The sequence below is a fragment of the Drosophila bipectinata genome, chromosome 3R (assembly GCF_030179905.1).
Source record: "Drosophila bipectinata strain 14024-0381.07 chromosome 3R, DbipHiC1v2, whole genome shotgun sequence".
In the NCBI taxonomy this organism is placed as follows: domain Eukaryota; kingdom Metazoa; phylum Arthropoda; class Insecta; order Diptera; family Drosophilidae; genus Drosophila; species Drosophila bipectinata.
Window position 1 is genome coordinate 22,038,332 of NC_091739.1, and position 132,803 is coordinate 22,171,134.

At 44.7% G+C, this 132,803-nt stretch overlaps 11 protein-coding genes across 15 annotated transcripts; 8 read left to right on the forward strand and 3 right to left on the reverse strand.

Moving 5' to 3' along the window:
- Window positions 1–15,396: 15,396 nt before the first annotated feature.
- LOC108122593 (uncharacterized) lies at window positions 15,397–16,010 on the forward strand. Its single transcript, XM_017237225.3, has 2 exons — window positions 15,397–15,553; window positions 15,618–16,010. The coding sequence occupies exons 1-2, from the start codon at window positions 15,499–15,501 to the stop codon at window positions 15,947–15,949; spliced, it is 387 nt and encodes a 128-aa protein (XP_017092714.2). The 5' UTR covers window positions 15,397–15,498; the 3' UTR covers window positions 15,950–16,010.
- A 7,286-nt stretch (window positions 16,011–23,296) lies between these two features.
- Window positions 23,297–24,484, forward strand: LOC108122552 (uncharacterized). Its single transcript, XM_070280698.1, has 3 exons — window positions 23,297–23,353; window positions 23,411–23,812; window positions 23,874–24,484. Exons 1-3 carry the CDS (start codon window positions 23,311–23,313, stop codon window positions 24,482–24,484), a joined length of 1,056 nt encoding a protein of 351 aa, XP_070136799.1. The 5' UTR covers window positions 23,297–23,310.
- A 1,745-nt stretch (window positions 24,485–26,229) lies between these two features.
- On the forward strand, window positions 26,230–27,418 carry LOC108122551 (uncharacterized). Its single transcript, XM_017237181.2, has 3 exons — window positions 26,230–26,290; window positions 26,350–26,742; window positions 26,808–27,418. Exons 1-3 carry the CDS (start codon window positions 26,230–26,232, stop codon window positions 27,416–27,418), a joined length of 1,065 nt encoding a protein of 354 aa, XP_017092670.2.
- A 966-nt stretch (window positions 27,419–28,384) lies between these two features.
- LOC108122550 (uncharacterized) lies at window positions 28,385–29,573 on the forward strand. The gene is made up of 3 exons (XM_017237180.2): window positions 28,385–28,445; window positions 28,509–28,901; window positions 28,957–29,573. Exons 1-3 carry the CDS (start codon window positions 28,385–28,387, stop codon window positions 29,571–29,573), a joined length of 1,071 nt encoding a protein of 356 aa, XP_017092669.2.
- An 863-nt stretch (window positions 29,574–30,436) lies between these two features.
- LOC108122585 (uncharacterized) lies at window positions 30,437–32,511 on the reverse strand. Its single transcript, XM_017237216.3, has 3 exons — window positions 32,245–32,511; window positions 31,894–32,188; window positions 30,437–31,813 (listed from the first exon to the last, which is right to left on the reverse strand). The coding sequence occupies exons 1-3, from the start codon at window positions 32,445–32,447 to the stop codon at window positions 30,563–30,565; spliced, it is 1,749 nt and encodes a 582-aa protein (XP_017092705.2). The 5' UTR covers window positions 32,448–32,511; the 3' UTR covers window positions 30,437–30,562.
- Window positions 32,512–34,082: 1,571 nt separating this feature from the next.
- On the forward strand, window positions 34,083–62,101 carry LOC108122625 (ankyrin repeat domain-containing protein 50). The gene is made up of 6 exons (XM_017237314.3): window positions 34,083–35,029; window positions 55,112–60,680; window positions 60,763–61,073; window positions 61,139–61,316; window positions 61,380–61,638; window positions 61,705–62,101. Exons 2-6 carry the CDS (start codon window positions 55,256–55,258, stop codon window positions 61,886–61,888), a joined length of 6,357 nt encoding a protein of 2,118 aa, XP_017092803.2. The 5' UTR covers window positions 34,083–35,029; window positions 55,112–55,255; the 3' UTR covers window positions 61,889–62,101.
- Window positions 62,102–63,352: 1,251 nt separating this feature from the next.
- On the reverse strand, window positions 63,353–65,224 carry LOC108122626 (FERRY endosomal RAB5 effector complex subunit 3). Its single transcript, XM_017237315.3, has 3 exons — window positions 64,929–65,224; window positions 63,552–64,872; window positions 63,353–63,492 (listed from the first exon to the last, which is right to left on the reverse strand). The coding sequence occupies exons 1-3, from the start codon at window positions 65,107–65,109 to the stop codon at window positions 63,372–63,374; spliced, it is 1,623 nt and encodes a 540-aa protein (XP_017092804.2). The 5' UTR covers window positions 65,110–65,224; the 3' UTR covers window positions 63,353–63,371.
- Window positions 65,225–65,713: 489 nt separating this feature from the next.
- Window positions 65,714–70,589, reverse strand: Hrb98DE (Heterogeneous nuclear ribonucleoprotein at 98DE). Of its 4 annotated transcripts, none has more exons than XM_070280766.1 (6): window positions 70,428–70,589; window positions 69,820–70,294; window positions 68,329–68,516; window positions 67,982–68,267; window positions 67,713–67,803; window positions 65,714–66,002 (listed from the first exon to the last, which is right to left on the reverse strand). In XM_070280766.1, the coding sequence occupies exons 1-5, from the start codon at window positions 70,476–70,478 to the stop codon at window positions 67,730–67,732; spliced, it is 1,074 nt and encodes a 357-aa protein (XP_070136867.1). In that variant the 5' UTR covers window positions 70,479–70,589; the 3' UTR covers window positions 65,714–66,002; window positions 67,713–67,729. The 4 variants fall into 4 exon arrangements, with proteins under 4 accessions (XP_070136867.1, XP_070136868.1, XP_017092852.1 ...); XM_017237363.3 differs by lacking the exon at window positions 65,714–66,002 and adding an exon at window positions 66,289–67,340; XM_070280767.1 differs by lacking the exon at window positions 67,713–67,803.
- A 431-nt stretch (window positions 70,590–71,020) lies between these two features.
- Window positions 71,021–72,205, forward strand: Noa36 (zinc finger protein 330 homolog Noa36). Its single transcript, XM_017237318.3, has 2 exons — window positions 71,021–71,586; window positions 71,643–72,205. The coding sequence occupies exons 1-2, from the start codon at window positions 71,095–71,097 to the stop codon at window positions 72,096–72,098; spliced, it is 948 nt and encodes a 315-aa protein (XP_017092807.1). The 5' UTR covers window positions 71,021–71,094; the 3' UTR covers window positions 72,099–72,205.
- A 13,079-nt stretch (window positions 72,206–85,284) lies between these two features.
- fkh (fork head) lies at window positions 85,285–89,329 on the forward strand. Its single transcript, XM_017237360.3, is given in 1 exon segment — window positions 85,285–89,329. A coding segment is annotated over 1 exon segment (1,959 nt). The 5' UTR covers window positions 85,285–85,834; the 3' UTR covers window positions 87,794–89,329.
- A 39,789-nt stretch (window positions 89,330–129,118) lies between these two features.
- mIF2 (mitochondrial translation initiation factor 2) lies at window positions 129,119–131,767 on the forward strand. Of its 2 annotated transcripts, none has more exons than XM_017237199.3 (6): window positions 129,119–129,214; window positions 129,270–129,493; window positions 129,581–129,701; window positions 129,757–130,325; window positions 130,386–130,805; window positions 130,864–131,767. In XM_017237199.3, exons 1-6 carry the CDS (start codon window positions 129,181–129,183, stop codon window positions 131,695–131,697), a joined length of 2,202 nt encoding a protein of 733 aa, XP_017092688.3. In that variant the 5' UTR covers window positions 129,119–129,180; the 3' UTR covers window positions 131,698–131,767. The 2 variants fall into 2 exon arrangements, with proteins under 2 accessions (XP_017092688.3, XP_070137795.1); XM_070281694.1 differs by having other exon boundaries at window positions 129,592–129,701.
- Window positions 131,768–132,803: the final 1,036 nt, after the last annotated feature.

The following is a 132,803-nucleotide window of genomic DNA, read 5'->3' on the forward strand; positions in this document are numbered from 1 at the left end:
CCGAGATGGGAACCGAGATGGAAGGCGTTTCTGGATTCTCCCACCACCAAATAGGATGGCATGGACGAAGGAGAAACAGGAAAAACTTGGGGGCAAACTGGGTAAACGGAAACAGTGCAAGTTAAAGTTTACAACCCAGTTTACAGGGTCGGGGCACCGGCTCCATCTTTGAATTAGTGAATTTCCGGTAACAACAACTCGGGCTGGTAAAAATGTTTTAATTCTATTTTTTCAAAAGTCTCAGCAAGAATGCAACAATTGCGGAGGGAAAAAGCAAAACGCTCCATCTATTTCTATAGAGCGTTTCATTTTTACTTTTTGTTTGACTTTCTGTCGGGCAGAAGCAGCTTTGCTATTTTTTTTCGCCCGGTACTTGTTTGTTTTGCCTTTCGGAGAGCCCGGCTCAAAGAGTTGCGCAGGGCAAGTTTGCTTTTGACCGAGATAAGCCAAGCAAAGTGAAATCTACCTGGATTTGAGCGGGGCAGAGGTGGAAGGTGGAATGGGGCGGAATCGGGGTGTCCCTGCCCAACAATAAAGATGGCCAAGGCTATCAACATGTTGGCCCGGCGATGGCCGCAAATCGATTAACTTTGGCTTCTTAATTAACATCTTTTGTGGTCCGTGGGTCCATCGGTAAACTCCTGACATGTTGCTTGAATAAGTTACAAGCGACATCCCGCAACATGTTAATCCCCAACGTCAACACAGACCCCGTTCATTCCATATGCACAGCCATCGCTCATTTAACTGCCTATCGAATGAGTGGGAGGCTGTCGTGCGGTTGCTACCTCTGCTGCTGCCATGTCACAGCCCATAATAACAATAATAATAATAATGCGTAATTCTGAAAGCCCATAACCTGACGAGTGAACAGCGGATGCGCCTTAATGCATAGTATGATTGATATTATTCCTCCGGCAATCGCTGCTCTCCCCCCGGACCTCAACCGAGGGTCATGGCATGTCACGAATTAGGCCATGTCGTTGGGCATTAGTTGCCAGACGCCGGGTTCAGATCAGGGTTCAGAGTTCAGCCGGTGGCGTGCCTCACTGCACCGCACCGCAATGCTGTTCCAAATTGTTTGCGTTAAATAATTCATTAAATTAAATGGCCGACTCCAAAGTAAACAGCTGTCAGGTAACAGCCAGGTAAGTTCTGTGGCAACGACTATGGCAACGGGAGTGGAAAAATGCTGCACACAAACAAGCCGTAAATGCAGCTGCAACCAAAACCAAACCAAGGCAACCCAAAGCCGAAACGCACAGGCAAACCCGCAAATTGCATACAAATGAAGCAATTTGCACTTGAGGCATCCTGGCTGCCTGGCTCTTTGGCTGTTTGGCTGCCTTGCAGGCGAAATCAATTTTCAATTAAGAATTGCATATTTTTGTACATGCATATAGACGCGAGTCAGGAGTGCTCGCCAGGTTTACACATTTAAACATTTCGCATTTTACTGCCGACGCAGATTTTAATTGGAAAATCAAATTAAAGTTTGAGTCTTAAGCACATTACGTATACGCCACGTTGCTGGCACATAAAACTCTCTCGCCCTTCTCTCCTGCTTCTCTCCCTTTTCATTTTGTTGTCTGTGGAAGTTAAAGCATTTTTAACAGCTCCAGCTCCAGCTCCTGCTCCTGCTCCTGCTTCTTCTCCAGCTCGAGTTCCAGTTCCTCTTCCATTTTCATTTCCATTTCTAAGGCTGCTACTTTTCGCCATCGGCTGTTGCTGCTCTAAAAGCTTTGCCCCATTTGCAACAACAACTAAAAAGCAAGAAGAACAACAGTTACAATAATGGCAAACCCGAGAGATAAAAAGATAATATCCATTTGTCTGTTTGTTTGTTGTTTGCAACGCAGCAGCAAAAACAGCAGCAGTACCAGTGGCACAACCGGTAGCGGCAGCAGCCAAAGTAGCAGCAACAACAACGGCGAGCAGTAACAACATTTAAGCGGATTTCGTTTTGCTGCTGTCAACTTTTGGTCAGGATCGACCGCTTCGTCCATTTTAATTGATTTGCATGGAACATTTCGGGGCAGATGGTTTCTGAGTGGGGGAAGTGGGAGATGCCGGGATGGATGTGGATTCGGGTTAGCTGCGGGTGATGGCACTGCGGTATTGGTTTTTAGTTTGAGACCCCGAATTTGCGATGGTTGCACAATTTCGCTGATTTGCTGAATGTGTGCTCCGTCGAAATGGGACCCGAAAGTTATCCCAATGACATTGTGTTTAACTCGAACAAGCAACTGATGCATAACGAGTGCAAACTCTAATTGAAATGGATCGGCCGGAAGAAATGCTAATGTGCCGCATAACTCCCGGCCGATGTGCCCAAGGCCTTGGCTCTATCGATTCCCCCAAATCGTTGAGAAGCACATTTGTCATGCCGTCAGTGCTTTATTATAATGTCATCATGGTGGGAAAGTGTCAACCATTAAAACCGACCATCATCGTCCATTTGGTGATGTTTTTATACACGGCCCCTAACTCGGTGTGACAACAAAGCGAAATAAAAAATCCACATCGTTAAAAATTTGCGCAACGCAACGACATATTGGCTAAAGTATTTCATCAAATTGAATTCAATCACGTGCCAATGATCAATCGATACTGTCAACGGAGAATACAATGCCGATGCCGCTGGTTTTTGGCTTTGGCGATGGCGATGGCGATGCCAAGTGAAACCATGAATGAAGCATCGTCTAACTGGAATGGAATGGAACTCAGCTGAGGTTTTAGGTCGACCCTGGTTTACTCGTGGAACGTACTCACCCTCGTTCTCTCCTGAAGGCTGGATGCCACCGGCTGATTGAATGACTTTTGACATTAGTGCACAATGTCGTTAATCAAAATGCTTTCGAGTCTGGCCCAATTTGAGTCCAAGCATCCAGTAGCTGGAATCCAGAATCCGAAATCCAGTATCCAGCCAACTGGCAGCCTAATGCCTGGCATGTGTCGAATGTCAATGCCTGGATGGTGGTGTGTGTTTGTGTTTTGTATGCGGCAATCGGGACAGGACTATGCGACCTATGTGGCACCCGGCACCCACTTACAGCCAGCCGCAGTCACTCTCACACACACACACTCTCTAATTCAATGAGATGGCTTTTCACAGACAGATGTAGGCATTATGACATGGCAGGGAATTCCATTTAGCGACCTTGAAGTGATTTTCGGTCAGACGAGTTTGGAGGGACCACATCATTGAGATCCTGCTGCGTGCTGTAGAGTTAATTTGGGCATAATAAAAGCCAATGAAAAATCTGTTTTACGACTCCAAGTATGTGTTTCGGGGTGCCTGCTCATTAGGCGTCTTTTCCCGGCTAACAGCTGTCCTTTAAGGATGTGTGGTGGCCAAGAGGTGTGAGGCTAGCCCATGAGGCGAACTCTTATGTAAATGAAACCAGGCTCCATCCGAGGGGTGCTGTTTATTTCCTGCTGGCTCACTGTTTGTGTGTTTGTCTGGCCTGCTGTCTGCCGTCTGCTGTCTGCACGTTCCTGCGTGGTGCATGCATTTCGTAGTAATTGTGTAAACAAGCCAACTTACTCGCACACACACATGCCAGCCAGGACTCAACAGACACTCCCAGGCGGGCATATGCCAAGGCAACACCATCTCACCCTATTATACAACGTTGTTCACTGGCTGTTGTTGTTTTTGCTGGTGCTTTAGTGAAACGCATAATTATGTCACGTAAGTTTAGAGCAGTTAACTCTGATGTTGCAATTTAGTAGCAATTCACGCTCAAGTTTGCAAAGAGACTACCCAGCTACTGCTGGAGAGTATGAGCTGAAGGAGCAACAGCAACAGCAACGACCCGCAAGTGGCCTTTAGTGTTTTACGGTTGACAGGCTGTCAGCTTGTCAAGTTCGGTCTCTATGTCCCGGCTGGAGTGTAGAGTTAATATGACAGAGCCTTGTTTGCCGGTCAGCGGTGGCATTGCACATACGCCCCATTGGCCACTCGACTTTTTCCGCCCGTTTTAATTGAGCTGAAAATCACTTAACCCACTTAAGTGCTAAAACCAAAATGAACACCAACGAAAATAGCAGAAAAATGCACAAGTGCACACACCTCAAAAAGCTAAATGGCAGAGCAGACTCAACTCTCATTATTGTGGTCATTATACGGCTGTGACTCGAAGCATTTGTGCTCATGAATTTGGGCGAACTCATGAATGCACCCATTTGGTCAGATAAGTCAGGAGAGTTAGCTTCTGGGAGGCTGTGGCACTTGCTACTCCCAGTGGCAGAATCAAAGCGAATAGATTTGCAGTTGCTGGCGAAATTACCCACTCACCGAATTTAAGATGCACTTAAGAAATAATAAAGCAAGAAAAAAAAAAGCCTTAACAAGAACAAATAAAGGAAATGAAAATGGTGGAAACAACAGGAAGCCGAGTCTTTGCTGCACGTCTCACGTTCCTTTGTACGCCATTTTCTTAGCAGCTCGCAATAAAACATTCCGGACTATTTTGCATTTATTCCGACTATAGCTGAAAGTCCTTTTGTCGTGAATAATTTATGAACAAGAAAAGAAATCTAGGTTCAGCCGAAGCTTAAACGCATACACCCTTACCTACAAGAGTAAATGACTAAGCCATCTCAGAAATACTTATTAGGTTTTAGTACTACTGTTCAATAATAACGATATTTTAATGAGAGCCTCTTATCTCCTTCAAAATCGTATATACCCCTTTTAGAAATGTTAAATTTTAAGGAAAATAGATGCACATTGTTTAGCATTTCGGCATTGTATTGTCGGACTCACTAATAGCACAAATATCCTGCTGGGGGACCATCTCGGCTCTCAAAGCTCCCGGCTAGTATGAAAAATTGAAAGTTTTGCATGGCAAACTGCAGCTAATTTCGCCTGCAAGTGGAACTGAAGTATGTCGAACAAATGCAAATGCTTATCGCGAAAAACTTGAAGCTAGTAGCTCCATTGTGTCTTTGTGATCTATTCAGAGAAAGAGAGTCAAAAACTGCCAAAGCATTTAGCAGGACCCAGATTAAGAGGGGGCAGGGAATAGACCCAAGCCACAGAAGGGGAAATTTTCGCAAACTGCCTTAGGGCTGCGACTTCTGTGCAAAAGTTTGGCAACTGTTTTCCAGATTATCCAGCTGTATTGCTCGACATTCGTTTTTTCCTCCAGCTTGCATGTTAGATAAAGGCCACTTATGAGGTACACACATCCATAGGCAGCCCCCGGGCCATGAGTGCTTGTAAGCAGAGAGTTAACAAGTTAAGGAATAACAGCGGGGAGGAGTGTTTGACCAAATGTTTTACCACTCTTGCGGAGAGTACCAATTAAATTCAAAACGCCCGCCGCCAGTCTCACAATAATTTCGTCAATGAATTATGACAGCAAATTGGTAGTTAGGATAGCCCCACAGCCCAGGGAAAACGACTCGACGTGCCACATGGCACATAAATTCAGAGCCAAATTATATGGCAAGTGTAAATAGGGGGGCGCGCCGGGCTGGGCTGAACAAATTTATGAGAGCCACTCAACCGGGTTTCAAAGGGTTTTCGGCACAAAAGTTAAACAACTCAACAAGCCAGGCCAGAGCACCGAATGCGAATCCGATTTCGAAGCCAAATCCAAATCCAAACGAGCACTTTCAGGACTAGAGTCTGGCAGAGGATGTGTGCCACGCCCCCGGGTCGGAAATCCGCAAATGTGCAAGTTAAATATTGAAAAGTATTTGTTGATTGTACGCAGCAAACGAACATTTTATTGTATTCAGGGATGACTGGGCGAAGCCAAAGTAAATGCTGAATTCCGCTTTTCCACTTCGTAGATTGAACATACCAAGTCGATTGGTATCCGGAAACAAGGAGCTCAAAACTAGATTACCAAGTCGTAGCAATGCCCAAGAGGTGCCAATGCTAAAAGGATATGCAGACACGTGTAGCTGCCACAGGAAGAAGTTGCCAAAAACACTGGACGAGCAGAAGGATTGTGGGTTTCACGTTGCCCTTCGGCCTCCTAATCGAATTTAAATATTCAAATGCCTGTGCCCGACTGATCCGGGCTGAGCCGAGCTCCTTGGGAATCCTTAATGGAACGGCAACAATTTTTGTAATTTAGCTTGCTTAGTGCCGATGCCAAGCCCGAGATATGCATTTTAAAAATACACAAACTGATTGCATTTCATTTGCTTCCTGCATGATGCAGCACCCGGGGCATATTCATTTGCACTCGCATTGTTTGCCAAAAGAAAGCTGCTCGCAAATAAATGACAGCCCAGCACTCTTGTACAAATTCTGTGAAATGCGAAATGTAAAATATAAATTTGTGCGTGCCATACAGCTGCGCTTCGAGCAATTTGTCGGATTTGTTTGACATTTTGCGGAATGGGTTTGGCGGGCATGATTATGTTGAATGCGCCAACTTTGCCGACAACCCATGTTAGTCTAATGAGGGCACAAAACTAAAACAAATTCACATGAACTCGCCTCGCAACTTACATAAAATTCGCACACGAGTGCATTTGTTCGCAAAAAAGATTGCGCCCCGATGAAATCAACCAGCAAATTGGTCGAATGGTTTTTTAAAACGATCACATACTTTATTCAGGTCGTTGAGCGACAAAAAGCGCAGCTTCCCGGTAAGCAAAAGATTTTTATAATTCCATCAAATTGCAATTCTGGCATTTTAATTGCTCACGAAGAATATATTTCAATTTTATATTATTAAATCATTTCCAACAGAATCAATGATTTGATGCCAGGCATGTTAATGGGAAAAAGCCCGGGATGCTTCTCGTTTTTTGACACAACCTCAGCTGAGCTCTGTAACTGCTGCAAATCAGTGTCAATGGTTCGCCGCAGTAGACACGTCTGTGAAACTCGCTCCGGAGATGACAGCAGCCGGTCCAGGTCGTGGCACGTTGTCTGTCACTCTGACATATTGCACTGGCAGAAGGCATTTTTAATATGCCAACCCGTCGATATCGCCCGGAATATGACAGATCGCCAGCCAGAAACCTCTTATTAAGGCAATACCTAAGGCGAGGACACGAAGGAAAAGCCTTTACGGGCTAATATTCCGCTGATGACAGACCAAGTACCATACTTTTCCAACTATCGTCCAGATACCAGTCAACTTTCGGGCACAATTATCGCTATCTTTGCATTTTAAGGCCGCTTAAAAATCTCTAGCGAAGAAATCACTTTGCCAATCAAACGGAATGGAATCCAGCTGAAAATTGCCTTAAGCTGCCAGCACATTAAGCCGTAAAATGAATGGCAAAATGAAGAGCGATGGTTACGACGGGCCGGATTATCTGGCTGGCTGTCTTTTTGTTTGCGTCGATAGCAATTATCCTTGGCCATTGGCAGCCAGGACACGTGTTTCGATTAAACGGTATTGCCGCGGAGCATAAAGTATGCTAAAGTTGTTACCCACCATCGATTGGCCAGAAACATTGTATAGTTTGCCACGGTAGCTTCGGCTTTGGCTTTGGCTTCTGCCTCTGATGGTGATGCGTGCGAAAAAGCGAGCGACGGCTTTGGCTGAGTACTTTATGGCCACGTGGCGTATGCGCAATATTGCTCACTATATCAACTGAAAAAATATTTAGTGCATTCAACAACAGGCAAGGGCGACGGCAACAAATGGCAGGCAATATATATTCTGTTTTTCACCAAAGGCACATCAGAACAACAAAAAATAAAATGAACTCTGGTCTCTGTGCTCTGTACTCTGGGCTGTGCGTGGGTACTAACTGGAAACATGCAACCGACAATTCGGGCAACTGAATCCCGGCTTTAATGCAGTTTATTGTTACATGGGCAGAAGTTTCATTAACTTTGTGCCAACCAATTCTTGAAAAATTGTGGCAGACAAACCAGAAACAGCCATCGAAGTTCGCAAGAACAAAAAGCCTTGTCTAACCAATCAACTGTGGCTAACTTTTGGCCACAGAACTTGAATTACAACCCCGGACACGACGAGGGCGAAAAGAAGGTGGGTGGACTGCCAACTGCCAAGACCCGAAATGAGAAAGAGAAATGCCAAGAAGTCGGGAAGTAAAATGGGTAGAAGCTAGCTACCAAAATACAAAAAAAAAAAAAAACAGAAAAAGAAAAATAGTCAACTGGCAGACACAAATGAGAAATCAAATAAATACTCAATCGAGCGTAAAGCATTCAAAGCGACGGCGTGCCAAAGAGCAGCAGCAACAAATGGGCCATGCCATGTCGGGTTAAGCCCCACCATTGCCGCTTGTCAATGGGTTAAGCGTGGTAGCGTGGGGTTAAGTATACACCTCAGCGGCGTGTGCATTGCTTGCCGGCTCCCGCCTCAGCCATCATCTGGAACTGCTTATGCAATTGTTTCCCATTTCCGTTTACGACAAAATACAAAGCATCTCAAGTGTTTATAGGAAGTCGAAACTTTCTTCGCTGCAGGACGTGATCTGGGTTTGTAATTTTTAAACAGTCTGCAACATTTTGCAGAGATTTACGAGCCCGCTAGAAATTAAGCCACTGAACAGCTCGGAAGCAGCTTAACTAGCCAAGGGCAATGGGACACGCAGAGCTCGCAGCACTCGCAGGACTCGCTGCCTGGAGGATGCTTTAACTAATTTCCAATAAACAGCTCGAAAGTTTTTGCGACGCGCGTGCAAAAGCGCTCGGAAAAATCTTTAGCGAAACAAGTGTGTGTTTTTTTTAAGAGTGGCTGTGTGTGTAAGGGGGACTGTTTTTTTTTTTGTCGCAACAGTAAGAGCCACCACTTATACACATACCAATCGGGGTGTATGTAAGTGGGTAGAGTGGGTGTTCAGTGGCGCGTGTGTTTGCGTGCTTGAAATTCATTTAGAGGATTTATATGAAAGCATTGTCTTGCATATTTAATATAATTTACAATACCAAATGGCAACTGCTTTTGCTCATCCGCTCGGACGTCCCGACATCCCAACAGCCCGTTCCTGATGCAGAACAATGTGGGCCACGAGATACAATTTATTATACTAAACGTCAATTTGGTATATCGACAATCGACTTTGCGTCGGCAAACAGAAAGGAAAAAGCAGCAAAGCGGCTAAAAGCCTCGTCCTGCTTACCAGCCTTTTGCGCCATATCGTGTATGCAAATGATCTCGAACGCCCCACAATACCCTTTTTCAATAGAGGTATGCCAGATGGACTTTCCACACGAGTTAGCCCGAGCATGTGGTGTACCAGTTCGATTCTTGAGTATCCTTTCGTCGGTGACTTTTCGATTTGCATTCTAAATTATATGTACGGGCGTTGTATGCTCGCTGGGCTTATACCAGAGGCTTATCTGCTTGTTTACAGCACAACATCGCACAATTTTTTCGCATGTTTATTTTACAAACAAGGCGACACAAGCCAGAGTCAGCGGCAAATTTCATTTCGCACTTGTTGAACCTCCTCCTTGGCTTATGAAATCGCACGCATATGGCTCGAGTTGGTCGGGCCAATTAACGATTCGCCTTTATAAATTATTCAGGCGAAATTGAAACGCCACTTACACCAATTCAGCTCTTCGACAAATTAATTTCAGGCCATGTCACCCAGTCGTATTTATAGTCAGGCTAATGATACGTCACGTATACGCCTTGGTGGCCGAAACAAGTTCCTCATTGCTGGAAATGACGCGATTGTTAATTAAACGCCGGCTAACGAGAACATAATTAAACCTCATTTAGCATTTCGGACAGCAGTCGATGAACTCTGGTATTCTGGCGGGATTTCCATATTGATGCATTGACTATTTGTCAAAACGACGACCGAAGGCTACAATCAAGTCATAGTCATTCCCACTGTCACTAGTTGGGCGGCAAAAAGTTTTCCGGGACTAAATCATTAATTTATAAGTGCGGCCAGAACTCCAAAAAAAGAAGAACTCCTCCAATGGAAAACCAATGGAAAGTAGAAAGTTTTGCAATTTACCGAATGCATTTTTGCAACCTTCCTACCGCTCCCTCGAACCAGTCGACGCTGCGGCATTTTCGAACAATTGATCTCGATTCACATCTTAATTCATTACTTAATAGAGTCAACGTCAGGCTGCCTGGCACTTTGGCTGTGGCTGGCTGGATGGCTGGCTGGTCGGTTGGTTGGCGGTGAGGGAGCAAAGTTGGCTTTGGTTTCGGCTTTCGTTGATTACATTTGAGATGCATGGCCAATGCAAATGGGGCACCGGCGACTGGGACGTGGATAACTTTGCATTGTGTCATTTGCATGCGGTTCTGTTGTATGCAAATTGCGAGTAATTGGTGTGAAACGTCTGCAATGAACGTGACCCCTTCGCCAGTCATAGAGCTGGCTTGGCTAGCATCGTGCGAAATTGGGAGGAGGGGAGCTGAGCAATATGCATTCATTATTTATAAGCAAAATATCATAAAACTTAACAAGAGTACCAGCGCCGGGTGCCAAGACAATTGGGGGAGCATGGCGCTAACATTTTGTCACGTGTCCCGAATAAAATCAGAGGAAGTACATCTCGGATGGAGGAAGATATACAGTATAAGTTTATATGCAGCTGGCAAGATGGATCTATGTTTAGCAGCAGCTGAAGCTACATGAGGGACGGAGCAAGGATGCTTGGCCCAGAGGCAATGCCAAACTAATAAACTACATAGTTTACGCATTAAGTCGTGGCATAATTTCCTAGTAAACGCTCGAGAATAAACCGCTGAGTGCCAACTGGCAAGAGGCAACTGAACTGTCGTTGTCCTAGGATTCGGGATTTGGAAGGCCACGAGGGCGAGAGAACGAAAGAGAGCTCGTGCATGGAGCTTTCGTGTTCTAAAAGCATGAAGAGAGTAGAGCCCTCCTTAAGAGCAATACTTACGATATTCGGGAATTGAGAATTTTAGAACCCCCCCGGAACTTTCTACCCCATGCATGCATGTAAAATGTTAAACCGAAATTGTTATTTGTGCAGCTTGCTTGTTTGGGGTACTACTACCACAACATCAGCAGCAACAACTTCGGCTGGAATGGCAGCCATGCTGAACACGACTGCGAATTGTTTAACAAGCCTCGCAATTTCCATTTAACCGGCCAAGTTTTGCATTAACCGAACGTTTGAGCCAATTAGACTAGACAGCCCAACTGCAGTTGCAACTATTTTGTGCCTATTTTTCCAATGCCCCCCTCCTCCGTCTGCTCTGCTCCGCTTTTTCCACCGTTCACGTCTAATTAGCTCGGAAAACATCAAGGGGGCGTGCCCAGCGGGCATATAAATTACGCCATCAACCCATTAAGTTTACACCTATCGAGAGTTCGTAATGGATTGCAATGCAAATTTGAGGTGTTCTGCTGCCAATTTTAAAATGATTTATGCACACAAGTCCACACACCCACACTGAACGACAGCTCACCACATGTTTTGTATGCGTAAACGTATAATATTTTGGCCACCCAGTGACCATCACCCCATCCCCATCACCCAGCATCCGGGATGAAAATCTTCTGACCCCCAAGTTAATTAATGAGCGGTCAACAAAGGTTTTTGCGGCTTCCAGCTGCTAGGAGGCAGCTTCATTGCTTCCGAAATTTATGTTGCCATGTGTTTTGCATTATTGTGGCCAAACATTGTTGCTGCGGCCAAGGAGGCTGGGGCAGTCTCGTCCGGGTGCAGACTCGTATCATTTAATAAGAATTTTAATGCACAACCGTTGCAGAGTGTGCACACTGCAGCAGGAAATTGAATTCCTGCCTCGTTTCATGATGAATTTATGTTGTGTGGTTAAATTAAATAAGACATTAAGTGCTGCATTATGGGCGAGCTGAGTGCATTCTCCAGTGTGTTGGTTCCAGCCGGTTGAACCGACAATCAGTTGCCGAAACCCCACAGGCTCTCAGTTTGGTTTGGCTAAGCCAAATAACTTGCCAAGACAAATATTCGCAAGCAATGCGGTAACCACTTTCTGTAAGTCTGTGGGTCTGGCCGGACTTTCAATTAAAATTAGCATTCTGGCCAGAGTTGAGTGAAGTCAAGGCCTTCTTATCCTAGACCCACGCCCGCTCACGTCCGCCGCCAGGTAATTAACAATAACAACTCCGACACTCTTGCGACAAAGCCGCCAACCAAAAACATGACATAACAACAAGCCGCCAGCTTATTTGCTTGGCAATGGTCAGTTGAATTAGCAGCAGGTCCTTGGGTCCCTTTGGTGGCTAATTAAAATGTATTGCTTTGTTGTTTCGACTTTAGTCCTGTGGGATAAATTAAGGCGTCTGGCAGCTAGCTGGTTTTTAAAGGGACGGGTTTGGTGGTCGGAGTGATGGTTGGAGGGCATCAACAGCATCATTATTCAAGGAGTAGACTTTGGAAAAAGTTCACTGGCAGCGCTAACGATCTGCCAAAGCGGCACAAGCTGAAACTGATGCGAAATCGAGCCAAACCGAAGAACGCTGGCCTGAGACCGAGGCTGAGGCTGAGGCTGAGACTGAGACCATGCACCATTAACGATAACATCATCAAAGAAAATCCTTTACGACCATGTGTCACGTCACAACGCACACCCACAGCCACCGACCTCCATCGTTTCCTTCAGCGAAGGACACATCACAGCCCCAGCCACACACACGGAGAGGCGCAATAGAAGCCTACGCTTCCTGTCACAGGACAAAACGCACAGCAGCAAATTGGCAGCAGCGACAGCAATTGCTACAAAAGGGATGCCAAGCAGCAGTCGGGGCCGCATATCATCGAGGCGGTCCCTCCCCCAGAACCCGAGAATCCTCCCGTGCCAGACCAGGATCCCGGCATCCTTCAGCGCGGGAGTCGCACGTCGCCAAAGCTCAACTGCACACACATCAAAAATAAACCATCAGGCCAAGGCTGGGAAGAACCAACAACAACCAGGGCAGGGCTGCAAAAAACGACGACATATCAACATTAGTCAATGTCGTGTAACGGAGTACCCGTGTCTAGGCCACCCTATCTCTCTGTTCGTTATTCTTTTTCTAACCTCCACCGATAGAGGTCTAAGGTATGCCAAGTTCAAGGAACTACTTAATTAATTACTTTCCAAAATAGAGTGTTTCTAAATAATAAACTTAATGCCTTCAAATACTGAAGTAATCTGTGAGAGTTCCTATTTATAATTTATTTGAATGTCTTGGGAATGGGTATGCCTTAGTCGTTTCTTAGATACAACACTTTTCTTGTTTTATTTTCGGTCCCGGCCTTGCAGCTGCTTTGAATAATTGTGCTACGCCCTGCTTGTGGATTTTGTAAAGTATGAAAAATATGCGTGTCTTACTTAGAAGCGCACCAGAGGCCTAATGAAGTGCTAGGACCCGATTGGTCCTCCCCCGAGGACTAAACAATTAAAACGTGTCGAGCGATTCCTCTCAATTTACACAGCTTGGCTGGAATTTGTCCACTTTTTTTCTCCACCGAATGGTACTAATGGTACACAGAAAGTGTCAGGCCGTGTTATGCCACTTTTGCTGTCTCGAATTTGAATGGCTCCCGAGCTGCATTTGCACAAGCTTGTCATTTATCAGTGGGTCTGCTCTTGAATTTCAATGCAGTTTATACAATTTGCCATACTTTGCATAAAAGCAAATGCAGCTCTTTGCCATCGAAACATTTTCAGAGCCGCACTTATGTGTGTGAGTTTGCGAATGTTTGCTTAGTCGCGGAAATTCCCACCAGCAGCAGCACGCACGAAACGCATTCTCGATTGGCGGCCAATGGATTGAAAGAAGCCGCTGTTGCTGCCACGTTGCAATTGGAGCAGTTGCCAGCTGAAACAGAAAAAAGGATAGGTGGAAGGAACAGTAGTAGGAGAAGGAGCCGGAGCAGGCAGCTGGGCCGGCAGCGTTTACCGAAGCTGGTGTGTCAGCCTCTCGACTCGTTCCTCTGATATTGACTTGCACTTTGTGGCGCTTTGCGGTATACCGTACTGCATACGAAACGCCTGCCAGACAACTGCAAAAGGGAAGACTTTAAAAAATGGCGAAGAAACAATTTTCTCCTAAGGTTCGCCTTTGAGGGAATTTCACTTTTCGGCTTTCTTCGGTTTGTAAGCTTCTCCATTGGATTTGGAAACTTGGAAACTTTACTTTCTTAAGACCATAACAGGAGATTAGAAAAAGAAATAATTCAGAACTGATCAACTAATATTTTCTCTAATAACTAGTATTCTTTCCCTGCCATGCTTAACATTACGAATACGACATGTGTACCCAAACATTAGTTTATTATTATTAGTTATCTAATAATAACATTAGATATTTTCATTATTAGATTATGGTTCATTTTCAAATATTAGGTTAGTTATCGTTAGATAAAAACATTATTAGTTAATCTAATAACTAGTATTCTTTCCCTGTCATGCTTAACATTACGTATACGACATGTGTACCCAAACAATTCATGTTCTTTTGAATGGGGTTTTCAGACATACTCTGCCAAGAGATAGACTAAGAAATAAATTATATTAATTTTTAAAAGAAACAATGGTAGTTTTGTTGGTGAAACAAAGTTTTCTTAAGAATCAGAGCGTGCAAAGGAGAAGCAAAGAAAGTGACAATGTAACAGGTGATTTGACCTAGGCGGGAGAAAAAAAAATAACTCAGACAATAACAAAAACCGATAACGATAACTTTATCCCAAGATCTTTTGACATGAGCAAACAAATAAAGAAAGCAAGCAACAGCCAAAGGAGCAGAGGGCGAAAGAATGAAATGCGATGGAGATGGAGAAAGAAATACGTGGAAAAATACACACAAAGTGCTGTCATTCATTGTGCTCTGCTATTTGCCAAGGCAGTTTCAGTGACATTCCCTGCGATTCTACCACCGTCCTCCTCCTCCTCCGCCCACCGACTTTGTTTTCCTTTTATGCCACGCACAGGACACACAAACAGGCTGGCATATGGATCCACCGATGCCAGGATGGGCGGGTGTGTCCAAGTCCAAGTCCTTGCTCGAATATCCCTCTGCCTGTGTGTTGGCTTGTGCGTGTGACGTTTTATCTCTGTCGCTAAATTGACACTTTAGTTAATGGATTTTGTATGTGTGAGTGTGCTATTTGCGGCGCTTACTTTTTATCTGAGCCTTGCTTTGCCACTGTTGCTCCTTAACATATCAGACAAACAACAAAGCAGGACACGCACTTGCCCGAAACATTCCGGCGCAAGTTTAAGTACTTTGAATAATAAGAATGCTCACTTTGATGGATGCGCAACAAATCTCTTTAGATTTATCAGCGCAACGATGACAACAAAGCCGGGAAGCAGGACTCTGGTAACTGGTAACTGGAAACTGGAAACACAGAAACGTGGCAACTGGAGGAAGGAGAAGACAGCCAAGAGATTGAGCTTGCATCTCCCACAATTCCTTCGACATAATCCACGACAACCATTGAGGGATTATACGTGTTTTTGTTATACTGAGTGCACACGATTTGTTTGGCGTTACTTGTCACTCACCAGTTTAGTAGAAAACTGTATAAATATTCGTATACAACACATTAACATTTATTTCGTTTGAGCAAAAATGCCTCGTCAGGTACTCAAATACACCGAAGACTATTCAAGGCGTATATCTCCGCGTATGTATTTCAAGGACTCACTCTCTTCTTAAATACATTTAAAGAATATTATTCACGATTTTAGGAAGGACAAAATTTGAAGTCAAAGGAAAAGTGGGCCCTCAACAGCCACATACACAGACACAATCACCAAAGGCGCAACCTGTTGGAATGAAGAGCAACCCATTGCACTTCCTCCACAAGAAGAGCAACGAGGAAATCATAGTCCATTGGACTCGCGCCGAACGCACTCAACAGCCACATACACAGACACGATCACCAAAGGCGCAACCTGTTGGAATGAAGAAAAACCCATTGCACTTCCTCCACAAGAAGAGCAACGAGGAAATCACAGTACATTGGACTCGCGCCGAACGCAGCCAGTTTCAACCCATTAAACTGTTGCCGCCTTGGTAAAACTTATAGAAATGTGACAAAATTGGCAACTTTTTAGCGCCTCATCGATTAAATATTTGTGAAAAAATTGAAAATTTCTACACTTTCTGGGCTCAAAGGGTCCGTTCAAAGGTCTGATTTTGAAAAAGATCATTTTAATGCTTCGGCTTAAGGGTAGGATTTCCAATCGCCCAGGCCTCAAAACCAGCCCCAGCCGAATCCCGCGTCCGTTAAATACACATGTGTATATCTGTCACAGGATGTCAAGTTTTAAATCGGCTTTGGGTCGGGCAGCAGCTTCAATTTGACGCAACAATTTATATGTGATTTGGTCGCATTGCGGCGGCTCGTCAGTGGGTGTCCTGTCGGTGGCCGGGGGCTGGGATTTGTAAGTTCTGTTGACAAAATAAGCAAAATAATAAATTACAAAAGTTGCGGCACGCGCTCCTGCTGGGATTTGCTTAATCGAATATGCACACAGTGGGATATATACAGAGACCTTTACATATAGGTATGGGTATCTATACCTGAATAAGGCACGACCTTTCCAATCAGATTTTCCCCACCAACTCATCATTGTCGGACGGCCCTTGACACATTAATTGGCCAAGTGCACAGCAAAGTGTTCTTTTAGCATCATACATTCCCCGCATTATATAAATATATGGGAGTGTGCTTTATGCAGGACCCAGGTGTGTTCCGGACTGGCCAAAGCCGAAGTGGGAAACTTTTCTCGAAATGTGCCAGCACATGCAAGTTGCAACTTTCTGCCACCCACCACTTGGGCACTGGGCGCGAACTTGGCCAAGGAAAACTTTTCCCGTTTGGTTTGTGGATCGCTTTAAAGCGTATGTGTTTATGCTTCCCACATTCCACAACCCATATAATTTTATTAAATAAAAAAATGAATATACTATTAACCAAATTAATATTAGGGTTAAAGCGGGAGTTTTATATTCCCCTTTTAATAAATTCTAAAATTTCAAAATTGCAAAGGACTTATTTTATTCGCTTATTGACCTAATCTTTGTTTATATATATTAATGTATGTATTGGAATGCCAGACTGATACTGATAGACTTCATAGACTGATACACTTGAAATATGTACTCTTTCTAATAACATGCATCATATTTTCTTTGAAGTGGTCCAGCTGATGTGAGTGTCAGTTCAGATATCCAAGCACTCATTATGCCCACTGCCGAGGGTATCGCACTAAGTGGCTCCGCATTGGGAATGAAAACTAAATGAATGGCCGCTTGAAGAGCCTCGAAGCCCAAAGGATTAAATGCTCGCTGCACACACAAAGGCGGATGACTACCACCGCATTGTGAAAACAACTCATTTATCATAAGCAGTGGACTGCAATGGGTGGCAAGTAGAAGGGGCAGGCATAAGGACAGGGGCAGAGTGCTGAGGCTTACGACAAAAGTAACTGACAACTGCAGATGAAATGTTGAAAGCGCGAACTGAACACACAGCGCAACAATTAATTGTCTCCGCATTCGTTACCCCATCGCCGTCGCCTCCATCACTGCCCTGCCGCTTCTACCAAGATGCCAGATGCTTTTAAGAGGCCAAGGATGAGGTAAGGATGTGAACCCTGCCGGGCAGGGGCTTTCGGCCATGGGTGCGGCAGGTTGCTCACCCGGCACGCAATAATCGCCCGGCATTTGCCCTTAATTAATGGTTGAGCGCAAAGTAATAAACGATATTTAAACAGAAATTGCTTTGTTTTTTCTGCTCTGCTTTTGTAATTGAAAGCAGACGAAATTCATATTTTATGCGACTGTCATAAAACTTTAACAACTATTTTTCCCAAATAAATAAAAACACCACATTAATTAACTCAAAAGCTTGAGCATGCAATAAAAGCATTGGCCAATAATTACTTTCTCTTAATTAATACATTTTTTATTAAATTAGATACGGGCTGGATAAAATTAATGAAAAGGTGTGAGGGGCAGCGCACGGGATTCGGTGATGAAGTATTATTTTAATGAAGATAGATAGACGAGGCACCTAGCCGCTTTTGTGCGTGTCAGGACAAAAGCCAAGAAAAGCCGGGCCAAGGCTGGGTCGCAGCTAGCAACTGACAGGAGCAACATGTGAGGAGACGTGTGACTCACAAGGGTTGTAAAATAATGAAGATACCAGCTACTCGTACAGTAACTAGCTGTAGCTCTAGTCAGAAATAAAGAAGTAATTATAGAAATTTATTATGTATCATCATTTTGAATTTTAAATCTTAAAGACACACTTTTCAATCAATCAACAGATATCCCAAAGGCCGAAAAAATTCTGTGGCATTTCCGAATTGCTACAGACAACGACTTGGCGCAACATGACCAATCACTTTCACCAGCCGCAACGATCTAATTAATTTGTTGCAAAATAATTTATTAATTAGCATGTCAGTGTCAGAGATTTTCGGCCACGGCTTATCATTAAACAAAGGAAATGCCATGGAATGACTGGCTCGGGACGAGAGGGGCCAGCAAGAGGTAAATAGGCAATTAATCTGGCTCAGCTGTGGACAGGTGTGCGCGAAAATCCAGCATAGGAAACCAACCATCGGCGATGTATTGTTCCGGGAAAGTTTCGTCAGACAGCAAGGAGAACCGGGCAAGGATAAAATAAAGCTGCAAAAAAAATGAGGACACAACTGAGGGAAATTGAACGAGCAATTATTTATTAATTTAACAGACACGCAATGCACATGGAGTTATCTCGATGCGATTCCTGACATCCGCCCAGATTGCCAGCCGTTGAATTTTTCGCATCGGTCTCTGTCTCTGTCGCAGTTGCAGTTGCAGTTGCAATGACTGTTGCAGATGGAGAGCTGCTCATGTATGGCCATTAAGCATTTATGATGTGTATGTCGGCATTGGTATGGCCAACGCAACAGTGTCCTTGTCCCGGCTCGAGGCAGCACGGACGTCACTGTGATTTCCCTTGTGAGCTGCCAGGACCTGCATTTCGCAGCTGCTTGAAATGTGGCGCCCTCGCCAGAGGGGTGCTTTAATTCGACAGCCTGGCTTACGAATCGTAAGACAATTAATCAATTGTCTCGTAAGTCCGATTTAATTGCGAGCTTTCGGCAGATCAAGTGACGTTTAACAGATGAGTCGCATTTACCAAATATCTAACGTCATCTTGAAGCTGATGAAGGTTTATCACAAGAACTCATTCAGTTGTCTAAACTCCTGGAGGAAGTACAACAGAGAAGACATTTCTGATTTATATCATTTTAAGCAAGTTCTACTAAGAGCATTCCATGCAAGGCACGGGCTTACATAAAATTCTGTTTAGCTTTTGTGTCTCTGTGTTTTTGAGGCTCGGTTTTTTGCTGTGGCCTTCTTTGCATCGCCTAAAGGACTTGGCATTTTGGCTAGGTTTTAGCAAATTGCAGGAAGGCATTTTACCCCCAAACAAGCCCGAAGCCAAAACCAGAGCCAGAGCCAAAGTCGGAGCCAGAGCCGTACCAAACTGAAACCGAAATGAAACTAAATCGTCGCAGTCAAACTCGCATCTGCAGAGCTGCACTTCGAGTCTAGGTCAGCAATTTTTGGGGGGTTTGAGGCGGGCTAGCAAAGTTTCTGGCAAGTGAAAACGAAAGCCCTTAGAGCTGGAGTATCTGGGTGTGTGTGTGCATCGGAAGTGGGTAAATAGTGCAAAGAGGAAATGTACAAATAAATATTTGCAAATGAAAATGAACAAGGAAATGGAAGCGCCATGTGGCAGCGACAAGCGCTGAAACGTTTTATGTGGAGAATATGTCCAAACTATAATGAATGTGGCTTTATGGCCGCAAAACAATTTGCACCAGCCCTGAACCCAAAATACCGTAACCGAAATTCCTTAGAAAATGCATTCCCCCAAATCGTAATAGCTGGCCCAGGACAGTACTCACAGTATTCAAGATTAGACTTAGACTTAAATCATGATTCGAAATTTAATACTCGACTTTAAGGCCGAAGATTATCGCCAGTGAATCATATTAATTCGAGTGCAGAAATTCCAGATAAAATAGGACCAAAATATATAAAGGCAAAAATGCTAACCAACTGAATTATTTTCGAATCATTCTAGGCAAAAGCAATTTGCATCTCAATTGGTGCTCAAAAATCGTGAGGGGAAGTGTGGGGTGGCAAAGAGACCGGCATCCGGGAACCCGGCAGAAGGAATGAGGGTTCTACGAGGGATGAGAAAAAATGCTGCCACAAAGCGGCAATCAGTAACAGTTATAGCGGAAAATAGCTATAATATGTATAGAGCTGATATGAATATCTAACCCAAAACAGGCAGAAAATTGCAAAAGTGCCTAAAAAGAATCCGCAGACAAGGGCACACCAGGCAGAAGGCGGTAGGCGGTAGGCAGTAGGCAGCAGGCAGCTGCACACATGACTGAAATTAAAATAGCAACAGCAACAGTGCGAGGAGATGTGGCAGCAGCAGGGGGCAGTAGGGGCCAGAGGGGCAACCGGCAACCACACAAAAGCAATTTCGATCAGGCACAAAGATAAGAAGCGGATTCAAGCAGAGAGCCAACGCAGCACATCAGTTACAAAAATGTAGGCTACTACCCAATACCCAAACCTAACCATCCGCCCACCAACCTCACACCACCCACAGGCAACCCCCCACACCTCAACAAAGGCCCAGAGAGGTAAAGGCAAAGGAGATAAAGAAGAGCCGAAAAAACGAACAAGAAGTCCTCAAAAAAATCACTCAAATATGAGGACTATAAGATACCTGGTACTCCTGGAGGACATATTAAATTAAACACAACTTCTATACTTATCTTAAAAATGTACATAATTTTATATAAATAAAAAACTAAAAAAAAGATACTTTTAATAAACATTAGGCGTATATACCCCTTTCAGCAAATACTGAGTATAAATAAAAGGCCATCCTTGGTATAGGCATACAAGGATGCGCTAGAGAATTCAGTTGGCAAGTGGCCTGGCATGGGCCTGTGGTTAAGGCCTTATTTTGCGGCTGCTGTAGGTGCGCTAAAATTATGCAAATCATCGTAATACTTTCCCAGCGAAAGCAAAGCGGAAGGAAATTGTGTAAAAGCGGCAAGCGGCAGGCGGCAGGCGGCTGAGAAGAAGCGTGCCAGGACAACCAGGATAGCACCCAACAGCAGCAGCCTTGTCTGTCGTTCGACCAGGGCACACTGCCTGCTGGTGGCAGCCTTTTGGCAAGCTACAAAGCAAATAATTGCCCCAGAAATTGAGGGCATGCAAACTGTAATGTAATGGAGCCGTTTCGCTTTGAACGTCGTCGCATGTGTAGCCCTAATGATGATATTTCCAAAAAGAAGTGAATCAAATAAAGAGCAAGCTGACAGAGTGGAAAACAGTAGAATGAAGTAAAATACTTGGAAAGTGTTTACTCAAGCGACCGCAGTCAATGGAGAAAGCTTAAAGACTCTTCCCATAAAAGAGTTTAAGCTGCCACGCAGTCGAGCATAAAGTGCACTCCCCCATCCCGTTTCCGGGCATCCAGAGCACCGTATACTGCCCTCCTATGCCGTGGCTTCCGTTTCCGGGGATACTATCCTCCAGCTCTGGCTCGAGGAAAAATTTAATAAACGTCAAGCTGAGCGGCAGGGGAACGAAAGCCCAAACATTGCACCTGCAGTTGACCGCACTCGGGAATGCCGGTGGAGAGGTTTGTGGGTGGATTTCTGGTATTGCCCACATAAGCAGACTTTGACCAAACAAATTCAGAATATATAGGTACGCAATATAACGTATACGACCCGTGACACATTTAGGACAAGAAACGAGCAAAGCTGGCCGAGAAACGAGAGCGAAGAGCATGAGCATTTTAAATGGCGCCACGGGCAGACATCCTTGATCCCTGATATCAGGAAACTTCATAAGTCTCTGCCCAGATTCCAGATTGTCCCTTCCTAAGACCCATCTCTGATTTATGGTCTTTAACTTGCTTAACTTGCCATCGCTCATATGTCAGTGTGGTGGCCTTATAATTGCACTTATAAACATGGACCATTTATAAATCCTGGGCCAAGTTCTTGGCAAGCAAAACTTTTCCCATTTCGCCAATAATTTCGCGCAACATTAACAAGCTTATTAATCGTTGCTGGTACACCCAACCCGAAACGGCGCAAAACCCGAGGAAATCAAGCACGTCCCATGATCCTAATGCCACCATGTGATGGGTAGGGCGCGTGAAATTGTCAAAGTGTTTTGGCCACATTTCATGCCCGACCACAGCGATGCGGGGCTCTGGCATTTTATTGCTCCCCAAGCCGGGCAGAGGGCGTACCTTTTTTGAATAGCGCGACACATTAACTTAATAATTTAGTGGGTGTCGAGTGGGCTGTTATAAATATTTATAAGTGGGGCTTGATATCCTGAGAGGCCGTCGATGGCAGTCCTAGGTCTGCTGCTAAGAGCTCCTCCGGCTGCCTCAACCGGGCTCAACTATCCTCGGCTCAATTGCGCGTAAAAGTCAAATGTCTCCTGCTTTACTTCTTCCTTCCTTCCTTCGGAAAGCTTCCTGGGCACACACATTCCACATACACATACACATGCAAAGTTTTGCACGTTTTCGGGGTCCTGGTGTCCTGATGTAAGTCGTCTTTATATATGCGCATGTATTAGTTTCGTTTCCACACAGCCACAAACGAAAAAGCTCTCAGTCGTTAAGGGATTTAGCAGGAAAATATAAATTTATGAAATATTCGGCAAGAGCATAGCTCAACGGCCAGGATGAACGAGCAGCGAGACTGTATCGGATATTTAAAGCCCCACATAACATGCACGGCACCTTGCCGCAAAAACAAAGCCAAAGGTCAACTCCAAACAACACGATTCGGTAACAGAAACAATCTGTTGGCCATCGGACTCGGTCAAAATCAATGCTAAACCAAACCGAACTAATGTTATTTGGGAAACAAACAACGATAATGAAATCATGGGGTGATTCGGTTGGCTCCGGTCATGTTGTGGCTTCGGACCAATAACTAATTTCATTTGCTCTGCCAGACACATTTGCAATTGGGAGTCAGCATATGCACACAAAAGTTCAACCTCAAAGTAATCAAACAAAAATCCATTTTCTAATATAGAGGATCTGCTGGATACCTAGATTCAGAGGTAATTAATTTATGGAACACCTCATTCAAGAAATATTGAATGGTTTAAATCCCTATAAAACTTTTAGCTCATTAAAGAATAAAAAAAACGTGCCTCTGCGAATAAAGAATTTTTTGCAACAAAAATTGCTTTTATTTTAAAACAGATGTGTAAACAATTTATTATAAACGTGCTGTGAAAAGCCAATTCATATAAATAGGCGGATCATTGCCGATCGGCAGACTAACCGACTAAAATTATTGAGACATGATAAGATTTCTGCTGCCATTACTAGCACTCTGTGCCATGGGTAAAGCCCTGTAAGTTTGCTATCACTGTGATGTTTATAATTCCTTTGGTGTTGCAGCCGAGGCCCAGGCCCAGTGTCAGATTACCCAGGCACAGGTGGAGGCGACCAGTCGTGTCTTCATGCACCGTCAAGGTAACGTGGTCACGTTGAAACGAACGGCCAGTTCGCCGGTGGGCGAAACCCTCGATATGTGGTGCAGCCGGGCAACTACGCGTGCCATGACCTGCCGGGCGGGTAACCCGCCCAGGTTCAACCCACCCCTTCCCATGAACTGCACCATCAACCCAGGAGCAATTGTGACGCCGGTGCGAGATGGCAGCTGTCCTCAACCAGCATCCATGTACCGCGTGGGCTACAATCTGGGCAATCAACAGTTCGCGGAACTCTATCGGGTGTGCTATAATAGGGCCACTGTACGACCCATTTTTGTGGAGCATAGGATTTATCCCAAGCCCTTTAGTGAGTATTATTAACGTTGTTTTCCAATTAAATATAAGGTCCTTGAATGGTTCTCTTTTAGACGCACGCCGACCCTGCACTGAATTCACTGCCGATGGCGTGATTGGACGAGCTGACGAAGGAAGCTTCTTCACGGGCAGCATTTACTCCACCTTCCGGCGACTTTTTGGCGCAAACCAGCAGTACATTGCAAACAATCGGACAGTCCTTCTCAGTCGTGGCCATCTGGCCGCATCGAATGACTTCCTGTTCCGGGATCAGATGTGCGCCACCTTCAAGTTGGTGAATGTGGCACCTCAGTTTAACACCATTAACGCCCGCAACTGGAACCGCGTTGAGGACTATGTTCGATCTTTGCCGAGAGGGAATACGTTTGTTTCCGTACGCACTGGTACGCGTGGAGTCCTGAGCCTACCCTCGCCAACTGGCCCGAAGGATGTGACCCTCAGCGGTAACAAGAACCCGGTGCCACTATGGTTCTACAAGATTGTACATAACGCAAGACGACAGCCAATTGTGGCTTTCCTCACATTGAACAATAGGTTTGCCACACGACCGCCGGCAGTGCCAAACTTCTGTACCCGAGTTGCTTGTCCCAACAACATGCAGTTTCCGCAAACGGGCATTGATGGTTACACTACCTGCTGCAATCCTGCCACATTCAGACCATAGTTGTCTACTCTCTGAAGCGGCAATGAGATATTCCAGAATTTGAATAAAATATCTGAATGGAGCATCGAATGTGATTTTTAAAGGGTTCACAGGATTACTGCTTTTTAAGCATTGCGAAAATTAAGGTCAAATTAAATATATTTTTATGCTTTCGTGGCGTGAATCAATTTTCATAAATCGTAAAAGTTCGCGTGGCAGCTTAAAAGGCATCTAAACTCTTGAAATTCATGCCTCATTCAAAATTGACTCCTGCTTCCAGTTTTAATGGTCATTCGGTGGCTTCTCATAAATTCCGCCGGCGAGTCCAAAGCCGCTCGACACTCGCTTTCGGCCCATTTAAATTCAAGCTGCGATTGTGGCACTGGGGGCAAGCGCTTTTCAATGCGTGCGAGTGCAATAAAGGCCATAGCAATTGCTTGGCTTGGGTTGGTGTTTTGTTCCCGCTAGTGGGTGGGCTGGTGGGTTGCGCCTAAAAGTAGACATTAAATAAATTATTCAGCAGGGCCTGGCCGTGTTGCTTTTAAATACGCACGCCTGCGAAATTGTTTTGTGCGGGTGTGGGACACCAGGCTGATGGAATATCAACAGAGAACTGGGATGGGTATCGGAAGTAGAGGGGGAATTTTAGGTGGTTAGGGGGTTGTGGCGCCGGATACCGGATACCGGGAGCTCATAAAAGTGCAGAATAAATTTAGCAAGAGGGCCAACCCGGACATGCGTTGAACTGGGCTCTCATAAAACCTAACAGTTGTAATTGTGCTGTAAACACGCAACTCAATGGCATTGTAAATGGGCCCCGCACTTGCACCGCCCCCCACAACGGGCAACCACCCACCGCCCACCACTCACTTGGGATGTCTATGAATCCATCGCCTACTCACACGCCTGCAGTGCGGCACAATTTAATTTATGCTCCGTTTTGTGGTCGGCTTGTTGATTTTGCCGCTTTGCCCCTTTTATTTTTATTGACCATTACAATTCCATACAAGCACCCACCCGGTCTCGCACCACACGATTCGAGGCACAAATTTTATATGGCATAATTTGGTTCGCTTCTGTGAGCATACATTAAAAGTGCCCAAATAGCGCCAAATTGCTCGTAAGCTGCGGAAATTGCGCTACGCCCGCTTGTCGTCCGTTCCGCCTCGCCCCGCCCCAAGTCCAGGCAGGACGAACGGAAGGCGGACAAAAGCCTAGCATACTTTGCCGCGCATTAACCGTTTGCAACAAGCCCATTAAAATACACAGCCACTTAGGCCCGCGTCTCCTGAGCAGTTGGACAAGGACTCATTCAATGACCAGACAATGGCTGACAGATGGATGCTACAAGGCTATTATTTGTGCCCAGTCTGGCTCAGATTTTGTCATTTTATTGACATAAATGGCAAACACCACAAGAATACATTACATGCCGTGTGATTTTTTTTCTAGACCTGTTTTATTGACAAAAGAATAACACAGTATCGATTTATATGATTGCCTAATTCATATATTTTTTTTAATCTACTTGCTGGATAAATATTAAAAAATATAGTCTCTTTTGAAAGTTTCAAGGGTTATTTGAGGGGTGTATATTTTTAGATTCAGCTGCCCATGGGTTGTGAGCACAATGTAAAATAATATAAAACGTTTTCAGAACAACAAACTAGTGAAGAATAATATTTCCACGTGAATGCTTACCCAGAACAATGACTCCAGAAGAAATATAAATGGCAGTGACAAAGCTCAGTCGTTACACCACAAACATGGCAGCTCCACAACTGATACGAGCGCTTCTACTGGTTATTGCGATTGGATTGGAATGGGGTAAGCAAAATACAGACAAGGGATACTAGAGGAATGTAGGTAATAACTCAAATTTTCAGTGCCCCAGACATCTGGCGACTGCACCCTTACCAGGACAATGATCGAAGGCACCAATCGAATATTCACTAATCGTGATGCCGCCAGCAACTACGAACTAAAGCGGGCTCAGCGAGTCCGTACCGGAGAAGTACTCCATATGGTCTGCAAAGACGATGACATCGTCCAGACCACCTGCACGCAACACAGAAACTTTAGTCGTCCATTTCCCATGCGCTGCGCCCGTCCCATAGCACCCTCGGCCACAATAGTTACAGATGCGTCCTGTTCGGCTACCATGTACTCCGTGGGCTACACCATCAAGAACCGTCACCTGGAGCTATACAGAGCTTGCTACGATCGCACCCTTGTGAAAGCTTTGTTCACCACCCACTCAGTTTTCCAAAAGTCCTTCTGTAAGTACACCATTAAGTCACACAATTATTTCTATTTAAAAGGTATTCTATACTAATCTTTACAGTCCCTGCACGACCTTGTGCTGACTTTACTCGTGATGGAGCTCTGAGCCAAGCAGATGCCGATAGTTTCCAGCCAAGCAAGGTCTTCAGGTCCTTCCGTCAAATATTCGGGCCCGCCCAACGCTACATTGCTAATGATCGGGATGTGATCGTTAACCGTGGACATCTGACGCCCTCCGGGGACTACCTTTACTCGGACCAGATGTGTGCCACCTTTAAATACATAAACGTAGTTCCGCAATTTAAGAGCATCAACGACCACAACTGGGAAACCATTGAGCGGTGGGTGCGAGGTCGCATCAGTGTCGGAGGCTCTCTGAGGATCAAAACGGGAGTGCAGGGTACCCTCACCCTGCCAGATCGCCAACGAAGGCAGCGACGCGTTATTTTGGGAGCCAATGTCAAGAACCCTATGCCGGAGTGGCTGTACAAAGTGGTGCGCACTTCCAGCAATCAGCCCCACACAGTCTTCGTGACCTACAACAACATTTTCGCCGCCAGTCGTCCCAACGCCCCCAGCTTCTGCCGCAGTATACCCTGCCCTATGACCCTGGTTAATACTGCAGCTGCTGGCTATACCTTCTGTTGCAACGCTACCACTTTTGCTCTTTGAAATCTTTATAAACAACAATCAAATCTGAAAATATCCTATACTAGTAAATATTTTAGACAGGGATTTAAATTTTCATTTTAAAAAGAAATTTTAGTGACGGAAAATAATAAAAAAATATTTGCAGCCAAAAATAGTCCATTGTTTTTGTTTCATAGATATTGGCACGGAGTAAAATAAATGCAAGTCGTAAAGCTCATTCGATGAATCAATATAATAGAAGCTAAAATTCTTTAAAAGTTAACTTAGCTTGCTGCTGTAACTTTTTTGTCTTGGCTAAGAAAATAGGATTGACATTTTTTTAGGGCTATCTTTGTATAAATTGGTTAATTAAGGAATATTTTAATATCCTCCATGGCTTCAGTTCATGCTATAAGTTTTTTTCTATACCTATTTTATTGTTCTGATTTCACTGCACATACGAACGCTTTTACTGATCGTTGCGATTGGATTTGAATGTGGTAACATTTTGGAAGCCGGCGTCACAATGCACCCTCCTTCTGCCACAGTATAGGATGCCCTGACAGAGCTACAAACAAATATATTAAATATGTAACGAATAATTATAAACTAAGTGCAAAAACTCGAAAAACATACAACATTTTATTTTATTCAAAATATGTAAGTATAAAGTAAGGAAAGAGCTACAAACAAATATATTAAAACTGTAAAGCTTCAATCCTTTGAAGACTTTTTCAAGAAATTTGTTGTATTAATACAAAGATTCAGGCTACAAAATATGTATGTATGCTCTAAGTCAGAACAATAAGAATTACAATAGAGTATTTTCATTTCCGGAAAATAATAAGCAAATAAGTGCAGCCAAAAATAGTCTCTTGTTTAAAGTTTGTTTAATAAATGTTAACACGTGCACACAAGCTTGGCTCAGAACAATGGTAATGCCCATAAAAAGGGTCTAAATAAAATATATAAATGCACGTGGTAGAGCTCATTCGATCACTCAGAGTCATGGAAGCTAAACTAGTGAAAAAGTTAATGCAGTTGGTTGCTGTAATTTTAATGGGCTTGGGTAAGTAAAATATTTTTTAAGGACATCATCGAAATTTATTTATGACATAAAAATATTTTTCAGTGCTCCAGTCGGCTGCCGACTGCCCACTTTCCAAGGCCGTTATTGAAGCTACCAATCGTATATTTAAAAGCGCCGATCCCGCCGGAAACTTGGACCTAAAACGGACAGAGCAAGTTCGCACTGGGGAGGTACTCCACATGTTCTGTCAGGCCAACGACATCGTAAGGACCACCTGCTTACCGAATTCGACCTTCAGCATCCCGCTCCCACTGCGGTGCAACAATCCTCTAGCTGTTTCAGCGACCATCGTCGCAGACTCATCCTGTCCAGCCACCACGTACTCAGTGGGATATGTCATCAATAATCGTCAGCTGGAGGTGTACCGCAGCTGTTACGATCGAGGCGCCGTGAAGGCTCTGTTCACTACCCACTTGATGTATCCAAAAAGCATCGGTAAGTAATTACTTAATAACTATCCTACTTTGACTAACATATTTGTCTTTTCTAGCCACTGAGCGAGCCTGTCCCCAATTAACGACGGATGGAGCTCTAAGTGATGCTGACGGAAACAGTTTTACGCCAGCGAATGTCTTCAACTCCTTCAGGCGGATTCTTGGCAGGAACCAACGATTCATACGCAATGATAGGGATACAGTCATCCTTCCTGCACGACTCACCCCATCGGCGGACTTCCTGTTCGGGGACCAGATTTGCGCCACTTCCAAGTATATCAACGTGGTGCCTCTGTTCAAGAGCATCAATGATGGCAACTTGCAGACTATTGAAAGGTGGGTGCGCACAACGGTGGGTGTTGGAGGACATATGCGAATCAGAACCGGTGTCCTGGGCACTCTTTCCCTGCGTGGAACAGAACGCCGACGTCGTCAGCACCCCATTTTCCTAATCGCTCCCAACAAAAACCCTGTGCCGGAATGGATTTTCAAGGTGGTCCGGACCGCCGCCAATCAACCGCATACGGTCTTCCTGACCTACAACAACATATTTGGAAACCGTCGCCCCAACGCCCCCAACTTCTGCCGAAGTGTACCCTGCCCAGTGCCCCTGGCCAACACAGCAGCAGCAGGTTTCACCTTCTGTTGCAATGCCGCCAGTTTCAATCGTTAAAGTATATTTCATCAGTATAACTTTTGTTCCAAAAATATAAATCGCAAAGAATATTTTTGCCAACTTATCTTCTATTTCCTGGGTCACGTAGCTAATGTAAGTCCCCGCCAGAAACCTGTCTGACTTCACACTCCCAGCTCCTGCCTAATGATTTCAGGTACGGATTCCTATTTCTTTTCTTTCTGCTGCACCTTAGATTCAATTTTAGATACGATTTTATGAGTGCTGATGACAAAATGCAAGCCACATAAAGTTCATTGGATGCAGCCTGAAAAGAGCGAAAGGGCAACTCCTTTGTTATTAAACGTGCGCTGGCAAGGTAAACAACGCAGCCCACAAACCACCTCCCTGATGCACGATAATAAACGCAGATAAGGCAGAGTGAAAAGCACAGAAAAAATGCGGTTGGCCCGGCTCTTTCCAAGAACCAGCCACTGTAAGCCATAAAGTCCCCCAATCGGCCCGGGGCAAGGACTGTCTTGAACCTCATGTGCTCCGGCCACTTATCACCGATGGCCCCAGAAATGGGCTGATATATAAGCGCAGCTCTTGAATAACTCTGCAATCGGACAAAAAAAAGATAATTATTTTGCCGTGTCTATTATTAAAATTTCTATGCCAATATAATCGGCTATATTTATTGATTTAAGTGATACAGTTTTCCGGTCAAACTACATTTGTTTGTATTTAACCTTTTTATTGAATGAGTTTTCGAGTTTTCGTTTCAAAGTTCATATTAATATTTTATATTTCTTATAGTGATAGTCAGAAAACATACAAAAGTTCTGCTTTGAAGCCTCTGGTCATCCATAATGAGTACTAAATATTATACCATAATGAGATTTAATATAACCGTGGTTCTGATACTAGAGTTATTAATACTATGAAATTCAAATCTCTTTTTAAAATTTCTTTGCTAATATTTCTAACACAGCCACAGTGTTCATGCACTCTGTTATTTTTTTAATTAACTAACTAAGCAATTAAATTCATTGGTCTTTTATCTCACTTTTGCAAATGCAATACATCTTATCGGTCTTATCTTCGACACAGGTCGACACTTTCGCATATGAATCGGTGCGACTAATTTTTGGTACATCGACCTCGACGGTTTCCGTTACGTTATTAAAAACGACAGTGGCCTGGAAGTCCGCAGAGTTCTGTTTGACCTTGAACTTTGTCCGATAAATGGCCACATCCCTAATGCGATCGATGTCGTGAAAGTCTTGGTCCAGATCGACTTTTATCTCCGTTCTATGAACATAACTTAGTGTTAGTTTTGAGCAAATGTCGCTGATGTTCCTGTCAGCCAAGTACTCGTTGATCTTTTCCATTACCAAGGGTGCGATCCGGTCGGCCCAGCCTGCCTTAATCCTCTGGTAAGGCACACAGGTGCAATAATGCTCTGGGATTCCGGCATCCTCGCAAACGCGGAGTTCAGGTAATGGTTTGAACAGAGATTGGCATTTGGGACAGTCGTGGGCCCGAGGCAGATGCGGCTCGTCAGGACTGCCCAGCTCTATAATGTGCTTCAGGGTATTGTGCAAATCATAGTTGGAAGACAATCGGTTCATGTTCACCTCAAGGGCGTTAGCGTACTCCGGATATTGGGCCCGAAACCAAGGCGGAAGGTAAATAAACATCGTTGGCAGACGCTCCTCCAGAAACCCGCTGGGTAAGGACATTATTTTGCCATACCGTGACCCGTGATCTGACATGAATATCATAATGCTGTGCTCGAATACACCGTCGGCCTCAAAATCCAGCAGGTACTGCAGCACATAGTCCTCCATTTTCGAAGGCATTTGGAAGCTGTCGTGGCTGAAGCTGTTGGACCAAAACAGCCCCCAAATGGGTTGTTTGTCGACGTATCGCCTGGCAAATTCCTTGGCCATGTCGTACACATAGCTGCTGGTTATGCGGCGACCTATGCAGTAACTCATGGAGCAGCTCTCGCACTTCCACTTTTTCAGGCCCGCCTCAAAAGACTTGTGGTTGGGTCGTCCGTAATAGTCAGTGGGCTGCTCCACAAAGCCGGGCCTACAGTAATTGAAAGTTTCCATACCAGTTTCGTCCTCAGCATAGGCGGTAAAGTAGCTTGCGTTCTTGAAGTACTTCCATACGAAGGGAGTTTCATCCAAACAGCCTTTCTCATGCCAATTGCAGACATTCTTCAGCGCCGAGTCCGAATCGTAGCCAGTCAATATGGCCATTAGGTTCGGGAAGGTATTGTCCCCTATCTGTTAAGTAAAAATTTAATTTAAATGCAACCATTAAAACCATTAAGTGTTTCCTTAGGAAACAAGTAAGTTTTCTGTACCTTATTGTAACCCTGCATTTCGTACCAGCCACTGCCGGTCAGGAAATTGTATACTTTGGGCATGGTGCGTCGCAGATTGATACGCGATAGGCTATCTATTCCAAACATAAGTACACTGGGCTTCCTCTTTGCCGGCTCCAGGGATAGACCTAGCGGGGGCGGCTTATGCTGAATCAAGATATAGGCATCACTCTGAAGTACATCGGAGTCGTTGCCAAGGCGGTGACACTCCACAATAAGGCCTCGCACGTGTAGAGGCACCTCAAAATTCTGAGAAAAATATTTTCGCTCTTTTCTATAAGGGGGACTCCATTTAAAATCCATCATTACAAAATGTTTAATTTCTATTACTTGTCATAACTGTCGTGGTTCTTATCGCGTATTATCTCTTGGTAATGACAGTTGTACTCGGAATCACTGGAGTTCAGTAAGCGGGTTGCGAGGGCCTCATCGATACGCAGAACATACCGTTGGCGTATGACATCATAGATGGGGGTCACCAGAGCGGTATCGTTGGAGCAGACCTCGAACTTTTCGGGATGAAAAACGGCCATAGCCGCCGGCTCGAAGGGATCTATGTATGGAATCTTACACTTGGCACTCTCCACAAAGTATTTCGGCAACGGCACCGAAACAACAATATCGCTTTCCCTGACTGGACTTCCCGAGACCGTAGAAGATTCTTCAACAAAGATGCCAACATCACCATCTTTATAGTCGGAGTCGGATCGCAATTGATTTTTATAGTTTTTTGTATACACTTCATTGGATTTATATTCGCGGTATTGAACATCTTCTTTTCTACTCAGCAAACTAAGTGTAACGATCACAGCGAGAAAGCACAAAACTAACCATTTAAGTTTCGAAGGTATAGCGGAGAACATCGTTGTGGGGGCCAAAATGTTTGTTGCTAGACTGAAGAGTTTGGGCTGGGAATCGTATCTTTTTATAGCGGCGCACGCCACATATTTGCAGTTATCGGGCTCTTCGGAAGAAGTTTTGATAAAGAATTCTATGCGTGTGTCAAAGGAACATGTGTTTAAGACCACTGTATTAAACTTCATCTTAGGGAAGTCACTCTTATCAAACATCTGTCAATGACATAACGTAATGACAAGATTCGTTAAAATAATAAAGTCTGGGAAAGTAGAAGCTTTGTTACATAATTATAACATTATTATCACATTCCTCTGATATCAGATTTAAACGGAATCTTAAAAAGACTATCCCTTTGTTTATTGCCAGGTTTATCCAACAAAACTCTTTGAAATTATTAACATCATTTATCGTTTATGTTGTTTACACTTCCCTATTTTAACAATTTTATCAAATATAATTTTTTCGAATTTTAAGAAACAGAAAATAAATGGGAGGAATTTTAAAGGATTGGAAGAATTATGCCATTTGAAACGACCGCCAAGCAAATAAAAATGGATTTAAGATTGTCTAAATACAAAGCACGGACAAGAACCATTGCGATGAAAGCTGACTGAACTAAACTGTGCTGGAAAACGTAGTAGTTTTACTATGGCGGATGCTTGAAATTTTTATTTGAATATAATCACATGAAAACAAACAAATATCAAATAAATCTTAAAGTAATTATTTCTAGTACATAAAATAGTTAATGGTAAAGCACATAATACATTATCTAGTACATTTTCTTATCTGTATAAATTATTATGAATAATTCAATAAATATTGAAAAATGGATTCTGCCCTGTCCCTAATATCAACGTTGAACACCCAAATAGAGATGTTGATGACCTTTATATAGTTATAAAATGAAAAAGTATAAATTTCTTTCTACATTATTTTACAAATATAGGATTTAGAGATTCAGTTTTTACTGTGTAGAGAGAAAACAAAGAGCGCTTACTAAACATTCACCCTCATTTTTAAAATGTTGGCTCTCACCAAAAGTGTTACCAGACCATTAATAACCTGCTCTGAAAAAGGGCTAAATAAAAGCCAAAAAATAGTTAAGATAGCTGAATAAAAGTCTTAAGAAATTAATTTCATAATTATATCAAGTTAATGAAATCTTAAAGCATAATAAGGTAAATATTTTCCATTATAAAACTGCCTAAAATTATCAGAATAAGAGTTACAAAACTAACATCCCTGCATCTGTGAGTTAGTAGCTAAATGGGCAGCACTGCTCACCAGCTGAAAAGTATCTGAAAACACCAGTATCGGAGACTCGCCGCGCGTATCTTATAAATGTATCTTTTGTTGGACTGCGCGGGTGTCTGTGCTGCGCGTTTCGGTAATTCGAAAAATCAAAATGTAGTAAAATGCAATAAAATAAGGAAAACAAAAATAAAAAGATTGCTCGTTAAGTGTCGGTTGCGATCCGGTTGAAATCTGCGTGAAAAAAAGTGAAAAAAACAGGCGTTCCCACGCCAAACCAAAGAGAGAAATATCCTGGCTGACGCAGGATGGCCGTGTAAAACAAACACGAGGATAAGTCGTCAGCGACTGAGAAGGATACGAGCAAGAAGAAGAAGAAGAGGAACAGGCGGAGCCGCATCTGCCGCCGTCAAAACAGAAATCGAATAGGACGAGATACAGTGCACATCCGAGGTAGAAATACAACCGCGATTGCATCTCTCCTGCTCCCATAGATTGAAACCAGTAACTTGATGTTTGGCTTAGGCGATCCAAAAGATTCAAAATAAGAGTGCATTGTTTTATCTTACAACTTCGGGTGGAAATGGATGTCTTTATCGCATAAATTCGACTGGTAATGTTGCAACGCAAAGAAAACGCAAAGTAAAAGCAAAGCCAGAACAAACAAAATACACAGCCCAAGAGAGAGAGAGAGAGGGAAAGCAAGAGAGTGCCCTGCGCGTATATTGGTGTATCTGTGTGAAAGTTGGTGTCCGTGTTAGTGCGTGTGTGTTGTGCTGCTAACAACAAATTATCGTTTAATTTATATTTCTGTGTTTTTGCGAAACGCAGCAGCGAACGAGTGACTTTTGCGCCCAAGGGGATGTCTTCGCCTCAATCGCTGGAAAAATCTGCCAAAGCTGGAAAAACATCCACCACCCCCGGATCGCCAGCTATCAGGATTTAAGGCGGATAACTAAGGCGCTTGCACTGCGATGCACCACTGAGTGGCATTCTCAAGAAGGTAAGCTTAGTACACAGGGCCAGTTCTGACCTCGCAAACGAATGCCAAATTTATCCAAAATAAAAACACGTTTGCCAACGCCAGCAGCAACAACAACCACGTCCAATTAAAGAGATGGTGAAAAAAAAAAAAAGAAAAAGATAAACCGGCATGCCGGCTGCTGCTGCAAATGCTGCAATTCAGTTCTGCTAAAAGTTAAACGAGCCAAGTGGCAGCAGAAACAACAAAACACTTTGCACCAAATACAGTATAGCTTCCATAAACTCGATTTTCGATGCCATTTTTACGTTTATGATGAGGTTTTCCACGCAATTTTCATCATATACTTTTCCATTTATAATATTTTCTCTGATTATTTTATGGTATTATGGCCTGCACCTCGTACCAAGTGGGCCCTGTTGTTTGTGCCCCACCAAGGGGCAGCATGCTTTAAATATTTCACCTAACTACACACAGAACTGTTCTCGGTGCGCCGCCAACTTTTGAAATGAAAATAATCATAATCAAAGGGTCGGGGGTCGGTAGTCGGAGCAGGAGCCTCTTGACAATGCCACACCCACTGCCCCTCCGGGCCCCACGTTTTTTCCACTGCCAGCCTCGGAAAGCCTGAATGTATGAATGAGTTAATCAGGGAGAGGAGGCATATCGCCGAAAGGCAACAGTCAGCAGACGCATCGTCGTCTGCCAGGGCTCTTGGTTGCCATCAACGGCAACCAGCAAACAAAACAGAAAAACAATTGCACTAAAGTTTCACTAGAAACTGCAATGAATCAGAAGGGAAAACCAGTACCACTACCAGTACCAGCAAGGGCACAAAAGAAATGTGTTGGCTGGAAACTTGATACTCTTTTTCCGCAGAGCGACTCCTAGTGTGTAGTAATCTTAGGGCCTAAGACTTGCAAATGAAAATAACTTAAAAAAATTAAAAAAAAAAAATACCCCTTTTAGATGTGTTTTGATTAAAAATAAACTTTCAGCAAAGGTCAGTAACATGAACGAACTAAATTAACCCTTGATTTCGAGTGTATCAAATACCATGACAAGGAATACGACGATGAGTCTGCCATAAATTGTGATGGCATTCTCCTCTTAACGGGTTTTTTTGTTTGTTACATTTTTCGACATTTACGCCATTGACGTAATTGTCAGACCCGGCCCAGACACTCTCTAGTTTACTATACGACCGAGCCACCATCGCAACTCTAGCTCTACTTCCAGCTCGCTACCCGTCTGGCTTTTCAAGCTCAAGAGCAGTGCCGCCCGGCAGCTGGCGGCGCCCCTGCTCTTAATTCTGGGGCTTTTCATGAATTTGCATTTGCATTTGCGGCCGCCGTCTAGCTAGCACTTGGACTAGCTTATTCAGATCGTATTTTTCCGTAATTTTCAGCGCTGCGCTCCGATTTTTTCCAACACATTTTTCCTTTGGGCACGGTTCGTTGCACTTTTGTCAAGCTTTTGGCAGAGTTTTCGGCTGAATTTTCGTGTTGTTGTCGAAATCGCACAAAAGTAATGAATGGTCTGATAAATTCTGGATGCCAAATAAACCCAGCAGACCAAGCAGCACCGCTGACTACCAATTTAGCCAGGCCACAAGCAATTAAAATTTAATTTTCCCAAGCCTCGAGATATCGCACATAAACCGCAGTATTAAAATTTAACAACGCAGCAGGTCCTGCGGCCAAATTGCCTACTGGCTAGCCACCTTAGAGCCCGACACCTCCCACAGCCCCAAAAACAAATTAATTGAATTGAGACACATTTGCGAGCCAGGCCGCAAAAAAGGAGAAATTATTTTGGGGAAACATTTTTTCGTGCGGCTGGCACATCAAATACATTTATAATTTTATTAGGACAGCATTTTTTTTATCCATTTGCTGGAATGACAGCGGAATGGAAGGTCCTTGGCAGTCAATGTGGTGAAAGCACGCACACCATGACCAACGCACAAATGCACTTGAAACTATTCTTGAATATAAGGTTAATAACCATTTTATTTCGAATATATATTTGAGTTATTTAAAGATTTTTTTGGCAGTGTAAAATCCCTGTCGGGCTGAGTCATTTTCCACCATGCTTTGGAGTGTTAGGCGCCGGTGAGGATAGCCCATAAAACAGTCCCTGTTCAACTCTTCGCGCAACCTTGTAGCAGAGTGTATTGTGAATTGTTTTCGGGTAGGCAACACGCTGCGGTTCCTGCAAAATCCCTCCCACCAGCCATCCTTCGTCCTCGGTATTGGCAACTGCGGGTGTGTGCTAATGACGTCGCACTTAACCCATGTTAACCGAAAAGAGGCGCGTCCGGTGCCTGGGCCCAGCAGGTAGCTAAGGTCAAAAGAAGACAACGATTTTTATGAGCACTTGACAACTCTATAAACAGAGAACGCTTATCACCCCCAGAACACCTACACCATGACCCCCAGTATCTTCATCTCTGGCTGATTTGCTGCCAGCTAGGCTTAACACTTGGAGCGCAATTTTCACACGGCTTTAATGTTCGGTTTTATGGCTGATACGCTGGTTAGATAGCTTTAAGGCCGGCTTAGCCCCCAAGTCGCCCCTCCAGAAGTTGCCAAGACGTTAAGAAAGAAAAACAAAAAAGCTAAAAGCAAAGAAATATGGCAAAACGAAAGCATCGCCCAGGAAAAACCTCGCTGAAGATGGAAAACTTACAGACAAACTTTCCATTTGCAATATGCAAGCTGCTCCAACTCAAGCCGAAGACGTCGTGTAGGTTGGTTTTTGTGTAGTTGGGCTTTTCTGTCTGGCTTTTTTTCTCATTTTTGTTGCCTTCTCGAGCTCTCCAAGTTGCATGTTGTCAAAATTGCTTTGACGTTTTATTAGTTTCCAACTGGCCCGGAGCAGCCGCACTCTAACAAACCGCCATCATCATCATTATGATCATCGCCATCGACACACAGCATCTCCATAGCAAAGACCACAGACAAAAAATTGAAGAAAAATTTACATAAGAAACCGATGCTGAAGGATGCTCCACAGACCGGGCACACTTCACTCTAGCCGGCTCTAAAAATAACAAATAACAAACTCCCAATGCGCTGACCAAAGCCAAATGAAATGAATATAAAAACGACAAATGCGACTACTCCGGGCCGAAAATAGTTTGCGGCATGTCAAAAAGCCAGTGACCGCATTAAATTTTCATCTCCGGCAAACGTTTTGGAACACTTCCAGAGGCCCACAGCCAGACCGGGCGGCCGTTTCCATCCATTTGATAGGCCAGCCAGCTGAGGCAGGCCCCTGAGATTAACGTTCTCATCCAGCTTCTTTTACAATTTTTGTGTGTTTTCGGTCTGCAGAACTGAACAGAATTGTGGTGCTGTGTTCGCGTGCAGCTCGTTTTCCCAGGAGAACGGATTGGTCATTGATTAATCGCACGAAATCAGAATTTATTGAGGAAATCAAACGATCAAAAAGACCCCAAGAATTAACGAGATTAAAGAAATGCTAAAATTAGCCATTGCATCAGGGTTTCTAATAAAAATGTTATGAGAAATCTCAGCCACGGGGTTTCCCCAATATTTAATCACCTAGATTGTAACCAAACTAATAGGTTCTTTTAATATCTGTAGAGATCAAATAGAGTATCTATGAGTCGACTCCTCAGGGGTACTTCAACCTACCAAGTGGAGCACACGGCGCAACTCCCAAAAATGAGATTTGTGCGCGGCTATTTTTGTAGCCATTGCATCCAACGACAACAGAAAATAAGGGGAAAAAAATCTATGACAAATAGTTCAAAGGCCCTGCTCGTTAAGGGATTTTTTTTTATTTTTTAGCCAGCGTCAAGTGTGTAGAGTTTGTTATTTTTAGTTGGACGCAACCAGCAACCGAGCTGGACTGGACGCACCCAAGAGGGAAAGACACCGGATAGCCGGGGAGTAAGAGGAGGACGGCAGTGCACAGTGCACATGACGGTGACGGTGACGGAGGGAATAATTAATTCATTGCATTGGCCAAACAAATTTCGGCCGACCCAACCGAGCTCACCTCAGCGGAGCTCCGACCAGAAATGGGTCAGCAATTGTAAGCCGGCAGGCGGTTTCCTGCCTTTTGTTTGGCGATCATGATTATGATGCCGACGCCCATGTTGCGTCACAGTTCATCCCACGCCCATGAACGGAGTCGCGCTCAAAGTCATTTGCCCTTTTGGCCTTTGCTCTAGAATCAGATAGATTTGGTTATTGCGTTTTTTTTTATTGGCGTGTTAAATTGTTGCAACTGCAGCCCAGTTGTCTTTATCGGTTTATCGGTGGCCTGCCTCCCAGCCGCAACTCATTAAGTGAAATTGCTCACAAGTCGGCGGGCCCATGTCACGCTCCCCACCACCCCACCACCACACCAGCTCATGTGCTGTCTTTTCTTTTTGTAATTCAGCTGATTATGAGATTGTTGACTTGTGTGCGCCTTCTTTTCCTGCGTGGCTATGGTGAAAAACAGAAGAAAAGTACTGGGGGCTGGCTCTATAAATATGTATCTGCAGAGGGAGAAATAGCTTTTGAAATAAACTCGTAAAAACAAATATGAAAGATGGTTTGTAAGATGGGCTTAAAATATCAGATATTTCAAGGGCTTTGAAGCACATAATAATATCTGTAGATAAACCTAGATATAGTTAAAAATCCTATAGATATTCCCAGTGTATCTGAGTACGCGCACTTTTACGCAGCTCCTCTTGTTCTTGTACTTTATTTACATTCCGCTTGGCGGTGCTCTTCTTCATGGTCAATGGCCGATTCGCCGCTCTTGGGGCTGACTGGGGGCTTTGTGGCTGCTATACGACAGCGGTGACGAGTGCCTCGACTGTGTTATGATATAATCTGCGGTTGCCCAGCAACTGGAATAACACTTCTTCTAAGACTTCCATGTGGCAGCTTCATCATTTGTTCTCGGCCGCACTCGGCCCCCCCAAAGGCCCAGACCACTCGCCATATCTACACACTGCAGCTTTGTCAGCTGCCACCAGCAGCCCCAATGGCTAAATTAAAAAAGAGCGAGATGGCGATGCTTTAAAGAGTGAGACAGGGTGTGGGGATGGGGGCCGGAGCGGTATGGTAATGGGAAGAGATGGAAAAGTGCTGCCGGCAAGTGCCGTTCAGTTTTACTAACGGCCTGTCAAATGGGCGCGGTGTTAGTTTTTCAGTTAGTTTTCCATTTGCTCAAAGATGAATACAAACGCCAGCCAGCACAACAGTGAAATACTCCTGAAAAGTACTACAGAGATGATGGAAAGCGAGTGGCTGGGGACGGGGCAGGCAGGCAGACCTTGCAGGTCCTTTTAAGCAACGCGCTCCATAATTTACATAACACTCACTTGCACTTAGTGCCTGACCTAAATTTAAGAACCACCAGCGCCTCCACCTGCTGCTAACGAAGCAGCTCCGAGAAGCGAATTCCATGGGGTCCTTTGTGCGATGACGGGGGATGATTTCGGGGGGCGATGCTACGGAATGTTGCGAGGCACGAAATCTAGAGATCGTGGGATGTAATTAACCGGAGGGAGCAGCGGAAGCAACCGCAAAGGTCAGGGATTTTGTGTCTGCCTCAAAGGCGTGAGGTGAAAGTGAAAATGGTTGCTATACACTCATTACTTTGCTTAAATATTCATAAATTCAGCAATTTGCCTAAGCTGTTTTTCGTCCAGCCCAGGGAATACATACAGAAAGGCCATTAGGCCACTCTAGCCACCTAATGAATGGTAATTAATGCATTTGTGACTGTCCATTGCCGGTAATCGAAGACACGACAAATTCATTTAACAGCCGCCATCTATGACAATCGGCCATTAAAGTGTCCGCCAGCGCTAAACGAGTGTCCTGTCCCACGCCTTCCATTCTGGGGGCCCATCATTAATAGTCTCTTGCGAAAGACTTGTGCAACATGCAGCGAGCATTCATCATCGGTGGCAAGCTCAAATGGCACGCCCCAATGGCTGCCCAGGCTATTTACGCAATGGAAAGTGCCATGGAGCCTGGTGTGTGTGGGTGGGTGGTCTCTAAATTGGCCCCCCCATATCACACAGGGGCGTAGTATCTGTGTACAGAAACAAAAGGGAAATCTCTTCAATATTCGAGAAAATATTGATTCCTTTTTGCCTAAATCTAGGCTACACATCTCATCCGTCAAAGTGTCTGTCTCTGGGATTAGACTTTATTGTATTGCTCTCCATATTAATGCCAAGAGTGGGAGGATGGCCCTGCCCGGGTCTGATTAATGAATAAATGCCCAAGTCAAGTGACACAAACAGTGTTTAATTTACGGCTCTACTCGCTGGTTGTTGGTGGAGCTCAATAAACAACTTGCAGAGTAACAAGAAAAGCGAAAATGTTGACAATAAACTCTCAATGGGTCGGTCGGATGGTTGGAGAAATCCTTACATAAACACTGGCTGACTCATGGCGCTAATATGCGACGACGCTTGCTTATTGCATATTCAAAATGTACACAATTTATTTCAAAAAGACAGTCAAGTGCAGGAAAGGGAAGGAATCCGAGATGGGTCTGTCAACCCTGGGCAGTTAGTTTTCTGCACCATTTCCATTGTGCGAGGAAAAAAGTTTCCGACGAGTGCTGGTGGCAGGCGGCAGGCACACTTCCTCCCCCGGCAGTTGCATTAGCCGAACTGCCACTTTAGTTTGTCGATTGGCATTGTAATGGCCTTTCACTGCTCCAACTGGCCGACAAGTGGCCGGAGCTGAAACTTTTGCCAGCCTGACCCACATACGTCTGCCAGTTTCCTGGCAGCCATTTTAATTGCTTTGTTTTATTACCTCAATGAAGTTGTTGTGAATTTTCGTCCATTACCCTGGAGCCGAATCCTGGCCTTAGGATGCTCACCAATCACAATTAAAATCTGGCCAAAATGCCAAAGGAAAATTCGAATTTATATTTTTGGAAAGGGGAACTCTGAAGTGGGCAATCGATGCCAAAACAAGCTGAAAGGCAGTGAGCTGCTAGTAAACAAAAATCACACAGCCACAAAAAACATTTTGCACTCGGCTAATTCCAAAGCAAATACTGGCCTCAGATTGTTTACTCATTACTTTCCGTGGTTGCCGTTGCCTTTGGTGTTTTTTCCTTTATTTATATTGATTCCCCTGGCAGAAGTGAGGCAATCGCTGCCCATAGTTAAATGCCATTAATCTATATATAACCGCGGCAAGGCATCGCCGCAATTATGGCAATAAATATATCTACGCTAATGTATGCGATTTGGGACCAACTGTTGATTGGCACTCCAAGCGTGGCCAAAAGGCCCCCACCCTGCCCCAAAAACGGCAAAGACAGCCCCACAAATGAAGCGTGGTAAAAAATAATAGCTAAATGAAGCGTGAACAACGAGCGCGGCGGCAATCTGGCCAAAAGTTCCATGAATGGATCGCTCTGTATGCGTCGTCCGGTTGCCACGCCCACACGCCCCTGGCGGCGCCAGTCGATTGTTTGCCGGGGTTTTACGGGCTTTCCCATATGTACGGCAATACGACTTTACGGCGTGGTTTTGCTTGCAGGCGGGAACCCACACTGTCGTCGGTGGGGGCGTCGGCGGTTGACTACGACTACAACCACCCAATGTGTGTGTGTGTGACATCGACGCCAACACTTGGGCTAATTGTTTGTGGCAACAAGCACTTGCCAGTGGCTTCTGTGTTTTCTTGGCTAAACCGAAACCGATAAGCCGAGCACAGAACTGCCGTCAGAGCTTTGAATAAGTCGAATAAGTTGTCTGGGGAACTAACTTGAACAGTCGCCAGAACAATGGCCAATCAGGAAGAAATCTTTGTGCGTAAACTTTTCATTGTTCCTGCCATAATCTTATTTGTGATTATTATTCTTGTTGACTCACCGTAAAGCATTCCTCAATGCTTACGCTACGCCCGGCTATTTTCGCTTATCTTGCAGCTGAAGTTGGCACTTCCCCCAAAAGTGTTTGGAGAGCGGTCTGCACTTCCGCTGAAAAAGAGCTAAGCTGCGAATTTCATTATGGAGATATTAGCAAACTATTTTGGCTTTGTGGCCCCCCTTGCCACAAAATTCTGCAATTAAACGCAGCGGACCACGCTGCTCTCCGCTTTTGGCTTTGGACTTCCAAATTAGAAAATTGTTGCAGCGCCAGTGGATGCCATTATAATGATGAGGAGTGTGGGGGTAATGGGGGCCTGAGGTGGTGCTGTGCATGTTGTGGTGGTGTCTATGGTCATGTCTGCTCGGCTCTAGCGAATCGATCGCTAATGCTGTTTGCCAACGCATTAACATGCATCGAGCAAGTAGCGCATTACGCATACGCCACGTGTGCACCCAACCACAGGCAGATTGCTGGCTCCTCTGTATGGGAGCGCTTTGCCAATTACCTATGCAGTTCCAGCCGCACAAAGTGTCGGTATAAATAATTGACTGGCCAAAGTGCCAGACCAGACGAGACGAGATCCAGTCAGACAGACCCATGTGGATTCTTTGTGATGCAAATGCCCGTCTTATCGCTCTGACATAGTTAAGTCAACAAACTGGCCAGCGGTAGGCGGAAATTCGTTTGTAATTATTAGCAATTTTTAGCAACAAACAAGTTTATTTACAAGCTCCCATTGGGGCATGCCCCGCAGGAGATATTTCATTATTCATTCAACACAAACTCGTTTGCGGCTTCAACCTTACCATTCGGATTGCAGTTAGGCTGCTACCGCCCACTGGTCTGCAAAAGAGCCTGATTTTGTGGTCAAATCTTAATGACAAATAAACTGATTTTGGTTCAGTTTAAAATTGGAGAGTCAAGCTTATTCGGATGCTTATAGACTTTGAGGTAATCCAGGTAATTGGCAAAGATATATCGTTTCCTGGAGAATCAATAGACAAGATTCTATAAGAATTATAAAGAAGGGGCCAACCTTATCAGAATAATATAAACGTTGTCGGACATATAAAAGCTACAATATCTGGTAATCCGGTAGGAATTTTTGTTCAATGAGTGTTCTTTGTTTCATCATTTAATATATAGTATATTTAAATTCTACATCCATCCCTCTTTGCAATTATTATTTGTTCAGTTTCTGATAACACTGTGGTTTCTATCTCTACTTGAGTTAGATATGTAGTTCTGGCTGCTCTGAATTCATCAGCTGGCAACTTAATGCAAATGACACAGATTAATGACAGCACTTTAAAGACTCACACTTTTTACGACTGGAAAAATACAATTTTTAAAAGCGTACGCCTCCCCCACGACAATTGAAGCCACTCTGCCCTCTCAATTGCATTTAGTGTCACCGCAAAGAGTCAACTGCTCTTAATTGCGAAATAATTGTCTTTATTTTTAGTTTATTACTGAAACCATTATTTTCTTAATTTTTTTCCAGCACTTTTTAGCACAATCGTGGCTTATATTCGCAATTTGTAGAGTGTTTTAATTAAATTAAATGAAAAACTTTTTGCGGAAAATGGAAAATTTGCATCTGACACACAAAGGGGGGTAAAATCTCAGTAGATTCAAACTTGCCCAGAGCTCAGCTGCGGTCACAAGCCACAAAAAGCATTTAACCCACATTTGCCTTTGGGTAAAGCCGGCGGCAACACAAAAACAAAAAACAAACAACTTGAAGCGCAACTGCGACTTCGTTTCGCTTTATGCAAAGAGCGGGCCAGAAGCCCGGAGTTGGCCATGTCTGACTTTGGCTTTCATGGCGACGTAGGCTTATGTCGCGTGGAGGATGACGATGACGCCAAAGTGACAGCTGCACTGGCGCTGGCTAAACAGCATTTTAATTTTCTGTTCGGCCGCATTAATTAGCCAAAGCCACCAGCACACGATGCGGACCGAGTGAGTCAAAAGCAACCAGGAAGCAACTGGAACTCGAAGTCGGTTCTAGACCAAGTTTAACCGGCAACCGGCAGCAGGCAGCCGGCAATCGAAATGTGTATCAAGTGACCAATTGGAGGGTAGTGGTGTGGGGCATTTGCATGGCTCCCACGGCTGTCGTTTCTTTGAGTTACGGCTGCGGCCAGCCATGGAAACCCTACAAAAAAGCACACTGCTGAGGCCAAACAGTGACAAAACATTGTTCAATTGTCGCGTAAAAACCTCTTTACTTTTTGCAGAGATAAGGATACATTGTACACCCAAACCTTGTGGTTAAATATGGGTCTTTATTGACCCTATATAAATAGTTGGAAATGCCTGAAAATGAGTACGTTTCTCCCAAATTTCGAACCACTGTTCTCTGATAATTTTTTGTCCCCTTTAAAATGTATAACAAGAGCTGTCTCCACTCGCCATGACCATGCCCAACTCAATTACCACCACTGACACAATTCCAATTGTAATCCGGCGTAATCTAAGCTCTCGTTTCATTCGGCTATTTCATCCAGCTTAAACACGTGCTCGGGGCCCATGAATTGGCATCAAAATATGTGCAGCAATAAATTAAATAAAATATGCAATATGCTCAGTTGAATATGAGTCTTGTCAGTGCCGCATCCACTTTTTGCGTGGGGCAGCTGACATCACATGGCTCTGCCAACGCTGGGTTGGGTTGAGCGGGGCTTTGTGGCTATGGAAGTAGCGGTGGTAGTGGGTGTGGTGGTGCATTTCCATACTAATGGCGGAGCTTTTGTTATTTATGCGTTCCGTTATCGCGCTGGTACGGCTTGCTCAAGGTCGAAAGGCACAAACTTCCGGACAAGTTGAATAACCGGAGCGCAAAACACGACTTTCAGTGAAAAAAGGTAATTATCATGAAAAGAAAATAACTTCGTAATGATGGAGAATCGATCTATAAATCGTTAGAGGTAATTCGCTTAAGAATCGAAAAGGAGTTGGCCAAGATTTAGTCATTGATGGCGGCCATTATGAAAAAAAAATTATGTTCTTAGATTTTGATGCAGATTTCGATCTACAAATCGTTTAAGATAGTCCGCTCAAGAATCGGATGACTTTTGCCAAAGATAGAGCCTTCCCCGCGGGCCATATAGTGGCTTCAAGCACTTTTGTGGATTTTCGAAGGGAACCCTCCAGAAAATTTGACAAAAAATCGAAAAAATATTGTGTTCTTAGATTTTGATGCAGATTTGTGGAGAATCGATCTACAAATCGTTTAAGATAGTCCGCTTAAGAATCGGATGACTTTTGCCAAAGATAGAGCCTTCCCCGTGGGCCATATAGTGGCTCCAAGCACTTTTGTGGATTTTCGAAGGGGATCCTCCAGGAAATTTGACAAAAAATCGAAAAAATATTGTGTTCTTAGATTTTGATGCAGATTTGTGGAGAATCGATCTACAAATCGTTTAAGATAGTCCGCTCAAGAATCGGATGACTTTTGCCAAAGATAGAGCCTTCCCCGTGAGCCATATAGTGGCTCCAAGCACTTTTGTGGATTTTCGAAGGGGACCCTCCAGGAAATTTGACAAAAAATCGAAAAAATATTGTGTTCTTAGATTTTGATGCAGATTTGTGGAGAATCGATCTACAAATCGTTTAAGATAGTCCGCTTAAGAATTGGATGTCTTTTGCCAAAGATAGAGCCTTCCCCGTGGGCCATATAGTGGCTCCAAGCACTTTTGTGGATTTTCGAAGGGGATCCTCCAGGAAATTTGACAAAAAATCGAAAAAATATTGTGTTCTTAGATTTTGATGCAGATTTGTGGAGAATCGATCTACAAATCGTTTAAGATAGTCCGCTCAAGAATCGGATGACTTTTGCCAAAGATAGAGCCTTCCCCGTGAGCCATATAGTGGCTCCAAGCACTTTTGTGGATTTTCGAAGGGGACCCTCCAGGAAATTTGACAAAAAATCGAAAAAATATTGTGTTATTAGATTTTGATGCAGATTTGTGGAGAATCGATCTACAAATCGTTTAAGATAGTCCGCTCAAGAATCGGATGACTTTTGCCAAAGATAGAGCCTTCCCCGTGGGCCATATAGTGGCTCCAAGCACTTTTGTGGATTTTCGAAGGGGATCCTCCAGGAAATTTGACAAAAAATCGAAAAAATATTGTGTTCTTAGATTTTGATGCTGATTTGTGGAGAATCGATCTACAAATCGTTTAAGATAGTCCGCTCCAGAGTCGGATGACTTTTGCCAAAGATAGAGCCTTCCCCGTGGGCCATATAGTGGCTCCAAGCACTTTTGTGGATTTTCGAAGGGGACCCTCCAGGAAATTTGACAAAAAATCGAAAAAATATTGTGTTCTTAGATTTTGATGCAGATTTGTGGAGAATCGATATACAAATCGTTTAAGATAGTCCGCTCAAGAATCGGATGACTTTTGCCAAAGATAGAGCCTTCCCCGTGGGCCATATAGTGGCTCCAAGCACTTTTGTGGATTTTCGAAGGGGATCCTCCAGGAAATTTGACAAAAAATCGAAAAAATATTGTGTTCTTAGATTTTGATGCAGATTTGTGGAGAATCGATCTACAAATCGTTTAAGATAGTCCGCTCAAGAATCGGATGACTTTTGCCAAAGATAGAGCCTTCCCCGTGGGCCATATAGTGGCTCCAAGCACTTTTGTGGATTTTCGAAGGGGATCCTCCAGGAAATTTGACAAAAAATCGAAATCTGATCAAGAACAGACCGTGTTCTTAAATTTTGATGCAGATTTGTGGAGAATCGATCTACAAATCGTTTAAGATAGTCCGCTCAAGAATCGGATGACTTTTGCCAAAGATAGAGCCTTCCCCGTGGGACATATAGTGGCTCCAAGCACTTTTGTGGATTTTCGAAGGGGATCCTCCAGGAAATTTGACAAAAAATCGAAAAAATATTGTGTTCTTAGATTTTGATGCTGATTTGTGGAGAATCGATCTACAAATCATTTAAGATAGTCCGCTCAAGAATCGGATGACTTTTGCCAAAGCTAGAGCCTTCCCCGTGGACCATATAGTGGCTCCAAGCACTTTTGTGGATTTTTAAATGGGATCCTCCAGGAAATTTGACAAAAAATCGAAAAAATATTGTGTTCTTAGATTTTGATGCAGATTTGTGGAGAATCGATCTACAAATCGTTTAAGGTATTCCGCTCAAGAATCGGAAAGGAATTACCGAAGATATAGTCATCGCATTTATCTGATCAAGAACCGAATAGGAATGATAGGGGATGATGGGAATTTTAAAGAAAATTCTACCTGGATATCTTAGTAATTACATTACCCTACATTACACACCTTTTTCAAAAACTCATATAAAACACAAGCAAATCCATCAGTATTTGCAGACTTTTGAACCTTATTGACTCCCGGTCTGCCTTTAATTGATTTTCCATTAGCTTGAATTACCTCTTACTTTTCAAGTTTCCTCTTTTATTAGACGGATAACCTTTGTCGGAAACCCCAATCTAGTTACCCTCTACTCACAAACCCTTTCATCTGCTCCATGGCTTCAGTTCTGATTCAATTTACGCTTGACATGAAGACGAGCAACAAACCATAATCCGAAGTTGCCTCGCAAATTGAAAACTTCAACAGGCAGACCCGGGTGGGGCGGGTGCGTCGGACTCTTGAGCTTTGCGGCGTGCGTTGCTCATTTAGGTGCTGTTGATTTTGATTAGCATCCGAGTACCTGAGGATGATGCCACCTGCTTCCGAATTAGCGTCATCCATCACAAAAGCTCACTTAGCCCATAAGTTGTGATGGCAGCTGCTTCGTGTTGGTTAACACGTCGGTGGCCCAAATCGATGCCACGCCATGATTATACGCTTCATTAGGGCAAACCTCAACTGCTGATCATTTATAAGCACCCCAATTTGGTTTATTGATTTTTTCCAATTAGTGCTAATGCTGTAACACACTTTCAGTTTAGCAGCCATCATGTTTGGAATCGAATCAAATATAAAAATATTGCCATGCGCTGATTTACACACATAATTTAAAGACCTGATGCCACGTCGATTTAAATATTTATGTGCGGATAATTGTTTTGTGCATTCAACATGCGATTTAATGGAGTAATTGGCATCAGTTTATAAACCTAATTCTGCCTGTCAGGTTTCGCAATTAAATTTCAAAATGTATGCTGACACACATGTTGCTATATATATCATTTCAATGGTGTGTCCGGTCAAAAGACAACAATGTTTTGAATTTTGCAATGAAAGTAGAGTGCTTAAGGCTTTAGTCTTTTCCTGCCACTGCAAGTACAAGTTAAGTGGAAGAATGACACTGGCCAATGAAGTATTATCGCATTGATTGCACTCATCATGGTCATAAGAGCCATTTAGCTGTCAGTTTTGTGGTTTTGTTCTAGGTTGAGGTTGTTTGGACTTAATCCAACACGACTAACCGAAGGGGAGCTCACTTAATGTCAAGTCTAATTCCGTTGGTGGTCTTGCACTTGACCACATCCAGTGTCTGGTGGCAGCGGAAATTCTGCAATTAAGGTGACCTAAAGTGCATACGCACCTCCCCCTCTTTGGCCCTGTTGGTTCTATTTTTTGCCCCATGGCGTAGAAGGCGACATGGGTAAACCAAGGCCCAAACCAGGGTGATTTGTTACTCCATACTTAGGGGCGACTCGGGACTTTTCTACCATTTACTCAGTAATCACGAGAAACATTAATTAAACCTGAGAAGGGGATGCTAGACAGGGCCAACGTGCTCCTAAAATCTACTTTAATTGAACTGGAGTTGGTAGGGAATATAGAAAATAGTCCTTGGCAAGGACATGCTTGGCTGCGTCTCCGATTTCTGTCCAAATTAATTCCATTTGCTTCGGCCAGCCCCAAAAAGGGCTACTTGCCAATGCCCTTTCATCCTTTCAGACAGTCGTCTGTCAGCTTTTGGACCGTTCTCTTCATTTGTGCAATGAGTTAGCAGCTACAGCTTTATAATGAAAGGCAACTGCAAAGAAATAGGAACACCAAAGGAAACGCAGGATATCCTTAAAGTTCTGAACAAAAAAAGGCCATGAATTTAATTTCGTATTCATCTGCCACCCCACTTTTCCACTCATCCATTTTCGTGCCACAGCCACTCCCACTCATTCATCAATAAACGGAGGAAAGGACAAGGTTGTAAAATGTCAGGCGGCTGTCAGTCCGGCCGGCTCCGTCTGTCCCAGTTGCGTCGGTCTCCGTGTCCGGGACCGTGTCGAGTGTCCGTGTGTGTGTTTTAATTTGATTAAATGTTGCTCGGCAAACACATGGAACATAACCCAAATCCAACAACTTTTTCACATGCCTCGGCATGCGGCATACTCGCTCTTTGGCAGCTTGTCCCGATGGATGATGACTTTTTATGGAAGTGGGATAAAAAAAGGCGAAAACTTGGTTTCTTAAATAATCCCTAAATATGATTGATCTCATTTTCAAAATAGGTTTCCTAATAGTATTGTAAACTATTCTTGATTCTTGATTCAGAAACATTAAATGGGCTATAGCTTTCATGAGATGTGACCCACTGTTGTGCCCAGCATGCGTTTATTGAAAGACAAACACGAAAACATGGCCCACGCAGTTGGTCGGAAGGGGTAAGCGGAAATGGCAAGTGCGTGGGTCTGCATATGCCAGGCAGAACCCTGGAAGTGGCAGAAGGGAGCAAAAAGTGTGGCGATGGCTGTGTAGTTCAGATGTAAAGGTGATATCGGGGGCACATACGTAGTGTTTGTCAAAAAGGATGTCAATATGTGTGCCCCGAGCAGCAAAGAACGAGGAACAAGGCAGTTGACACAGATAAACCAGAAAGGAGTTGCCACTGGCAGACTTTTCAATTTGCAAATACAATGCGCCAGCGTCCCGATAACAGAAGTCACAAAAAACAAATGCACTTTCAGTGGTTTAGATACCAAACTTTGGAATGTATGAGTCGAATAATTGATACGGTTGGCTATGAATTTATGGCCCACTTCGGCCAAACACTGACTCTTGGCCAGCTGCCATTTTGGGGCAGTAAAAACCATGAGATTGATTTTTCTATGTTCTGTAGAACATTTCTGGATAATATATCTCCTATGGAAGTCTAGCCAGCTAATATGTGGGGGCGTCTCACATCATCCAGCATTCAGTTGAATTCCTTTGTTGAGTAAAAATATGCTTCATTATTTTGAAAATTGAAACAAATAAAAGCTCCGAAATGACTAGCGTGCCATGGCATGTGCTGAACGTTTCCTTGGCACTTAAGGAACTCTAGCTTTTTCGCCGAAATAGTGAATCATGTACATGGTGAGTGCTGAAAAATGCATGACAGGAAGTTGAGGAGCACGACGAGGAGCATGCGACGGCAAGGATGCATGCCGTCAGACTTTCAGGCAATATTACAAAAATCCTTGCCAAGAGAAGCGGCGATGATGACGATGATGATGATGGCAGTGTCAGGATTAATGTTTGCATTTACATACATACATTCACAGGAAACGCTGGCTGCTCCTTCTCATTTTGGTACACATAATGTACTGTGGATTGCATAAAATGCATTTACGAAGGCATGAAAAATTTAAGTTTAATTAAGCGTTCACCCTCGGGCCCACGGACATCGCATCCTGCCAGCCCTGCTCTGTGACATCCTGTTCCCATTTGTGATGCTGCACACGCCATTGTCCTTTCCGATGCCCGCATTGAATCCGCTTCCGGTGCAGCCACAAATGTAGCAAACACAGGGAAGCAAAAAGAGGAGCGAAGCGGAAGAGGGGCCACCGAAGGCAGCCCACAGCCAAAACACAATGCTATCAGTTTGGGCACGTTCCAAAGCCACCACCGGACCCAACCTACTGGGAGTCCTTCGCGCTTAGGAGGAAGCTGCTCGGCTCCAGCCTTGATTCGCCATTCTCCAGCGGCATTTTGTTACAAAATTAAGCGCATCTGTAAGCGGAGCCCAGAGCATTCGTTTTGATTTCTTTTCCAATTGTACTTTATTTTCTCAGGTGGGCTAAGTGGTTAGTCTAGTATGTCTGAGCTAATTTAATATTTTTATCTACGAGAACTAAGACTATGCTTGGGAAAAGAACTTAATCGAAAAATAGGGATTCGAAATATTAAAAAAAATCTAGAAAATAACACTCCAAGTCTTTTGTGAAGGGTAAACCTACTTCGAGTCTTTGACATCAACATCCTTCAGGTTTTACTCTCGTTTACCATTGCCTGGAGCACAGGAGCTTGAAAATCGATACGGAAGTGCTCCTTGACTGTATTTGTGCGCCGGTTGCCTCTAAGCTCCTTTTCGCTGCTGTTTTCCCATGTTTCTGCACGTATTGCGAATTTAGCTGAATTTTTTCCCTTTTGCTCTGCGTAGCTGCCTCGCCCAACAATCGAATGCAATATTTGATATACTATTTGCTTTCTCAATTGTCGCTCTGATGAATCGCTGCATGGAGCTCGTAGACTCTCTAGACCACCTAGATGTGCAATAAAAATGGTTTGTATCCAATACAAAATGCCCCTATTTTTTTATCCTTCAAACTATTTGCCATGCATGGAATATATTTTGTTTGCGAAAAGTTATTGCCTGCATAATTGAGCAAGTCAACAAGTCAGAGAGTTATTATTTAAACATGAGAAGTGCTGCTTATAATCAACAGCATCCAGAGGTGGCGTAAACAAATTTTAAAACGAAGACCAACACAGCCATCCGACAGCAAAGAGTAAAATTCGAAATCAAAATATGTAAATACAAATTAATGGAGTACTTCCTATCTGGCATCCTTTGGGCTCCCAGGACCCAAAAAAAAAAGGGAAGAACAAAAATGCTGACTGCCAAGCTGTAAATGCAAATGTGAGGTGCATTTAACGCCCTGTCTGTGGGTGAAACATTTCAATTACATCCCAGGCCGTATCTGCCGACCACCGACTTCCTTTTCTTTTGGGGCCTTGCTTGGCCTTTTATTTTGGGCGGGGCCCACATTTCAGTTATTGCGGAAAAAATGTTCATTTGCATTTTTTTTGTGGGCCCACGGCAGCGGGTAAAATATTCCCACGCCGCAAAGACTCAAGTTCACCCAGCTGCCAGTGGCAGACAGATACAGATACTCGCACAAATAAAGATACAGATACGTTTCAAGCGCCAGATGCCTAAGGAGCCTGCCCCATGTGGCGTGCCGTTTTCATACTCATATGATCATGTTCAACAACAAATATTCTGTTCAATTAATTAAATATCTCTCCGATATGTGTGTTTAGATTTGATTAAGGCCATTACAATCCGATCGAATATGGTGCATTAATCTCTGCCGATTCATACGCAAGATTTCCTTCAATTAAATTGAATGATTGGTTCTTTACGTTTAGTTAGCATAATAGCACGTAAGCATTTAAGCCCCTCAAACTTGGGGAAGAAAAAATAGGGACCTGAATGGCTGTGGAGAACGCATCGAGAACTACACGGTCTGCTAGCTTGTCAAGTTACACGCCGGAGTCGTGTAAAAGGAAAACCTACTCCTCCGCGCTGTGGAAATTGCAATTAGCAACGCTGTTCCCCCCCTATTTTCCGCAGCAAACTGGGCCTGCTTGCTCGAGTGTGAGGCACGCACTTCTGCTGCCTTGGAGGAACCCATTAAACTTGCATAATTAGCTCATTTCAGGGATGTTTGATCACACTGCACTCTCCGCCAACTATGGAAAGCGATAAACCATTCGGGGAGAAAAACCAGAGCCATTTCACTTACAAAGGCAAATCAATTTGGGGCCCTTAAGGATGAAGAATCTATGGAAACGTGCGAATTGTTCGATATTCGAATGTGGCCAAGTCGAATGCAACTCCGTACGTGCCTTTGGCGGTGGGCGTGGACCGCAAATGTGGCGGCGGTAAACCCGATTCAACAATGCGGGATGCAATCGGTATCCATCCAATCCAATAATTACGGTTAAAAGTCCTGAGCTCACGTGCCGGCGCGGTCAGGAAGTTGATGTGTCGCTGTCCGGACCATTTCCATCTGACTTTACCGATGGCTGGTCCTCCTCCTCCTGAACAGCTCCTGCCACCTGCCACCTCCTCCAACCAGCGACCAGCATTCCGTTCACCCAATCAATGGATTTTACAGCTGACTTGCCAACATTATGGTAATCCGTCAGTCCTTTCCTCGCTGGCTGTCTGTCATTCCCCACCGCCAGATGGAAACGGTTTGCCTTTGCGGCGTCAACGGGTCGCAGGCGTAAATCATTCATTTCACTTGCTCCGATTTTTATACGGCCAGAGTTTTGTGGCCAGGCCATCAGTGGAGGAACGACAAGAACGTGCTGAATTTGCTCCATTTCTGTCGGAAAGTTACACAACAAGCGGCGTGCTGGGACGTATCATTAGTTACATGGTTGGTCCGTTGGTCCTTCCAAGAGTTCAGAGAGATGGGAATTCTTTTCCGTAAGCTTGTGGCCAGAGCTGTGTACACTTCAGCAAGAAATAGCATTAAAAATAGAATCCTTTTGGAACATATCTTGTACCTAGCTTAGTTTCTCATCTCTAACCAGAGAATTCACCTCTGGTGCCACAGAAAGCTATACAGACTCAACGAGTAAATTGAAGTTTAAAATAAAAACTTTGTGGCATGAAAAGCATTATTTACACAGAGCTGGCTTGCAATCCGGCCCGCTCTCCCGACCCCCGAGTCATCATCCTCAACGACGCACATAAATGGCATATAAGCTTAGCAGATATGGCAAGAGTCCGGGAACAAAAGATACTGCGCGTAAAGACAAGCGCAGGAAAAATGATGACAAGTATGCGGGGGCGTATGAGGGTATCTCAGAGGGTGTGTGTGCCTAACAAGTGGGTGTGTGAGGTGGAGGTGAATGGCTGGGAGGAGCCCTGCCACTGCCAAAGGGTTAAAAAAGTATAGAAATCAGGTCAATTGTTTGCAGGATGCTAAAAAAAGTGAAGCCAGTGGAAAAAGTGTAAGAAGAAAGTGCTAGTTAAGCTCGAGTAATGGCAAAAACAAGTCAAAGGAGAGGGTCAGGATGGGGGGGAAGGTAATTTCAGTTATCTGAAGAACGTAATGCAACTAACGATAATGGTGTGAAAGTGTAAGGAAATATTCTAATGCATTTTAAAGCATCCTCTTGACAAGTCCATGCACAAAAACCTAAGTCACTAAACTATGTAGTTACTAGTATCTCTATAAAGTGATAACTAAAATCCATTACATCTCTGCTCTTTTCAGACAACAGAGCGGCTTAAGTGAAAGGCTGACACAGCGAAAGCCATCGAACCAGCCTCTGGGAGCAGACAGACAGCAAACGGATTACCCACATCCTGCAACATCAGCAGAAGCAACAGCCGCAGCCGGTTCATCAGCGCCATCAACATGTCTAAGCACACGGATAACGATAATCTGCGCAATGACATCTACGAGAACCTGCCCTGCCAGGCCATGTACAACGAGTCCGTGCGGAAAATGCAGCAGCAGAAATCATCGACGCCGGCGATGAACAGCCACAATCCCAATGCGAACTCCATCGGCAACTGCCACTCCACTCCGGCGATTACAAAGCACCACCCACCACCGCCCGCCAACAACATGCCCAAGGAGATGCTCTATGCCACGCCCCTCCGTAAATCGGATCGCTACAAAAGCGGCGAGCGCAGTCGTCAGGTCTCGTCGGCAAATCCGGAGGCTAAGCTGTCCAACTATCGGGACTCCAACCGCTTGGCTTGTGCCCGGAATGGTAACCCCGTACAAATCACGGATCTTGATGCGGACGAGGACAATGGCGTAGGCGAGGGTGTGGACGGAAGTGCCTCGACCAGTGCTTTGGTCGGCGGCTCCAAGTATGGCAACCAGTCAGCGGGGGGTACTCCCAACCAGCAGCTTGAGGATCGACGAATCCTCAACTTTCTCAAGGACACCACCCAGCTGCAGAAGAAGTTGGAGATCACAGGGCGGGACTGTCCCAATGCCAGCTTCTCGAATCTGGCGCGGGAGGAACATTTTGCCAATCTGGTGCAACAGAATTTCCCCCTGGACGTGGCACCCCACTCGAATGGGGAGACGAATGGCGGCGGATCGGCGCCCGAGGAAGACGGCCACGAGGCGGCTGGCGGATCGAAGCCAGCAACAGCTGAAGATACTGACGGCAACCTGGAGGCTCTAATGCAGCGAAAGATCTCCCCGGACAAGGAGGTCAACGGCCTGGTCAGCAGCGGCCTGGAGCCAAACAATCGCATCGTCAGCACGGTTTACATCCATCGCGAGTGGGTGCTGAAGAAGATTGCACTGTGCCTGGAACAGCGCACGGCTGGGAAGAAGCCAGTGCCAGCAGCTTTGGGAGCAGCCTCCTCCAGTTATGTGTCGGCTCGTGCCAAGGCGGCTGCAATATCCAGTTCCAGCTACAATGGATGCTTGGTCCTTGGATCAAATGGATCAGGCAAGACTTCCATCTGCCAGGCCATTATGAAAGGTAACTCGGGCACGAAAGGAATCCTCAACAGAAAGCTGCTGGCCTGCTATCTAATCGAGTCGCAGAATCCCGAGTGCCACAGTCTATCACTGTTTATGAGAAAGATTGTCCTGCAGCTCCTTAGCCACGCATCCCTGATCACTAAGGACGACAGCCAAAGGATTATTGACGAAGGATTCTCCTTCTTGCGTGAAGAGGCCCAGCAGCAAGAGTTCAAGCTGGACGAGGCGATGAATAACATCAGCCTGAGTGAGAACGCCGAGGAGCTGCTTATCGAAGAACTGAAACGAGGCGCCAGCGAGTGTGACACCAAGGAACTGGATAACTTCCAGTCCCAACGCACCTCCACGATCAACAACAAAACATCCAAGTCGAGTCTCACGCGGCAACAATCGGAGCCAGCGCCTTTGCAAGTCATGGATATACCAGATCCGGATGAGAAGGGTGCCGGAAACTTCGGAACGCATCCACCTAAACGGGCCTCCAGAGAGCGAGAACGTGATCGTGATCCGGAGCAGGACAAGGATGTGGGTAGTGAGAAGGAGCAGAAGCTAAAGGAGCCGGCCAAGTCAAGCCCTGGAAAAACTAAGTCAAAGATTCCGGTGAAGCGGGGTCGTTCTGGCAGTGGTGTGCTGTCGCCCTCGAAACTGGCCACCATCAGTAATGGAGGGGGCCAGGCTATTCAACAGGGAGGCGCCGAAGATATAGCCGATCTGAATAACGACCAAGAAAAGCACGAGATCGAAGCGGCTATTAAAGACGACAAAGAGGAGGAACCCCAGACAAACAACGAAGAGAAACCGGAAGATCCAGTCGAAGGTAACAAGGAGTCGGATGAAAGTCCAAAGGAGGAGTTGGAAACGCCTAAACAGGAAGAACCGAAACTGGAACCCAAAGGCGATGCCGATAGCAGCTCGGAACCTCTCATAAATTTCAACGAGAGCAAGGAGGAGAACGGCAAACAGGAGAAGGAGCTTCAGGCAGCTCCGCCGGTACCAGGAGACAAGCCCAAGATGAGCACCAACACTCTGCCCCCGCCCTTGCCCAAGACCAAGAGCTGCCGCACCATCGTGGCTGATGGATACTACGAGTTACTTCTCGCCAATCCGGAGATCCTCGAGTGCCTCAGTGTGGACAACATCGAAAAGAATCCGGATGAATGCTTCAAGAAGGCCTTTCTCTTCCCGCTGCTGGAACTGACGCCTCCGAAAACAGCTCTACTCCTGCTGATCGACTCCATCGATGAGAACTACATCAACGAGGGGAACTTAATTTCGACCCTAAAGGGAGGAAGAGGCACGGTCACCAACCACAAAAGCCGCAATGTGGCGGAACTCCTCTCAAATCATATCCATCTGTTCCCCAAATGGCTCTTCCTGGTGTGCACCACCAAGAAGCAAACCAAACAAATCACCAAGATGTTCACCGGCTTTAAGAAGATCACGCTGGACGACCTGCGCAAGTCACATGTGGTCAAGGATGTCCAGGAGTACATCATCAACCGGTTGAACTCGGATTTCAAGGACAGCATCATGCTGACCAAAGAGATCATCGAATCACTGCACCAGCTGTACATCAAGTCCAATGGGTGCATCCTTTACTTAGAGAAGGTCCTGCACGGCATCAAGGATAACTTTTTCAGCTTCCGGGAGATCAAGCTGATACCCTGCACCCTGAACGGCCTTTACCTGTACATCTGCCAGAAGTCCTTCAATAAGAAGCAGTACATGAAGATCCGGCCTCTTCTTAACGTTCTCCTGGCCTCGTCCGGCTACGTGGACAAGCTCTTCCTGTTCAACTGCCTGCGCACCCACAACTACACCATCGACTGCCAGGAGTTCGAGAAACGCCTCCAGCTGATGAGGAACATCCTGGCTTACGATGCCAACGCACAACGCCTCAAGATCTTCCACAACTCCTTTGCCGACTGGCTGGTGGATGTGAAGTTCGCCACCAAGAAGTTCATCTGCGACGTGAACGAGGGCCACGTGATGATCTCGATGTATTACCTGCTCGTGGCAGACACACTCTGTGCGAACACGGTACGAAAGTTTGCCTACCACCTAATCCGCTCTGGCGAGTATCTGACCAGCCGGCACGTGGACCTGGATCTCATCCTCATGCTGTTGGAGTCCCGGCTGAATCTCAGCGACTGCTTCTATACAAACCAGATGAACTGCTGCGCCCAGTGCGAGCACGACTTCAAGTACGATGCCAACTTTCTGCCCAAGACGCGCATGATGCTCGAGCGCTTCCTGGCCAGCGAGCTGAATGAGCCGTTCGCCCAATTCCTGTGTGACTTCTTCAAGCCCAGTCTGCCCACGGACGCCAAGATGCTGAAGCTGCTGATCGAGACCGGAATCAACAATGCCGAGTCGCAGAACTCCTGTGAGTCGTCGCTGATGTCGCCGGAGCTGTCGGAGAAATCGCAGAACATTGACTTTGAGTTGGCTGATCTTCTGCTGTCCAGCGAGAAGAGCTGCCTCATGGAAACCCAACGGGCGGGTAGTCCTTCGGAGCACAGTGAGCCGCCGCCCGAAAGCCAGGATGAGAACGCCTCGAGCACTTTGCACCAGCTCTCCGACTCGCACCACATTGAACTCCACAAGGGCAAAGCCCTCATCCACATCCTGTCCAACGATGGCAATCACCAGCTGCTGGAACGGGCGCTCAACGCCTGCAAGAGTCCCATCGACCTGGAGATCGAAGATTACAATGGCCAAACGGCCTTGAATATTGCGGCTAGAAATGGTCACCTTGAGGTGGTGAAGCTGCTACTGAGTTTCTCGCAGCCCTGCAACGATGGCACTGGGCGGATGAAGCGTGTAGATGTCAACCATGCCGATCGCGATGGCTGGACTCCATTGAGATCGGCCTCCTGGGGCGGTCACAGTGAGGTAGTTCGACTCCTGATATCCCAGCCCGCCTGCAAGATCGACCTGGCTGACAAGGAAGGACGCACTGCTCTGCGGGCAGCCGCCTGGAGCGGACACGAGGACATCTTGAAGTTGCTCATTGACTCGGGTGCCGATGTAAATTCGGTGGATCGTCAGGGGCGCACCTCACTGATTGCCGCCTCCTACATGGGCCACTACGACATTGTTGAGATTCTGCTCGAGAATGGCGCCAATGTGAATCATCTGGACCTGGACGGACGCAGTGCCCTCTGCGTTGCTGCCTTGTGCGGATCTTCGGGCTATAGCAAGGTGATATCCACACTGTTAGATCACGGTGCTAACACGGATCAACTGGACAACGATGGAATGTCGCCGCTGCTGGTCAGCTCTTTCGAGGGCAACGCCGAGGTGTGTGAGCTGCTCCTGGAAAACGCTGCCGATCCGGATCTTGCCGACTTTATGGGACGCACTCCTTTGTGGGCTGCCTGTACAGCAGGTCACGCCACTGTGGTGAAGCTACTGCTCTTCTGGGGATGTGGCATTGATTGCATGGACTCCGAGGGACGAACCGTCCTCAGTATTGGCGCCGCCCAAGGAAACGTGGAGACGGTAAGACAGCTCCTGGATCGTGGCCTAGATGAAACGCATCGGGATAACGCCGGATGGACACCACTACACTACGCAGCCTTCGAGGGATTCCACGAGGTGTGCCTCCAACTCCTGGAATCAGGCGCCAAGATCGATGAATGCGACAACGAGGGAAAGACTGCCCTGCACCTGGCCGCCCAAGAGGGACGCCTCAACTGTGTGCAGGCCCTACTGGATATCCACTCTAGCTTCGTGGATCAGAAGGCGCACGATGGCAAGACTGCGTTCAGGCTGGCATGCCTGGAGGGCCACATGGACACCGTGGAGTATCTCCTGAAGTTCTGTTGCGATGTTAACTCCAAGGACGCCGACTCTCGGACAACTCTCTATATTCTTGCTCTGGAGAATAAGCTGGAGATTGTCAAGTACCTGCTGGACATGACCAACGTCGACGTCAACATTCCGGACAGCGAAGGGCGCACAGCCCTCCATGTGGCCGCCTGGCAGGGTCACGCCGATATGGTCAAGACCCTGATCGAGGCCGGGGCGGATGTCAACTCAATGGACTTGGAGGCTAGAACACCGCTGCACTCTTGCGCCTGGCAGGGTAATCATGACGTCATGAATATCCTGCTCTATTACGGCGCTCAGGCGGATCACGCGTGCAAGCAGGGAGCTACAGCTCTCGGAATCTCTGCCCAGGAGGGGCACGAGAAATGCGTCATCGCCCTGCTGCAGTTCGGAGCCAATCCGTACAAGTCAGATCACTGCGGACGGACGCCCATCAAGCTGGCGGCCAAGTCGAGCCGCACCAGCATCCTGAAGATATTCGAGAGCTACACTAAGAGTAAGAATCCCCGCAGGAGAAGTCTCTTGCTGTGATACTAATGCTTTCCCTTTTGTTCCACTCCCTTCCTTTCCTCATTTAGATGAAGCTAGCAATCCCAACGAACCCAAGTTCCATGCGCATGCCAGCATGCTAAGATCTCCGGATCAGCCGCCAGCGCTGCCTCTGCACCAGAACTTGGCCCCGTATCCGGCTCACGCATCCGCCTCCTCAGTCTGTTCGGCGGCCACCACGGCCACAGTGCATAATGGAAGCAACCTGCACGCCCTCAATGCCTCCAGTTCTACGCACAGCTCCAACAACTTCTACCAAAACACCATGCAGTCGGACACGAGCAGTTTGCACAAGCGCAAGAGCGTCATCTCTAGTCAGTCCACGGGTAGCAGCAATGATGTAAGTGGAGAATATGTGGAGATGATGAAGACTATGGCTAACTTTTCAATATTTTATCTCAACAGCAAGCGCCACTTACCTTCACCCAGCAATTGCAGCGACAAAGCAAACTGAGCTCCCGAAACAACCTGATGGTTAACTTGAAGCACGCCTCCGGCTCAGCGGCTGGGGGCCACAAGTCCAACGTCGGGGGAGGTCAGCGACACTCGCAGGTTCTTCCTGATCTCAGCGAGCATCAGCTTGGTAAGCCCAATACCATCAAGCTATCAATTACCCTATCTAATGGGAAACTATCCTCCAAAATAGCATCCAACATGACCAACGAGGCGGACATGTACGACATGGAGTGCATGTCACCTCTGTACGCTACGCCCCCGCATTCGCCCAGCAGCGAGTTGAGCTCACCTGGGCAGTTGCCTGGCCTGAACGCCTTCGTGGATGATGACAGAGCCGGAACTAGTGGCGGAGGTGCCAAGCCCCCGCTGCCGGATAATCATTTCGCGCGGGACACGCACATGCGCATTATATTGGGCAACCTTAAGGAAAACCAGCCCAGTTCCTCGAGGTGAGTGAGATCCTCTAACCTTTTGAAACCCTCGATGTAATATCCTTTCCTTCTCGGCATCCACAGCAAGAGCAAGCGAAGCGGTGTTTCCAGCAACCCGGCGATGCGGCTAATTCGCAGTCGCTTCGATGCTGCCTCCCAGCTAATCCGGCGCACCAACAACATACTCTCCTCCAGCAGCAATCAGGGCTCCTCCAGCATTGGCGTCAAGTCTGGCACCTTCCAGTGGCGCAAGGAGAGCCAAATGTAAACCCAGTAGCGAAATAATCTGGACTGCACATTGATGTATTCGCAAAAACTCACTCAACTTGCATACTCAATCCTTAAAACACGATTTATTTAAGTTATACACCTTTGTACTTTTGAGAAAGTATTTGTTTTTTTGTGATAGTTTCAATTTTAGTAAACTTTTAATATTATTCTGATTTAACTAAATACACTTAGAGGTACTACCCACACCACGTAGTTTAAGGCACGCCCCAAGTATTAGGATAAACCCCCTCATATATAGGAAACCTTACACTTTTGGCATGCGAATCGTAGATGACTTCTTCAAACGTAGCGAGAAAAGTAACGAAATTTAAATAGAACTTGAAACGAATGTATACTTAAGAGAGCTCAGATCCCGATACTGTTCTCAGAATTAGTTTTAATCTATTTATTTAGCCAGTTAACCGGAGCAATTCAACTACGAAATAATTTAATCGAAAACAGCATCCTGTCGGATGAAAGCCATAAAATCCAATGAACATTTTTTGGCGGACGGCTATAGCAACGTAATTTTTTATACGAGCTACTTTAACAATTAATTAAGCTGTTTATGTCAATTCTTTTGATGCAGTTCCCAAAAAAGTACCAAAAACCACTTTCCTTCCTATGCGCATGCTTTCGATACCACGCCGAGATCCAAGAGATATAGTATATGTGTATTATATTGCTCGCATCTTAACTCAAAGCGGTCCGTTCCTGTACCTTAAATCTTGTCACTAATTTTATGTAACCCCTAAGCCGGACAAACCAATCAAATCCACAGCTGAATCAACTAATCAAATATTTTCTGAATACTCTACTCCCCACTGCAAAGCAGAAAAGCTCAGAAGACGGCAAACAACGCACCGGACTTAATCCAAAATAATAAGCAAAAAATAAACGAAGCATAAAGTTAAACAGCGAAATGTTAATGAACAAAACCTAATTAATTGTTAACAAAACCTAAAGAATACCGCAAGAGTTACAATTGTTTAGATATACATAAAAATATATATATATTTCAAAAGCGTATTTACAAGTTAACGATCAGAGTTATTCAAAGTACCATTTTTATATTCATAATCGAGATAAACGAACAGACTTAATTAAAATCCACAAGACACACACATTACACGAAATGCATTAGACGAGGGGCGAAACCAAAGATAAACATTTACATTTGGAAGTAATATACACATGATACCTATACCTTATAATATAAATATATATATATATGAGAATATGTACTTATACATTGTAGTGTTGTAGTTTTGAAAAAGGTTGCGATGAATTACTGACAAAAATTGATACAGGAACATTTACAGAAAATTCTGAGTGTGTTGAAGTTAAACATCTTTTTGAGCGAAGCGACGAATACCGAAGCATATACATACATATATATAACTCTGAATCTGAATAAACTGTATATTCATACAAATAATTAAATGTGTCGTGTATAAATTATGCTGAGGAATGTAATCAGTTCACTTGTTGGTGTCCACAAGTATCTTTGGGTTGGCCACATGGAAAACGCTGGGCACCATTCCAGCCAGTGTGGTGAACAAGCTCTCGGAGATGTCGTCTGGCAGTAGTAATTGAAGGGTGCTGCAAGTAGTTATTATCCTATTAACAAGATAATTCTATGGGTAATCGTGTTGGCCTACCTTAGTTCTGCTCCACCCCATGAGGCTGATTCTATCATAAATCCCTTGGCGCATTTGAAAACCAGTTCCGCTCGCCTTATACACCATTGCACGGTCATATCCTCGCTCATTTCGTGCCGCAATAACGCCGGAATGGTTAGTGTCGTTATGTCGTGCCTACTGGCAGTCTTGAGAATATTACGTAAGCCTAGGATAACCGGATGGCGCGAGTTGATCTCACTGGGACTGTTGATTGGCTCGTCCGAGATCAGGTGGAATATGACGTGGGACTGCGACAGATTCGAGTGTTTTGTTATAAAAAAGTCACCCGTTTTCAATCGGGGCTTTGATTTTTTGGTCGGCGAAGGCGTGACACTGCCCTCAGAATTTCCCTCGGCGCTGCTGCTGCTGCTGGTACTACCACTGCAAGCATTCGAGTCGCCAGTGCTGAGATTAAGAATCTGTTTCTCGATGTTCTCCAATTGAGCGTCGATCTGGTCGAAGTGAAACTCGGTGGACTTGTTTGCGTTTTTAATGATGTTTTTGTTGGCCTGGGCTTGGATAGAGGGCGTTAGGACCACAACGCCGCACAACGAACTAGAGTATAGCCCCAGGGCCATATTCAACCCGTTTAAGCTCTCTTCCGCATGTAAAGGGCTACAAAGCGCCGTGACATTGGCACTGAGGATGCGGATGTTGTGCATGTGCTTCAGCTGAGAGCCCAAGTGAATGGTAAAGCTCTCCTCCATCGAGGGCTGTTGCGAGACAAACATCGAGGAGCGATTCCCCAGTGGAGTAGCCACCGGCGACACCTGGAACATCTGGCTCACCTGGCTGGTGATCCAGTTGCGGTACTCGTTCTTCTGATGACCCATCATGGCCTCCAACTCGGACTCATAGCGTTTGCGCACATAGTTTTGGGTGGTGTACTGCTGGGCCAGCAAGTTGTTGATATCCTCGGAGGTGGTGGTGATGTCCAGCTGGTTGATTTGGCTGTCCATTTCTTGCTGCTGCGAGTGATTCAGCGTCTCCACCTCGTTGTCCATCATATCCGTCATATCAGATACTACTTTGGCATAGGCCCGTTCGCGCTTCAGAATCTCCTCCAGAGAGGAGGAGTGCACCAGCCGATGAAAACTTTGGGCGAAAATGTCCTCGTCGCTGGGGCCAATGCGGTCGGCAAACTGCAACAGTTCGTCCTTGTACTTGCGCTCGGTATCCCGCACAATGGCTTCCACGTCCAGTTCCTCCTTGGCCACCTGATTTAAAAGATTCTCGGCGCGGTCGTCCAGAAAGTTTTGTTGTTCGGTGTCTACGAAGCCCTGCAACTCTTTCTCCAAGTCTGTAAAATACCACTGTATACCACTGTAATCAGAAGAAGCTTTAGAAAACACCTACTGATATTCTCGTCCAATATCCGCATCATTGGATCCATTTGGCTCATGAGCTGGGTCACACAAGACTCCAAATCCTCCTGTTCAAACGGAAATGTCACATCCAGTCGAGATTCGCAGTCCTGGCCTTCATGATTCTTGTATTTATACACAAATGGAAGAGTGCGCGTGGCCAAAGAATCCATTTTGCGTCTTTTAGCTTCTGTTTAAGTTAGTTTCAGTCATTAATTTGTTAGTTTACGCCCCCCAAAAAATGCAAGCAAGAAAGCGGCTGAACAGCTGATGGTTTAACCCTTGGGCGGGCATTGGGCTGTTACATGCAGTGCTGCCAACTTAGCTTTTTTTAGTTAGATTTAGCTATTTTTCATGACCTAAAACTGGAACCACTATATTGCAGGAGCCCGCTATGCATTTTCTTGTTGAGAAATAACATTTTTTTCAAATAGAATTGCAACGAGCTTAAAAATGCTCTTTTCAGTACGTCTCAAATAAATGTCCTCACAGATTGGAAAGTATTTGAGCTCCGAGGAGGTAGAAATTGGGAAAACTTAAGAAATTTACTTAACGAAGTAGTATTTTAAAATAATCAACACAAAATCCAAAAATATAATATTAGTTATCCAATTATTTTAATTTACTGGTTTTTAATTAAATCTAGCAATTTTTTTGGCCTTCACTGCGATGACCACCAAGAGTTGGCAACACTGCAAATATAAAATTATCGAGTGTGTGCACACTGGGCATCTGTTAAACTTAAAAACTAGAAAATCCCAATAAAACAAATTTAAATTTTATGTATTTGTTTTTAATTTATTTAAAAAAAATGAAATAATAAATAAAATAAAATGTTACATTATTTTATATAAGCCGCTTCAGTGTGGAACTGGATGATGATTCCTCTGCCGGATATTAGAATTTCCTGAAAGTTCAAAGGTTACCTGGAAAACTTACCCTTGCTCCACCTGGAGGAATCTCTCCCTGGGCGCGTACTTAAAGCAAGTGAGCCGGCCTGGGTCCGGGGCTGGTTTCAGCAACGCCGCGACCTTCTTTCAGCGCCTCGCATACTTTTCTCAGCCGACTTGCAACAGAAATTACAATAATATACATTGAATTGTAAATGACATGGGGGTGGGTGGTGTAGTCAGTTCAAAAATCGAGGGAAAATAAACCTGTTAGACGGATAACGAAACTCTCGAATGAAACTGGTGGATGGCCCGCCCACAATAAACACTGCCATACAAATAGGTAAATACTGTTGCTGACTCTACTTGCTTGTTCCTTGCACTCCTCTTCCTTTCGCTGCTGCTGTGGTGGACACTACAATAATACAGTACACTAAGTCTAAGCTAAAGATACAATATCTGTACAATTGAATATTTTTTAATCTTGTATTTTTTCGCTACATTAAAATGTAAGTTTGTATGTATAATTGCGCTGACCTCAGACTGCGTATAGACTGCTTTCTAGAAGGTATAGATTACATTAAGTGCTGTTTTGGTTTGGATCGATTTACATCTAAACATTGGAGGCAAAGTTCTTCCGTATCGTCATATGCCAAGAAGTCTGTGTGTCCACACGATCAGGTTCGCTAAGAACTTGAAGAGTAAAAGTATTAAACTAAACTAGAACGGCGAGCGACTGCTGAAAAGATCGCCCCGCACGCTCTACTAAAACTATTAAAACTTAGTCTAGTGAAAGTCATAAAAGGTAATACATGATTTAAGGTTGTGTGTTCTGCACTGATTATCAGAAGAGGCCAGCGACAGTCAGTCTACCGATCAACAACCAAATAAACAATCCTTTGACTGTCGCCTTGAAGTTTTACGCATATATGTAGCTAGACAATTATCGCTGTATCGCTGGGTAATAGGTAAATAGGTCAGTTGGTGGAAATACAAAAGTTTAGCTGTAGGGCTTGTTTTCTAAATTACAATATTACTTATGTCAGAGGCTACAATGTGAAATTGGGTCATAATTCTATGGGAGATTGGACAGTTGAGATAGATGCGCCTTATGCAAATGGTCAGCAAGTAGTGCAAACAAATCGAATGTAATCCTGGCCAGCTGATGTGTTCGTGTACTGCTGCTCGCTGTGTGCGACTCTTCAAAAAGATCTCTGTTTAGTCTGCTTAGCTCACACACTTCTCTGCTCTTCACTCTGCACTCTGCTCTGATATCTCAATCTGTTCTGTCTCAATCAAGCTCCTTAAGACTGAACTGCACTGCACTGCTCTGCACTGATCCTGATCTTCTCCTGTCATGTTTGCATGTTTCGTTTGCTTTGTGGTGGTCGGAACGGAAAACTTCTGAGGGCTATGAACGTTCGTTCATGCCCGATAGTGATCATTGAATTGCGTATCGTTTACTTGACTGTGACTTTGTTTGGGATTATACTGAGCGACTTCTAATTTATTACCTATAAAATGTCGATAAATGAGAAACGTTATTTAAAAAAATTGTTTAGCTTAATTGTTCTTAATTGTTGTTGTCTTTGTTTTTCTCTAAAATAATACGTATGCTTAAGTAAGTTTTGTGGAGTTAGGTGGTGGCTGTTGGGACTGTCTTAGGCAGTCTGTTATTCAGTCTCATATGCTATTACAACTACCAACAAAAGAACTAAACTAAAAATGGCCAAAATAGCGCCTGGATTAAAACAAAACAAGAATCTTATTAATTGAAACGACCAAATACTGGTCATTCTGATTAGTGGTTGCTAAGTTACAAGACTAACGTCATCTGCGTCCATGACTAGTTAATTAAAGCGTATTTTTTGTTGTGGCTTTCTCACCTTGACTCTTCTTCCCCTTAATATCTTCGGCTGTTTCCACTGTTATTGAATCCCTGATTGCTTCCGCCATAGTTTCCTTGATTGCCACCGCCTAAAAAACAAACCCAGGATGGTTTACAATTCGTATTGAACTGGTCTTTGCGCTAAAGCTAGTGTCTCGAAGCTTTTTTTTTTTTTTGGAAAATGATCTGCCAAACTCTAGTGGTGTTCTTATAATTCAGTGCTGGTCGATGGCATTACTAAAAAAGTTTACTCGGACTTTGACTCACCTGCTTTATTGAAATTTCCTTGGTAGGGCTGCGCGCGATTATTGCCATAGTTGCCACCCCTCTGGGGACCACCGCCATAGTTCTGTTGGTAGCCCCCGAAATCATTGCCACCTCCGTTGCCCCAGCTGGAGCCGCCGCCATAGTTTCCACCGCCGTTGCCATTATCCCAGGGACCCACGTTGTTGCCCCAGCCATTATTGCCGCCCCCGTAGCTGCCGCCACCATAGTTGTTGTTGCCCCAGCTATCATTGCCACCGCGGTTGTTGCCCCAGCTGCCACCTCCGTTCTGAAATGTCAATTAGCAGAAATAATTAGCCACTCTTATGCACCAATGGCACGCAACTAACCCAGTTGCCCCCTCCGTTTTGGTTGCCATAGCCTCCGCCTCCACCGCCGCCCATATTGCCGCCGCGGTTTCCACCTCGGCCGCCTTGACCACGTCCGCCACCTCCACCGCCGCCCTGCATATCGTTCTGCTTGGGCAGGGCCTTCTTCACGTCCACCATCTTGCCCTTCAGCTGATGCTGCTTTTGCACTGCAATAACCAAACAAAAAGGGAAATTAGTAAGCCATTAAATGTAAGATATAATAAAATTATAATTAAGATATAATGTGCCATATACTTTTTCATCATTGGTGCAGCAAAGCACCAACAACAGTGATATAATACTGGCTGGTTTTTCATCTTACAGTCACAAACGCCGCAAGAGCACATCAAGCATTGCTATGCGGAGCTGGGACTGTGGAATTAGTTCCAAAAATATGTAAATAATAGATTGTATTGTAACGAGGCTGCGTGTTACACTGAATTGGTACATTTACATTCGCATAACATAGCTTAAGCCGACGCTAAAATTCATCTCACAGCGTTCCGAAGAAAAACTGCCCAGGTGTTGTAGTTCAAACCTGCCAATTTGTCAGCGCTGTGAAGCCTTTACAGGCTACTCAAATATATTTAAATATAGCCCATACATTTTTATCAACTATACATTTTTTATGACTAGCTAACAATGATATAATATGAGCCAAGTTGTTCTTACAGTCGCAAACGCCGCATGAGCACATCGAGCATTGCTATGCGGAGCTGGGACTGTGGAGGATGGGCCAAATATCTTTAATATATATTTTGTAACGAGGCTGCGTGTTACACTGAATCGGAATATAGTTACATTCGCATAACATAGCTTAGCCGACGCTTTAATTCATCTCACAGCGTTCCGAGGAAAAACTGACCAGGTGATGGACATCAACCTCTCAATTTGTCAGCGCTGTGAAGCCCAGTAATGTCTTCTCAAGGATTATAATGTGGCACATACGTTTTCATCAACTAAACATTGGGAGTGACTAGCTAACAGTGATATAATATGAGCCAAGTTAATCTTACAGTCGCAAACGCCGCATGAGCACATCAAGCATTGCTATGCGGAGCTGGGACTGTGGAGGATGGACCAAATAATTCGAATAAGTGATTTGTAACGAGGCTGCGTGTTACACTGAAAAGGTATATAGTTACATTCGCATAACATAGCTTAGCCGACGCTTTAATTCATCTCACAGCGTTCCGAGGAAAAACTGACCAGGTGATGGACATCAACCTCTCAATTTGTCAGCGCTGTGAAGCCCCACAATTTCTCCAACGATGTACATATGTATGTAGTTGTGGCCCATACATTTTCATCAACTATACATTAAGTATGACTAGCCAACAAAGATATAATATGAGCAAAATTAGTCTAACAGTCGCAAACGGCGCACGAGCACATCGAGCATTGCTATGCGGAGCTGGGACTGTCCTACAAAACCATAAGCTATGAAAATCATGATAGATAGCCACTTACAGACAACTTTGTCGACTGGATCATAGTCGTCAAACTCCACAAAGGCGAATCCTCGCTTTTTGCCAGTCTCCTTGTCCATCACAATGTTGATATCGATGATGTTGCCAAAGTTCTGGAAGTAGTCGCGGATGCTCTGCTCATCATGGTCGTCCTTCAGTGCACCAACGAACAGCTTTTTCACAGTGGCGCCGGCGTTGGGGGAATCGATGTCTTGGCGAGGTACTGCACGTTTGGGCTCCACCACGCGGCCGTCAATCTTGTGAGGCCGGGACTTCTGCGCCTCGTCGATCATACTCGAGTGCGAGTAGGTAATGAAGCCAAAGCCGCGGGACCGTTTGGTCCGTGGGTCCTTCATCACCACCACATCCACGATGTTGCCCCATTGCTCAAAATGCGCCTTCAGGTTCTCGTCTGTGGTGCGGTAATCCAGCCCGCCGATGAACAATTTGCGCATATGCTCCGGCTCAGTGATTTCCTACACATAGAACAAAAACGCAAATTATTGATTTCTTCCCTCAGGAGCCCCTAACCTCATTTCTTTTTTTCAAAATGGCGACCGGTGAGACACCCGCGTGCAAAGAATTTTCATTTGGGAATTGTGTACTTACATCATCGTGGCCGTTGGAGTTTCCATTTTGGTTATCGTTTTGGCCTCCCATATTTGATATTTTTTTCAGTTATTCGATTTTAAATAATATAATTCTATCTCAAAAAATTGTGAAGTCTGGTGCCGAGCAGAGCACAAGTAGAAAAAGTATCTTATGATGTGACAGTAAAACCGGAAACATCAGCAAAGATTTTGTTCAGTGAGGGATTGTGCTTTTCGTAATAAACAGCCACACTGGTTTGCACAGTGGAACAAATATATTTTTTAAATGTATTAAATTACCCAACTATTTTGACTTTCTCTTAAAAAAATATAAAATTTTTTATTTTTTTAAAGAAAACCTTTAAAAAATAAAAATGTGAAAGTGCAGCACAGTTACGAAACATATTATGAGGTATTTTTCTTTCTGGGATGAACAGCCACACTGCTTCAAAGAGTGGGATAAAATTCAAATGTATGTTTATTTTTTAATTTAAGAATTCATTATGTTAGGAAAACATTTCGGAAATTTACTTATGTTTGATAATCATAAAAATATCCAATAAGTTAAGCCTCAAAAACTATTATTGGCACAACATGTTTAATTCAGACTGGTATTTTCTAGCGCCCTTTGTGTGGTCACACTTGTCGCACACGTAAGGAAAGTAAAATTTATTCGATTTTAGAAAATGCCGAAAAAAAAGACTGGCCAGCGTAAAAAGGCTGAAAAGCAGAAGCTGCGCCTCAAGGAGATACGCAGCCGTGAAACGCCGCTGGCGGATCTCCCCTGCAATGCACCAATGGACTGCGACAAGTGCGAAAAGAAGCAAAAGTCTCGAGCTTTCTGCTACTTCTGCCAGAGTGTGCAAAGACTCCCGATATGCGCCCAATGCGGCAAGATCAAGTGCATGTTGAAGACTGGGGACTGTGTGGTGAAGCATCCTGGGGTGTACACCACCGGTCTTGGAATGGTGGGTGCCATTTGCGACTTCTGTGAGGCGTGGGTCTGCCACGGTCGCAAGTGCCTCCAAACACATGCTTGCACCTGCCCCTTGCAGAACGCCGTTTGCCTGGAATGCGAGCGAGGCGTCTGGGAGCACGGTGGCCGTATCTTCAAGTGCTCCTTTTGCAATGGCTTCCTGTGCGAAGACGACCAGTTTGAGCATCAGGCTAGTTGCCAGGTGGGTTTCCCTAACTCTTATCTTCAAACTCGTCCTAATCCAAATTTGGTTTTTAGGTTCTGGAGTCGGAGAACTACAAGTGCCAATCGTGCAACCGACTGGGTCAGTACTCCTGTCTGCGCTGCAAGACTTGCTATTGCGAGGATCATGTGCGCCGCAAGGGCTTCAAGTACGACAAGAATAAGGCCATTCCATGTCCAAAATGCAATTACGATACCTCGGTCACGAAGGACCTCAGTATGTCGACGCGTTCGCACAAATTTGGTCGCCAGCAACAGGGCGGCGGCAGCGACGACGAGGACGGATATGGTGGTTACTATGGAGGAGCCAGTGGCAGCTCTGGCTATTATGGAGGTGCCACTTATGGCGACGATGATGAGGAAGAGTCTGATGGAGACTACGACGACGATGAAAGTGATGAAGATGATGATGATGATGAGGAGGAAGGCGAGACCACCGAAAGCGAACCAGAGAAAGAATCTGAAAAAGCCGGTACATCTGGCACCAAATAGGAATGTGATCACTGCTATGCTGCGTCCCTTTATTTCCAGCTATAAACTGTGCAATTGGTTTTAAATTTTATTGAAATAAATTCTCTGTTATTTTGAAGAATGTCAAGAACACAGAAAACAACATCCTGAAATTTGGCTTTTGACCACCAATGACCAACGTAGTTCCAATGAGCAAAGGGGCAGTGATAAGCAAAAGGATACAACAATCAGGAATCTGGGGAATGGGGGTAAGGGACCAAAATGGTGATGGCTATGCCAGCGGCGCTGCCTGCGACGACGCCGACTTCTCTGTTGATAGACTCATCCATCTCCAATCCACTTACGAGCGCAAATATTTACACAATTTACTCGAAAACGGAGGTATGAGCATATAATATTTCCAAAAACGATGGCAAACACACACGCAGCCACGCACATCGGCATTTGGGGAATGTTTGGCAGTTAGGCAGAGCGGAACAGCAACAACGATGATGGGCTGGCTGGGTGGTGGGTTCCTGCCGTCGTGGATGCGGCCAGGAGTGGGGAACCCATCATCAGGCTGAAACATTTTAGTCATTGCAAATCAATGATGGGCTTGATGGGTAAGAGAAGCGTAGTTCTTCTGCATATGAATGAAATCATATGGGCTCTTACTTATGTATGGAGGAAAGTTCCCATAAATCGGATAGGGTGAGAGGCAGGAAAATCAACTGTGTACATAGAACAGATTAGTGTGAGAAGATATAGGATGCACATACAGCCTTGGTTAAAACAATGGATAATTGAAATGGTAAAATTTATAAATTAAATAGACTAAGATCGGGGATATAACGTAAGAGTTCTTGATTTTTAAATTTGTTACTTTATAATATAGAGTCTATATTATCAACACGTTTGATGGATTTATTTTTTTGAATCATGTTTTTGTTAGTTATTAAACCCATAATCAATATAATTATTTATTAAATCTCTATAGAAATAAATTAACGTCCTTCAAAAACCTTCATCATTTCTCACTATATCATGAATTTGGCCCTTCTTGATTTATGTTTGATTTATAATTTTTATTTAACTTACCAAAAATACGAAAAAATCTAATAGTAAAGTAGTTAATTCTAGAAATTTAAAATTTCCTTTATTTTTAAATCTCAGGACTATTATTCTGGCCGCCCCTGTCTCTCCACACACGCATGTCGTGGGCAGCTTAAATATAATGGCTGCCTGCCAGCATTTTGTGTCTGCATTTCAATCAAAATGGCCAGCCTAGGCCGGCCCAAGCAGTGTCCAAGCCATCAGAGCCAGGGCTACTCAACGAAATTGGAAATGCCATTGGCTTGGGGTGGATTTCATAGGGGGGGCTGAATAGGATTGGAGGAAATTGGGTAGTGGTCACTGCCAAACATCAATAATAATTTCATAAATGTAATCAGAGGGAGGCAAACACGACCCAAGTCGAATCACTGTGATTGAGCTCTTAATTGCACTGCGATATTAATCCTTATGTCGACCCCTACCGCCCCCAGGCCTTCCTATTTTGGCGACTTCCCATCTCGATGACCATTTTCATTATCCGGAGTGCAGTCTCAATTATCGGATGGAAGAGTCATGAGTTATCTAACCGCCGATTGACCATCCCAGGACTAAGCCCCTACAGAGATACTGGCTTTGGAAGTCCGCTTCCCAGGAAAACTCTTCGGAACATTACTTCCGATCGGCATTATCTTTTGCTTATTTATGCAACACAAATATTTTTACCGGCCGAAGTCAAGCCATAACAAAAACACAGACCCGACTAAGGATTAGGTGGGAAAATCTTAGGGACAATCCGAAAAACACGTGGAAAAGTCAAAAAGTCCGGCTTATGGCAAAACGCAATTAGCGTTAATTACGACGGAAAACAGCAGTGGTAGAATCATAACTTCCCATGGCTAAAGGATGAAGGATTCTGGGTCCCAGGACGAGCGGCAGGAGCTGCAGGTTCTTGCGGCCACTTGAAATTTAATTTAATTTTTCCTTGCGGCTGCCGCAACGTCGCTGGCTTCAAGTGATTGCGCCATGGGATTGGCTGGTGGGTGGTTGGACCGGGTGGGGGTCATGTGGCATAGTTTCTAACGTCATCATCAACATCATCCACTTCGCCGTATCGACGTTCATCAAAGCTAGCGATGATTGATGGTGCGTAATTTGGAAAATTAGAACCAGGATACGCAGAAAAGGGGTGGCTCCGCCCGATTCGCTCTCGTTTCCTTTTTCATCGTTTTTTTTTCTATTTTTTTTCGGCCCTTGCTAATGTTGTTGGCACAACAAGGTGTGTCCTGGCCTGGCCTGGTAGCGGACCGGACCGATTGCCGCGTGTCCTGCCGCCGCTTGCCGCTTGCGGGCGCGTGTAGCGAGTCCGACAAAGTTGCGCGTGGTTATTAGAAAACAATTTAATTAAATATTCACTTGAAGCACAACACCAACAATAAAAGCCAGAGCAAGAGCGTAGGCAGTGCCAGAGCGGTGGCCTCACTTTCCCATCATAAAGAGCTCAAACAATGTCCATCAATATTAAACGATGTCGGCCGGTGTCCATTTAGAACGCTCCAGTGGCTGTTGTTGTTTTAGTTGTCCTCGCTGGCCCGTGATGTAATGTGAGAAAGTTTTTTTTGGCTGGTGCTCGAAAGAGAATGAGATGGATGGGGTGGTCCTGGCTAGGATACGCCTTTGATATATTGGGCTCTTAGGGCGAGTCCCTGAAAATAGGTCCCCAAAATAATAACGGCTAATTGGGGCAAGGTGTCCCCTAGGACTACCATTTTTTTGGGGGATACCATAATAGAAATGGTATGGATGTCCTTATGTTAGTCTTCAAGTAAAGGACTTTTAATGGATTTATTCAAAGAAGTGAAGACTATTGAAGAATCGGAAATCTATCTCTTCAATAGAGGTTAGAAAGTCATCTGCAAAGGACCTGAAAAGTGCTCAATCCAGGTGTGCTGCACTGCACCCGCACAATGGATCGGAACTGAAGCTACCGGACACCGAAAGCGATACCAGGACACCCGCACATACGACCGAGAAGTCACGGCAGGACAATGGGAAAGTCGTTGGCAGTCTAATTGCATCAGCGACGCTTCCCTGGCCACGTGACCCCTGCGCCTCACCTGCAATTAAACTGTCACATTAGGAGAATACAAGCACGCAGCTCTTCACCAGCGATGTAAAGCGATGACGCAGCCCAAAAAGCGATTCCCAAGTATTGGGTGGCTGGGGGTGGTAACAATTGAGGGCCACGTGCCGGAGTCGGGGGCTGCAGATGGGCACGGTACTGGGAGTACTGATGTGAATGGGTGAGGCTACAATGGTTAGACCTGCTCGACGACCTTCCACCAGCCAAAAGTTTTGCCAAGGGATTAGCCGCAGCTCAGAGCGGGCTTGGAGGAGATGGGTTCGGTGGTTTCTCCTTTTGTGTTTGCCAACAGTTACATTTTGCACCCGGCAAGCCGCCTAATGAAAGCAAATCTCCGCATTAATTTCAGACGAATTTGTTTTGATGCCGTGATAAGCCACCAACCGACAGCGTCATCTCAACTGAGATAAAATCTGAGAAGCGCTTGCCATTTGGGCCTGATCCCAATGAGCCAGCCGCCCAGTCGCCCAACTGGTTCGTTTTGATTTTTGTCAATAGCCCGGCGGGCTGGCACTTGAACTGCGAGACGCTCAACTTTGCCATCGAATGAAACTGAATTTTGCAATACGCTCAAGGCTCCTGGCTCGAAGCCCACTTCCATACCGATACCACCACTCACGCACACACGCGCGAGCTTTGCATTTCAATTGCCGGCCGGCACACCCCTCGACCTACGCCCACGGCATGCTACAGTTATTAACCTCAACTAACACTGTCCAACAGGGGAATTGTATTTTATTAAATGTCTGAGGGATATTGAGTATTCAGGGAATTTATTGGGGTAGATTCAATTCTTTCATATTTAGGATTTACAGGATTTGAAACGGGATGGGCCTTAAAACTTTATTTTGATGACATTTCACTAGGAGTTGTTTAGTGAATCTTGAATCAGGCCCGTTTTCAATAAATTCGGTTTACTATGAATCCTCTAGCCAAGAATCACTTCCAATAAACGTCTGACTCTTAAATATAATATCTTAAAAAAGTTTTAGTTTAATATCCATAAAAACTATTATTTTTTTGGGTGAGAAGCTGTGTTTTTGTGAAGCTGTGGAGATTGCATACTAAGGACTATAAAGGACTATATTACCCTCACTTTTTTCAATTCAAAAGTCTGCGAAACCTGTAAGATAGTGTAATATGTATGTCCTCCGGCTAACTATGTAATTAAAGTAGTTGCGGTTCATTGTGATGATGTCGATAATGATGCCGCTGATTATGATGACCCGCACTTGTCGTGAAGCACCAAGCTGTGGCCTGGGAGTCTATTTGTACATCGCTGTAGTCGTCCTGTGCATCGAGTCCTGGCACTTGTCGTGGCCAGCGGCCGCGTGCTCTGCACGTGAGCTTCCTTGATAATGATCTCACATGCAATCGCCATCGGACAGACTGTGAGAGAGTCTCCTCTTAGGCTAAACACTCATCATCCGCACTAAATTATTTATTGTCAACAATCGAATCGAATGGAACATTTATATGTGCCAGGTATTGGCATTGTCTTCGCATCTGTGCGAGTAAGCGACTCAATGTCAAGATTAATCGCCAGCTGTGGGACGAGGTTAGCGGACAGGTAACATCAGCCCGGCCCCAGCTCCAGCTATAGCTACAGCTAACCGGCGAATTCAACCAGACAAGGAGTCAGACTTCTATATAACAATGAAATATTGTGCTGCTGTTAAGGAAAAAAAATTTCAAGTTCGGCAGCTTGTCAAGTGGCACTTGTCGTCAGTTGAACGTCACGGCATTCGGGCACTTTGTCAATTCAAGTGAAATTTTTATTAATTTCGTTTTTAAAATGCACCATCACAGGCACACACACACAAGATGTGACACATGCATGTATATATTAAATGTTCTTGATCCACGTACTCATCAATGGCGATGAGACCCAGTCGCACATTAGTTGTTTTGTTAAATGCTAACAAATTGCCGGCAATTCGTCAGCTCCACAAACTCGGTTTTCGGTTCCGAAAGACCGACCATCTCATCGGCGGTCCCTTTGTGCGCCGTGTGACCTGTATCCTTAATTCATCCACGGCCCGGTCCAATCTCTTCGGCCCTGTGATATATGTTATGTTTTTGGCCGGTCGACGATGGACGATGCTTTGTTGCCAATTGACAGTTGTAAATGTTTGTTGTAAATTGTGCTTTAAAGGTGCTAATAGAGTGCCACCGCCGTGCGCGTTTTCCCAAGTTCTTCGCTTCGGTTTTATGTCTTTAGATTCCTTTTGTATTTTTTGATTGAGTTGCCCAACAGAAAATCAATGAACTCTGCTGGTGGATACCAGATCCAGAATTTTTATGATGCTTTTGGCCGCCGCTTGCCTGAAGATCTCTTTGATTTCGCACCGACCAGAGCCAGTGAATCACAAGAACTTCACACTATAATTCTTCACCAGGCTGGGGGGGATCCATCCAATCTAAGGGAGCTGCTGCAGCAGTAGCTGTCAAGTGCAAACTATTTATGAAGTGTTGCGATCCAATACCCGGCGAACTTTGTTTGTCTAGCAAATTAATGTGGAGGGCAATAAAAGGTACGATTTTTAATGGCACTTATACTTGGGTAAACAACGATTTTCGTATCTATAGATTAATTTTAGAAAATTAAGAACTTTTGATGTCCTTATCGGAAACCTTTCGAATCCTATAAAGTACTTTCTTCTCTCCCAAATACGCCTTCAAATACAAACGTATTTCAAAAGGCCCTTTCACTTATTGATTGACTTAAACTTTCGGTTTTGCCAGCAATGGCTCCTGGCCTGTTTGCTCTGGATGTCATTGACTTTGTAGCTTTGACTTTGGTGCAGCCGAGTGTAACAATTATGGGCAGCAAGCGACAAGGAAAACAAACACACCTCCCGACAGATAGACCCACCATGTATTTGGTATTGCACCAAATTACTGTAACTGGCTGACTTCCATTTTTTGGCCATTATTAAATTAACGCTTTTGCCGTTTCGCTGCGTCATCATGCAGGGCCTTGAACAGGGAAGAGATGGAGTTGACTATCCTGTCCAGCCCGTTATGCGTCGAAGGATGTTACGGCGGCCGGTAACAGTCACTGCTACAGACGGAGTCAGAGTTTTGAGCCAGAGTCTGAGCCAGAGACAGCTCGGGCTAACAAGGGTGCCGCATGTCCAGTTGAAATGCCAATGACTTGCCATTTTCAATAGCACTTGGCACGTCAGCGGCCCGTCACGTCATAAGTGCACAGAAGAAAATTCGTATCTAAATATTTTCAAAATTAAACATTTATTGTTATTTTTAAGTTTTTCTTAGAGCTATGGAAAGGATAACCCAGTCAGAATATAATTTTGGTAAAGGCTTGTTATTATTTCCATTGATTTCTATGATTGGACATCTATTTTTTCCTACAAAGGTAACAACCAGAGTTTATATTACATTTTTTTCTGTGTATCTGGTTAACTATGAAAAAAACATTGGTCAAAAAACCACAATTACCAGGTGTAGAATCCATGGAGCAGCGATATCCGAAATTCTCTTATCAATAGAAATCGATGGACCACACACATCGTGAACGGAGCAGAAGCGGTGATGCTTTTAACAACTCCATGGCACATCACACATTCTTATCAACTGACGAACCGAACCCAGATGACGACGGCGATGATGACTCTTACAAAACGATGAAGACAAGCTCCAGAGCTGGTACTGGAGTCGGAATCGGAGTTGGAGTTGGAGTTGGACTTTTGGCTGCTTGTTGGATGCGCACGCATCATCGGGTAAGCGCCACTTATGTCACTTGTGCCGTTGATGTAGAGATGGAGATGGAGCCTCCATTGGAGCACATGAGCACTCACAACATGCAGCTCCAACTCCGACTCCGTCTCTGAGTCGGATTCCAGCTCCAGTTTCTGCTACATAGACTGGATGTTGCTCCGGCTGCTGCTGCTTGTGTTATTGTTGCTAGTGTTGCTACTTCATAATGTGCTGGGTCTTGATGGGATTAACACAAACGGCCAACACATCTCAAGCATCTAAAGCTGTGTGCCAGTTTGGTGTTTTTACTTTTCGTTTTTACGCAGTCATCACCATGATCAACAGCCGTGGGGACGGGTGCTCTTCAGGTCTTCAGAGTCTCCCCAGTCTGCAGCTCTTCAGCATCTTGTCTTGGCTGTGGCTTTGCCTCGGATTGGATCGGATCCGATACGATCCGATCTTCCAGCACCCAGCACCCAGCTCCCATCACAGAGATATCTGCGCTGTCTACCTTGGCTGAAGAGCTAATTTTCATGTCAGCCGGGCAAAAGTTTATGAATGATAGCCAGAAAATGCAAAACCGGTATTCAAATTGTACGAGTATCTGTCTATGGGCGCTTTTATTTATTTTATTATTTACCGATGCCATCGGTTAAATCTCGTTGTAAATTGATTAATGCGTTGGGACTTAGCTCTCAGTCCACTGGTATCGCCACTGGTCATCGTTGTCATTGTTTTCGGAAGTAATTAAGACCCAATCGGAGGGACTGAGTAAATAAAGCTCCAATCATATTTGCTATGGCGTTTCGACACTCCAAAAAATCACAACGCCACAGCGATAAGTCAGTTCCAGTTCCAGTCCCTCCGTTTGATACTCGAAGAGGACGCCACCCATAAACATGTGAGTGAGTAGTGTGTGGAGTAGTGTAGTATATAAACTACTTGCATCTATCGGCGATAGCGGGTCGGCTTGTAAATCAATAAACTACCGAAAAGGCAGTAGCTCCCCAGCTCTTTCCCCAAAATTAACCATCCATATCCCCAATGTGACATATTCCGCTCTACAACAATTAATTGAATTGTTTGCACGGACATGTGTAGATACAAATGTATCTCTGTCGCCGTATCTGTATCTGTATCTTTAGCTGAAGCCGTAGACTTGGCTGGAAATGCGCTGCGTGTGAACATGGCCACTCAATAACATGAAGCACGATAACAATAATTTTTTTTCGACAATTTGACAGCTTTTCGGCTCCCGCTACGCTCGTCATTGGACGGAAGGCTTCTGGGCCCGGGCTCAGTCCATGGCATATTGTTAGATAGATAGGTAGATAAAAAATACTTTTTGGGTTTTATTTAGTAAAACTGGCAGCAGTCTTGTTGTCGCCCCTGCCGTACAACAATAGCAACAGCCATGCCTTCTGCTGGAAAGTTAATTTTTCTGGCAACGAATAAATAATTAGCAGCCATGTGCTAAGTTGCATGAGTATTTTGAAAGGAGCGAACAGAAACAAATCTTAACGTTCGGCCGAGAATTGAAATGAACAAAACATTCTTTGGCATGATCAATTTGGGCAGTAGTGGTCTCTTGTCGATGCATAAACAGGTTTGGTGGGAGCAACCGGCTCGGGTCCTCTAATCATACAACCCATTTCAACTGAATTTAGCAAAATAATTTGTTTAAAAATTAACTTCAAGTGTGGAAGGCGATAAATACCATTCCAAATGCAATTCATTTAACAAAATTTTTAGCATCCTGTAGTCCAAACCCATTATGGATCCCATATAACTTATCCCACTTGATTCCGTTGCCATGCTGACCTCAATGTTTGGCAATTGCTTCCTTAGCGGAGGCGACGCGCTTGAGGCCTTTTAATTAAAAGAATAGAATTCGCTGTTTTCTTGGAGCCAGAGGAAATAAGGTCGCCGGGGCCTTAATAGCCCTGCTTGCCTGTGTTTGCACAAAGATAAAAACCAGAAACTTTATAGCCAACCGCAGCGAAATAGATAAAAATGGAAATAATCAAGCAAAACCACGACTAGGCTCTGATTTATGCGATATCTAATGTCGTAGCTCCGGCTCTGATAAGGCACGCACCCCAAATGCGCCAAATTCCCTTCGGCTGGGTCGAACTGCAGCGAGTGAATCCATCCAAGACCCAAGAGCCTCGCAGAAGTGCAGTTTTGTGTTCAGAGGGAAAATGTGAATCACGATGACGGCAAAGACGTAGACGGAGCCGACGACTGACGCGCCAAAACTGATAAGACAACAAAGGAAATCACATGTGAAAGTAGGGAAAAGGAAAATCTCGGGGTGCAAAGGCGCTGGGAAAAGGTGCGCCGAGTATGCCGAGTATGCCTGCGAACAATCGCTAGTTAAATTGTGAAACGGAAATGAAACACCTACGCAAATAATGCAAGCGATGAGCAGACACGGCCGCAAACAAGCAACATCCTAATTTAGATAAGAGCCGACAGAGTCCAGTCCAGCACCAGCAGATTTTATGATCCCGAAGGAAATATTCATTATCCCTGTAGAACTCCACATACTTAAACACTGTAATAATTAGTTTAATTCATAAAATATTCAATATTTTCTCATATAGACTCCTAACACCTTAAAATTAGAAATATATTCGATTGACGCTATCTTAAGGATTTGCGGTTTTATTTAAATAATATCAACTCTGATTTAAAAGAGTATATAACATGTCCTACTGTCCTTTTTTTTTTAAGTGTAGCCGATGCCCTCTGTCTGTCGCGTTCCAATTAATGCTAGAATGCGGCGACCCGCTAGCTCTTTACCCCTTCGAGTCGGCTGCTCTAGTTTCGGTATCACCTTTGGAAAGGTGTTTCGGCGGATGCTGTAACCCTGGACTGGCCGGGATGCGGTTCGCCGGGGCATTGTCTGCGTGGCAGGGGCAGCCATAAAATTGGCATTGTTTTCTACGGTAAACACGCGCGCAATGCGGTCGTAAAACAAAAGACGCTTTTATGGTTACGCTCATTACGGCACACGCAATACAAAAGACCCAGATACACACGGGCCAAGAGATACGGATAACGACAAACAAACCTACGGATAAAACAACCAGGAGATACAAAAATTCAAAGGTAAAACTCCATCAAATACATTTTAATATTTAAATTAGAAAGAAAGTAAATTAGATTTTAATATCATACTTCAGAAAAATACATTTGAAAATATAACAAAATTATTATAAAAGGTAAAACCGCTGTCATAAATTGAGGAAAAATACATGAGAGCAGAAACTAAATAAACAATTCCATGAAATTAATAATCAAAACTTCAAAGATCCGAAACAAGATTCAATGGCTAACTAAAACCGGTAAGTCAACTCATTTAGTGTTAATAATATTTGAGAAAAGCACAGGCTTCCACTTAACAGTTTTATTCAAGACTCCTAACTTATGGAAGTTCCCATTAATTGACGAGTGGGTAAGTTTTACTAAATAATACTTTTATTAAAGGGGAATAAAAATGGGTCAATCCATCTTCAACAAATAAGCATTATTTTACCTAAATATTCAAATCCAAATAAACCTGTACGCCTAAACTGCAAGATCAACTTTTGTTTGCTGTGCATATTAGAACGTTGCGATCTTGTGTTTTTGCAAACGATTAAATAATCACTAATGAGCCTCGATAATTGGGTTAAGCCAAAAAATAAAAAGTAAATAAAACAAAGAAAAAACAAATTAAACGACATTGATGCCCGGCGTCCGATGGTGGCGATGTTGGCGACTCAGATACGGCCGGGTATTTTAATTTGTGTGAAAATATTGTACAAACAAATAAATCAACAATAACAAATAATAACAATAAAAATAAATATTATACATATTATGGCAATACACCGATATAGATATAGATACAGATACAGCGGCCGCGACACCGACAGCAGCAGATACGGATACATGCCAGCGGCGGCGGTCGGTGGACGTCATCTATCTGAGAAATGTTGGTCAAATGCTTTGATAGATATATTTTTGTAAAGTCATTGCCACATAGCGCATGCGTCACACAAATGCTTAAAACAAACAGAAAGCGCAGCGTTTTAAAGCAATATCAACAGCTCCCCAACAACACCACCAGCAACAAAATCAAAACAACGCCGGGAAAAAAAGCAGCAAAGCAAATATTTTCCATAAATATCCATTTGGGGGATGCGTGGGGCGCGGGCGCCAACAATTGAAACTAATTAAAAAGTTTGAGCATGGCTTAGACCCGATTTGCCACCGAGTGCAGCCGAACTGTATCAAATCGCACCGTTGCAAAGCCAACCGAAAGCAAACCGAAACGTCAGCGACAGCCGTTGACAGCGAATTCAGAGCGACCTACAGTGGCGCGCTTTTAAGGCAAATAAATAAATAGATAAATGACTAAAAGGTAAATAAATACACATTTTGGACTGCTGGCATTACTATTTGCAGAAGAGTCTACGCCAAAAAAAGCGTGATGCGCTCCCCCCGCGCCATCGCAGACACAAATGAGCCAAAGCCACTTGAATTGCCTGTGAAATACTATAAAAATATTAAATATTTAAGCACATTACGGTTGTTAGAAGTGCACATAAAGGCTTAGCCAAATGTTGGTTCAGACACCAGAAATGTTTGGTGTGTAATGGTATTACGATGAAATCTGGGTCTAAATGCTGTATTAACAAAGGCATTACATTTTTGTTACATTATTTACACTATTTCAAATTAAAAGTGGTATTATTAAATACCTAAGAAAATAAATATCAAGTATCTCATTATTTCTGCAATCTAGCGCCAAGATGTAGGCTACAAAAAAGTAAACTCAAAAGGACATTTCGAAATACATGTAATTAATAAATAGGAAATCCCGCGCATTTCTGAATACTCAGGTAGAACTTATTTCAGTGAAAACTTTCATTGAGAAACGAGACAATTGATCGTTTATGGCCAACATAATGAGCCTGGCTCGGATACACACACACACACACACTTGCACGCACATGGACAGGCACTTGGCTGGGTGAAAGGGTTAAGCGGAATGCACAATGGAAGGCGTCAAGCGATGGTAGAACGAAGTTCGTCCCAGTCTGGTTTATGGCCGAAATTAAAGTGTGTTTTATTCGCGTCCATAAAAGTGCGCTACCAGGAAGTATCCGCTAGCACGCGCATCTTCATCTGCATCAATGAACTGCTCGGCTTGGCTGGCACCAGGTAGCCGGCAAGGATAAGATGCGGATGCGGTTGCGGATGCTGATGCTCATGATTCTGATGAGTTGGATGTGGATGTGGAGTCGGCCCAGAACTGGGTCACTTTCGCAATGACTTGCCAAAAAGGAGAACTGCGGCGCTTCTGTTTCTGCTGCTGTTACTGCTGCCTCGCGATGCCTCGCCACGAATGCGAGGAATGATATGGAATGAATGAGAGTGACATTGGTGTACCTTAACCTCAAAATGCGCACGGGGCCACAAAAAACGAAAAGCAAGAAAGTAGAAAAAAAAAAAAATGAAAACAAAAACTGACAGAAAAACACACACATTATTAATGTCTTCTTTGGGAGCCAGAGCCAAGGCGTTCTTTTTTATTCCAACCCACAGAGCTAGGTGGTTCTCTGGCAAAACAGAGCGTCGCATTCTCACACTTCGTACTCAATCCCCCAGATTTCGTTCGTCTCCAGACCTTGTCTAGATTTTATTTTGAATTTTCCAGTTTTATTTGCCTCGTCTTTTTTTAGTTTTATTGCTTCTGGCACAGCCAGAGCGAGAGCGAGCGATTATTGATCGCATTAGGGAAAATCGTTAACTGTAACATGGCGTCGCTCAGCTCAGTTGGCGGCATTAGGCGATACGGCGTATCTGTGAGCTATAGTATCTGTATCTGTGAGCTCGCACGCCTGTATCTGTGAGCGCGTTGCCCGCTGTGTCTGTGTGCGCCGGGCAGCTGCTCCAAAAAGTTCGTCGAGGGCGTTGCTCACGTGAATTTGGCCACGCCCCCCAGTTAGTTGCTTGGCAACCGGCCCTGCTCTGTTGTTACAAGAGTCGATTGGCCAATGCGCTTGCGCCGCGAAACCCGTGTGTACGTAAGAGAGCCAGACCCTGTCATTGGTAACTCCTCGTCCGGCGGTGGTTAGTGGTGGCTTTGTGTGCGAGCCAGCTTGGGTGTGTGCGTGTGTGCGGGATAGCCGCTATTACCGGTCCCGTGGGTAAGAACGAGTCGGAGTGGCTGCTGCTGCCGTCGCTGTCTCGGCCGCTGCCTCGGCTGACGACGCTGCCGGCGTCGGCACTTGAGCGCGGCTTTAACAATATTTGTTGGCAGCAAGCGCAAGCCAAATAGTAGACAAGCGTTCCCCTCTGCAAACAGTCACATTCAAGAGCTCAAGCCAAAGAGACACTCGAGCGGACCAGCAGCAGCAACAGCAGCAGCACAGGCCAGCAGCCAGAGAAGCAGTCAGAGAAGCACCTTTTGCTTCAGCTTCAGCCTCAGCTCCAGAAGCTCCAGACTTTTAGTGGCCACAAGCCACGCAACGTTCGTGCGTCGGTTTTTGCAGAGAGTGACGACAAGTGCAATAATAGTGCTTCACAGAAATGCATCAAAAATGAAAATCTATTTTATACAGTGACAGTGCAGTGAATTGAATGCAAAAAGCAAGAAAACAACTAACCACCAACCAAGAGTATAAACAAAATACAGAATTAGCCAAGTGGTCCAAGCGCTAGACAGTTTTTAATTTTTCCGTTTTGAAAACGCGTATCGCACGCGTTACCCTTTCCACACATCCACACGAGTCCAAAAGCCGGCAACATAACGGCGCAACTATTGAACAGCTTCCTGAAGGGTAGCCCCCACCAGACCACCATTGACATCATGCAGAAGCTCTACGCGGAGCCGCCGCCCAGCAGCGCTCCGGTGAGCATGGCCACCGCCGGAGGCCCTGCGTCTGGCGGCGGTGGCGGGGGTGGACCTGGTGGTGGAGGACCTCCACCGCCCAGCAACAACAATCCGAATCCCACAACCAACGGCGGCAGCATGAGTCCGCTGGCCAGATCTGCCTACACAATGAACAGCATGGGCCTGCCGGTGGGCGGCATGTCGTCCGTATCCCCCCAAGCGGCGGCCACCTTCGGATCCAGCGTCCTGGACTCGGCAGCGGCGGTGGCCAGCATGAGCGGCAGCATGGGAGCAGCGGCGATGAACTCGATGGGCGGTAATTGCATGACCCCCAGTTCGATGAGCTACGCCAGCATGGGATCCCCGCTGGGCAACATGGGCGGATGCATGGCCATGTCGGCGGCCAGTATGTCGGCGGCGGGACTGAGCGGCACATACGGTTCCATGCCGCCTGGATCGCGGGACATGGAGACAGGATCCCCCAACTCGTTGGGCAGATCGCGCGTGGACAAGCCCACCACCTACCGGAGAAGTTATACGCATGCCAAACCACCGTACAGTTATATTTCTCTGATCACGATGGCTATCCAAAACAACCCGACGCGAATGCTGACACTGTCGGAGATCTACCAGTTCATCATGGACCTGTTCCCCTTCTACAGACAGAACCAGCAGCGCTGGCAAAACTCCATCCGCCATTCTCTCAGCTTTAACGACTGCTTTGTTAAGATCCCCAGGACACCGGATAAGCCGGGCAAGGGATCCTTCTGGACATTGCATCCGGACTCCGGGAACATGTTCGAAAACGGATGCTATCTCCGGCGGCAAAAGCGTTTCAAGGATGAGAAGAAGGAGGCCATCCGACAGCTTCACAAGAGTCCGTCGCACAGCAGCTTGGAGGCGACCAGTCCGGGCAAGAAGGACCACGAAGACTCGCACCACATGCACCATCACCATCACAGTCGGCTGGACCATCATCAACACCACAAGGAAGCGGGCGGAGCATCGATAGCCGGCGTGAATGTGCTGAGCGCGGCGCATAGCAAGGATGCGGAAGCCCTAGCCATGTTGCATGCCAATGCAGAGCTGTGCCTCAGCCAGCAGCCGCAGCATGTGCCCACGCACCACCACCACCAGCATCACCAGTTGCAGCAGGAGGAGCTGTCGGCGATGATGGCCAATCGATGCCATCCGTCACTGATCAGCGACTACCACTCGTCGATGCACCCGCTGAAGCAGGAGCCCTCCGGCTACACGCCCTCCAGCCACCCGTTCTCCATCAACCGCCTCCTGCCCACGGAGTCGAAGGCGGACATCAAGATGTACGACATGAGCCAGTACGCCGGGTACAACGCCCTCAGCCCGCTGACCAACTCACACGCTGCCTTAGGCCAGGACTCCTACTACCAGAGTCTCGGCTACCACGCGCCCGCCGGCACCACGAGCTTGTGACATCACCAGTACCCGCTGGCTTAAGGGCGCGCGGAGCAGATGCTGCGCTCGCAGCAGCAGCAGCACTTGCAGCAGCAGCAGCAGCAGGCGGCGCAGCAACTGACATCCGCTTCAAATGCCACATCGACAGCCGGGGGGAAAGCCAGCAGCGGCAAGGCGGGATCGGGTCCGGGGTCCGGTTCGGGCTCAGGATCTGGTTCGGGATCAGGGTCAGGATCTGGCTCGGTCAACTACTCACAGAAGCTGGCTCAGCAGCAACAGCAACAACAGCAGCAGCAACAGCAACACCAGCACCTGCAACAGCAGCAGCAACAGCATCTGCAGGAGCTGCAGGAGGACTCCTCGAACATCACCAGCGACCTCAGCGAGGAGCAACTGCAGCAGTACAACAACTACCAGCAATATGCAGCGGCGGCCAGCTACCGCAACTGGAATCACAGTCTCACGTTCAACGGGGCCGCCGCCCTGCAGAACTTGCTGTAGCTGTAGCTGCAGCCATAGTGGCCCGGACCACCATCCGGCCAATTAGCAAGTGGTGCGACGAGTTCGGTGGCTTTTAGCACCTGGGCGCATCCTTTGAGCACGTGAGTAGGTTCGCCGGCTCGCGCTTTGTACATATACCGATCGGACTACAGGCTGCAGGTCTTCTCCTCCGAGTTGTTCAGTTCCAATATTAATACATTCATACATACCATATATACCGTTCTGTTTGGGGGTCATTCAAGATCGATGAAAAAAACGAAAGAAAAAAGTGATGTAGTTGTAAGTGCAGCGTGCGGGGCGTCAAAAGCAAGGGATACGAATTTTTTGCACCCTGTCGAGCTAAAATTTTGTTAAATTTTTATGTTTTTTTGCAAATATAAAAACAACCACAAAAATAATAATTCCGTGCCATTTGTTTTCGTTGTTTCGAAACAAGCAATAACAATCAAAGCGGTTAAAACTACAAATTTAAACATTTTAAATGTATAATCGAGAAGAGAGAGAAGGATATAGAAGGAAAGAAAGAGAGAGAGAGAGAGAGCTTAGCGGGATCTTGTGTAATGTACTTTCAAAAATTATAAAGCTAAAACAGTCCCAAAAAGATAGACACAAATACTAAACACCTTTATCCAAAGGCAATCGCAATCGAATTCGAATCGCAAATGATCAAAAACCAAAAAGTCTAAAACTAAATCACCATATTCAGCAGATCCGCCACACCCTAAGAATCTTCAAAACTATCTAAGCAACAAAAATCTGGCCATGCATAGGAAACGTCACGTTCTTATACTATAATTTATCCAACTATCATTTATTATACTATATTGTATATGCGCGCCTAGATATATACGGATATGTATCCCAAAATCCAGCATTTCATTTAACATTGTGTGTCTTCTGTTGTTGTACGAATTCGTTAGGCTAAGGCATTTTGTACATAATCTATAAATAGATACATTTAAGCAGCATTCCCTTCCCTTCCCCCCAAAAAATAAAAAACAAAATAAAAAAAAAATAACTTAGGTCATCACTTGCAAACAACCAACTTTTAACTAACTCGAGAATTAATCAAATTGTATGAAATTATGCCACACAACATGAAAGTAAACATAATATAAATATAAATATTGTATAGCATTTAACATTTAATTAGCATAAATAATAAAAAGCAAAAAGAAAACAGACAAAAAAAATCACAGAAAAATCCGAAAACTGCAATTATTATTCAATAATTTTTAATATTAGTTATATTGTGCGTAAAATGAATGAAAAAAAGACGAAAGATATACAACAAAAACCCATTTTTACATTGAGCTAAGCTAATTAATTAAACTTGATAAAAAATAGTCTAAATAAAACCACACACACTGACACAGAAACAAATGAAACTTATTGTAAAATACACAATATAAAATTCAATAAATGTCAATGCAAGAATTAAAATCCAACTCTAAAGCTAGTTAAAAATTAAAATTATTATAAATCATGCAAAACAAATACAACAAAATCGACTATTTTAATGTTTGAAATACAAGAAAAAGAAAAAAAAACCTCATAAATAATTTTTTATTTACGACGACAGTATGGGATAGCCATAGCCACCTTTATTGATTCAAACAACTGACCTCCAACAATCATTTCTATATTGAATATTGGGTTGGGCCCTATCTCGGCTGCGTTCTACGAGTACCTACGACTATATCAATGCAGCAAATTCGAATTGAACGACCGATAACTATGCCGGGTTCCAAGAGGCCCTGCCTATCTTATCTCCACTCCAGAACCCAGAACTCAGAACTCAGATGCAGAGTGCAGTTTTCCACCATTCCCCGATGACGATGATAAACCCTTATCGCCGTGCACTCATAAATTGCAACGGAACAAGAAGGTAAACAACAAGGATGGGAACGGGACAGTACTCGGGACAGTCCCGGACCTAGCTGACTGACTGACTAACCCATCTCAGCCCAACCCCATTCCGGTATCCGAGCTGACAGCTTGCACCTATCCACCCGGGGAAGGGTGAAGAAGTCTTCTCCAGCGGGGTCGGTTCAGTGCCTGTTTGCTTTCTAGTAATATTCATAGAGGAGTAATACTTTATACATTCCCTATCGTCCCTAGTCCGGATACCTTATCTCTGCAATATAAACAACCGCCAAAGCCTGATCCGACGCAATTCCCCTCGCGGCATGGGTACTATGGGCAGTTCCCCAGAAACCCATCCACCGTTGATTAACTTTGGTGTGATTCATTTAAAGGAATCTACGATTCTAGAATTCTCGGACTAGGCTCGGGACATTGGAGTTTCGAGCCGCCAACGTTACGAATACTTATCTGCACACCGCAGAGCTGGGGGATGTTTGACAAGCTGTTGTCTCTTTTAATTAAGCAGGAAGGTCACAAATTCTATATATCTATAAACGACATTTTATTTATACATGAGCATGTGGGCAACGGGCTTTAATACATTTTTTATAGCCGCCTCCCCTTCGGCTGGAGAGCTGAGTTGCTCCATAAAGAGCTCGCTTTGTTGTTCGCCCGGGGGTCGTGAATAGGAAATGGAAATGGGACTGGGACTTTGACTGGGACTGTTGGGAGTTGGTCTGGGACGGAGTCTACGGCTTGAATTCGTACGAAGAACGACAACAAAATGGCGTTTGGTTTGTTGTCGCTTCAATTTCGATTTTTCCTTGACATTGTGACTGTCAGCGTTCTGGCGGAGTTTCTTCATTTTACCCCAGCCGGGCAAACAACCCCATCTGGTCTGGCTTAGGAAATCTGTGTTTTGGGGTTGGTGCGCTACGGCCAAACAGACAACCACCCAGTTGCCCACCACCCAACCCACTAAGCCCTCTTTCCCCCCAAAAATTTGCTCGCCAACTTGTCGACAATTTATATATCGATGCCTTAATGCCAGACATGCGCGCTGAAGACGCTGAATAGGACAATGGGTATATGTGTGTTTGTGCCTCGAAGAGGGGTTTCGACGGAGGGAGAAGGGCTTCAGAGTTTGTTGAGCTCTCTAGACGGATTCCATATATATTCATAAATGCCCCGATGCCATCAATTTGTAATTATTCAGCCTAAAAACAGATTTAAAATTCAATTTCAACAAACAAGTTCAACTCAACTTTCACAACTTTCAAAACAAAGCCATTAGAAAATTGGCAAATAGGAAAATTTGTCATGACATTTGGTAGGTCGTTAAAAATTTATGTTTGCCACAGTTCCATGGAAGTCATTGCATGTCTGTGACCCAACCCATTAAAAATAAAATAAATTAATTTATTTGTTAAAATTTATTATTTGCAGTAGACAAAAAGCAATATGAGATTCAGTTACTTTTTTTATCCTTATCACAGATTGTGGCTGGAATGTTGAATTTGGTTGAGTCTATGGCAGAGCTCTGGCCTTAGCTGCTAATAAAGAACCACAATCTTGTAGTAATTTTCTAATGGAATATTTAATTTTAAAACGAGACACAGCCAAGTTGGGGCACACAAAGCGCAGGAGATGATTCTCTGCCGGCAGTAGAAAAAGTGGTCGGGCAACCCTTTTTTCCTCAGCTTATGCCGGATGGATACCCAGGAAGTAGTGCCTTTGCTATCCTCCATCCTGCTGTTACAGCTCCCGCTCCTTTTACCTTCTGCCATTTTCCCAAACAACGATGGCAGTCAAAGACAGCGCCTTTCCACCGGAAAAAGACGCATGTTTTGAGTATATAAGTCATTTTGAAGAGGTTTATTGATAACATTATTAGAAATGTGTAGGTTTAAGCCTGACATAAGCTTTCGAATTAAATTCTAATATGATTTATTGGTTTTTAAATTATAAATTTCCACGACAATTTTTGGCAGTGTAGCAATCTCAGGGGTTAGAGGATGAAGCTTGGAGTCGAGGATGTCGCTGCAGGGCCAGCACTCGCTTGGTTGGCTGGATGGTTTGGATGGTTCTCTACGAGGACCCCCATGGACCCGCCTCCACTCGCTTTGTGCACTGCTTTTTCATTATAATAATACTTTGTAATTAGGTTTTCGAAAGTTAATTAAAATTCGGTTATGAAAGCGGAAACTTTCTCATGAACGCTTCCGGTTATAAAAACGCATGATGGCGGAGTGAATGGGTTGGGTTCAGTAAAATGGGGTAAGGTGTTCTGGATGGTGGTGCTTCTTTTGGGGCGTGGGAGCTCGGTTAGGCAAATGGAAGACGAGCAGAAATAAAAAAAAAAAATTACGAACAGGAAAAAGGATTTTCGGTCTCCGGTTGAGCTGCAGGCGGAGAGACAGACATGGAATAAAAGATGGAAATGTACAGGGCTTGGCAAAAGGAAAAAAGGACACGCCAAAGTTGAGGAGGGGAGCACGGCTAAAGCACGGCTCTCAACTTTGTTTCGAGAAAATTTTTGTGCAAACATTTCTCTGAAATTAAAAAATACATATTATATTTTAATGAGCAAAATGGCTGCCATCGTTGTATGCGATGGTTGTAGCTGTTGGTGTTGTCACGTTTAATGCGAGCCGCGCCCAGACAGCAAGGTTGCCAGCATTGCGAACGGGATAATTAAAATGATGACTTGAAAATAAATTGCTGTTATCTCTGACCAACAGGCTGGCTATATTCGCAGCAGCGACCCCGCCCAAAACCGTTGCTGGTTGTCGATGACACGTCGATGTCGACAGCGCCACATCATTATGGAAAAGGGGGAGGGTGTGGGCCTGGAGCTGGAGCTGGCCGTGTCCGGTTGTCCTCCTCGGGCTGTCCTCGGCGAGTGTGTGTGCTCTATCAGTGCCTGCTTTTGTCGCTGCTGCGTGCTTGAGAACGACACTTTCGGATTAGGCCGGCAGCAGGAGCAACATCAGCACCAGCACCAGCAACAGCAACAGCACTTCCAACAGCAACATCAAAAATCCTATAGAAACATCGGCGGGCAAGCTGACAAGTGCGATTGTCCTTTTCGCCGTTGCAGCTCGCTCGTTCTTTCGGCTGCATTGTGTTCCTTGTTTATCTAAAACATTCCACACATAATTAGTTGCAAAGCTCTGTACCATGCCACCCCCAGGGACCTCCTCCGCATCTAGCAAATTGAAATTAATCCGCGAAACCTTACGCTCGCAAATGCGGGCACGTGGCCTCTATAAGAAGCCCGGCACGCGTCCCAGGTCCTGCAATCAAAACATTACAAATCGTCCCGGAGCGAGTGTGAAGTTGGCCGGGTATTATCTTAAAAGTTAGAGCCATACGTTTTGGCCGGTATCTTGGTCTGTATCTGATGTTGATGGCCAGCTTAGCTGCAACGCCAACGCATTAATCACGTTTCGGCATATGGAGTGGAGTGGGGTGGTAAGTCGGTGGGTGTGGGTGTGGGTGTGGGTGGAATGGCCATTTGTGGTTGGTGGCTCGGGTGACAGTGACTGATGTGCAGGAAGGCAGGCAGCCGGAGAAAGGCGGCTTATCGATTGGCAGCCCTAAACACACCTTTATCGCGGAGCAGCAGCCCATTCGATTGGATGAAATTTCAGACGACCGACCACAACGCCACCATCTAACAACGCATCTAATAATCAAATTGTGTTTTGACAACCCAACGACGATGGCATTGAGTGGAGCTTAGAGAATGGAGTACAAGGGGAACTCATTAGGCGCTGAGTATGATGAATGAACCGTATTATGTTTGGCCAACAGCAAAAGGCCTTATTCGAATTGATTAAAATACAGAAGATAGCACAGAGTATATTCTGCATCGCTAGTTGATTATTTATTTTTCGTTTTAATTAAAACTCGTTGAAAATGCACTTGCAATATATTCAATTTAAATGCAATTAACTTAATGCTCGGATATTGCAATCGGGGGGAAAATATACATTTAGTATTTGGCAAAAATCAAATCAAAATCTCGTATTAATTTAATTCGATTTGTTTGAAAATGTATTTGCATACGCAGGCGAAATTAATGTGAAATCATCATCAGGCCGGCCGTGTTGGTGCGGTGGCTCGGTATCAATAGCTACCAATGCAAAAACCGGACATCGGAAACGGACATGGTCATGGCACAGTTGGTGCGTCACTCCATCCGCCACTCCTCTCTAGCTCTGATCCGGGGGGTCCGATGTTTGCGGAAAACGCCTCACTGCATAAACGGACGAATGGGCCAGTGAGTGATTGAATAAGTGGACCAGAGAATGCGATGCACGGCATCCGGATTCCGGGACAACAAGGATAAACAAATTTGGTCCAGGCAACAATTCGCATGCAATCTAATTCACAATTAATGACAAATTCCCTGCCACTTACCAGTGGCTCGGTGTGTGCGTGTATCTGTGTTTGCTGGTGAAAATATTTGCACAATAATTAATTGAATAATGTCAATAAATTTTCAACACATTTTCAGACACACTGGCACAAACTTTCCCAATTCGCACACTCACATGCCCGGGCACAGGACAAACACATTTGCGTACGAAGGACCGAAGGAAAGGAGCTCTTGGCTGGCCCGCTTCCAACTTGGGACAATGCTCGCCAGCTGGACAAGTTTGTCCTCCCCACCGGCTGACTCTCTCGTACGGCTCCTCTTATTCCGGCTCTCTGGCTGATGGTGGTGATGGTGCGATTAGGCGAAACGAATCAACAAATCAACACACTCAGCAAATTCGTCAGCAGGATGCGGATGCCGTCGCCACTGCTGCTGCACATTGTGTCTCATTTCCATTTTCAGTAGGAGCAGGAGCAGTGGCAGCAGCAGCAACAACGTCGACTGTTCAAAAGTTTGTCTTTCAATTTCGAAAATGGTATTTGTCAAGTGGGCGCCGCACACCCACATCCCACATCCTCTCACAACCCCCTCCCTCTACACGTCCGGCTCCTCATCACCCACATCGCCCCGTCCTTCACTCTGTTGGGCTTTTGGATTTGCATAGCTCAGCACGAGCAACAGCAGCCAACGGAGCCATCTTTGCTGGCCCAAACCGTTTCAGTCGTAGGGTCCATGTGTGTGTCCTTCAAATTGCTCAAGTGCCGCAGAGCAACAGCCCGAGGACCAAAAACCAGAGCCAGGACTAGAAACGGAGCCAAATGACTCCGGGTGACACACAAACCGGCTGCCCTAATTCCATGGTTTTCCTAGGATATTGCATGTGTTTGGCTCCGAAAAACATTGGAGTTGGTAAACTCATGGAGTTGCAGCTCAAAAAACGATCTTTGAAGTGGTATTTTAATGTCCAAAATCTTGTTAATTCAGCCAACAAATTATTTATCGCCAAAACTTATTAGTCTTTCCTGGGAATAGCCTGAAGAAAATGTATTCAATTGATGCGATTACTTACCTTCAGATCAGATCCGATACATTCATGAATAAATGAGGTAGCCCGAGGGCCATCTGACTCAGGTACTCATCCATTCATGTGTTTATGAATGGCCAGGAAGATGAGCAGGACGGACAGGACAACAGAAACGATCTGGCATAAGAACAGCCGGAGGGATCCTACCTAGGCCTCTGGCTTTCTGTTGTTTAAATTGTTTAGCCAGCTAAGCCATCAAAACAAAAACATTTCGGGCCGAGACACACGGCATCTTTAACCAATAAAGAAAACAGGATAAGCCATCATTTCCGAATTGCAAGTCAAAAAGATGTAGGCAAGCGGAATTCCCGCAGCACATCAAATGAACAGCAATCGGGTATTGGCAGAAATCCAAAATCCGCATATGCAAGTGGCGGTGCACTTTTCCAGTCATGTGTTCGAGAGTGCTCGTCTGAGTTTTTCCGGGCAATTGAGCAGGGGCCACAACAATCGGGCAAAGCAACTGCTTTTAATACCTCCACAGCTGAATCCGATTCGGGGACACCCCGGCGATAAAGCTCACCGCAACACATGTAAATGTCAAGTCTGGCAAATCCTCTGTAATTGATCGCCGCATGGAGCGAAGCTTACCGGCTGTCGCCGCGGGTGCAGTCCCAATAAAAATCCGTAATGCTGCAGCTCCGGCTAAGTACCTGCTCAGCACAATGGGCGCCCATTCATAAGGCGACTGTCAATCACGTCTAACCCGTCGACAGGGCGTCGCCTGTCTTTGAGCCACCATAGACCTCCCGAACCCCAGAGCCCCCCGGCCAAACCATGATGGCAAATGCTGGCAGATGTTCTAGGGCCCAAAAGTTTCTCCTTTTTGTTTTCAGTTGGACGGCATTTCCTTTTTTAAACCTGACTGACATGCAAATAAATGTCAGAGCTCGCGGCAGGTGCAAGTCCCCGGGTCAGATCTAATCCAATGTGCGGCTTGAACTCTCTGCCAAATGCTAACAGCAGGTCAACTACCAAACGAGCGAGCTCTACATTTTTATATGGCAAATATTTCCAACGCCCCCGCCACTCGGCCAAGTTTTTTATTGTTTTTGTTGTTATCTCTGGGTAATGTGCCAATATTTTTACATGCTTAAAACAAGTTAAACAATTGTCGGGCCCTTTAGCATTGACAACTAAATTAAGCCATTTGTCACAGCTTATTTTCCCATATGCTGGCATTTAACACGCAGGTTCTTGGCTCTTGCTCATTCGTCTGGGTCTGGGTCCGGGACCGGGGATAAAGCCCCGGAATCAAACGCAGACCAAGTCCGTCCGGTGGTGGCTCTTGCGCCCCTTGATTGAAAGTATTCCGGCGTGGATGGTGCGGCATTAGAATAACAGCAACAGAAATCCAATGAAAACAAAACCGCCCATCAACACCCTCGAAATAAATTGCCATGACATGAAAGCGGCCGTGGGTGGGTGGGTGTAAGGATTGTTGTTATTGTTGCTGATGCTGTTGATGCTCTTGTTCCCGTTCCCGTTTCTGTTCCACTTCCTGGTTCTGGTCTTGATCCTGGACTTGATCTTGTTGTTTTCCTTGTGTAGCATTTAATTGAAAGGGGCGCGAGCGTTTGTTTCTGCATTTTATGCTCACTAGCCGCATTAAAGTGCTAATGCACTGTTGTTGTTTTTGGCCAGGACAACCCCTAAGAACAAGCCAGCAACAAAACGCCCGTCCCGGCTCACTCCCATTCACGAACAATCAACCCCAAATAATAGCAAGGATTATGCCATACATCAGAACTCAGACTCGGGACTTGGGTTTGTGTTCGAAGGTCCTGACAAAGTTGAGCGAAAGAGACAGAGTACATTGTCCTGGCAGAAATGCATTTTTTTCCTAAAGAAGTTGAAATACTCTTTCTAAATGTTAAATATTAATTTGTATTTATATATATTATTATGCTTTTAAAAGTCTCGTTTTTTACTATATGTATGTCCTTCAGAATTATTTTCAAAATTAAACTATGACTTAAGTGCTAGGTTTAGAAACGTTGGACCAAAGTTTGAATAAAAAGGGTATTGAAAGGTCGTTAAAAAAGTAAAAACCTTCTTTCATGCAGGATGCCTCTTCATCATCGTCATTTCCATTGAAATCGACATCCCGGTTTCGTTTTGGTGTATGTTTTGAGGCTACAAATATCAGGGCAATAAAATAATTGCGACAATAAGCGTTTCATTATTCATTTGTGTGACTGCAAGGGGCGAGCAATTTGTGAGCAGGTCCTCATTGTGGGGGGTGAGGGGGCGATTGAAGGGAAAGTACTTCCGGGGCTGGGGTAGATGTGGATCTGGATGTGGTGACGGCTCGGCAGTGATTGCTGGGGTGGTGACCGATGCTAATCCAACTGTGCTCGGCTTCCAGGGCCCTCGTGCACATTGCCGTTTTAGCAGTTAATAGTTTTCCACGGCGGCTGAACTTTGATTTTCCCCGGACGAGTGAACCGCAGTCAGGACTCATGGTGCGAAGGGGCGGAACTGAGGCTGGCAGGGGGTGTCAGATACCCGGCCTTGATCCTGATTTGATTACGGCGGCGTTAATACAATTGATATTCGAGGCAATGGGCTAATATTAAGCAGCGTTTATCCTTTTTTGTATGTGGGCTGAATGGTTTGTTGTTGCGGCTTAGATAGTGCAATTGCTGCAGTTGTTGATGCCTTTTTTATTTCGATTTGCGACATTTGTTTGCCCGCCGAGGGATAAGCCACTGGGCAATCCTCCGCTCCAATCCGCTTCACTCTGATTGCAGATACTTCAAGCTAATTGAAGGCATTGCTGCATTTCTTCCGATAGAAAAAAAATTTTCTATTCCCTTGATTGCAGTTTAATTTTAGTCTTTTCGCCTCTGGCTCTTCCAATTCCGCTTAATTGAACGGCTGGGTCAACAGTCTGTCTTGGCCAAAAGCGAAGCGAAGGAAATAGCTGGAAATAATTATGATTGAGCGCTCAAATAGCGCTTCAACTCAGCTTTCAGAGTTTTTTTCAGCTCAGAGTCCTTCGCACTCATTGGAAATTTCTTAATTGAGTTTGCATAATTGGCGCAGCTAATTGTCATTGAATCTGCGTTGAAATCTGCATATTAATCAGGGTTTGTTTAGGCCAGGTTGCCCCAAACTCCAGCCAAGTGGATCAAGGTCTCGAATTAAATTCGTTGGATCGAATTGCTCCACAGCCCAGCGGTGTGTCAATGTCAATGACTCCCAATTGCAGTTTATGGTACTATGTGCGTTTACGGTTTTAATTTTGTGTATATATTTGCATTGACAAATGCACAGTCAAATCTAAAAATAAACAAAACGCCCAGAACCGCGCCATCGCTTTCCGAATCGCATTTGTGTGCCCAACTACAATACAGTCTTCAAATGCGCTCCGCTCGCTACCTTGCGCTTGTTATTTCAGCAAACAAATGAAAGTGAAAGCACAAATTTTGCCATGTTTTTTTTTTCGGATGCTACTGCCTTTCCTTTGGCTTATAGTATAGTACACATAGCCACCAGACCAGACCAGAGCAGACCAGACAGATGAAAGCCCGAGGAGAAAGGAGCGAAGAGAGCTCGCAAAGCGCGACGTTCGTTCGCTTTGGTGCCAAAATTGCTTCCGAAATCAACCAAAGCCAAGCGACAAGTGTACGTGTATATGTGTTGGCCATGTTGGCCATTCCTGGCTCACAAACACACACATACACACACATATATATACAAAAGGCAACCAGAACCAAAGTGCCTGGCCATGGAAGAGAGCTAGAGCTGGCTGTCGAGTTTGAGTTTGCTGCTCAAATATTATGCGAACGCAAATATTTTTATTTAGTAAATGTCATTTATTATTTATGTTTATTCGAGCACTTATCTAGCGCTGCTTAACAACTTCGGCTCTAATGCAGCCTGCTGCTGCCACAGTGGCACGTAGGGGAGGACGGCTAGGGCGGCTAGGTCTGCGGCAAGGCCATCCCGTCCAATTGGATCGAATTGAATCGCATCGCATCGAAAGCGGAATCAACAAGAAATCGAACCGGCAAAGGAGGCGGCGGAACACCCACGCATGGAAGGCCAGGATGGTTCGGTTGAGGCAACAGCAACGGCGGTGGGAATAAATTTAAACTCAAACTAAACTTGCGAGTAAATAGAAATACAAAAAGGCAAACAAAAACAATAACGCACAGTGGGGTCTCTTCTAGAAAAGTAAAGAAAAATGTTTATAAAAAGATTGAAAAAGTATAAGATATAAAAAGTTTATTTAAAAAGATATGTAAATACTAAGTGTTAATTGAAGCTCTGGATATTAATAATATCTGATTAATTAATTAAAATTATTTGTAATACCCGGGAAATTGAAATTCATGTACAAAATATTATGAAGAAAGATAACCCCATCTTCATAAAAATATTTGTTGCCTACTTATGGGAGTAGAGCTAGCTTTTCAAAAATTATGTATACGTTATACAAAAGTTGGTTCAAAAGGTTCAAATATTAAAAATAATTAAACTTATAAAGATCTTCCCAGCCGGATCCACTGTGCTCCATTGACATTACCATTGAGACAACAAGGATGTCGATGACGGTAAAGGAAAACCCGGTGCCAATCCCAGTCCCAGTTCTAGCTCCGCTTCCAATTCCAATCCCAGTCCCTGACGGAGTCACAGGCAAATGGCGGGCAGAGTGTACACAAGCCGCCGTCTAGCGAATGTCTGCCAAGTGCGAAATGGGGGCGACCTGCTGCTCCTGCTCCTCCTTTGGCTGCAGTTGCTGACTGCCAATATTTGTGATTGTTTCGTATTCGATTTTCATAGCGGTGCAGTGTCCTTGGCAGCCAGAAAGAGAAGGATGGCGCTGGCATCGGTGTGTGTGGGAATATCGGAAGGGTTACTATATGTTTATGTGCACTGGGCTGTGGCAAGGGGGCGGCTTTCTATGAATGACTTTTCCTTTTTGTCGTGGCCTGTCGTGTTGTTCTTGTGCTGCTACGATTATTGTTATTAGTCGAGCAAACAAATTGGTAAATAATAAATATTTTTCAGTTAAATATTGTTAGTACTCGTAGAACGGCTCTTGCGGACTTGCAGAGGCACGAGCCTCCTTTTTGCCGCTTTTTTATTGTTACGTGGGCATTGGCTTGGGTGCGGGTTTGGGTGAGGGGTGTGTGGCGTGTATGTAGATCTCCAAAGGAGGCCACATTGCCAATGACTTGCGCTTTCGTTCGTGTGTACACATCGATTGGAGAGTGTGTATATGTGTGCTGAGGGAAATTGGTAGCCCACATTTACAAAATCAGAAAAGCGCTTGATTTGTAAAATATTTGCTTTGCGCAAACGAACGCAGCAATTGTTCAATTCATACAGGCACTGGCACTGGGCTTCGTCTCCGTCTCCGTCTCCGATTTGGTATATATATTTGTATATATAGCTCCCTGGCTTTCAGCTAGAGTGGTATTGTGCGACTGTTGCTGTTGTTGCAGTTGCCGATGTTGTCGTCATGTTTGAAAATGTTTATGAAGCGACACCTGTAGGTGATAATAATAAACAATCGAAGCACGACGCCCACGACTGCCAATCGAAGTGGTTCGAGGGACCAGGTACACATATGCAAAGGTAAATACTGGGCTTACAATTAGCTACAGCTCCCCCGGGGTGTCTTAGGGGACACATCACTCATGGGGAGATTTCCCTTTAGGCTAGCGAGATATAGAAAAAACTAGCTGATAAGAAAATTGGCTAAAGAGGCTTTGAAAAATCTTAAGTTGTTGCAGATACGTTATCTGTTGTAGCGTTGATGAGTCCATCACCTTTACTTCGAACTCCCCTGAGATTCGTTGGCAATGCTCAACATTCCATTAACGAATGGAATCCCCGTTAATGGCCTGTCCATGTAAAAGTGCTGGAGATTCTTGGAATTGTCAAGCTTTTGCTTTTCACACACAGACCCCAGCCCCAAGCCCCTACTCCAGCCCCAGTCCAAGCCCAAGCCTCTCGGCTGGTCAAGCCTTTTCTGTATTTTTTGCAGCCTTGGCATTGTTTGCCCAGTTGAGTGCTTTTGGTTACTTTGACGCACTGTCCGTGGCAAAATGTGATCTTAATTTTTTGCTAAAAATGGTAGAAATAAGCCGTAGCCGAGCAAACAGTAATTTGGTTATTCAAATGCGGTTAATAATATGGCATTTCGAATCCCACCGGATATTTGTGAACTATTTGCAAAAGCATTAGCAAGGGGTTTGTCCCGATCGCCAACTCCAACATGGCGGGGTATCGGCTGGGGGTTCCACTTTCTCAGGTGTGTCGGATGAATTTTACGGCGCACCGCATTTATTAAACCCTGAACGAGCGGCACATTTTTTTTGTACACTTCTCGGAAAACGTTGTAAATTGCACTTTGTAAACAGGGCGGAGAATCAACGCTTAAGACCCCGTCGTTTATCTCTGGCGTGGGCAAACGATAATGTCGCGGTCCCAGTGGATTTCTACTCATTATCTGAATCTGGCCGCGGAGCTCAGGTACCTTGCCTGAGAACAGGAAGACGCACAAAGCATTCCTATCTGGCGGAGGCCACTTATCTAATCTGACGCTGCATAAATGCAAATACCGCGAGATCGCTGCGATCCCCGGACTCTGGTGTTCGGGTTTTACCCCAGGTTTTTGTTTTGGTACTGGTTCTGGGTTCTGGGCTCTGGCCGTATAATGAGACAGTTGTCGAGGTTGCCGATAAGCCCCGCCGGAGAATGCATCCGGAGAGACGACAGCGACGACACACTGAGCAAACAATCACAAGAACAGAGCAAATTCATTCTTCTGGCAGTCGCGCAGATAAGAAACCTCTGGCAAAAAGCAGCTAAATATAGTGCTGGCTCAGGCTCGGTCTTCTCCGGCAGACTCAATCTTCTCCAGCTCTTATCGGCCACCCGGACCCCCGGTACATACGTACATATCGGTACGTATAGCTGCTGATTAAGGCCACAAATACAAAATGGTCGCTGCTTGGCTCTGCTATGGTCTTTGGGCGGGAAATGTGAACAGCTTGTTGACCCAAGTAAGTCCACGGTGGGGGTACCTGGCTCTCCAACCTGGCTTAATTAAGAACAAGTTGGCAAACATGCCAGACAATGAAAATAGTTGGCCTTGCTTATCGCGTTCTATCAGCGGTAATGGGAGGGGTGGTAGGCGGTAGTCCACTTCAGTGGAAAGGGGGTGGACCCAGTCACTTTCCCCAGGACCCTAGCCACAGTTAGAGCAGCCCAACTGACAACCTTAAGTTGGAATTCTGAAATGATTTTCAAATGGAAATAAATCTTTTGAATAAGGAACACGTGATGCCCTTTGTTTTCCAAATAAAAATCGTTATGATTTCATTATTAATATAAGTATATATATATTTTGAATAACTTTAATGTATATTTCTCCCTAAATTTGTATACAAACTTCTTCCTTTCTTCGTGCTCTTTCAAATGTTAGAGTATCTATCCTATTATTGAGCCACGTCTGACTAGCGTGTCTGACTGCCATTCCCGTCCACATGCATATTAAGCCTGCAACCGTCTATCTGCGTGTGTGTCGCTGTATTTGTGTGTATGGCGATGTGTTGGGGAGTCCTTATGACAATTGGATGAGGACGTTATTTACACTAGTTAAAAGCTACGACTCCACCACCCCACCCCACACCACACCCTGCCCCGACCCACTCTCGGTGCTGTCAATAAAAAGGAAATAAGCAGTTGGATCCATACCGAATCCGGATCCGGGCCTTAGGCCCCCCCACTCTCCCGAGTCCGGGCTCTGATCCGGAGTCGAGTTCGGTCCCCAATGGAGCTGACACTAGCATGACAAGCAGCCATTTCCATTTCCATTTCGATTTTGATGGCCGATGGCCGCCGCCTGACATTTTTCCGTATACGCGCGTATCCAATCAAGCATATATCGTTTGAATGGTGGCTAGGCCAGGCTATGCTAGGATATGCCGATGTGCATAAGTGCCAGTGTATGGGTCAGTGTTTTGGGAGTATGGGCATGGGTGCGTGGTGGGTGTGGGTGTGGGTGTGGGCGTGTGCGTGGTGGACGTGGTCAACATTCCGTTGATTACGTATACGACTGGGGCGCCAATCAACCAAATGTCAACGTCAGCGACGCGACGTTTGTCATGTTGACTGTTTTATTGTCGCTGTTGCTGTTTCCGTTTCTCGTCTTTTGGTTATTTTTGTTGTTACTGTAGTTGTTGTTTTTATTGTTTTTGTTTTTGTTGCTGTTGCATAGCAAAATGCTGAAATGTCGCTCACATCGCAGCAATGGCAAGCAACAACAATGCGTTCACATTTTTTCTCGTGGCCCGAATCAATATTAGTAATTTGAATTATTCAGAAGTCAAATATGAAGCTTTAATGGCCAAACAGCGTGCCCGCACACGAGGCCCAAAACTGGCGACCTCCGCCCCTTGCGCTCCAGCTCCTTCTCCGCCCACTCTCTGGTCGACGCCCCCCTTAAAAGGACAACTCCCCCTTTATCTGCGCCTCTGAGGCTGCCGCTACAGGCCATCGGTTCGACTCTGCCGGCGACAACTCAATAATTTGGCGAATCGCCCAATTTAATGCCAGTTCACCAAGGGGCTCATAGGAAAGGGTCTGGAAGGACACTGTACAAGAAGTACAGAATAATGTAGTCTCAGAAAATTTATGAAAATAATTTACTTGTTTAAATAATAATTATATTCAATAGATGCACTATAAAAGTTATAGTGAATAGTTGTAATTTTATTACAGAGTAAAATTTTAATAATGTCAAAGGTTGTCTTAGATAAAAGGTTGGCAAATGCGAAGAACTATATTCTATTCTAGTTACATATCCTTTCTATAATCTTTTATTTTTTCCTGTGTAGTTCGGCCCAAGTTTGAGGCCAATGCAGCCGGAATTGCAGCTCGTAACTCACCGTCCGGAACCCGGAACCTGCCGCCATTGTCTACGGTTGGGTCCGGCGCAGTCGTTGCGCAGGTAAATACGTCAATTTAAATCCGTGGATTGGATTGTAAGTCAATGTTTGACTTTTGCTCGCTGATTGATTGCTCAAAAGCAACAGCAGTGGCAGTAGCTGCAGCAGCAGCACCAACAGCAACAGCAGACGCAGTATCCAGTAGCCAGTAGCAAGGAGTCATCGAATGAGAACTGCAGCAGCAATATCGCAGTTGCCTGCATATGCATACGGCCCTGGGCTGATGACTTGGGCAGTTCCCGTGGGGTGGTAACTGAATTTACAAGGCTGGCAGGACGAAGACGGGGGAGTGCCGCCTGCCTGCCACATGCATCAACAGTTTACCCGATTTACAGGCAGTTAAGTTTGCATAGCGGAGTCAACCGTATGAATCAACGATTTTCTGCTGCGCCGGCATAATTTCCAAAAAATGTACACACACCCACACACTCGCAGGAGAGGTCCTTCGTTCGGGGCCGGGGAAGGGACTGTGATGGCTCTTCAAGGAGCTGGGGCTGCTTTCAGAAAAGATGGAGTAGGAACTGTAGCTGACTTTAAGTGGCAAAATCAACAAATTATAGTGCGAGGAGTGTGTGTGTGGGTAAGGATTTTAGTTACCCGGCCATTGTGCGTGGTGGATGTCGCCCGCACAACTTGGACAAAGTTTGGACCGCTGCAACACGAAATATTTAACTTCAGATTTTGGTTGAGGACTGCCTGCATATGTGCAGATAAATATATGTTTCTTTGGAAGAGGTTGGCCCGAATAGTTTGGCTCCTATTTAGAAATATGTAACAATTTAAGAAATTTAGATTAAATATAAAGGATTCAAATAAGCAAACAAGTTGTTTTTGATGAGAAATTTATAGGCTTTCGAAGGCTTTTGATTTTACCATTTAATGATTCAAATTATTTGAAAAATAGCTCTTAAGTTAATATCGCTCTTCTATCAACCAATCCCCTTTTAAAGCCCGTAAAGTAATAAACTTTTTAAACACAATTTAATACTTTAAATGCCATTTTAATCTCCGGGTAAAAACTTTTGTAACCGCCCCGCTTGTATGTATATTTAAACTCAATTTTAGACACATGTGCATTATTGTTGCCTATCTGGCGGATGCTCTCTATCCGACCGCAACAACAGTGCCAACAACAAACATTCAGACCCAAAGCCACCGCAGCAGCAGCAGCAACAGCACCAGCAACAGCTACAGCAACAGCTCATATAAAAGCATTCGCATATCCTTGTGTGCAATGTTTGCGTGAGTATGTGTGCATATCCTTTGCTGTATGCGCTGCACTGCGTTGTTTTGCCGCTCCTGATAATGATGCTGGCCGGCATATTCATAATGAAATTTCATTGCGGCAAGCACACCCACATTCACATCCACACCCACAGATACCCCAAAAACCCCATACTCATACTTATACCCATATATCCGCACAGGCATGGATGCGTGTGGGCATAGAGTGGAAAACAGGACACACCCGGACCCAGGCATATTATGTATAAACACAAATTAATTTCGTTTCAGTGGCCCCAACCATAGCAGCCATAGCCAAAGCCGTAGCCGTAGCCGTTGCTTTTGCCGTTGCCGTAACTATAGGCGTAGCCATAGCCGGGTCCGTGCAATGACGGGCCCGGACATTTGCATAAAATATTTGCACAGCTTTCGGCTAGTGCAGCGCCCCTTCTGCTCCTCCAGCTCCTGATGCTGCTGCTGCTCCTACTGCTGTGGGTTTGCCATGGCTTTGAGGACTCGTACTTGTCCGTGTCCATAAACTAGGCAACAACAGGCATTTTCCCAGCGCAGATTTAATGAATCAGCAGTCAGTATCCGGTTCAGGGTTCCTGGGATATGGTTACTGGTATCTGGGTGCTTCTCTCAGGACAACCTGCCGCATCAGCAAACGTCTTGCAGCATGTTGAACGATGTCTGGTTTTTGGTCATTTTTGATAAATTAGCACAAATTCCCAGCCAACAAATCAAGGCCTAAAATGTTTCCTTTAAACAGGGATGAAAAGGAAAATACCCTGCTCCATGACCTCGTTTATTTAATTAAAATCTAGATATTAACTTTTTAATATCTATTATGATGTGTTCCACTTAGTCTGTAATTAAAAAACTAGTCCTTAGACTTCATCTTGTTTTTCAACTATTTTTTTAACCTTTGGCATTGTTTGATATATCCCTCATCCATCTTAGGATATTCATATTCCTATATATGAGTTTATAAATAAACAGGATTTGTTTATTTAAATGTGGGCGGGTCTTGAATGTTGCTGAGTGGGCTGACTTAAAATTGGGTGCCTTGTAAATAGGTAGAAGGCTGACAAATGCCGGAGCCAGTGATGCATTCAGTTTCTGATTCAGGTTGCGGTATATAGATATTTTAGAGTATGATATCATGTTCGGTATCAACAATTTATATAACTAACTTGACGTTTTCTCTTCCCAAGGAGAGCTCGCACCCATTTCCCCAGCCCCCGGACGCAGCCCCAACCCCTTTCCGATTTCCGACCATGGCAGCTCGTCCGCCGTCCCACACTTTAGCACATAATTAACCTAAAAATGTAACTCCATCTTGTTTATCAGCGAAAATACAGAAATAAGGAGAAAAAGATGATATACTACGGCCTGGGAGGTGGGGGGTGCTAAGGAGGTGGAGGAGGAGGTGCCGCAGAAGGAGAGAGAGGGCACGATAAGGGGAGACTGAGAGGGAGCAGGAGACTACTGACTGGAAAAAGGCGCGCATCTCATTATCACTCGGACGTGAATATCTCGACATGTTTGTCGTTGTCGTTCGTCATCGGTGCGGATGCGAACGCGAATGGTTGTCTTACCCCATTCCCTGAGCCCGCAGCACCCTCACCCCCTCGTTTTACGTGGCACCCACCGCATCACCGCTGCCTCCGCCGCGCCCCATCAAGACGTTTAAAGTGAATTTGTGTTGAGCTCACATCGTTAAAATATCCGTCAAAAACTTAAGTAAACAGACATAACTACGTGCATTTTAAATTGAATTCGAACACGAAACAAAAAAAAAACATACCAAAAATAAGCAAGCGACAGTGAAAATTTACACATACCACTTGGCCGTACTTAGCCCAAAATATCAACCTTTTGGACCCATGCCTTGTATCTGTATCTGTATCTGTCTGTTGGCGCAAATGTATCTGTGTTTGGATATGTGCATGTTAACTCGATCCAACCTGCTGGCCCAAGTGCTGACCGATCGGTCCGCGCCCATTTCTCAGACCCTCGAGAGTTTCGTGTCGTTTCTCCTTCTTTACCGGGCTTATTTGCCAAAAAAATTAAAGACAAGTAAAAGTCGTGATTAACGTCGAGCTCCGAGCTCCGAGCTGCGAGTTCCGAACCCCGAGCCCAACAACTTGAGCGTCATTATCACCGCAAACAACCACATCTCGGATCTATAACGAGTGTTTGAAGCGAGTACGAGTACTCGTACTACAAAAATGCCGCGCTCGGTTGACTCTAAATGGTGGATATAGTCTTTTCTCGTTTATATTTACGCTGGGTCCGAGCAGGACTGGCTTCTTGTTCGATTTTGGGCCAAGGTAAATAGCCTTAATGAATTGAATTAAACTCAATGCATTCGAGGGGATGTATTTAAATTGTATCTACTCCAAACTGGAAACTGGAATCGAAATAGTTCGCCAAGTCAACTTGCAGCATTCCACCGTATTCCACAAATAGCGATAATTGGCCAGATCGTCGCGCATGCTCCGGAGATTGATTAACATTTTGCAGGAGCGTCTCAGCCTCGCAGCCTCGCATGGCTGATCCCCAGCTAGCTGGAGTATCTGGCCATTTGCTGCGCTGCGGCATTTCGCGTTAAATATTTACCCACACATCCGAGCGATGAACACGCCCAATGAGCAATGTGCGATGCAAAGTGTGCCAGCAACAGCATGGAGGCTTGGACTGGCGGGGTCAAGTGCTGAATTGATCAGCAAACTGTACGGGATGCGAGGGGCAGCTCATGGGGGACAGACTCAGGCCCGGCAGGAGAGGAGAGCGGGGATCGGGGATCGATCATATTGGCATGACGTGAACGTGAATGCGAATGCGAGTGGCTGGCACTTTGCATATTTTAGCGCGTGCATTGCAGTTGCTAATTGAAATAGTGTCGCTGCGGCGATCGTGTTGCTGCTGTATAGATGTTGCTGGTGTGCACATATTTGCGCATTGCCAGAGATGCGCAACGGAGTGGCGACCTCGCCTATTCCCAGCCAGCTAGAAGGAAGGTGCGTGATCAGCGATTTCCCAACTGCAGCCCGTAAATCCCATAATTGCATCACAGTACGGGCAACTTGGCAACATGCAACCAACGTTGCTGCCGGCACGTACTCGCAGTGTCGCAGTGACTTTTGCCACTTTCATGCTTCTTGCAAACAGGACCTGGTCAAGTCGGAGGAGGTGTTCATACATGAATATACACATACAGTACGCCACGGCGGCCGTCATGATTTTTTGATTGATCTGAAAGGCACACAGCGCAGTTGGTCTTCAGGATATTCTTAATGAAAAATGAAACGTTTTTCATTACGATTCCACCGGATGCTGGATACTGGAGTATGGCCTGCAGGGTTTACTGCTGCATTTTCATATTTATAAGATAATTGAAAGCGGGTATTGCCAAATTAACAACGCTCGGCAAACAAAGAAGGCAACCGTCGGCGATGACGACGACTGCCAATATGGCGACTGGTACACAGGACACGGCGAATGTATTTGTGTGAGTGAGCGCGTGTGTGTGTATGTGTACTGAAAGACAGGAGCATATCCCTTGTGTACACAAGCTCGCTTTATTGTTTTGCGCTGGGATGGCCGGGTTACTCCTTGCCGGCTACGAGCTGGCAACTCCGGCCTTTCAGCCAACCCAGGCGGACGACCCACCACCACTTCCACCATTTCCAGAGGCACCAACCAACCCCACCCCACTCCACTCCACTCCACCCAGTTGTTGCCTTGAAAAGAAATTCGCCCGTGCACGGATTTTATTAAATTGCATTCGCAGTTGTTTTGAATTGATTCCACTACGTGAAATCGCCCGCAGCAGCTCAACAGCAGAAGCAGAAGCAGCAGCATCAACGGCAACCAGATCAAGAACTGGCTCCCTTTTCGCCTCTGCGCCCCTTTGCACTTTGTTTTACTTTTGATTTTTACTTTTATATCATTTTATTGCCGTCTGTGAGCGAGGAAAGGAAAAAGCGGTGGGCTGGGGTGGGGAGGAGTAAGGAGTGAAGCAGGATGCCTGGCTGCCAAACAGGAAGCAGCCTGGCAACTATTACAAATGGCTGGCAGCTCCTCCTTTTCCTTCTCCAAGCAGCCATCCAACCATCCCCAACCTTAGTAGACACTTGAGCATTTTCCTTCTGAATTCCGCTCCACTCCCTGCCCCTTGTTGTTGTCTTAATATTTTTCTTGAAATTTTCTTGTGCTTTTCTCGGCTGCTGCTACAAGAGTTTCATTTGTTTTATGCGCTCTCCTTTTTGGCCTCCTGTTTGCAGATACTTTGTCGGTACTTTTCGGCTACTTTTGAAGGAGGCACTAGTGGCCCAAGTTATTGTATCTTGTAGATACACACGCACACAGGCACAGAGCCAAAACATGGCATAGAGACGTTTGCCATTTCATTCTATTTCGATTTCACTTAAAGCTCAGTCTAGTTCCTATTTTCGTAAGAATTTAATAACAAAGTTTAAAACAAATCTCACACTCTCCGTTACATCACATATCCTCATATATATTTTCGTATATTCAAGTGTGTGCTCCTGCCTTAGCCTATACACGCATATGGCGCATCCTGGACATAAAGGATATTATAAGAGATTTAGCATTTTGTTTGCACACGGATGATGCATTGTCATCGAGCAGGGCGGAGATTTATGATGGATTCGGTTTGTGCCTGGAGTGCGCAAAAATTATTAGAATTTTACCAGCCCCATGTGCGCTACGTTTGAATTTACCGAGGCATTGAGTGTTTAAAAGACATTTTATGTTGAAAACCGGTTTAAAATTCCAAAAGGATTTTTGCTTTAAATCAAGATAGATTAAAAGAAATGCAGATTCCTTGGATAGATATAAGGAGAATATCATTTAAACAATTTCATAGTAGTTGCTAATTTTTAAGAATTAAGTCACAAAAAAGTTAGTTCTCTTATTTTAATGCCTGACTTTCTCCAGTTAGCGGATTGTTCTTTCATCCTGCCCTAACCTTTGATCCTTTCTATGCACACATATAGAGATTCATCTCTTTTGGAAACTTCTTTTTTAATATTCATCACGCAGTGAAAATTTGCGATAAAATGTGACACATGCGCAGGATTTTGCCGCGTTGGCAACTTCCTCTCCCGTATAGTAAAGTGTATGTGTGTATATATCCTGGCAAAAGTTATAAATAAAGGATAGACCCATACACACACATACACAAGAACACAAAGCTGCAGGACTCAACACAAAAACAAATGGAGCAAAAAGCCATACAATTGAAATGCCAATAGACTAAGGGCATTGCTATTGTTTTAACTGCGCCGTGCTAAAAAATTAAAACATAAAGAACAATAAAAAATTCGTGTTGCTTTAAATAAATTACTATGCAGAATTAAATGACCCAAAGGCGGGCAAACCCACGACGATATGCAGCCATTATACATATATACACACCCGTACACTCTTGGATACAGGATATTTGTGTGGGCATTTTTTGTGTCACATTTCTTGCAGCACAACAAAATGAAATTAAATAGAAATTTTAAATTTTAGTCATGGGTGATGGGAGAGGGGGACCAACAGGAATGTGTCGCCTGCCATCGTGGGCAGTAGCAGTAGCGTTAGCGGCAGCGTCAACGTCAACTTTAGCTCTGTCGCTGTCGCTGTCGCCGTCACCGTTTGCTATATGCCAACGGTAAATATTTGAAAAGGATTTTGTTTGTTTATTGTTTGCACACACACCTCGCACGGTGTTAGTCGGTGTTAGCTTTTTAATTATAAAATATTTAACCAAAAAACTCACACTCGACTGGCCCCCAATACGGCACTGTGTGCTATATAGTATAGTGTAGTGTGTTATTCCCCCATTTTTATTTTTCTCCACTCGGCTTTTTTTGCCAGCTGGCCTCTGGTCTACTGGTCCTGTTTCTGTTTTTGTATTAGTTTAACGCCGCCCTGGTTATCGCTCACTAAACACAACAATGGTCGAGGCAATTTAGCATTTTAAAAAATTCACAAACCAAAATTGATGACAGACATTGCAAAAAATTGCACACCGCCCTGCACACGGCTCCCGCCGCCTCTCCCTGGCAGTCGCGAGCGCAGCGAAAATAGCTTCATTGTCATTTTTATTAACTGGAAAACGAAGGGCTTGCAAATTAAACAAATATTGCCAGAGAGCAGTCAAATGGCTGGGGCAGGATTTGTGCCAAGGCAAATAAAAGCGTTGCTCAACGCAGTGCCTCCGGCGGCGGGCTGATTGCTGCAACAGGACAAATAAATGTCGGGCCCAGAACGAGACCAATCTGACTAATCGCCAGCCGGCGACCAACGACTGCTGACTGCTGAGGTGTCCATGCCCTCGGTCTATAATGAAAATTTATTTATACTCATATAGACTCAGGCGAGGCGGGAGGTGGAGCCGGAGACTCCGGCCGGGGGAGCTGAGAAATGAGGACGTTACAATTTCGCTCCCGCCTACCCCATAAAAACAACAAACAGCAACTTCAGCCGGAGCTACAACAAACAGCCGAAATTGTGAAAACAAATAGCGCGAATCGCAGACGGCATGAAGATGGAGAATAAACTGCTGGGATGCGAAAGGAGGCCAACAACCTGGTTTGGGGGAAAAATGGCGTTGCGTATACGCAGCGTTGCAATTGGAATTAGATTTTTGAAGCAGCACGGCGGGCTGGCGTCGACAGCGGCACAATATTTGCACCCAAAGTACAATACAACAAGCCGGAAAGGGCTGGTGGAGAGGAGGCATCATGTTGGTTGCTTATTGTAACAAACCAAATAGAAGGCCTTGCCGATTCCCTGCCAAAGGCATTAGCCATTCGTCATGGAAAATCAGGCACACAGTTTTTAAGGGAATAGGATTCCTTAACAGAATAAAGACACTAACGTCTTTAACAAAAACCAGCAGAACATTCATTTGATTCGATTGGGTTAAAGGATAAGGGTATTCAGCCTAAAGAAGATGTTCAAACACAAAGGGTTGTAACCAAAAGGCCGATTCAACCTTTAATGAATTTCGAATTTAGAAAATAAAGACAAGAGTATTTCAAATACAGTTTGGTGCTCCCGGAAAGCATTGCTTTTGCCATTCTTGTTGCTGGAAACCGCGAACGCAAACTTAATTTTCGACAGAGAGTTTTCATTTGTACAAAAGCCGCGATTTTTGATGGAATTTTACATGTGAACGCGTATTTCTATGACTTTTGCCATTTTTGCATGAACGCAGCATGCTTTAAGCGGAAAGAATTTTCTACAGAGGATTGGAGTCTTCTTAAAGTTCTCGAATGCGGAATGATCTCCTCCGGGGGTATCGCTGGGGCTTCTGTGATGGGCGCTCTATTTGCCGACAATTGACAAATGAAAAATGGCGGCTAAAGGCTTTTTATGCTTGTGCAAATTTCACATTTACAGTTATTGCTAATTGGAGGCTCATGCGGCCACATCGGCCAGCCGCCCAACCGCCGGCCCGTCCGGGCCACGCAAATAATGGCCGTTAATGTTGTTGGCATTGGCCATTTAATGTTTAATGTTTGCATCGGTGCATGTGCGTTTGCGCGAGTGTGTGGGCCAGCAGCACACACTTTAAAGTGCATATCGATAAATGAATTATTATAAAATTTATTTTACAGATTTGGAAGATATTTATGTAATTAATTTTAAAAATTATTACAAATGCAAATACCCAGTCGGAACAACAGAAACGGCCGCAGTCAAATCAAACAATACCAATAATATTGGCAGCGGCAGAAGCAATCAATACGCGCGATCAACCGTTATATGAGGCATTAAGCCGCCTCAATGACTTTTGGCAACAAAATGAATCAACATTTTGTTTAAAGCTAAAAAACACACTTACGATATGACTAATTGCTACAGAAACTTGAGAAGTAATTTATGTTTTACGAAATTAATTGAAAAGAACTTTATGTTATTTAAAATATTAAACCCTTATAGACCATTCCCTTTAATTTTTTACTAAAAGAATTTATTTTAGATCTACGGAATAACTCTTGAGGTACAATTTCTTGCATATTCTCAACTGAATTTGTTAACTGCCTTTACATGGCTGTCGAAAAGTTTCAATTTCAAAATGTTTGCCTCTCAATCAGCCGCCTTCTTCTACACTTGGCCCCAATTAGGTGACCAACTTTATGGCTGGCTCATTAGCCATGCCGAGAAGCACTTGGCCAAGCCCCCTCCACCTCTGCCTCCATCCCTGTGGAGCAGTTTGGGCCATTGGAGCTGCATGCTAAAGCGCCGACGCCTCTTTGGCGGCACTTGGAATGAATGGAGAAAAATTTGCATACAGCATCCGCTACTGTATTTCGGATGGATGGGACGTGAGGTGAGCTCCGAGTGCCGGCCCGTTGAGTGATCTTCTTCAGGGCTCCGGGCCAAACGGAAAGACACGGAAGCGGGGCACCCGTAACATTGAATGGATTTCATAATAATGACGGGCAAATTGGGGAATTTTCTTGGCCGGTTTGTAGCAACAAGATTTGTCATTCTGTGCGGATCGGGCCAGGCCGGGCCGGATGTGTTTTGTGTGGATCATGACAATCTCTTGCCCATCCGAGGCTGACAGGTTGCTACCTACTAGGGCCTGGGGATAAAGGCCATTGTTGGCGCTGTGCGGAAGCAGCAGTTTTCTTTTGGCCTTTTTCCTCAGTTAGCAGTTAGCAGTTTGGCTGGGCTTGTCATCCCATTGTTGCGATCTGTATCAGACGAGGGGGTGTGCAAACATTTGACGTGTGTTTTGACGCGAGTCAAGATATTACGGCCGCTTCTGGCCAAGATCGTTACAAAATACCCGTACCCATACCCGTACTTCGATGCTAGGCCCTGTGCAAACAAGATTCAAGTTGTCTGTATGGAGTATTGATAGGCTTGAAATTGGAACGAATGCCAGATCATGTTTACCTAACGCGACAATGTTTTTCTTTTTTTGTGTGCTCTGTTGTTTTTTTTTCCTCATTTCTGGCCGATTGTATTTTTTCCCATTTATTTGGAATTTTTGCTGGATCTAACAATGCAGCAACTGTGCAAATAGCAGGCGACAACGACAATACCAACTCCAAGAGCGATACTGAAAGCTGTTTGGAAAGTTAGAAACATAATAAACTGCCCGACAAGGGATCGAATCTACTCTTATCAGGGGTATCTTAAAATGTATTTAATTATGTAAGTTACTAAATCATAATATTCAAGAAGAATCGAGTACCCTTCTGGTACTCCCACTATCAGTTTGAATTAAACAAAGAATATTAGTCCAGGGTAAATGAACTCTAATGCTGTAGGGCATCGAGTCTTCCCCTAATATTTGATGGAAAATTTGCCGTTTCGTTGATGTGTTTCTTTTAATTTTCGAGGCGTTCTATTTGCCTAGCTGAAACACCGACACCGACCGACACTTATTTTTCATTTAGCACTCTTTCAATACAATGCCATATTTAAACAAGCCGCACAGTTGTTTCTGCCACGGATGGAACAATAGAATTGAATTTAGCATTATCTTCCAAATGGTGATAAGGCTGCTAACGATGCGTCGTTTCTTTTAATTATACATGCTGTGATCTGACTGGCAGGGGCGGGGATTCGACCCCAAATGACCTTCGACTTTGACAGAGGTTGCGGCGTGTGAAAGTCGTCTTCTTCCCCAAAAAAACAAGCATGTCGGTGCAGACAAATTGGCAACATATGAAAGGACACAGTGCCCCGCACAGGACAACAAACAGATAACGCCCCTATCCTGGATCCCAGGCACAAAGACCGTCCTGGACACAATCAACTACCGGGTAATTAGAGTTGAATGCGAGAGTCAAAAAGTCGTGTAATGCGATTTGTATGGCCCAGCGGGAGATCCCTGCAGGATGGCAGGCTATTGCATCAAGACACATTGCATGGCCCATTAGGGTAATCGGGGGCAGGGGGAATCCTGACACCTCACACGCACACACACACAGCAATTTTGGCAAAGGTGAAATTTATGAGCCAAGATCCTACAACAATGACAAATTCGTTTTGGTTTTGTAGTTTCCCCAGCACCTCATTTCCTTTCCCTTTTCTCTATCTTTTTGCTAGCTAAATATTTATAAATTGTTGAAGCCGCCTGACAGTTTATTGTATGGCATTTTTTATTGTAAATGCGAGGGACATCATCGGCGTGATTTGGGCAGCAGCTGGGATGTGGACCATCTTCACCATCCTATAAAGAACAGGCCCTGTTCCTTGTCCAGAATCTGGCGACATCCTGCGGCTATTTGCTGCTGCACTTGTCACGGCCTCTCTGGCCGCTTGTCGTCTTAGGGCTGCCTCAAATTGTGTTAGGGTTAGGCCTAGGTCTGGATTTGTGCTCCAGGCCACCGACTCCTGTTCGTCCAGCTGCTGATCCTGCTCCAGCAACTGCTCCAGCTTCAGCTCGTCCTGGTCACGCTTATTATGGCCGTGGGCACTGGTTCCTTTGCCGGCGCCACTCCTCCTGTGTTTGCCGAAATGCTTGACTGCCGCTGTTGCAGCCGTGGCAAAGGCTCTACTACTTTCCACTGCTAAACATCGGCACAATATCCGTCGTACGTTGTGCAAACAGAGCTTCTGCAGATGCACATGGAAAAAATCGAAGCTCTTTCTTCAGAAAATAGTTTAAAAATTGTTATATTTTTTTGAAAATTTAGTGAGAGTTTCAGTACATTTATATGAATAGTTCTTAAAATTTATAGACAAGGGTATCTAAAAATTTTGGCAATTTCCCTAACATTTTTTCGCCCTGTATGATGCTGCGTCCTGTCGCCGTCGCTGCCATCTTTGTGCTGATGATGTTTGCTTAGCTGTCTTTGCATCTTTTTGCCGAGCAGCGAAGGACCCAGCCATCCAGCTATCCCAGCCATGCACCCAGGCAGCTCTAAAACGGAAATGATGGCGGCTGCAGGAACATCAGCGACCGCTGCAGAAAGCTGTATTTACCCTTCGCCCCGACACACCCCTCTCGCCAGACAATGCAGGACAATGAAATGAATTTTTAAGAACACCCTGCCCTATATGCGTTGCCACTTCAAAGTCATTCGCCAGGCAGCCGGGGCAGCATCTTGAGCCCAGCGCTGCTGCAGTTTCAATTTCAGTTCCAGTTTCACATCCAGTCCCATGGCCGGTTGCAGTTTCAGTTGCTGGTCTATGCAGTTCTCCCCGTTTCCAGGGGTTCCAGGGGTCCATGGGCCCTGGCAGGGGTACCAGGGAGGGCGCCTGTGTCGCAGGCTGCGTTTTATTTGCTCTTGCATGCAGGTGCAGTTGTCGCTCCTCTCGTTTGGGCCAGCAATTTGCATTTGGCCGACAGAGGACAGGCTTGGGAGCGGGGATCAGGCTGAGGATGCTGGCTGGTACACGTATTTGCCAACCGTTTCGTGTGTGCATGTCAAATTCAAACGTTTGCATATTTTGCAAGATTGTCGGGCACAATTAACCGGCATCAGCAGCGTTGACAAAAAATTATAATTTTCTGTGCTAATGAACGGCGGGCCACGGCGCAACTTGGCCGTAAAACGGGGCATATGTACTTGAAATGGAATGTTAATCAGGCGATAATCTTGTTGTCGAAGTGATAATAAAAAGCCGAGCAAATTACATCCCCAAGGAAGGCTGCGACAGCTCAAATAAATCAGGGCAGTACTCGTTATCAGCTTATATTATGTATGGAAATACATATCAAGATTTTGCCTAAAATTTCCTAAGATACCACTATGTATTCCCGTCACGTATGTATCTCCCTATTGATTTATTAAATAAGCATATAAATATATAGCAGTTTTACTTTAATACAAGTGACATTGGAAAACAAACTAATTGTCTCGTCAATCATTTGCTCAGACAATGCGATAATGGAGCAATAACATCACTCAATTAGAATTCAAATACGAGCGAGACAAAGTCGTGTCTATAGGGAGTACACTAATTTCCACAAAAATAAATAGTGTCACTTACAGACTTGCTTATTAATTATCATATAATCACAATATTTAAAGTCTCTATTAAGTATCTGAATGGTTATAACTTATAAGATGCAACTTGGCATTATTTTTCTGAGACTCAAAGCTGTGAAAGTATAACAAGGATCCTTTAAAAACCAATTAATACTATTTAATAAATTTTATTTATTGCTTGTTTTTTCAGATTAAATATTTAACCTCGAGAGTATGAATTTGAAATTCTTAACAACACTTTTTTAGTTTTATCTTTTTGGTTTTAATAATGAGTAACACGTATGTTTATAAGCAAGATAATCATACTTTACTATGTTTACTTGGAGACTTCTTCGTAAATATCTCAACTGCGATAAGCCTTCATATCTTTAAGATGTATCTCTGAGTCAAAAGTAGCTATGAGTTATCCATCCGCAGGGGCAAAGAACTTTTTTTTGGCATCCAATGTGTCATGGCAATTGGGTTTTATTCGGCAAATGATGCAATTGAAGGGATAATTTCATTTATTTCATTTTTTAAATTTTCTCCTCTTTTTTGTAAACAATTTTTATACCCTTGCAGAGGGTATTATAATTTTGGTCAAAAGTGTGCAACGCAGTGAAGGAGACATCTCCGACCCTATAAAGTATATATATTCTTGATCAGGATCACCTCCTGAGTTGATATGAGCATGTCCGTCTGTCCGTCTGTCCGTCTGTCCGTCTGTCCGTCTGTCCGTCTGTCCGTCTGTCTGTCCGTCTGTCTGTTTCTACGCGAACTAGTCTCTCAGTTTTAAAGCTATCGTCTTGAAACTTTGCACACACCCTTCTTTCCTTTGCACGCAGTATATAAGTCGGAACGGCCCGGATCGGCCGACTATATCCTATAGCTGCCATATAACTGATTGATCGGAAATGGTATAACTTTGGTGTTTTTAGAGTTAGAGAGTTCAAATTTGACATGTGAGCTATATTTGGCAAAACATTACGTCATGCCAAATTTCATAAGGATCGGCCGACTATATCCTATAGCTGCCATATAACTGAACGATCGGAAATGACCCAACTTTCGTGTTTTTGAAGATAGAAAGCTGGAACTTAGTACAGATTTAATTCTTGGTCAGTTGATCCAACCTACCAAATTTCATTAGGATCGGCCGACTATATCCCATAGCTGCCATATAACTGAACGATCGGAAATGGTATTCGGTAGAAATATCAACTTTCGTATTTTTGAAGATAGAAGTTTGGGACTTTTTTTAGATTTTGTATTGTAATAAATTGGATTATATATTCCTATTCCCATAAGGATCGGCCAACTATATCCGATGTTTGCGATATATATCCGGTTTTAACTGCAAGGGTATATAAACTTCGGCTCCGCCCGAAGTTAGCTTTCCTTTCTTGTTTTACTTTGCTTTACACCACACTTGCACGCTAATTAATCCTTACGCCGGGAAAGGCAAACAGGGCGCATGGTGGATGGCGGATGCGTGGCCTGGAAGAGAGCGGAGTCAAATATGCACAAATACGAGTAAAAAAAAAGCTGACGACTCTTTGGCTCGCCTGCCTGGCTTCTCCTAGTGGGTTGTATGGTGTGGTATGGTATGGAGATAGGAGGCAGTGGGTGGTGTGCAGAATCCGCCAGACTGGCGGTGCAGGGCAGTGCGGTGCGGTGGCTCTGCTTCTGGTTCTGGTTCTGGTGGCTCCGCTGACTCGACGTTGAGCGAGGCGAGCGACTTGCTATGTACATATTTGTGCAGTTATGTTCACATTTGTACTGATCATAATGTGCACACACACACACACACACACACCGCCATATACGGAGCGAAAGAGAGCGAGCATCCTGGCACACATACCCTAACTATATGTGTATATAGATTTCAGTCAAACACTCCAGCAAGCACAGACAAATTCTATTTGCAAACATTTCACTTGATTTGCAAGCGAGTAGCAGCACCCTCTTTCTATACCCCCAAACCACCCACTCGAAGCCAGACTCTGGCGACTCCTGTAAGTGTGTTTGTGTTTGTCAATATATGTGCACTGAAAAAAAGTCACTAGGTAGGGGATATGTCAACTGATGTAGTTTGGATACGCAGGATATTTTACGGTTCTTAAAATTTTCTTCTTAGGATCGAATCCCATTTTATTTTAACCGGAAATAAACATCTGCATGGTATACATAATATTAATTGGTATCTAAGATAAGACTTAAGAAAACCCTTTTTTAATAAAATCTTTAAACACTATACTTCCTGGAAAGTCCTTATTATTTACAATACCATCTTAAGATATCCTAAAAGACAATCTTTTCTTAAGCTTCGTAATGTAGTTTCAACAAAACTTATTTTATTTATAGCAAATCATCAATAATGCATCTGAAAGTTATATCCTGTTCTATTTCTTATCTATTGATATAAGGTTGTCAAATATCTCCCTTCCGCCTTTTTGTCTTTTGAATTTCGCGGCTATGTACAAAGCGCTACAGAGCTCGTATCTGGCAACACTATACATAATTTAAAAGGTCTTGACATAACCTACAAAACGACGCTATGCATGATTAGTTTGGATATTGCGTTCACCAGTTATAGACGTGTAAACATGGAGTTCACTAACGCCGAAATTCGCGCTATTTTAAAGTTTTCCTTCGTTAAAGGCAAATCCGCTAGAGAAACGTTCCGTGAGATTAATGGGGTTTTGGGGGATGGTACTCTATCACTTCGAACCGCGGAGGAATGGTTTCGACGATTCAGAGCCGGTGAAAACGACACCATGGATAAGCCAGCCGGCGGAAGACCTGTGACGACAAATACCGATCAAATCATGGAATACATCGAGTTAGACCGGCATGTGGCTTCTCGTGACATCGCCCAGGAGATGGGAGTTAGTCACCAAACCATTTTAAACCATCTGCAGAAGGCTGGATACAAAAAAAAGCTTGATGTTTGGGTGCCGCATGATTTGACGCAAAAAAACCTTGTGGACCGAATCAACGCCTGCGATATGCTGCGGAAACGGAACGAACTCGACCCATTCTTGAAGCGGATGGTGACTGGCGACGAAAAATGGATCACATACGACAATATCAAACGAAAACGGTCGTGGTCGAAGGCCGGTGAATCGTCCCAAACAGTGGCCAAGCCGGGATTGACGGCCAGGAAGGTTTTGCTGTGTGTTTGGTGGGATTGGAAGGGAATCATCCACTATGAGCTGCTCCCATATGGCCAGACGCTTAATTCTACCATCTACTGCGAACAATTGGACCGCTTGAAGCAGGCGATCGACCAGAAGCGTCCAGAATTGGCCAACAGGAAGGGTGTAGTGTTCCACCAGGACAACGCCAGACCACACACTTCGTTGATGACTCGTCAGAAGCTACGGGAGCTCGGATGGGAGGTTTTATCGCATCCACCATATAGCCCGGACATAGCGCCAAGTGATTACCACCTGTTCCTGTCCATGACGAACGCCCTTGGTGGTGTAAAGTTGAACTCAAAAGAGGCTTGTGAAAAGTGGCTGTCCGAGTTCTTCGCAAATAAGGAGGGGGGCTTCTACGAGGGAGGTATTATGAAGTTGCCGTCTAGATGGAAACGGATTATCGAACAAAACGGCGCATATTTCAACTAAATCGGATCACTGTAACACTTTTTATAAAGCATTGAATAAAGAGCAAAAAAGCGGAAGGGAGATATTTGACAACCTTATATTTATGTTTATTTAATTAGAAAAATATAACTTTTTTATAGGACTTCCTCCTTTATTTCTCTCACTGCATTTTCGTGTGATTGTGCGGATGAGAACGTTCCAGCCAACGTATTTTTTAGCAGCAGCAGCAGCAGCTCCGTTGACATTCGTGTAGGAGACATCCACTGCCGATTGCGACTCTGACTGTCGACTGGGTGTCAAGGACGTGGCATGGAGAATCGGCAGGACGAACGGGGTACAGTGGGGGCTTGGGGGGATCGGGGAGGATAAACTGGAGCCAAATGCTGAGCGCCAGCCATGATGAGTACGATGAGCGCCAAAGTTGCACTCGACAAATCGAAATTGTGTGCTCTGGAAAAATATTGGCACAAGAAATCATTCCTTCCTGTTGTTGGTGTCGTTGCCTGGTCCCTTGGTTCCTGGTTTCTGGTTCCTGGCCCCATTCCCAATCTCCCACACTCCCATCCCTCGAACCGTCGAGCCCTCTGCCCTGGCACTTGGCTGTTGACATGATTGGGCGGGCTTTCATTTGCCAACTTGTCGCAAAATGTTTTAATATTTTCAAGTTGCATTTAATCCCCGGACGAGGGCTGAGCCACGTGAATCGTGTAAACAAGAGCACGCGCTCAAGTTTTCTCTTCATTTCAGGGCCTCTCCGCTGCAACTTATTATCCTTTAGGCTTAGATGGTCATACGAACTTAATGGGAAATCACAAAAGGTCCCAGGCACGCGTCCTGCAATCCCATTTGGTGGGTGGTTCGGGCTTTGGTTTGCTTTCTTTTTGTCGATATCTTCTGGCCTGTTTGCACGCTCATTTGTTTGTGTATTTGAACTTTCTCCTGTTTCGTTTGCATTTGTAAATATTCCTGTGGAGCTTCAGTTTTTCAACTGGAGCTGCAAATGTGCACTAGCCCCATTCCCATTCCAGTCCCTGTACCCCGTACCCATTTGTTTTTGTAGCTCTTGCTTAACAATTTTTGCACAATTTGCAGACAAGACATAGAAAGGGCCACAGAGTGAGGGTCGCCTGTTGTTTGGGGCGTGTCTGGTTAGTGGAATCGAACAAATATGTTTACATTTAGCACATGTGCAATTATTTGATTAAAACTGTTAAAAGCACACAAAATCAGGCAAAAGTTTACCAACACCAGCGGAACGGAAGAAAGAGCCATGGGGCTGGAGAAATGCTGAAGTGGGGAGGCTGCTGGGCGCGCAAATGGAGCAATATCCAAAAACTGAGAGCTCGGTTTTCGGTGACATCTTCTAGCTTTTGGAATGATGGGACAAGTGCACTGAAAAAAAACCTAAGCATTAAGAAGGTAGATATAAAGGCTGTAGAATCAATGTATCAATAGAACCTTTTAGGTTTTTGAGGCTTGTTAGAGACTTAATTTGAAATCTAATCTCCAATATCGCACTTTTTAAGAAGTTTAGGTTATCTTTTAAAATTTAAGGTAAAAATGGTGTTAAGCTAGACTATCTTTTCTTCCGGTGCATACCCATTCGAGGCGGAGTTGGCTTGTCACAGTTTGTGATGCAAACTGGGCGTGTAAACAGACAGAGACACAGAGACGCGAACGAGATAGAAAGATCCCCAACCACCCACACCCACACCCACACCCACTCCCACTTGCTCACTTCCTCACACGTTGTATGTATGAGGAGGAAAAGAGAGAGGTAGTGATGCTGGGACCCTACCTAATGCGAAATGAAAACAAATTAAAATCAAACTTTCGAATTACTTCGAGTCTCGCATTTCAATGTAAATTTAACCAACAACAAGGGGCACGTTGGATCACCAAAGGACGGATGGGTCGACATGGACGGGCCAGAAGCTGACGGGGTCAGAAGCTGTTGATGGGTTAGACAAGTCGGGAGTAGCATAAATTAAAGAAGGACCGGCAAAAGTTATCGGAGGAAACTAAAGTAATTCCGAAGAGCTCACGTAGGTGAGAATTGAAGTTGGACTTGGAATAAGGAAGTTTTAATCAAGATTTCCAAGATTATAGATTATTTTCAGGATATATGTATATGCAGTACCTACAGCTGATGTAAATCAATATTTTAGTAACTCATTTCGGGTGAACAAGTCTGAAAGAGGATTAAGAGGTTTTCAAGCAACCTCCTCCTCCAGCTTTGATTAAGTGTTGTCGCTGGTTTTATTGTTGTTGGTATGGAAGGCTTTGTTATTGCTTTATTATTCAGCCTTATGTTTATGCCACCCCTTCAGATCGATTCAGTTGAACTCAACTCGTCTACTTTGACATTTTCATGTAGCAAAGCAATTTGTTGTAGTGCCGCCGTGTTATTGTCACAGTCCCCTTTTTTGCCAACCACAAGCGTCACCTCAATGAACTTTAAGTGGCAAGGCCCACGTTGAACCATCGAAGCCATCCTAAAAGCGCCCACCCACCGAACCACCGAACCACCGACCCATCGACCTACCAGCCGAACCGCCCTCTGTTTAATTTTCGCATTTTCCGTTGCGCGTTTTCATCTTTGATTGACATACAAACAATTTAGCTGAATGGCACTTGAAGCAGCAGCAAACCGCAAACAGAAGCAACAATAAAGTTGCCACCACTGCCGCGCAGAGCACCACCCCCTTGGCAACAGTGGCAGCCGCAATAATATTTTTGATATTTTGTATTTATGGCAAAGCTTGGCTGGACATCGAGGCAGTGACAACTGCAGAAACCGGGCACTGTTTGGCCAAGTGCTAAATGGAAACTTCCTCCAGCAAATTAACAGCCTCGCCCCGATCTCGTGATGACAAGAGTAGCAGCAACAACAGCAACCAGAGGGACCACCAGAGTGGAATATTTCACCCCCAACCCCGGATGATTTCACTGTGCCGCTTTGCTCCTTCGTTTATTTTTTTGCATCTCGCGGATGCTTGCATCTCGAAATCAATCAACTCAAGTGTCGCTGGCTGGCTGGCTGGTGTGTAAAAGTATGTGTATGTGTGTGGTCCACTATCAAAGGCCAAGCCGAACGCCGCCCCGACCAAAATGCATTTGTTGTAAGTGGCCGTGTCTATGGGCCGCCGGCAGTTCCATCAGCGTTTTCCTCGCACACAGGTGAAATTTACCACTTCAATGGCTAAAAACAACATTTGAATGCGACAGTCGACAACGGCTACAACGGATGTTGGGCTCTAATGTGTGTAAACAGTAAAAACCCCGACGAACCGACGAACGAACCAGCCGGAGAGATTGAAATGCTATGGATGGGGATCCAGGGAACAAAATTACCTGTAGTCGGTACCTGGATCTGGCCAAGATGAATCGGCAACGTCATATCGCACCGGATCGCATTTACTTACATATGCATATATGGCCAGAAATTTCTGCCTTTCGGTCGGGGCCTTTTCGCCTTGGAGTTTGCCGCTCTGTCAATATTTTGCTTATATTTGAAAGCCGCCATCGCACTGATGATTACCTGTCGGCTGGCAAAAACATCGGCCCGATCATCGAGAGGAGAGCTCCGCCAAACCCAAGCCCGGTCCCCGTCCCAAGACCAAACTGAAAACCGTCGAGATGCCGACGCTGTGGTAGGTGCCTTCAAGTGGCCACATACCCGGAGACACTTTTCCTCCTCAAGTGCCGGTCGCAGCTTTGAAGTGCAGCGATGTCCAAAAAGTTTTCGCCCTCTCAAGTGTCTCTATGTGACAGGGCCGTTTCCATCGGTAGCCTCCGATCTCACCTGTAGGGCGGGGTTTCCCACTAATTAGCTGCAAATGTTCTTCAATTAAAAAAGAGCTTCAAAAATTTCCATTTTAGTTCGAGTGCCTATCAATCGGCGATGATTGGACTTGCCACTCGAAGACTGCACTTCAATTTAATATCAAACGAGGTGAGCGAGCGGAAAAGGAACTGCAAAAAAAATCAAAAATAGGTCCTGAAGTAGTTGGTACCTTAGGGAAAAAGATAGTTCTTATAAGTGCTTAAGAGCTTGTTATAATTATTATAGTCATTGAATAGCATTCTTCATAAAATATAGATATTTTTAATCTTGGATACGTAGTAAGAAATGCAGAAAATAAAAATGAATCCAAAAGTAATATTTTAGTCTGCTTTAAAGGGGACTTCGACACTATGCTTGGCTGAGGACAATAATCGGATGATGCTTGAAACCTACTGGATGACGATAGGTTAAAAAGAGATATAGCTATAAAGGGATGGTCTTAGTTTCCGATGGTCTCCAAGTCATGGGCCGATGCTTTTTAATAGGCTGCCAAAGCCTCACTTTATAACTTAAATATACGGTATTTATTTAGGAGTTTGTTTAAATTTAATAAATTTAATAAATTCAAACCAATAATTTAAAGTGGTAGTTTCTTATTGTTTACAAATAAATTATTCCAATTATTTAGAAAACTATTATTTATTAGTAAACTATATTAGTTATTATTTTAGAAAACTATTTAGTAAACAATTTTTTTTGTGATAACAATAGATTATTTTTATCTACAAAAGTTGGTACATAGAAAAGTACATCAAATGTTTAGGTATAAGTATAAAAAAACTATATAAAATAACCTTATTTAATAAAAAATCTTTTTAATCTTATCTTTATAATCTTAATAATCTTTGTAATTGTATATTTAATTGAATTTTCGCAACTTCTCAGCTTGCCATTAGATTGCTCAATTCTAAAAATATTTCAACAAAAGTCAATGGCAAATATAATTTATTTTACTTTTCAATTTAAGGTCGATTGTGGCCAAATTCGAGAGAATCGCTTGCCAACGCCCGACTGGCCGGGCACTTAGAGCCTGCATTATTGCCAAAAAAACGAGCAGCTGAGTTACCAAAAGCGATTACATGGCTTCTGTGATTAACACCTGGCCAAAAAATTGGCACATCTTGCGAGGAGCGGTGGCTGGCCTTAAATCCGCAGCCAGCCAGCCAGTGGCGAGCTGCGAGATGCGAGCTGAGAGTGTGTGCGTGTATCTGTGTTGGCTCTTGTATCAGATTATGGGCAACAAACATTTTCGGCCATGCTTGTTTACTTTGCTCCGCCTTGTCGGCCGGAATGCGAGTGTGTGCGTCATCTCCGTCTCGCCTCATTCTCTCTCTATCTCTCCAGTATCTGTGCCCGCATGTGTGCGTGTGTATCTGTGAGTATCTGTATCTCAGTCGCTCTTGCGCATGTCTTGGGCACCGGCTGCCCAAAAAGTTGCCCCTCTTGTGGTCTAAGCAACTTCGCCAACTGCTGGAGCGACCCTCGTTGCACGCCATTTTCGCTGTGGCAGAAATTAACGAAAATCAATTTCTCAGCAAATAACCGAATACTCGTATGCGTGGATTTACATACATACAAGCGTATTGTATGTCTGTGGCAGCGAAATTAAGATGCAACCAAGACAAACACTTTGGTTAGTAGAGCTTTAATGGGAAACGGATTAGCTAAGATATGCATCCCATATGTTCCATGGGATGGTCAACTATTTTGGAAAAACATTGGATTGGTTTTTGGAGTATTTTTGGGCTTATGGATTTATTTAGATCTAACAAATGTATTTAAAACCCAATTAAAAATTTCAGTTAAAAGGGTTCTTAATGAAAATCTCTAATATTGTATTAGCCATTTCAAATATTTAACCACTTGAATATAAATAATAATTTGTCGAAATTACTAGCCAAACATTTTAGCAGAATTCCTCCATCCATAAATTATAGTCCTTTGAACGAGTACCAGTCCTCGAGCCTCCGTTCCAACTTAAAGTTGAAGTCAGGAAGCTCACTTAAAACCTGAGTCATCGCCGGAACGAGGGGCTCAGCGTTGGAAAGCCTGCACCCAGGATCCTAATTACATTTTACTAGATAAATTGTAAACTTTTTCTGTGCACGCGCCCCCCCACTCACCCCACTTGGGGGAACTGGAACCTGCTGCCGGAGCTGCAGCTTCTTCCAGCAGTTATATTTTGTTTGAGTTCTTTGCGTCGCAGCCGTCTTCTTGCGCTGCAAAGTAAACAAACGACGGCCAGGACGAACAGGAAGCAGGGCGCTGGGAGGAAGGCTGGCACGGAGGTGCTCCGCTCGGGCAGGACCCTCTTCTTTCGCAGACAAGACACCCTGTCCGGACTCCTGGTACGGAGTGCCTGCTACGTGCTGGTTGCGTTTGTAAGCGTATTTCCGGCAGCGGATGTCTGCAACAGAAGAAGCGGCACCACCACTGCCACCAGCAGCCCAGTAACAGGAACATTGCATGTTGGCTCCGGCCAAACGAGTCCGGCTCGTCCTCAGCCGGCGAGAGTCAGTCAGTGCCGGTTACACATTTTGAAAAGTGCTTGGGCCAGCCAAGCTAGCACGCCTCCCATTAGTCGCCCTCCTGGACTGGGTGGCTTACCAGGGGGTCCTGCTCCTGGCCAGCTTCTGCACTTTAAGTCAGCCCGCCTGCGTGAGGACGTGGTGGTGTGTGTGTGCGAGGGAATGAGCCTGCGTGTGTGTAGTTTTGCGCAAATATTTGCATCTGGAATATTTGCGCGCTCCATCATAATTCAAACACAGATGCGCTGTTTGCAGAAGAGCAATCATTTTGACATGCAACTCGCTTCAAAACCGAATTAAGTGGCATATTCAGCGTCAGTCACGAGAAGGGCTCCCAGTCGAGAGTAGGGACTGCCGAGTCCTTCCCCCATCGACCTCCACATATGCCTCGGATATCGGGCAACTAGGTGGCAATGGTAGTTGAAGCCCCATTGGCACTGATTGACGTTCACGCAGCAGCGAGGGAGAAACACAATTAAATTAAAAGTATTTTCTAATTATTATCCGATTAATTGAAAAATATGGTGGGATAGTTTTAAGTTTTTAAGAAGCTTAATTGAACGTACTCCACAGTATGTACCAGTATTTCCAGTATATATTCTTGACCTGTACTATTTAAATTGAAAATTAATAGATATTTTCAACTTAGGGCGTGGCACGCCCAAAATTTCTATTTTGGTCACAATTCAAATTTTCCCGCTCAAGCTCTGTTAGTATTTAACAGAAATTTCCTTCTGTTAGATTTTTAACATTGAAAGTTCGAACCGAAAAGCACTCATAAAAGCTTTCCAGCTCGATTCTCCACCATTTTGCGTCAAAATCCTGCGACGAAATATTTTTTGATTTTTTGTCCATTTTTCGTGAAGGGATCCCTTGAAAATGGGGTTTTCCCCTATAGGGGCCACAGTGATGACTATATCTTCCCCAATTCTGATCCGATTCTCAAGCGGAGTACCTTAAACGATTTCTAGATCGATTTGCCACCATTCTGCATCAAAATCCTGAGACTTTTAAGATTTATAAGATTTTTTGTCCATTTTTCGTGATGGGAAGTTTCAAATTTTGGCACTGCAGATGGCGCCCCAAAAGTTGGTTAAGCTTAAATTTAGTTCCAAATTTTCAAGGCGCCACCTAGCGTTTAGATCATGTATTTAAGCAGCGCCACCTAGATAGATCTAAATCTTAGAACATGTTTCTTTTTCTCTGTTCCACATCCAAAAATGTTACAACATTTTTGTTCGACGAGCAAGTTTGAGTGCAAAATTTTGGTTCGACGAGCAAGTTTGAGTGCAAAATTTTTGTTTGACGGGCGCCAGTGTTGAAAAATTTCGCGCGGAAATTCCACTTTTTGACGTCTTTCAACACTCGAGATGCAGAAAGTCGCGCGTTTTTTAGCAGCGACTTTTTTTGTTGGTTCGAATCGAACCGCGGGAAAAAACGCTCAGAACTCCAACAGGTTAAAAAAAAAATACTGTATATAATGTATTTTTTACTGTATTTTATTGAAAAAAAAATTGATGGAGCTTCTCATTTCGGTTCTTTTTTTTTAAAATTTACCTTAAAAACAATAGAACTTTTATGACATCGCGAAACCACGATTATTTCAGAATCTTGTTTTTGCAAAATTATATCCGATCAACACCAAATTTTGACCATGAAATAAATATTGAAAAATTGTTGCGAATTTAAAAATTAAATTTCATTAACTCTCTAATATCTCCTTATTTCTTTTATTTTCCGTTCTATGGCTCTGGTTCCCAACTTGATATGAAAAAGGACCACAAAAGAAAATACCCGATTTCTTAGTACATGTTTCTGTTCCATTGTTCCACATCCATGTTAACTAGGTTGAAGATGTCTTGACGTACACATCTGTAATCAGCTGTTCTTTTTGTTCAAGTTGGCTGGAAAATGTTGAAAATTGGGAAATTCGTAGCACGAAATGGTAATTATTTAACCCTATCAAAGAAATTACATCTCAATTAATCGCTTCTATTTAGCCACAGCCGCCAATCTAGTGGACAGACAGCGGCTGCCGGCTGTAAGCCGGTTTTATGTAACGAATTCTTTCGAAATAAACAGCGAGATTATTTATGGAAAGCATAAAATAACCCAGAATTCCAGGACTATGGTCCTTGCGCCCAGATTTCCATCACCACTGCTAGTCCGGGAGATCCACTTCTCAGCATCGCGTCTGAAGCGCCGGAAAACAGCGGAGGAGAAGGTAGGTTTGGGAGCCACTGTACAGTTTCTTCAAACTGTAAGCCGGTGGAATTCAAAAATTCGAGAACCCACTCACTAATTGTCGTAGAAATCCCCCAGAATTATAGAGTACTCCCCAAAGAAGGCTCAACCGGGAAAATCCGACTCTGCAGATGTATGGCGGCACATGAGTGTGGCCCAACTGGCCAAGGAGCTGGACAGGTCTTTGGGTAAGTTAAATAGGCCGTCCATTCTTTGTCCAGTTAACACAGGACTCCTTTTCAGATAACGTCCAGGAGGCCATGTTGTATGTCAAGGGCGCGGATAACATTGAGCCTGATGCAAAGATCGCAGACCTCCAAATCATTCAGGAGATAGCTAAGAAGTTGGCGGTCAAGACTCGGGTGGTGGCCACACCAGACAATGCCACCGAGGATGACCAAAAGGAGCGCGATGTAACGCCCAGACCCCCGGCTTCACCAGAAATGCTGAAACCCCGTCCACCAGTGGTCACAGTTATGGGACACGTCGATCATGGCAAGACCACGTTGTTGGATTCTCTGCGAGGTGCCGATGTAGCCGCTGGCGAAGCTGGAGGCATAACGCAGCACATAGGCGCGTTTACTGTGACCTTGGAGAACGGAGAAAGAGTCACGTTCCTGGACACCCCCGGACATGCTGCCTTCAGCGCCATGCGAGCTCGAGGTGCGGTGGCCACGGACATCATTGTTTTGGTGGTAGCCGCCGAAGATGGTGTAATGGCTCAGACCCGTGAAGTCATACAGCTGGCCAAAGAGGCGCAAGTTCCTATTATCGTGGCTCTCAATAAAATTGATAAGCCCGAGGCCAATATTGTAAGTTCATAGAAAGTAACCTGGACGGTAATCTTGTAATCCTTTAATAATATATTTTAGGAGAAAAGCAAGCAAGAGCTTACCCAAATGGGTCTGGCACTCGAGGAGCATGGCGGGGATGTCCAGGTGATACCCATTTCAGCCCTAAAGGGAACCAACTTGCAGCTCTTGGCCGAGGCAGTCAGCACCCAAGCCACCCTGATGGGTCTAAGGGCGGATCCTACGGGTCTGGTCGAGGGTATAGTGGTAGAGTCCAAAACGGATCCACGACGTGGAAAGCTCTCCACGGCCATCGTCTCTCGAGGTACCCTTCGAAAGGGATCCGTACTCTTAAGCGGTTTAGCGCATGCCAAGGTGCGAGAACTCTTCGACCACAATGGCCAGCCGCTGACTGAGGCTCCTCCAGGCACCCCTGTGGAGATTCTTGGTTGGAGGGAGCTGCCTTTAGCTGGTGAGCTCATACTCGAGGTGGAAACAGAGGTAGGTTTGATTGCCATCTATAGTTTCCCAAGCCATTAATAGAGTTATAATTTTTTAGAAAAAAGCCCATGCTGTGCTGAAGTACCGGGAACACGAGGCGCAGCGAGAAAAGATCGAGTCCAGCAGCGACGAAATCCGCAAAAAGGAGGAGGAGCACCAGGCCAAGTACCGGGCTGAACGAGAAGCTCGCAGACTGGCCGGACGTTTCCGGGTCCGGGGCGGTCAGCGAGTGAAGCAGTTGGATGATAACGAGGGCAAGCCAAGGGTCAGTGTAATCATCAAGGGAGATGTGCACGGATCCGTGGAGGCCATACTGGATGTGCTGGAAACGTACAACAGCAATGAGAACTGCCGCCTGGACATCGTGCACTATGGAGTGGGCAATGTGACCGAGGGAGATCTAGAGCTGGCCAAGGCATTCGATGCCATAATCTATGCCTTCGCCGTGGAGGCCCCGCAACCAAAGTTCGCCAAAGATGTGAATATACGAAGCTACAACATCATCTACCGGCTGATCGACGACCTTAAGGAGCAGCTTAGCAACAAGCTGCCACCCGTGGAGGTGGAGGAGGTGCTGGGCGAGGCAAATGTCCTGCAAAACTTCCTCATCAACGAGGGACGCAAAGAGGTGCCCGTGGCAGGATGCCGCTGCACCAAAGGGGTGCTAAAGAAGGCCCAGAAGTTTAGACTGCTACGAGATGGGGAAACGGTCTACGACGGATCTTTGGAGTCCATGCGACACCTGAAGAACGAGGTGGATACCATCAAGAAAGACGTCGAGTGCGGGTTGCGGTTGAAGGACACCAAAGTGTTGCCCGAAGCTGGCGACATTCTGCAATGCTACACCACGCGCATGGAGTCTCAGAAAACGGACTGGGATCCAGGTTTCTAATAGATGGGCTTTTGTCAAGCACAGCCTCTGCCTTGTTATCGTATCTCTAGTTTTTTATTAATATATTCTGTTTATATAAAACAATCAACTATCGACTTCCTGTTGATCAGAGTGCTGCCGCTGTTGCCACCCTTCACCCACATGCTTAGCTTAGCTAGCGCTTAGGATACCGATACTCAGCCGCAGCCGCAGCCCAGCGGAACTGGCAGCTGATAAGGGACTCTGTAGCTGGGACGCCCCTTGACGGAAGCTGCTCAAAATGGGTCAGAGCTATGCTAATTGGAGTTCACCCACACCAAGGCGGGCGACTGTCCGTAGACCATAGCGACTTCTTTCAGATAAACGGCTTCCGCTAGATCTCTGTCATTTGGGGCCTAGTCCTACATTCATGAATGAATGTCTCCTATGGACTATATTGGATGCAAATATGTGTGCGAATTTGTTGGATCGCCAAGAACGTTCTATATACTTTGTATCGCTATTCTCCACACTCGTTCTTGCCTTGAAATGTGGATAACTTTTTTTTATTCTCCTTGTTAGCTAACTGGGACCGACTTTCCCTGGACTAAACCCGATAAGGGAGTGTATAAATATAGAACGTAAGGGAAGGCTTATATAACCGCTACGCAGCTTTAATGAGTAAGAAATTCAAAGTTGTAGTTTCTTTTCGGTTTTGGGACCGAAACGCAATATCTTATAGTTTTCGGATAGGCAGGCGGAAATGCTTGTGGTTGAGATTAATATTTGGATATGGCTATATTTAGTTTCGGCGGCCATTAGGAATGCGGAAATCATTGTTGAGCCGCAAAAAAATGTGAATTTCATGAATGAACTCTACCAATTGGGTGTAATCGATGCCCTGGGGCCAACTGATCCGCTCGTGCAATGCCAGACTGCAATTATCCCGCCATGGAGCGGATCATATGGTCGGAATGCCTAAATTTGTCTGTGAATCAGAGTAAGCCCAGCACATCAGCACATGTGCATCCGAAATCGAGATGCTGCCGTTCGGTGGTTCAGTTATGACAAGGATTTGTTAAGGATATTCAAATGTCCAATGTTGTCGACATGTGTTTGTCAGGGCGGCTCATTAGTAACGCCTGTTT

Coding starts and splice junctions, on each gene's coding strand:
- mIF2 (XM_017237199.3), top strand. CDS start 129,181: ATGTTGAAAATTGGGAAATTCGTAGCACGAAATG. Junction 129,215..129,269: donor GAAATTCGTAGCACGAAATG/GTAATTATTTAA, acceptor GCTTCTATTTAG/CCACAGCCGCCAATCTAGTG. Junction 130,326..130,385: donor ATAAGCCCGAGGCCAATATT/GTAAGTTCATAG, acceptor AATATATTTTAG/GAGAAAAGCAAGCAAGAGCT.
- LOC108122585 (XM_017237216.3), bottom strand. CDS start 32,447: ATGGCCGTTTTTCATCCCGAAAAGTTCGAGGTCTGCTCCAACGATACC. Junction 32,189..32,244: donor AACCACGACAGTTATGACAA/GTAATAGAAATT, acceptor TCCCCCTTATAG/AAAAGAGCGAAAATATTTTT. Junction 31,814..31,893: donor AAATGCAGGGTTACAATAAG/GTACAGAAAACT, acceptor TTTACTTAACAG/ATAGGGGACAATACCTTCCC.
- LOC108122593 (XM_017237225.3), top strand. CDS start 15,499: ATGCCTCGTCAGGTACTCAAATACACCGAAGACTATTCAAGGCGTATA. Junction 15,554..15,617: donor TTCAAGGCGTATATCTCCGC/GTATGTATTTCA, acceptor TCACGATTTTAG/GAAGGACAAAATTTGAAGTC.
- LOC108122552 (XM_070280698.1), top strand. CDS start 23,311: ATGATAAGATTTCTGCTGCCATTACTAGCACTCTGTGCCATGG. Junction 23,354..23,410: donor ACTAGCACTCTGTGCCATGG/GTAAAGCCCTGT, acceptor TTGGTGTTGCAG/CCGAGGCCCAGGCCCAGTGT. Junction 23,813..23,873: donor GATTTATCCCAAGCCCTTTA/GTGAGTATTATT, acceptor GTTCTCTTTTAG/ACGCACGCCGACCCTGCACT.
- Noa36 (XM_017237318.3), top strand. CDS start 71,095: ATGCCGAAAAAAAAGACTGGCCAGCGTAAAAAGGCTGAAAAGCAGAAG. Junction 71,587..71,642: donor AGCATCAGGCTAGTTGCCAG/GTGGGTTTCCCT, acceptor TTTGGTTTTTAG/GTTCTGGAGTCGGAGAACTA.
- LOC108122551 (XM_017237181.2), top strand. CDS start 26,230: ATGGCAGCTCCACAACTGATACGAGCGCTTCTACTGGTTATTGCGATT. Junction 26,291..26,349: donor TGCGATTGGATTGGAATGGG/GTAAGCAAAATA, acceptor TCAAATTTTCAG/TGCCCCAGACATCTGGCGAC. Junction 26,743..26,807: donor AGTTTTCCAAAAGTCCTTCT/GTAAGTACACCA, acceptor TAATCTTTACAG/TCCCTGCACGACCTTGTGCT.
- Hrb98DE (XM_017237362.3), bottom strand. CDS start 70,478: ATGGGAGGCCAAAACGATAACCAAAATGGAAACTCCAACGGCCACGAT. Junction 68,517..69,819: donor TCCAGTCGACAAAGTTGTCT/GTAAGTGGCTAT, acceptor TGGTTATTGCAG/TGCAAAAGCAGCATCAGCTG. Junction 67,341..67,981: donor AGGAAATTTCAATAAAGCAG/GTGAGTCAAAGT, acceptor GACATTTTATAG/GTAATAAATTAGAAGTCGCT.
- LOC108122625 (XM_017237314.3), top strand. CDS start 55,256: ATGTCTAAGCACACGGATAACGATAATCTGCGCAATGACATCTACGAG. Junction 60,681..60,762: donor ATTCGAGAGCTACACTAAGA/GTAAGAATCCCC, acceptor TTCCTCATTTAG/ATGAAGCTAGCAATCCCAAC. Junction 61,317..61,379: donor TCTCAGCGAGCATCAGCTTG/GTAAGCCCAATA, acceptor CCTCCAAAATAG/CATCCAACATGACCAACGAG.
- LOC108122550 (XM_017237180.2), top strand. CDS start 28,385: ATGGAAGCTAAACTAGTGAAAAAGTTAATGCAGTTGGTTGCTGTAATT. Junction 28,446..28,508: donor TGTAATTTTAATGGGCTTGG/GTAAGTAAAATA, acceptor AATATTTTTCAG/TGCTCCAGTCGGCTGCCGAC. Junction 28,902..28,956: donor GATGTATCCAAAAAGCATCG/GTAAGTAATTAC, acceptor TGTCTTTTCTAG/CCACTGAGCGAGCCTGTCCC.
- LOC108122626 (XM_017237315.3), bottom strand. CDS start 65,109: ATGGATTCTTTGGCCACGCGCACTCTTCCATTTGTGTATAAATACAAG. Junction 64,873..64,928: donor GATATTGGACGAGAATATCA/GTAGGTGTTTTC, acceptor GGTATTTTACAG/ACTTGGAGAAAGAGTTGCAG. Junction 63,493..63,551: donor TGGGGTGGAGCAGAACTAAG/GTAGGCCAACAC, acceptor AACTACTTGCAG/CACCCTTCAATTACTACTGC.